The sequence below is a fragment of the Larimichthys crocea genome, chromosome III (assembly GCF_000972845.2).
Source record: "Larimichthys crocea isolate SSNF chromosome III, L_crocea_2.0, whole genome shotgun sequence".
Taxonomy (NCBI): domain Eukaryota; kingdom Metazoa; phylum Chordata; class Actinopteri; family Sciaenidae; genus Larimichthys; species Larimichthys crocea.
This window is the reverse complement of record NC_040013.1, coordinates 28,260,910-28,403,465: the sequence shown is the minus strand read 5'-3', so window position 1 is coordinate 28,403,465 and position 142,556 is coordinate 28,260,910. Positions and strand designations below refer to the sequence as shown.

At 42.0% G+C, this 142,556-nt stretch overlaps 8 protein-coding genes and 1 long non-coding RNA gene across 23 annotated transcripts in view; 5 read left to right on the top strand and 4 right to left on the bottom strand.

The window, feature by feature from the left end:
- Positions 1–19,355, bottom strand: part of sgsm1a (small G protein signaling modulator 1a) — a 27,378-nt gene extending 8,023 nt beyond the window's left edge. Inside the window, exons 1-15 of the mRNA XM_010754222.3 lie at positions 19,268–19,355; positions 19,082–19,125; positions 11,415–11,490; positions 5,700–5,862; positions 5,269–5,421; positions 5,111–5,178; positions 3,926–4,071; positions 3,321–3,458; positions 3,105–3,229; positions 2,484–2,551; positions 2,222–2,385; positions 1,665–1,800; positions 722–851; positions 223–287; positions 1–75 (exon numbers count right to left, since the gene is read on the bottom strand). The exon at positions 1–75 is cut by the window's left edge and continues 71 nt beyond it. Of these exons, the coding sequence (XP_010752524.2) occupies positions 1–75; positions 223–287; positions 722–851; positions 1,665–1,800; positions 2,222–2,385; positions 2,484–2,551; positions 3,105–3,229; positions 3,321–3,458; positions 3,926–4,071; positions 5,111–5,178; positions 5,269–5,421; positions 5,700–5,862; positions 11,415–11,490; positions 19,082–19,125; positions 19,268–19,286 (1,570 nt within the window). The 5' untranslated portion in view covers positions 19,287–19,355. The remainder of the gene's footprint in view (positions 76–222; positions 288–721; positions 852–1,664; positions 1,801–2,221; positions 2,386–2,483; positions 2,552–3,104; positions 3,230–3,320; positions 3,459–3,925; positions 4,072–5,110; positions 5,179–5,268; positions 5,422–5,699; positions 5,863–11,414; positions 11,491–19,081; positions 19,126–19,267) is intronic.
- A 5,501-nt stretch (positions 19,356–24,856) lies between these two features.
- slc6a4b (solute carrier family 6 member 4b) lies at positions 24,857–31,772 on the top strand. The gene is made up of 13 exons (XM_019274477.2): positions 24,857–25,068; positions 26,339–26,473; positions 26,547–26,766; positions 26,881–27,019; positions 27,111–27,245; positions 28,400–28,503; positions 29,348–29,475; positions 29,558–29,670; positions 29,982–30,113; positions 30,221–30,320; positions 30,450–30,550; positions 30,999–31,166; positions 31,272–31,772. The coding sequence occupies exons 1-13, from the start codon at positions 24,870–24,872 to the stop codon at positions 31,350–31,352; spliced, it is 1,755 nt and encodes a 584-aa protein (XP_019130022.2). The 5' UTR covers positions 24,857–24,869; the 3' UTR covers positions 31,353–31,772.
- Positions 31,773–35,482: 3,710 nt separating this feature from the next.
- On the top strand, positions 35,483–38,393 carry LOC113745636 (uncharacterized). The gene is made up of 2 exons (XR_003462276.1): positions 35,483–35,657; positions 35,870–38,393. It is a non-coding gene; the product is annotated as an uncharacterized LOC113745636 (long non-coding RNA).
- ankrd13a (ankyrin repeat domain 13A) lies at positions 37,161–44,435 on the bottom strand. The gene is made up of 15 exons (XM_010754221.3): positions 43,887–44,435; positions 42,665–42,800; positions 42,194–42,318; positions 42,056–42,101; positions 41,684–41,827; positions 41,407–41,596; positions 40,607–40,673; positions 40,413–40,494; positions 40,228–40,289; positions 40,011–40,141; positions 39,774–39,931; positions 39,536–39,667; positions 39,280–39,440; positions 39,098–39,162; positions 37,161–38,909 (listed from the first exon to the last, which is right to left on the bottom strand). The coding sequence occupies exons 1-15, from the start codon at positions 43,992–43,994 to the stop codon at positions 38,711–38,713; spliced, it is 1,806 nt and encodes a 601-aa protein (XP_010752523.3). The 5' UTR covers positions 43,995–44,435; the 3' UTR covers positions 37,161–38,710.
- Positions 44,436–46,387: 1,952 nt separating this feature from the next.
- On the top strand, positions 46,388–59,341 carry git2a (G protein-coupled receptor kinase interacting ArfGAP 2a). 12 transcript variants are annotated; one of them, XM_019274499.2, is made up of 21 exons: positions 46,391–46,802; positions 49,510–49,643; positions 49,991–50,103; positions 50,235–50,340; positions 50,433–50,519; positions 50,612–50,742; positions 50,847–50,941; positions 51,268–51,313; positions 51,580–51,585; positions 51,673–51,724; positions 51,812–51,884; positions 51,975–52,072; positions 52,182–52,293; positions 52,388–52,530; positions 52,610–52,759; positions 54,724–54,972; positions 55,791–55,880; positions 57,308–57,390; positions 57,513–57,704; positions 58,612–58,675; positions 58,978–59,341. In XM_019274499.2, the coding sequence occupies exons 1-21, from the start codon at positions 46,751–46,753 to the stop codon at positions 59,188–59,190; spliced, it is 2,289 nt and encodes a 762-aa protein (XP_019130044.2). In that variant the 5' UTR covers positions 46,391–46,750; the 3' UTR covers positions 59,191–59,341. The 12 variants fall into 12 exon arrangements, with proteins under 12 accessions (XP_027133200.1, XP_019130046.2, XP_027133196.1 ...); XM_019274501.2 differs by lacking the exons at positions 58,612–58,675; positions 58,978–59,341 and adding an exon at positions 57,964–58,551 and having other exon boundaries at positions 46,389–46,802; XM_019274500.2 differs by lacking the exon at positions 51,580–51,585 and having other exon boundaries at positions 51,676–51,724.
- Positions 59,342–60,389: 1,048 nt separating this feature from the next.
- On the bottom strand, positions 60,390–65,753 carry tchp (trichoplein, keratin filament binding). 4 transcript variants are annotated; one of them, XM_019274506.2, is made up of 14 exons: positions 65,578–65,735; positions 65,406–65,453; positions 65,077–65,274; positions 63,658–63,868; positions 63,513–63,569; positions 63,108–63,176; positions 62,544–62,717; positions 62,352–62,464; positions 62,191–62,257; positions 61,926–62,098; positions 61,748–61,829; positions 61,478–61,663; positions 61,180–61,323; positions 60,390–61,081 (listed from the first exon to the last, which is right to left on the bottom strand). In XM_019274506.2, the coding sequence occupies exons 3-14, from the start codon at positions 65,265–65,267 to the stop codon at positions 61,049–61,051; spliced, it is 1,500 nt and encodes a 499-aa protein (XP_019130051.2). In that variant the 5' UTR covers positions 65,268–65,274; positions 65,406–65,453; positions 65,578–65,735; the 3' UTR covers positions 60,390–61,048. The 4 variants fall into 4 exon arrangements, with proteins under 4 accessions (XP_019130051.2, XP_010732042.3, XP_027133203.1 ...); XM_010733740.3 differs by lacking the exon at positions 65,406–65,453 and having other exon boundaries at positions 65,682–65,753; XM_027277402.1 differs by lacking the exon at positions 65,406–65,453 and having other exon boundaries at positions 65,571–65,735.
- Positions 65,754–67,072: 1,319 nt separating this feature from the next.
- Positions 67,073–70,686, top strand: gltpa (glycolipid transfer protein a). Its single transcript, XM_010733738.3, has 6 exons — positions 67,073–67,200; positions 67,350–67,479; positions 69,561–69,619; positions 69,701–69,834; positions 69,924–70,074; positions 70,159–70,686. Exons 2-6 carry the CDS (start codon positions 67,377–67,379, stop codon positions 70,324–70,326), a joined length of 615 nt encoding a protein of 204 aa, XP_010732040.2. The 5' UTR covers positions 67,073–67,200; positions 67,350–67,376; the 3' UTR covers positions 70,327–70,686.
- Positions 70,687–73,111: 2,425 nt separating this feature from the next.
- Positions 73,112–85,787, top strand: trpv4 (transient receptor potential cation channel, subfamily V, member 4). The gene is made up of 17 exons (XM_019274471.2): positions 73,112–73,346; positions 74,547–74,628; positions 75,126–75,562; positions 76,045–76,220; positions 77,141–77,293; positions 77,978–78,118; positions 79,510–79,808; positions 79,891–80,070; positions 80,277–80,435; positions 81,747–81,839; positions 81,929–82,002; positions 82,363–82,528; positions 82,620–82,686; positions 82,923–83,227; positions 83,925–84,052; positions 84,142–84,263; positions 84,378–85,787. The coding sequence occupies exons 2-17, from the start codon at positions 74,620–74,622 to the stop codon at positions 84,476–84,478; spliced, it is 2,610 nt and encodes an 869-aa protein (XP_019130016.1). The 5' UTR covers positions 73,112–73,346; positions 74,547–74,619; the 3' UTR covers positions 84,479–85,787.
- Positions 85,788–90,902: 5,115 nt separating this feature from the next.
- On the bottom strand, positions 90,903–137,615 carry fam222aa (family with sequence similarity 222 member Aa). The gene is made up of 3 exons (XM_010733735.3): positions 136,595–137,615; positions 112,261–112,403; positions 90,903–96,043 (listed from the first exon to the last, which is right to left on the bottom strand). The coding sequence occupies exons 2-3, from the start codon at positions 112,355–112,357 to the stop codon at positions 94,563–94,565; spliced, it is 1,578 nt and encodes a 525-aa protein (XP_010732037.3). The 5' UTR covers positions 112,358–112,403; positions 136,595–137,615; the 3' UTR covers positions 90,903–94,562.
- Between the last annotated feature and the right edge of the window lie 4,941 nt (positions 137,616–142,556).

Sequence of the window (142,556 nt, the reverse complement as noted above, 5' to 3'; positions counted from 1 at the left end):
GCGCCACAATGGTGTGATTGACGAGAGCAGAGAGGTGTGTACGCACGGTGGACAGGTGACGGCAGTATGCCAGCCCTGTGTTGACAACACAGTTCATTACTTAATGCCTCTGCAGATTATACTGATTATTAAAACGAGAATATTACATACTACTCCTGGACATTTTCAAAGTGAATAGATACTAATATCTATTTTCAGTGTGCACAATAAGCAATCACATACAGCCATAAAATGCCCGAGAGATGATCTGATACTTCATGTTGTCGCACAGCAGCTTCAGAGGAGCCCTGGAAGAGAGAACGAGCATTTCACTTAGACTCCCATTAAACTCATCATGTAATGCACATAAAGTTATTCATATCGGCCTGAATGTATGAGATACCGTGTCTAGGTTATTACAGAGTTGGGGCTAACCTTTAGCATTCAAATGATTATCTATTGTACTGCCATATAGAACAAATTGCCTTTTTTTATAGCCTTTTATCTGCTCTGCTTATCACCTCATTCCTCCAACACATTCTCACGTCAGTGAGGTAAATGTCACATAATCGTTTTCGGGGGTAATTACTCGGTTCTTGCCGTATCTTTGCTCCTCTCCCAGTTTTGTCTGTGGATTTCAGGCACTAAGGGATGTCAGGAGTGTCTCTGCAGCCTTTAGCAGCTTCCCCTGTCACAATCTAACACGACTTCAAGTCTAGCTTGAAATGTGTTTATCTCTCACCTCTCGTGGTTGCACCCTTTGGGTGTCACCCCATCAGAGAAGCTCCCCTGAGAACAAGAGGAACACGAAGACTTCCTGAGAGTGGGATGCCACATCGTAGCTCCCTGATCCATCAAGTCTGGAGGAGTCACTGCAACACACACACACACACACACACAGCATTGTTACTTACAAACCATTATGCTGCTCGGGCTTTCAGGAACAATTACATTTGCACTTTGATGATTTACAGCTGGAGACACAAGCAGAATTACGCTGATCAATTGTGATCTGCGGAAAGCACTTCAGAGCACAAGATGTTTGTGTTTGATTCCTGTTAGAGCAAAGATAAAGCACGTAAATAAAAACATTTATGCGATTAGGAATTGATGCGCAATTCGCAAGCATGAAGCCGCCATATTCGATTACATTATCACAGAGAGAAAGATTAATTGAGCGAGAGCTTTTCTCAGTTCAGGAGCCACATTCGATCAATCAGCCGTCCACCCATCAGCTGTTAAAAGGTTACTGCTCTGTAATGCAGTAAAAAAAAAGGTGTGACACAAGGTGGCAGGGAGTGGGAGGGGCTTTAATAATGGGAGACATCAATAAACGTTGCCAGAGGCGCTCGACAAGCCAGGAGGATATTAAGAGGTAGAGAATTAAAGCGAGGCAAGCTGACAGACGGACAGACGAGCCGAGGTTTGACAGTGTTACAGCTGCTTCCTGTGAGTGAGGGGGATTCTTCAGGACAGCTGCAGGACCTCTTGGGTACAACCAGGGTGCCTGTTTTGGAAGGGGACTGTCCACTTGGTTGAAGGGAGAGGGAGGAAGTCAGATGGGGAGGATGAGTTATAGTCACTGTAACAAACAACGAGTAACATTTTCATAAAAAAACAGTCTGGAGAGGCCTGTGGGCGCTGCTCATATTAATTTGTTTTTTAGTCTCTCAAGGGAATCTCACCAAACTCCGACTGGCTGTTTGGAAAGAGGATGCGGAAGACATAGTCTGTGGCCTCGTCCTCTTCCTTATCCGAGACCGAGTCTGTAGATCCAGATCCCTGAGGAACCCTCTTCCGCAGCTTGGGAAACACCTTTCCCTGCGACAAGAATACGGCATTATTAGACTAATGCCAACAACAAGCTGTAGCCAGCTATGTGAATTAAAGATGACGAGCGCCTGTCTGCTTAAGCTTATTAATAGCGGCTGAACACGCGTGGGTGGTTTTTCATTATTCAGTTTAGCTGCAGATACAATGCTATTCACAGTGTGACAAAAACATCCATTCATTAGACACTTCTTGTGCGGTGGTGCAGTGAGAACATTAAGCCACGCATTCATCAGTATCTCTTCAACCAGCGAATACAACCAGGCAGAGCAACCTTTTCCAAATCCAAATGTCTTTTTTATTGATTTATTGATCAGATAAAGCTGATTTAGCATTTCTTTTACCAGCAGAAAACCTAATATATGTAATTTGTGTCTTGCATGCCCCAAAGAAAGACCTGCTGTGTTCTGACCTTTCCCCTCTGGGACCAGAGTGGAGGATCCAGCTGGCCGTGGGGAAGCAGGCCGTTCTCCAGGCAGGAGAGGAACTGAAGTAAGTGGCCTCCTCTGGGGAAGCGAAGAGGAGGTCTTTGGATCCCATCCTGACTGACCAGCACCACTGTCCCCCCACTGTCAACTACAAAAGATGTACAAAACACGATTTCCCCTGTTTAATTGCAGACACTAGTAATAAACAAGAGGTTTAAATTGAGGTAAAGGTTCGTGTGGACCCACCTTGTTGATGACAGTGCAAGTAAACTATCTCCTCCAGAGGGATCGTCATGGCATAGTCCCAGTATACACTGAAAAAAAGTAATCAAATACATAGTAAAAAGCAAATCCACTCACTCTGTGTGAGTCGAAATCTCAAGGAACATTAATTTGATAGCTAATAAAGAAAGTAGTCAGCAGTGGGCACAGATGAGCAGGCGCAGAGTTGGCTAATGTAATAATCAATTTTTTGGGGGGTGAGAGAAACCATGCACAGGCACAGGAACATAACACGGTTTGCTAGTTTGAGGGATGTCTGACAGTGTCTCAGTCAATAAACCATCTGCTGGCTGCTGCTGGTGTGCTGAATATAAGCCTCATCAGATCAGCTGCATACTGAGCCCGCGAGCCACACACACACACACAAACACGCTGCATTATTCAGTAACACCCGAGTGTTACACAAACAACCGAGAGAAAGAGCAAAAAATAATAATAATGCGAGGAGTGTTTACAGGTCTTTGAGGAAGCTCATTACAGGTTAGATATTCTTAATACGAGGAGGATTACTCATATTATCATAAGCGGGCTTTCAGACACATTCACCATAATCACAATCCATTTGCAGCTGGATAGTTTTTGCACCTGCGTTCGTAGTCCAAGTCTCCAACAGAGCCGTTCATGAGCTGGTTGGGTGTCCACTTCAGGGTCATGATGTCGGCGTTCTGGTGCAGAGAGAGGTACCCTGGGATAGCCTCCATGTCATCCCTCTGAAACAGCCACGAGGATGGATGTTAGATTATTTTTAGGGAGTGTCATATCGGTGTATCTATGAGTGATGAAGAGGAGTCAGATAGTTACCGGTTGTACAAGCACGTTGTTTTTGCCAAACAGGAGAGTCACCCTGTTGTTTTGATGCAGGGACTCCACGTATTCACGAGCTGATGGCGATGGAGAGGGACGTTCATCCATGCTGCTGCTGGAGTGTCGCTTCTGGATCTGCACAACATAAAATATACAAACCAACTGATGACTGTCTCTGCAGAAGGAATTACAGCCGGCCCGGTTACTGTAAAGCCATTTTCCACGAGCAAAAATCTCCTTTTCAAAACTGTTCCTGATGCCAAAGACCAGTCCACTTTTGCTTAGAATACACACACATCAACACACAACTGTAAAGAGTATTATGGTGTTGTAAGATAGGCCGAGCTGACCTGTCTCAGATACACTCTGTTCTTTCTCCTGGGACAAGTTGTACTTTACGCAGTAATCTTAGCAGCTCCTCCATTAATCAGACAGACAGCGATGGGAATACGACTGATCAGATGCGCCACTAAAACTCTGCCCGCTAGCTCACTCTGCCTGCTAATATATACCACATAAAAACACCCAGGATACAATAAAAGTAGCCTGAACTAGTTCTGTGTGATGATCTACTGTCCTACTGTATGAGTTTTACTACTTACACACAGTGCAGGCCTCTTAGTGGGGGAATCCTGTCTGCAGTGGCCGCCGTGGATGCGATGTCTTTGCACCAACTCGTCAGCAGACGGGTCTGTCCAGAAGTGGTCGGCTGTCTTCATCTTTGTGTACTCCAAAGCACAAGGTCCCACTGTCACAATGAAGGTCAACAGTTAGTTGAACATCAATAAGCACACTCAAAAATAGTAGCACAAGGAGTGTATTTCTGTACTAAAAGGTCGATTTTTCAGACCATTTTGTACCAGCGTAAAAGGTACAAAGAATGTCATGATATTTTAGAGCTACGGTTTGGTTTAACTCTAACCCCCTTCTAGTAGGTTCAGTGGCCAGTGGTGCCTGGAGAAGTGTGCTGTGTTATAAACAGTGACATTTAAGACGACTCGTATTTAGCTCACCCAAAAATGGGTTAGTGGTGTTTGCACATTGTCTTTTAACTCCTGCTGCTTAACTTTAGTTAGTAGCCTGAGGATGATCGTGAACACTCACCACAAAAGAGGTGCAGATTTTGCATTAAATACTGACCCACAAACAAGTAGAACAGCTTCAGTATTCCTAATTCCTTAGTGCATCCACTCATGAAAGCTGAACAATTATTTTATGCCCATGCCATCCTAGGAAAAAAAAAATCATGACGACTGAATGATCATGAATCAGGGAGGATTAGGGTTTCCCTAATGCCAACTGAAAAATAAGTAGTTATACCTGTGTACACCCTGCACTACATCACTGCAAGTTACATAAGTTTGCAGTTTAAAGTGTGCTTTTCTGTCTCACAATGATGCTTTTTAGGGACTTGAAGATGCAACTATTCACAAGCAAATAGCAAAGATTAGAAAATCATTTTGTGTGGCAGAAATATGTTTTTTTCTGCTTGTTATTCAACCAGAGACCCAAATTCAGCCCCCAGTAGCAGTGTTTCTGGCTCGGCCCCATTGAAAAAAAAAATTGTTTACTGGTGGGAAGTCAGTGAGGGATCCCTGTCTAGACACTATTCGCTTCAGTCGACAACCTCCTCTGGTAAAGAGATGAAGTAAGCGGTGACAAAAACTTTAGTACAGGATGAGAGAAATGGGAAAATGCACCATAATGTCCTTGCACAGGGTGCTTTTCATTCATGCTGGATGATTACATTTAAAGGCGCAAATGCTTCAAACGTCACATATTATTACCTAACAAAGAGGCAAGGATAGGTCCATCCACAGGGTCCATGAGAACGGCCTCTTTCTCGTAGTATTTACTGGAATACAGATGTGAAAGGGGAATTTTGAGTGAACATCTTGTAACACAGACAGCTGAACAGACATTCATGGGCTCTTCTGATACGTACCTGCTGTTCTCCACCAGGAACAGAACAATCTTGTCCAGCACCTTCTCAAACAGAGCCGTCCGGATCCACAGGTTCTTGACTCCCTGTGGGCTGAGGCTGGGCAGTCGAGGCATCTTGCGAAGGCTGTCTTGACTTTGCAAGCTCTGACTGCGTCTGCAGAAAGACAGAGTTTTAATCTAAGCAAAAGAAAAAGTATAACATGTTCCCATTAGGTAAAACTGCATCTGTATGAAGCTAATGGAATCAGTGATTCATGATTCATGAAAGCTTATAATCATGAATTATTTAGAGGCTTTTCATATCAAAAAATAGCCCTTCAAGTACGCAGACGGGCATTTGTTTTCAGCGCTTTGGATTTCGCGAGGCTTTGATGGTTGCTTTGAAGTCTGCTGTGATGTGTGAGAACGGGCTGTGATATGCGTGTCTCTTACTTTGTCTCGATGATCTGCTCGTGCTCCTGGGCCTTCCTACACAGCTCCTCAGCCGGGGCGAAGCTCTTCCCCACCTTCATGAACAGCGCTGCTATCTTGTTGCTTCGCAGGAAGCCCGCCACTCGCCGTTTCAGCCCGTGCAGAACGCATGCCTCCACTGCAGCTGTTTGGACACAGAAGAAAATATACTTTTATGTATGCAACGAACAGCAAAACAATTATAGACACCAGAAACCATCACAATGGCAGAGAATGATGAAGTATAATGAGAAAACAACCGGCACATTCTGTAGTAACAAAAAGTTGTAGGATTTCAGTGTTTTGGACAAAAACAGTGTGAATATTCTCACATTCTGCTAATGGGAAAATTAACATTGCATAATCGCTGCATAAAATAAATGATTATACTGGTGTAATTATAGTGTAATCACCATATCATTATAAATTAAGTTGCAAAATATATTTTTTTTGGCTGGCTTGGTGGCAGCAGAACAAGCTACAAACACAATATGTGGGATCCAGATGTGTTCCCAGGCTAGATGGGCTATGTAGCCCCTCGAGCAGGTTCTGGGTCTGCCTGGGGGTCTTGAAACACAGGTCGAAACACCTCCAAACATAAGGAGGCGTTAGCAAATACCTGCCTACTCATTCAGCAGAGATGGAGCAACACCAGCATTAATTTGGAGTCGTGTTTCTGACCACCTGAGTCCAATATTCTCTCCCCTTTTAGCTCTGCTTTGGTCTCCAACAACTACAGGCAGACGTAATCAAACCGTTCTGCTGCATCTTTGGGTAAAGTGTTTTGTTTTCCGTGTTTGCTAAGCTGAAGACTGCCTATTTTAATTAATTCATGCCATCACAAAATCATCTTTGCATAAGCTACAGTGAGCTGTCGTCGTGGAGACACAAGTCGATGACATGATGACACACTTGCACAATCACTCGCCCGTGCAGGAAAAAAAAAAAAAAAAAAAACCCTCCTCTTCTCTCGCAAGGCCTACGTGGCAGCGCCTGGAGCAGTGTTGACATTTGAGTTCTCTTCCAGGACTAATCCTGTGGCTCTGTTCACATGGGGTCAGGGGGGAGGCTGGGGTTGCCATGGCAACCCCTGTTGATGTAGCTCTGGGAGAGATGAGCAGAGGGAGGGAGGGAGGGAGGGGCGGTGGTGGCGGCAGCGGCGGCAGCAACTCATCAGCATCGCGATCTCTCTCTCTCTCTCTCTCTCTCTTTCCATCATCCTTGCTCGTTCAAATGCAGCTTCTCTCCCGTCACTCTTTAAATCTGTCACTTTCTCTCACTGGTGTTACTACGATCACCGTCTACAGGGTTTTACATCGGTCTAGGCAATAAAAGTGTCATCACAGCCATCAACTTTCACTTTTTTTTAATTTAAAATAAAAATATGGCCTCATCATCTTCTCTGCATCTTTGTTTTTTCTCCCTCTTTTGTTGCATTTCTTATCTGTCTGAGCTGCATTTTTCTCCCTGCATCATTATAAGAGCAAGAAGCTAAATGTCAGAACAAAGCATAACATTAAAAGGTCTCCAAATATAGTTCAGCCTCTGTACTCTGTCGTCATTTCTGCTAACTAGTCTCAGATGGAAAAAAAAAACACTTTTTGAGAGCTATGCTCGATCCACCAGAAAGACATCTCTGCAGCGGCAAACTTCTCTGTAATGAACGACAGCAAGCGATACTTTGTTTATTAGACGCCTGGGAAATATGTTTATATGTGAGGCACAAGGCAGTGAGACGCAACAGTCTTTCTCACATGCAGGGATGTCAACTTATTAAGTAAGATTAAATGTTTTACCCTACAACGATAATTAGAAACCACAGTGAAATGTGCTACGAAGAAAATGAGCATCATGTCGGTATGATCAGCCCTTTGTGCTGTCCCTCCTGGTAAAAACAGCTAACACAGTAAATTGCCTCTAATCATCCTGTATCTGTGGCAACTGAGTGCATTAAGAGACTCTTAGACTGTGACACACAGCTGACCAACACTTCACTGAGAGCAGCCAAAGGCACCAACAAAAGGTCTTAATATGGACTCTGCTGAAATGATTAGTCAATAAGCTGATCCAGAGAGTACCATCTAATATCAGTTTATCATCTGTGGTATTTATCTACGATGATAAAAACACAATATTTGCAGCTTAGCTTTACTCTATACTGGATGGCCTGGATACTACATCTGGAGTTAGTTGTCGTCACAATTTGACATTTCATAGATGGAATAATTGATTAACTGATTGCACAAAAAAATGATGAGCAATAAAGTCAGCCATTAGCTGCAGACCGAAATATGTGTGAGGCCTCTCTACCAAGTCCACTCACATTCATGTATAAATCTAAATGTATAAAGCAAAAGGTTAATTTCTTATCAGGTTGTACGAGATAACACGTCAGTAACAAATGCAATCTTTGTTTGGTTCAAAGAACAGTGTGAAAATGTGCTTTGTACAAGCTGATATAAAGAGTATTGGTTATAAACTTTGGGCATAAAGTGGGTATGCTAAACATACTTTAAATACACAAAAAATCTATTTAACTTGTACTTTAAATTGGCATTAAATTGGTTTTATCTGATATTATGACCAAGAGCCAGTGCTCTCTTGCTTTTCCAATTCTGCTTCAGGACATTAGCACCATTTTTCTAACATATAATATGATAAGAAGAAGGATGGAGAAATAAATAAAGTGCAATTTGTAACTGGGTAAACTGAAGATTAACAAATACACTAAGGAAATAAACAGAGCTTGTAATCTATCACTAAACCTGTGGTTGATTTTAGCTCTGTTGTGCTTCCCCTTTTCAGACTCTGCCTGTAGTCATGATGGTGGAGGCTAATTGCTCCCCGGTGGGCTGGAGGAGCTCCTCTCCCATCCTCCACTCATCTCTAAACAGACCACAGCTGAAAGAGGACGTGTAGTAACAAGAGACACTATAAGCATCACAGGAGGAGTCAGGAGGAGGAGGAGGAAGCTGGCAGACAACAAAACAAGAGAGATGAGAGGGTCATCCTGAGTTGCTACGTGTCCACTGGGAAGTATGATAGTAGTAGAACAAAGATATGCCTCAGACTGACCAGCAGCTATTAAAACAAGCTATTAACTGATCCTATGGTTAATGTGCACACCGCAGGGCAAGAAAACTGTTGATACATGGACATAAAAGCACTAATGGAAAGCCCACAGTGCTCACAAATGTACAAATAAATCATCACACTGTAAGAAAAATTGCAGAGAGCAACATGAAACTATAAAAAGAGATTCATACTAAGCTGGATACTGGCTGTAATGGATGTCCAGCATCATTAGTTTCTGCTTGTTTAATACATTTTCAAGCTGTGCTGCAATTTCATTTCCCACTGTGAATCAAAATTAACTAAACTCGGACATCATGAGGTCGTGATTTCACCTCGGAGGACACAGGAAGCACGCAAGATTGATCGTGTATTCTACATCTCGATCGAACCAAAAATCTGAGACTCACTTTGACCTTCTTCTGCCTCTCTACAATATTTAGTTTCACCATTTTTTCTTTGCTTAGTATCACCCATCGACACATTAAATCTGTGGCACGGAAGTGTGCAATTATGTTTTCACACCAATACAGAGCTGACAGGCTTATAGGGAGTCCAGATTTCTGCTGGTGCATCCCCTCACACATGTTTACCCTGTGTTACAATGAAGACAACTCATTAATCGGCACTGCTTTTCTACATGAAAATACATTTACCTACATTTTAGCGTCTTCTCTTTACCACAGGAGATTGTAGACTGAAGCACACATGGCTTACAGCAAGCTAAGAGTCATTTTATTCACACTGAGATCCCCAAATATATCTTGTTACTGGTCACAGCTCTGGACTGAGCCAGATATCTGACTAGTGTGAGCATCTGCATGTGGGTAGTGTGTTTCTCACAATAATCATACAGCACTCTGTTGGTGTCATTCAGGGGCTAGAACAATAACATTTGGTGAAATATTGAACTTTAAATGTCCTTTGTTTCTATATGACGCTAATTATACAAAAGTTGTGTCGATGATGTGGCTCCTCGTCACTGCACCGGCTACAATCGTGACTTCCTTCTCTATTCAAGATGTTTTATGAAGCAAATATAGCTCAAACTTGTTGATCCCCATTATAGATCTCCACCACCTCTCTCCCTGTCCTCTCTGATAGATTAACCTTGGCATTGCCACGTAACCTAGACTACTGTGCATCACTGTAGGCAAGGATCTGTTGGTAACTGTGAATAATTCTTGTTTAATCAGAGATAGCTGTGTTCATCTTTTCTGATGTTGTTGCTGAAATATCTTGTAATTACTGCTGAACATCCGCCTCACCTCAAGTCACAAATAAAAGCCTCATTAGTCACCGGTTAGCGAAGGAGGGATGTTATTAGTTTGGCTCGATGCAGCCTTCCAGAGCATTTCATCTACATTCATTTGGCTCTGTTACAGTCAGTTAAAAGGGAACATTACTGCTGTCTACTTGGAGGACTGGAACATTAATAAAAACCTCTAACTTTACATTTAACTGTGTATTATTTTATTCTTGATTCTTGAAGATGGCTGTATCACAGCATGCCCCCAAAATTGCTTCCTTTTGGTCTGAAATCTTTAGGAACAGGTCAGAAATTATTAATACCCGACTGAATACAGAAAATTTGTCAGTTACTTTTGTTGTATCTGAAGCTTTAAGGAAACTTTTAACTGCATCATCACAGCAAAGACGTTACTCAGAAAGACACAACAGTTCTTATCTCCAACATGTGGTTACCTAACCAGTACATTACATGTGGAAAGGAAAAGATATATATTAAAGGACAGACTCTCACAGTGTAATATGATTTGGCAACCCCTCATACTACACCTTACAAATGATGTTCCTGAGCTGTGACCTAAACCTATAGTTTATTCCTTTCATTTTACTCAATGACTGAGTGAGTGTAACTAGAGGGTAAGGAAACAAGGGAGGTTTGAAGGATGAAAGGGAAGATAAAGGTGGAATAAATATTCCTGATTATCTGAGTTATGCTCCTATTCTTTTTCTTAAATCCATCAAGTCTCCTGAAGTTTTAGACTTAACCTACATCTGCTTCATTTATATGCATTTTCCTTATCTCTCGATTGTTTGTGTTTAATACTGTTTGATCCTCATATACAATCTGTATGTTTTATTATAGCTGTTTAATACCTATGATTGTACATAAATGTATATACATAAACGGATGAACTTGCCCACTGATATAATGCTTTACTGTAAGGATAATCATCTGTGGCTCAATATAAATGTTTGAAAAGAGAAGATGGCTGTAGATTAAACAGACCTTCAAAGTTGCACTTACAGCTTTGTTACGCTTCATTGGCTTCATATATATGACTTTGTTTTATCATGTCCAAAGATTAAGGATTGGCATTGTGTAAAGTCGGTTGTAACTGAAGCTAAAACGACAATATGATGAAAAGGAAGTAACATAGTTAGTTAAAAGTTACTGGAAGCTTTTGATGTAAAGAAAATCAATCAGAAAATATTATATCATACGGCTACAGATTATGGACTACAAAGGTGACACAGTAAGAAGATAAAGTTTGAAAGTATTCACATTTAACTTCAATAAAGTGAAACAAACCACATCAGGAATGATTTTCTGCTCAATCAGAGGCTGTTATGCATGTGTGATTCACTTTTGTTACTCACCACAAAAGGACACGATATGGCTGCTGTCTTCGTGAACAAATTTCCTGGTGACGGCTTCCTCCATAATCTGCTTCACCTGTCAATGACATGGCAGATGCTGGATGACTCATTCATTAACATGCCACAACATACACACACACACACACACACAGTCTGTGAGGGGCTTGTTGGTAACAGTTTGACTCAGTGATAAGAATATTTCAGAGATTAATTATAGAGAATAAAACTAACACAAGAGGATAAAAAGATAGGAAGAGAGCGCAGCACTCAGGGGAGAACCCGGGATTGAAAAGTTAAAACTGAGTGGGAAGAATGCATGTTAAGTTGGTGGATGAGTCACCAGCTCTCATCCCAAGGACCTCTACTGGGAATTCAAAGTAGTACATCTCAGGGTGGACGGGGGGGGAATGGATGCTCATCCATCACAGACCCCACTTTGCTGAACAGTTTCTAAACCTCAGTGGGAGCAACTGATTCTGTTGCGTCAAAGCCCGATGCCATCCTATTCATGGACTTCTTTTCAAAAGAAGGTCAGACACACGTGCTCGCAAGGTAACACTCATAGTTTTTGTCGTCATGGCGATGTGCCCGTCTCCCTGCTGACCTAACAACAGCTACAGACCAATAGTTGAGATGACTGATAAATCAATCCCTCCTATGGAGACTTTGCCCTTATGTGGGTAACGCTCTGCAATCTGAATGGGTGAAGGGGGGGTATCAAACCTCCGGACACAGCCAACATAGATAGCTGTAATTTCCTGTTGAAATGAGTCTGTCCACAATGACCATATTACACCGCCAGCTCACCTTCAACACACACGCACACACACGCACACACACACACACACACACACACACACACACACACACACACACACACACACACACATTGATCTAACCCTTTGGTGGTGTGAGCAAATCTTTTCTATGTGAAGCAGTTCAGTGATCATGCATCAGCCAGCGTGAAAACTAACAATATTAATTTTCATGGTTTGAAATTTACAGTTCGATCATAAAAATTTCCGGGTGATAAAGTTCTGTCTTTTTTTTCCATTGTCTGGTGTACTTGATGTACACAGACGGATTATAATACCTGTAACTTGGACTGGTGGAAAATTTATTGAAATCTTTTAAGCAGGAATAATTAAATGAAAAAAAAAGAGATACGTTGACTCTATATGGCAGACTCCGTAGAAAAGTATGTGCAGCGTCTGTAAATATAAAGGCTCATCCTGAGAGAGTTGTAGGCTCCTTCAGGGGGATCCTGAGGCATTTCCAGGCTAGCTGTATAGTCAGCGGGTTCTAGGTCTGCCCCAGGATCGCATCAGTTGGACGTGCCCGTAACACCTCCAGGCACCCAGGAGGCATCCTGACTGAACCATCTCAGCGGGCTCCTTTTGATGCAAAGAAGCTCCCTCTGGATGTCTGAGCTCCTTACCCTATCTCTAAGGCTGAGCCTGGCCACCTCCACCACCAGTATCCATGATCTCATTCTTTCGGTCACTACCCAAAGCTCATGACAGCTGAGGGTCTGAACGTAGATGGACTGGAAAATCGAGAGCTTTTCCTTCTGGCTCAGCTCCCTCTTCCCCACAACAATCCGATAGAAACATCATGATTCTTATTTTCAGGTGATTATACAATAATGAAAACATATTCTGTAAAAAGAGCTCCCTAAAACACACTGCACCTTTATGAAGCAGTAAAAAGTACTCATTAGTGAGACGAATGGCCCCTGCTGTGAGTGTTATCTTTAATTAGATTGTTAATACTGATAAATTACTAATTAAATACTGAGGCTGGAAAACATGGAGCTAATCGTACCTACTCTACTGACTATGAGTCATCTTTTATAAGATGATCATGTGTTTTGTATAGTATTGTGTTATAGGTAGTGGGAGTTTCTTGTGGAAATTTCTTTCAAACCATGGCGACCAAGATTTCAGATTTAACTGTGAGACACAAAACAGTGTGTTTTCCCGTGATGTTGTTAAGAAAAACCTGCCCACTGAGCACTGATTGCACCCTTGCTGTTAATGCAAGATGAGGACCTTAAAGAGGCTAATCCCTCACTTGTGTGTAAAAAAAACATAAAAGGTTTGCAAAACAAACTACAAAAGCGTCCAGAACCCCCGACTACCATCCCTGACAACATTTATATAAAGAAACATTCACTAATTAGACAGCAGTCATTACGCAAATCTGGCCTGTGCGCTTCAGTAGCATTACCTTCAGGATCAACAGAAATGATTCATGCTGCCAACACAACAGAGACAGTGCCAGTCTGATGTGATGCACACCCGCTCTGCTCATGATCACACTTATATAAAAGCCTGCACACACACACACACACAAATGAAACATAGGCGACCAGTTTTCTTTCCGAGTGCTCCTGAATTACAGAAAGCTGATTGATTTGCCAACTTGACAATGCAGACCCCTCCTTGTGCTTTCTCATCGGGGCTACAGATCAGGACTCTGTGGAATTTAATACGGTGAAGTGTCTAAGCACAGACAACCTGCAGGTTTCTATGGAGACGGCACGTGTCGCACAGTGGATCACTTCCGCCTAAGAAGAAGATGCGTCAACAACAATTCATTCATCTGTGGAATAAACAAAAATGACTGCAGCTCCCCGACTACTGTAACTAATAATAACAAAAGCTACTGTGCTGTCGTCATTTCCTCTACAGACATTTAGAGTCATAGCACCATCAATAAAGCACAAATCTACAATTCAAAGCAGCCTCACCTTCTTAAATACCACCACAAAATATATTTTCACAAGATTTTACAGACTAAACAATGTGCAAGACATGATAACAGTCATTAAACGTCTTTGTTATAGCAGCAAAAGCCTGATGAATGTGCACTAACTAACCACTGTAGCCTGCAGGCATCAGCCAGAGTGATAAAGGATCCTCAAAGTATTCCAATTAACTCCTGCAACAGCAGAGCCAAGAAATAAGAGCCTGGAGAGAAAGCCCCCATCCATTAACATCCAACCCTTCATTACTCATTATCTCTGTGGCCGGTGATGAATGAAGGCAGCTCACAAATGGAAAAAAAACCCAAGAAAAATCATCATTGCTTATGCGCGTTAATCAACACATACTCCTGATTTAAAGCTGTATCGAAGTTACGCATTTGAGCATTAGGCTGATCAACTATTCGAAGGGCAGTGAACATGGCTCCACCATAAAATCAATTCAACCACAGCACAGCTTGAGAAGGTAATCTCCCAGCAGGCTTTATTCAGTTTATTCAGGAGCTTTTGATCGTATCACGTGACCTTCCTCAGCAGATGGAGTTGCCCAGTTGTCATTGAACTGTTAAAGATTTTAAATTTTCACTGAAGCTAATAAATTTAACAGCTGATATGTTTAATTTTTTAAGTTTGGTCAACACTACAGAAACACTAGGTAGCTGCTAAAGTATGATAAGGTTGTCTGATGTAATGGTTGTGTATTGATTACTGGTAGTAGCTGATCAGGTTTATTATCAGCTAATTCACACCAATGTGCAGTACAGTAGTTTTTAAAACTACTTGTAGAAATATGTTCATCTTTGTGGTGCAGTGTGTTACAATCTAAGATAGATGACAAACATTTATGTACGTAACAATAATGTAACGATTGTTAGAACACCAGTAAAGCAGCGTGATACATGCCGATGAATGTTCCTGAAACTAGTTGGTGTAAAATGGTCACTGCAGAGGTGGGTGCCGGTGGTAATCCTCAGCTCTCCGTCAACATGGCCTGAAGGAGGGCTTATGCTAAGTATGACTTCAGTGCATCACTGAGTGATGATTTTAAAACCACCAAAAAATCTGGAACTCAAAACTCAATTATTTTCCAACATGTATGAAATCTCTGAATTTCCTTTACATGGACTTTATGAGTCTCTGTTCTTGTCCAATCAAATTACTTGGTTGGATCTAACTATTGTATAACAAACAAACAAACCTTAATTATCATGCCAACAACACTATGTTAGTTGTGTTTGATTACAGGTGGTGTGTCACACGCCTGCTTCAGCCAGGTAATCCTGTCTCAACCAAACCAAAACCTGATTATGAATACATTCAGCCAGAAGGGACAAAAACACTAGAATAATCTAAGTGTAATCATCTCTCTCAGTATCTATGACAACAATGTTTTAATGACTTCCCTGCAGCAAGAATCAACCTGGTATTAATGTTTTCTACCAAAGTGCTACAAGGAATCAGAAAATCTCTATTAAGCAGAAAACAGAGAAGACTGGTGTATTATTACACGCCGCTGGCTGAAATCTTATCCTGAGTAAGCACTCTGCTGTAAAAAAAAAAAAAAAGAAAAGCGAAACAGGAAAGTAAATGGTGTAGATCTCTGTGGCCTGTTTTCTAACCCCCCACCCCCAACCTCCTCTCTCTCCTTTAGCAAACACAGGTGTGTATTTGTGTTTGTGTCCACGTGTGATATATAAAAAGACGGAGGGAGGAGCACACTTCAGAGGCACGATGACAGAGGGTTTCTTTATCAAAGCTAAGACAAACAAGAGATCTCATTCAATCCAATTTTGTGCCAGAAGGTAATTCTGCTGCCACAGACGTCCTGCGCTCTCTGGATAATGGCCCATATCCAGGTATATTTGAGCAGACTGGTGGCACATAACCAGCTGGACAAGGAGAGCGTGAGAACACACAGCATAGAGACACCATATGGCATAACCCACACGGCGTAATAGTCAGCATAAACAACATCTATCTGTCCCTTAAAAGGAATAGACGCAGCTGAAAAATGCAGACAATTTAATAAAGAAAATACCTTGTTAACACACTCAGTTTTCATGAAGTGCCATATGCAAAAAAAGTGAGCTATCATACTGTTTTGTTAGTCCATCGGGCTGCATTTGTGGTAAAGAAAGAGCCACTGTGAATAAATCTCAGCACACAGGAGGCAGGTTTAATCATGGGAAGGGTCTGGTCTCCACTGATAAGACTGCAAACAGGACTCAGAAGAAAACAAATCACACTAAAGTCTCTACATTCCCCCTTTCACGAGATCCTGGGTGTGATTTTTATCTTTGTTTGTTTTGGCAGAAATAAAGCCTTGTAATTTATCTGAGATGAAACTAATGGAAAAAAAAACCCCAATCTAAACTGGATCTCGCCAGGAAAAAGGAAGAGAGTAAGACTCTCTGTAACTGCCCTCCGCTTCAGTTGAGTTTTTAATGACCAAAACCAACAGTAGAAGAAGAGTTCAGGTTATGTTGGGAAGATCCCAGGGTTGAGTGTATTTACTGTAAATGTCAAGTGAGGTGAATGAGAAAACCTTCTCTGAACAAACAAGAGGAAACAAAAACCTCAACAGGAGCGAACACAAAGTACAAAACGCTGCAGGGCAATGGACAATGAAAGGGAACAAACATCAGTTTGCTGATATCCAGCTTTCATTCAACCGTCACCTCTGTCTCCAATGCTGTCGATGTTTCTTTATGCATTAATCACATTGCTGTGAATACTTCAATATGATGGATATAATTTTGGGTTTCTGTGAGGAGGTTTCTGCTCAAAGTTCAAACTTGACTTTATGATCCTGATAAAAGATACGCAAAACAAATTAGAACAGGTTTCACCACACAAACTAGTTCTTACTAAATATTTACATGCACTAACTGCCAGGTGTAACTGTTGGGTATCTAAGGGAACCAACTCACAAAGCTTGCTAATATACAGCATACGGTAATTAAACTTTAGATGGAAGAGTAAAATAATTATGGGCAACATAAATAACCTAAATAAATACCGATGTAAATTGAATTTTAAGCAAAAACAGCAGCTCAAATTACAAAACATCATGCCAATGATATAAGCCTCAGTGGTTAAAGGTAAAGGTAGCCTAAAGGATAGACTGTATAAAACATGGGCGTAGTATCTGTGATGTCACCCACAGTGTCGTGGCTCTGGCCGTCACCATTTTAGCAGTCCTGCCTCCGCCAATTCCCTACTAATCCAAAAATGGGCAGAGACGTGGAGTGTGGGTGGAGCAGAGAAGGGCTGAATGAAACCTGGGCACTCATACAAGCCACCTATGGTGGCACCTACCTGTCAATCAAAGTGGCCATGCTCTTGATTATGCATAAATTAAAGTCTTAAGTCTTAAGTTATATATATAAATTCACTCTCAGCACAACTGTTATGAACAGAGAAATTAGCTATAGACACTAAAACTGTTTTTTGTACCAGGCCATAAATATTTTAACATGGAGGCTTATGGAGATTGACTCATTTTGGAGCCAGCCTCGAGTGGTCATTTGAGGAACTGCAGTGTTTTGCAGCGCTTGGCTTAAAGCAGGAACAACAAACTTTAATTTTTTGCCCCTGTGGATGAAAAAAGTTCCACTGACTCAGTTGAAGCCAGTGGCAGGTGTTACTAGTGAATAACTAGTGTATACAGAAACAGCCAATGTCCTAGCTTGTTTGTTTATGTGGTTTATGCTCATATCGTGGCATCACTATTAAACTGAGACTGTTTTATAACCAGTTAAAACTTAATCAGATATTTCCTCACTTTATATGCCAAGTAACGCACATACAGCATATTTCCATGTATATGTGTGAAACAGATTCCTATATTTACAAAGGATTATCTAGGAAATGTAATGTTTCATCTAACAGCTAGAGATGCTACAGTGACTTCCTGTTTGCTTGATAAATAACTTTTGATTCATTACTTAATGGCACGTGACTATAAGTTTTCTTTTGGATTTAGTAAATCACTAGTTTAGTTTTAACAACTGGCGAAAAAGTACTGGACTCCAACGTCTGTAAAATGAATGCTGTAGGGCAGTTTGGCCATAGGCATAGCAGACACTATAAATATGATAATAAACAGGTCCAGAAAATGTGCTGTGACTTAAGAAGTTAACAAATCATCATTCTTCTTCCTCCAAATGGATGCTCATGCAATTTAAGCCTCACAGCATCAGCACCATTTTCTATACGTGGCATTTCTAAACAGGTCCATGTCCTTTTTCCAACCTTTGAGACGCCCTGAGACGAGACCTCGTTTAATATCTGAATGACAGAGAGTCCAAATGTTAGTGACATTTCATTCGATCTAACCCTCCAATGATGATGAAGAGTGACAGGAGGGGCTGAAAGCCAGCTGAACACACCACCAGAGCTGCTTCCATGTTTGTTTCCACTCATCGCCATATAACTCATTACATGCATCACACACACACAAACACACACACACACACACACACACACACACACAGGTTGTATCTAACTCAAACCACCAAATGGCTTGGCAGAAGGCTGATGGTTTGCTCTGCCATAAACACCACAAACACTGACTACAGACAATCTGTTTCCTTCAATGCTGCTTCTCCACCCGAATAATTAGTGAGCTGCAGCACACAATGCTCAAACAGAGGATGAGAAAGATGAATATAGATTTATTTATTTTTTTTAAACTACACTTTAAAAGACTACTATAGATATTATAACAGTTAATAAAGGTTTGCTTTCTAATCTCAGATGATCCATCTCAGACAGAACATTGAGTACAGACCCAGAAGTATCAAACCGTGCTGGGCAGAGATCACATGAGAAGTCTGTATGTGTTCAGGTTTAACATTTGTTTTTCCGACTCGATAACTGCTCAGCTGAAAACACCCACCTCCTTCTTGACGGTGCGCAGCAGCCTCTGACGGGTCTCTGCCTCTGAAACGCAACACAAAACATTTCCACAATTTCTCACAACTTAACTTATTTTATATCTCCTCCAAAGAGCACAAACAGATTTGTAAAAGATTTATCTATCCATGTTTTTTTTATTATTATTATTATTATCGTTTGCTCCCACCTGCCATGTTTGTTGCCATGGATCCTGTCTCTTGTCTGCAAGCGGCACTCCTACCATCAGCTGAGTGCTGCTTGCACACTGCGATGGGGGATCACGACTCCACCTCCTCTCACACACGCCTCTTAAAGACACATGCGGTGCTTTCATTGGGCGGTCCAAACATCAATACAACAGCCTTATAATAATTAAGCATTAAAATCTGAACATATTGTCCATTAAATTGTGTGTAAGTTTAAGAGCAGAATTACTGTCAGGATGTGTCAGAAATAGTAAATAAATATTTATTTAGTGTATCACCTGAAAATAAGAGTCATTGTGTTTTCGCCTTTTATATATATATACAGATGCTGCAGGTCCTCCTCAAAGGAGACCACCATGTTGGACTGTTTCTACTGTAGCTCACAATGGACAAACCAAACACTGGCTCAAAATATGGGTTAGTAATAAATATATGCTTTAGGGAGTTTCACGGCCCCCATCGTCTCTCCTACATGCTTGGAAGAGGAAGTCATCTAGCATGTCTCTGTCACGTCACAGCCATGAAGTTGTTTTGGTCCGTTATCCACGCAACTTCAAACTCCAATATAAGGGAAGCTTTTTGTCCACCAGATGTTGTTAACTTGCTGAGATTTCCTTGGTTTATGTGCTTTTGAGTAAATATGCTACATAGCTAAATTGATTCTCTTTTGTCTTTTTTTACAATCAGATGTTTGCATGAGGTGTCTTATTTTGAAACTGCTGTTTGGAGGTCTGACTTCCAGCCAGCTCTATCTGCTCTGTGCTGACTGAAGCGGCTGCTCACAGCAACCGTCAAAAGTATAACAGCCTCGTATTCTTGGCGCTTCCAGTGGAGTTACAGACAATGTCTAGAACGGCCTTGATCACGCAACACACTGCAACACTGCATTGCATCCACGCCCGGTGGAATTTAGCTGTTAGGTGAGGGGTACTAAATCCTACATACTGGACCTTTAAATATAGTTCCCTACATTAGGAATAGTTCTGCACAAGATTGATTAAATTGGCAATTCAAACGTCAATATCCTGTCATGTCATCAAGACAAATATCAAGTGGAAATATATATCTTAAAAAAACATCCATGAACTGAAGATAAACACATACTCTATGCTCAATGTTTCTCAAACTTTTTATATCATGACCCACCTCAGAAAACATTTGTCTCTACAAGGACCTCTATTAAAACTATCCAGCAGAAGATTATTTATTGTTGACAGTTGTTCAATCCTGAACAGAACCGGTTCAAGAACCAGCCCAGATAGCAAATATTTTGGCTGTATTATTATTATTACATTTGGCATTAAGAAAGCATTTTGGCTTAACTGTGGTATGATTAGGGTTATCCATAATAGATAAGGAGGTGCCAGCAATATATGGCTGAGTTAAGGCATGTTTATGGCATGCCAGAAGATTGGGCGCGAGCGGGAACAGCTGATTTGGGGCTCTTCTGGGACATTTATGGCTATATTTTGGAAGTCCACAATTTGTTTTGGGTGAATGTTGGCTCCCTTTTGGTATGATTTTGGCTTTCCTAATTTGGGCCATTTATGGCCCAGACATCCACCCATAACCTTGCTAAAATGACAAGCCAGATTTGGGCCAAAGCGAAGCCAAAAGATTTTTGCTAAAGTTAATCTGGTAGAAAAGTGGTACTCCTGATCTGCGCTTTTCTTTCTAATATTTCCTGTTTGGAGCCACGATTGTTGTCTTTTTGAACAATTTACCTCCACTTACTGTCTCAAGTCACTATTTTAAATAACCAGGGATATCTTAGTTTTATTTCATTCAAACTGTTGTAGATGATTTAATGTTTTTAAATGATTTAATTAAAAAAAATAAAAATAAAATTCAGAGATTCCTCTGGAGGTACCACTACAGGTACCACCAGTGGTACTCATACCACAGTTTGAAAACCAGTGCCCTATATGAGTGTTGTAAAGTTGTAAACATTTTATCTTTACGCCATCTTGTGGTCAAGATGTGGAAAGACAGCGAGAAACAAAAATCATGTTATGAACCAGATACTGTATCTGGAAATCACACTGATTATTAACAGTCAAACTGTTCAGCTTTTCTGGGACTCGAATCCAAGAAAATGTCTTTCAGCAGTGCCAGAAACTGGATACACCACATATTAAAGCAAATATGCTCCCACGTGCAGAGCACCTGTTGCTGCTAAACACCTGGAGTTTAAAACTTGGGGCATATTAGGTGAAATCTCTGGATTTACATCAACAGTGACAATCAACAAAACACTATAAATCTGTGTTTGAACTCATAAAACAATGTTTTTCTATTATTAAAGCAGGATAAATATTGATGCTGACAGACTGATTCGGCTTGCTTCAACACCTTTTTAAAGAAAATGTGCCAAAAAGCTTCCACAAATGCATTTAATCCTTTTATGATGTGCCTAAATCTGCTTATTCCAAAGTAATGATTACAAAAAGCTCCATCACATATTGTCCAGAAGATGGCGACCATGTCATTTTTGATACCCAAGACCCTCAAGAGAACAAATAACTCAATTTTTCAGCCTTAATTTAAAGAGAAATTAGTATCTAGTGACAATTTTCAAGTGTGTGCTGTATAAGTGAAGAAATCTGAGTCTCAGTATGAGCAGGAAAGGCACTGGTAGGCTGTGGTGCACTGGAGTGTGGAGCTTCTTTGGCCCATGAGTCCAGTTCTGCCTGCAGGACTGAGCTGTCAGGTAGATTGGGCGGTGAAAAGATGGAGGCATAACACATGATGACAGACTGAGAGGAGCACTTCATGGTTTTCCCAAACCAACATGAGTTCCTTTATCCTTGTCATGACCAAACAACAACAATAACTAGACTATTCAGATGTTTGAGTGTGATTAATGTGAATACAGCAGTTTATGTGTCCATGACTGAGAGAAAGGAGACCTCTTGTTAAGGTGGCTTCTTTGTGACTCCCATTTTTCCCTCTCACAAACATCCTCTTCAACCCAGGATTCCCTCGCTGGGGTGACTCACACCAGTTTTATGAGGTAATAGCATGTCTTGTTAAATGCCATACGAGGACTTCTGCCTGAGTAAACAGCACACCATAGCTCCTCAGCAGCCTGTCTTTGGTTGCTTGTCAATGGGGAATACAAGAGTTCAATGCTCATAAAAAATGTATTTATTTACAGTACAAAGATGCAGACACAAAGACATGACTATAAAATTATATTGTCGGATTTCAGCAGGTGTTCAGTGAAGACGAAAGACACATTTACTCACTTCATCCTCCGGAGACAATGGAGATGAGAAGAACTTAAAGAAACCAGTTTAAAAACTAAAATAACATTGTACAACAACAACAATGCTGTGTCATATTCATGTCTGTTTGCCTGTCAGCAGTGTTTCTGTTCAGGGCCAACATGCACATGTCCATGTGTGATTAGAGTCGACATGCTCTAACAGGCACCAGGGCATGCGATAGAGGCTCCTGTCAGTCTGATGTTCTTCTGCCCATGTGTGCCAATGCAGATTGACAGGATTGTATGTTAGAGAAGGCCAGAGCTATATGGTTTGTTGTTAGGCTTTTAGCCCTCGGGGGCCCCCTGCACCTCGGCTGAACAACCACAAGAGCCTTTTTCCACTGGCTGATTGTTTACTCTTCTTCATCCCAGCTCTGGAAACGAGATACATGTTGAATCTGAAGGAATCTATCTATCTATCTATCTATCTATCTATCTATCTATCTATCTATCTGCATTTCAACATTTCCCATCTCCAGGTCATGCCACACAACAAGTTATTTGATACCAGGCCAGACAGTTCGGCTGCCACTCTGCTTTTAAGTGACAGTTTCATGATGTCTCTTGTGCCGATCTCTGTGTCATATCCATTTCCCCCCCGATGTAACTCCATTTGATGCACTCTTTCGGCTCGTAGACCTGCGTGACCCGCTGCTCTCTGAAGATCCAGTTAGCAGCCTTTTCAAAGTGCTCAGTGCTAAAAGCGGTGGATTTGATTACAATGACTTTTTATTAGGTTTTTCCTAATGAGTGCAGTTAAGCTGCTGTGATTCTATTCTCCTGTCTTCACCAAACTATATTAACATAGGATCAGGAAGCCAAGATGGCTCGAGGTGCTATTTATAGCTTTATGTATTAAACTTTTGAAAGTTCAAGTGGAGTGCCTTTGGACTGCCACTGGTTTGAACATGTTCATCCTTTTCACTAATACTATCTTTAGTATTTAAAATCTCGTCTCTTATTTTGAAGTGTTTTTATTTTTTTAGGAGAAATTGTAAATAAAAACATAGACAAAATTTAGAGGCTTTGCAGCTTGTGGAAGCAGTAACAGATGTTCGAAAGCTGCAGAAGGGTTTACTAAATTAACCTTGTGGTGAGATTGTTTCTCAACTGCATGAATGGGTAACTCCACCTGCTGATGAAGATCATGTGATATATTTGAAAGCTCCATAACAGCTACTAAATAGATTGTTTAAAACAATGATTACAGCTGAGAAAGTTCTCTTATCACTGAATGTGATTTCCTATTAAACCTGATTACAAATCATATATTCAAAGCCTCCTATTACAAACTGGGAAGCCAACTGTGTATAATCTGTTAAATATTGTGTGAATAATGAGCTCTACATGTTAGATCATTGTTATTTAAGCAACAACCTGTTGCTTAAACAAAATAAATCTGTTTTCTTCTTTAGTTTTCATCATCAACAGTGCAACATATAAAGTTTATTTTCTCTATTTCCAGTTGTAGGCAACATTTGTGCCCATTATAGTTAAATTATAGGCAAGTAAGACAAACAAAAAGGACATAAATATCATACACACATACAAATGAATAACCAACGCCAGATCGTAACTTCTCCTCCACAGTATAATATTGTATAAAAACAAACAAACAAACACAATACATACTCTATCTAGACATAAAGAAGGGGTTAAATGTGAGAAGGAGGTTTGAACATCATTACCTGATAAACCTCCTGACAGGACTAACCGCTTGGTAAAGATGATGAAGAAGATCCTTAATAAATATGTGATGTGCTCCATCTGATAGAGGTCGCAGACCTTCTGGATCCATGTGTTATGTAGGGTGTGTTGATTTCAGTCATTTAATGGCTGGTGTAATTAATATATTTAAAAAGTATTTATTGGTCCTCCCTAAAATTATGTTTTTTACCATAAACCTGTACAGGCTTGGCAGCATGAAGAAGCTGCAGACTTTCACATCACAGTTTTTCATGTATTGTTGGAAGAGCTGAAGCTGAGACCTCATGGAGAATTATAGATTTAAAGGCCTCCTGTTAAACACCTGAAAGTCCAGTTCAATAATCTGTCACATACTCTGAGTGTGTGAAATCAAAATGAGCAATGATATTGATCAACACGTGAGACCTTTAGATCAGGTTATTTAAGGTGAGAGTGTGCTGTCAGTAAAAAGTAAACAACATCAGGTATCCCCAAGTGTCTGCTGCAGCTCCATCAACTCCTCCCACTCGGCCCTGTCATCATTAGAGGAGAAACGTCCTCCTCTCCGGTCCTCTCTGGTCCTCTGACTGACTTTTCCCAGTCCCATGTCCCGACAGGACTCAGCAGTCATGCCCGGCAGTCTGACCCACCACGGCTCTCCGAACCCCGGCTACAGCTCCAACAACGTCCCGGTGACGGTCATCACACAGACGGACTCCAGGGACAAATGGAGCAAAAAGATGGATTTTCTCTTGTCTGTCATTGGCTTTGCGGTGGACCTGGGAAATGTTTGGAGATTTCCGTACATATGTTATCAGAACGGGGGCGGTAAGTGGATTATTCAACCTTATTTGACAAGTTAGGATTGTGTAACTTCATATATTATGTGTGGAGCCACTTGGCAAACACTAAGTATATTTTAAGTGTCTTTAAGTCGATTAAAACTCAGAATTTGTGCTCGAAATGGCTTCAAAGAGGCTGAAGCTCCGCATCTGGCAGAAGAGACTGTCCATGGTGCTGAAGTGCACATCTGTATCCTTCAATAAAAACTTTTTTACACTTTTCTTATGACTTAGTCTTTATGTTTTACTTTCACTTTCTGGTTTTATCAATAATCTTTAAAACACAGGAGCTTTGTAAATTCCTCAGGAGAAATCAATACAGGCGTTTTTTTATGACAGAAAAATGTTTATTTTTATTGAATATCTGCATATCTAGATTTCTGCACAGATTTATGTTTACTGTTGGGAATAGTGTCGGCAGACAGTTTATTTGACATCTCAAAACGAGGCTGTTCAAAGTGCTGCACAGACAACATAAAAAGGCATTAAGACAAGATTTAAAAAACAAAAAACTAATTGTTGCTGAAAAATAGAAGATTAAAAATAGAACTAAAAGAAGATTATATAGGTGTTTCTTTTCATAATTTTGTGTTGGATTATAAGTGTTTCAAATGAGTCATAGCCTTAATGACATGTTCTCATTCATGATTTAATCAAATCAAGATTTAGATCCTTGTGAATCCCCCATTTAGACATATTCATAGATGCTTTATTCTCCCTATAAGGAAATTTGTTGCCACAAAGCCTCACACAAATACACAAATACAGCACATGTTTTTCCATACACATAGCTCTCGGCACTTGACAGTCATCAGGGTGTTTTGTTAAGAGATGCTCTAACCAAAGGGACAAAACTCCTGCCGCTGCGTGTCCGTTTACAGGCCGGGGATCTGTATCTACGACCTACGATGGGAGTAGTGTGAAGGATGATTTGAGGGGGTGGCTGAGCTAAAATATGATGTAAACCACAATTTACACAGTATCTCACTGAACAGATGTAAATCAACAAATTTAATTTTTTTAATTCAGATTCAAGTCCTCCGAATTATATTTTCTTAATAATAATAATAATACATTTGATTTAAAAGCGCTTTTCAAGGTACTCAAAGACACTTTACAAAGAGGAACATCAAATCATCAAAACAATATAAGATAGTACACTAAAAACACATTAGACATTACAAATTAAAAGCATATGCTCACTTTGTCACAGCCTTCATGTAAAAGCCCTGTAACCCTCATGCGTCTCTTTGCAGGTGCTTTTCTCATTCCCTACATTTTGATGGCCATCTTTGGTGGCGTGCCACTCTTTTACATGGAGCTGGCACTGGGACAGTTTCACAGAACCGGAGCCATTTCCATATGGAAACACATCTGTCCCATTTTCAAAGGTAAGACCTCACACAGCAGATATTCGGATGAAATCGGTGACTCAAAATCATCTATACTTCTCTTCTGTTTCAGGTATAGGATACGCCATTTGTATCATCACTCTCTATGTCTCCTTCTACTACAACACCATCATCGCCTGGGCCCTCTTCTACTTCTACTCCTCCTTCTCCAGCATCTTGCCTTGGACAAACTGCGACAATGTGTGGAATACCCCTGACTGCACCAACTATTTTGACATGAACAACGTCACCTGGACGAATTCCTCCAAGTCTCCGGCAGAGGAATTTTACACGTAAGTGCATGTAAGTGTGAGTAACAGAAACCACATGTATAAATAGCTTTACAGTAATACTCTACACAAATATCGTCAGCTAGTGATGTTTGGAAAATGTTTTATTATTTGCAGGAGGAACGTTCTTGAGATCCACAAGTCGTCAGGGCTGAGAAATGTCGGGGGTCTTCGCTGGCAGTTGATGCTCTGCCTTTTTCTCATTTTCACCATCGTATATTTCAGCCTGTGGAAAGGCGTGAAGACTTCAGGGAAGGTAACACATTGCTGCGTATCTTCTTTAATTTAATCACATATCTATGATCACTAGTTTGCCCATCTTGATTTATCTCTTTTTCTCACACCAGGTAGTGTGGGTGACTGCCACCTTGCCCTACATAGTGCTTTTTATCCTTCTAATCCGAGGCGCCACTCTGCCGGGAGCCTGGAAAGGTGTTGTCTTTTACCTAAAACCTCAGTGGGGGAAGCTGCTGGAGACCAGTGTGAGTTCTGCAAAGTTGGTTTGTTAGCTGGTCTGTCCGAAAAGGATAAAATTCACGTTACTGCAAGAGTTAAAACATGGTCATGCCTCATATGTTTGAGAATCTCATCAGTTTAAAAGCAACTGCGTTTCAGTAAATGAAAGGTGCCTCAACCAATGTGTAGAGTGATCTTAAGAAAAGAAAAGAAAGAAATAATTATAATAATAAACTTTAGTACATATATGTTACTTATTCTTTCTGTTTTTGGTTTAAATGCCATTTTTTCATGTCGAATTTGACCTAATACTTGTATTTATTCGGACAAATATGTTTTTGCAGCCACATCTTAAAAGATACTCCTCTCTTTTGTTCATCATGTGTCTCAGAGTATATATTTATGGTTAATAAAAATGGGATGATTTGCTCTATTTAATTATATAAAACTTTCCAAAAGCACTTTAACTCTGCAGGATATGAATAGGAGTCCCTGATTTGTATTTAACTTGCTGGACCGATGTATTAAAATCACACGTAGTAGTTTAATATGTACCTTCATTTATTTTCTACCTACTGGTCCCTTGAGAATCAGCCTATATTTTTTCATAGATCTATAAAACGTCCTCATCTTCCTCTCCGGCTCATCACTGCCGTTGTTTGCTAAACATGTGTGAGTGCTTTAGTTGGAAAGGAATATGGATGAGATGAAATGAGATGCATAAATAAGCCACAGAGAAGGATAATGAGATGCATAATTGGTTTAGATTTTCTGCCCATTAACAAAGGCCTCCCTTTCTGTCTCACTCACCAATATCCAACGCTGCCCTCTTCTTTTTAATGCCGAATGCATGCTCCTCTTCAGATCTCCCTGCTTACAGCTGTGCACCAACTAGATTTCTATACGACTGACACGAAACCTCGCTGCTCGGTAAATTAAATACTGAACACAAGAGAGTGAAAATGAAGTTGCAAATGAAAATGAATTGAAAATACTATAATTTAATTTGGAGGGTGACATTAAATCACTAAAACTGGTTCTAATCTGTGTAAGAAATCCTAACAGCTGTATTTTTATGGTGTTATATGCCTGTAGCAACCTACAGTATACCAGAACTTGCACAGTTAACAGCCACAGATAGTTAAATATCTATTTCTGTCTCTCTTTACGTCTTTTCCAGGTGTGGGTGGATGCTGCTGCTCAGATATTCTTCTCTCTGGGGCCTGGGTTCGGGGTGCTCCTGGCGCTCTCCAGCTATAACCCTTTCACAAATAACTGCTATCGGTAAGAACTGAGACTCACTGAGTCATGTGAGCCCACATCTGTGGCTTTAACACAGCTTCACAAGTAGAGGCTGAGGCTCCGGATAAAACGGCTTAAGACCTTTGTACACACTCTTTGCGCTCTGTATGACAAGAAATCACACCTCCTGCCGAATTTAACGGTTTAGCTAAATGACTTTAGTGCACGGTGCGTGGTCAAAACTCTTTTTAGCATTAGAGGGAATTTATTGCTCATGAATTCAATAAGATGGTGGAGACAATGACACAGGAGGACACAGGAGAAACTGAATAATACACTGCCAGTGGTTGATGTGATTAGTGGAGCAGAGTGGCATCTGAGAAAACCCCAGTAAGCACCCAGATTATGAAAGAAACTGGATGCCTCCACTCCTTGACTCCATCAAACATATTTCAATAAAACAATATTTCGATTGCAAAGTACCTGACAAAACTGCCAACTCTGGTTCAAAAATACTTAAGAGGAGTAATGTCGCGAGGCAGTTGGGAAAGAAGATTTTCCATTACCAAAACTTGGTAATTACTCCAAGACTGTTTCCATTTGCTACACGTTTGGTGAGAGAGTTTTATATCTCTAATGAACACACAGCAGACATCCTTTATGAGAGTATTCCTCATTAGTATTGTTGCAAGAAGTCTATGGTTGCCAGCTATGAGTGTCAAGCACAAAGCTGGAGAGAAAATATAAAGGATCCCATTAAACAAAGGTCAGAAGGGTCAGTGAAGAACGTCGGAGAAGAAATGAAAAATTAGGTGTAAAGAAGAATATGAATGACAATGCTGCCTGCTGCTGTCCATGAACAGGGTTTTATTTTCTTCCTCAATAGTGACGCTATTGTTACCAGTTTGGTGAACTGTCTGACCAGCTTTGTGTCGGGGTTCGTCATCTTCACAGTGCTGGGATACATGGCAGAGATGAGGAACGTGAAGGTGGAGGATGTAGCCAAGGATAAAGGTTGGCGAATTAGTTTTATATTTAAAAATTGTGAAAAATAAAGAACAAATCTCTTTATGAATGAATATTTTCATGTTTCCAGGACCAAGTTTACTCTTCATCACCTACCCAGAAGCCATTGCAAACATGACAGGCTCAACCTTTTTTGCAATCATCTTTTTTGTGATGATGATCACGCTGGGACTGGACAGCACGGTATGAACCGTGAACTCTTTAGTACATGAAAGCCACAGAGTCACTTCATGTATCACTGTGGAACAAATTAACCAACATATCTGAAGTTTCTAATATAAAATAAACGTTTTGATAAGAAAGTAGTCAACATTTATCGATTTCTTACACGAATATTTTATCCGTGTTTCCTCATTAATTTAAATTATTCAAATGTATGTCCAGATGAATTGTTGTAGCCATCATCGTCATAAAGCACCCAGATCAATTCAATAGCATATGCAGATTAAAATATATAGAATCTGTATATTTTAAACTTCCTCTGTGTGTTTCAGTTTGGTGGCCTGGAGGCGATCATCACTGCTGTGTTGGATGAATACCCTGATCATCTCTATCACAGACGGGAACTTGTTGTTCTGTGCTTGGTGGTTGTTTGCTTTTTGGGCTCTCTAAGCACCCTTACAAATGTAAGTTTTTTCACATTTTAAATGAGAGTTTAAACGCCTATGTTTGTTCTAATGTTTAGATATATGGAGAAAAATGTGTGATGATGGATGTAAAATGTTACTGACAGGGTGGTGCATATGTGGTGAAGCTGCTGGAGGAGTTCGGAGTAGGATGCTCCATTATAGCTGTGGGTTTCCTCGAGGCCATCGCGGTTTCCTGGTTCTACGGTAAACAAGAGATTATTCTTGACTGACTGGTATTGAAACCGATGACCCTCAGGATTAAATATGTTGTTATCACGTGAAACACAAACACTGTAAGTGACTCACTTTTTTTGTTGTTGTTGTTACTTTCAGGTATCAACAGATTTTGCAACGATGTCCAAGCCATGCTGGGCAAAGCTCCAGGATTATTCTGGAGGGTGTGCTGGGTTGCCATCAGCCCAGCATTTCTAGCAGTAAGATTCAATATTTTAACATGTAATCCCTTTAAAAAGATCAAATAAGCGTCATCCATTTAAGTTATCCTGAGATCAATAGGCGGTAGTGGACCAAGACAAAACAAAGCTTAGTGTAACATCAAAAAGACGACTGGAGAAGTGGCCTTTGAAGGCAGCGGTAACAGCTGACCCCCTTCTTTAGATTAAACCTCCTCTATGTGAAATATATTGCTCCACACTTGCTTGGGCAAATGTCAGTTTCCATCGTCTACGTACAGTTTAATATCTTTGTCTCTTATTTGCATCTCTGGTTGTCTTCCTGTTGACATTTTGCATCATTACACTGCTTCCTTTATCTATGTGCGGACATGTGAGAGATATATTACCCTTCCTCAATGTTATGTCTAATGTAATAAAGGTAACATCTAAAATATTAAATATGGAAATGTGTCCCAACTCATCTCAGTACATTATAGTGAGCTCCCTGCTGAAAGCACCGCCTCTCACGCTGTTTGAATATAAGTACCCTGACTGGAGCATCACAGTGGGATACATCATCGGCTTCTCATCCTTCATGTGGATCCCCATCTACATGGTTTACAAGCTGGTGTGGACTCCTGGATCTCTCAAACAGGTCAGTGGATGATGAGATGGTGGAGGAAAAATGTACAAGATATTAAAAACACAAACTTCCTTACACATTTTTCTTCAAATTAACCTCCTCTATCCTCTTCTGCAGAGGTTGGCGGTGTGTCTCAGACCAGAGAGGACCATACCGGACATCCACGCTGACACCCTCAACATGGCTACCGTGCCATAGAAAGAAAAACAAACACCTCAACACATGAAAAACACACTCGCCCTCTGCTTGTAGTTTTTTATTCAAACCACAGTTTTAAGTTATTTGTGAGTGAACCGGAACATTATCTAACATCATGACTGCCACCCGCTCATGATGTTGAACACGTACACTCTGTAAACTGGTAAATGCTGCTAAATTTGTAATTCAAAGAGGAGCTGAAATAGCAATACCCATACCTTACTGTGTGGTCTGTATGTATTCAGATCTATCTGCATCACCAGGACAGTATGTAGCTTTCACATGTTGCCATTTTCAAGTGTTGCATTCGTGTGTTCGTAGGAGTCATATTTATTATATAATGGTCTGCTTTCCCCCCTCTTCATCTCACACAGTACGATACGCCAAGGAAAATAAAAACATGTATTTCTATATGTAACATTCAGCACATCATTTCTGTTGCATGGTTTTCTCTTGTTAAGTTCGATATGTTCTGTAGTTTGTGAAAATTAGATGAAATCAGCCGTGCATGCTCAGCTATAGCAACGATGGACAAACACCAGCGTTGCACTTGGAGCAACAGTGAGGTTAAAACAGTTTTCCACCACTAGAATAATCACGGCAGCCGTGTTTTGCATGTAATTTCACAGAATAATAATAATAAAAAAAACTCTATTCAGTGGGATGTTTTTCCATTCAGTGGACTAATTAGCTAATGTTTTCGACACCAAGTGTTACCAGCACTGCTGTATTTTTTGTGTGGCAATTTTAGCAGATATTTACCCACTTAGGAGAGAAATTAAATGGGACCAAACCTAAATCAGCTTGACAGTAAGTACATCTGTACTGTAATATTTATTTTTATGGCAGCTGTTGAATATGTCTGCTGTTTTTCAGAACAAGTGTGAGACAAAGGCCACATCAGTTCATTTTATGTTTTTAGAAAAATATCTTTTGTGTATTGTTGGCAGTATAGGCATCATAGAAAGCAGAGCATGTGTACTTTCTGGAGATACAATATGTACAAGTTTAAGTATATTGGTTCTTTAAATTAAAAATTGACTGTTTGGTCTTTATCTGATGGCTTTGTTTAACTTCAGATAGCCTGTTTTGCCTTAAATATCAAACTGTATGTACAAAAATTGTAAAGGTTGTATTGATATTGTGCCTCTCCAGTGTTTTCACTCTCTAATTTAAGACACACCCAGTATAATATCACCTGTGTTTTGGCCACATGTGTTATCTAAAAACTGCTTTACGCTTTATTTATATTCAGAGAATAATGTGATGAGCACAGGTAATGATTGTTGTGTGATTTTTAGTCCTTTTTGACCTGGTTTATGTACTAGTCAAATGTTTATAAATGAATTATAAATGACATATTTCATCTTTGTGCTTCTTTTCATTCCTGCACAGACAGAACATCATATCATATTTTAGTTTAATTCCAATATTAAAGCAGACACTGTATTTGTTCCTGACCACATAAGAGATTTGTTCTTGTAAATCTCCTCACGTGTCTTTGTAATGCCTGTTGGCTGTTGCTGCTCACCTCTATTAGATATTCTAATTAAGAAGCTAATTTGCAATATCCAAGGGAATAAGGGGGATACAAGGGAATAGTGCTGACGTTATCCTTCAAATCCTCCCCAAACCCTCACACACACACACACAAACACCTGATATATGACTCACATTTCAGATCTTTACTTAATCAACTGGTTTGTATCCCTGGGTAAGCCAGGCCTGATCACTTCATGGACGACAGGTATGAACATACACGAGAGCAGAGAGTGGTTTGGTATGTATGATTCCTCATTGAGCTGCTGGTTGATGGACGTGCACATCAAAGCCCTTTTGTGTCACTGACTGCTATTGAAGTAGAGAACAGGAAAGCACAGGAGACATAAAAGAGACACTGCTAAACAGACGGTTTCTTCTCTACCTGACATGAACAGCTCAATAAACAGCATATTAAGGATGGATATTGTATGTTCTGTCCTGTTGTTGTATGTTCTGCCGTGCATCCATTCATCCCGACTAAATCCAGTACAAAGGCTATATGAAAGCACAAAGGATATAATGAAAAAAGAGGAGTTTCACAGTAATTGGCAGGAGAACATCGATATTCTGTCAGTTTAGTTACACCTGTGAAATCCAGTCAACCTGGGTTGAATCACAAATCTAAATTCAATTTGTTCTTCTTTTCTTCAGGCCTCAGGCTGTCAGTCGTGGTTTTTGGTTGCTAGTCTGTATTAAATTAAAAGGAAAAGCGGATTTGAAATGTTTAAAAAGTCAGAATAAGGTATAGTATAAAACATACTAAAATCACAGACAGTATAAACAATGGACATTGTATGTGTCACGTCAGCTGCAGGTCTCTGAAGAGCCATGGAGACGTGGATCACCGGCTTCTTCTTCTTCTTTCGTGTCTAATAAAACTGCAAAAACATTAAAATCACAGAACTGTTAGTGTGAGACTTGATGACCTCTCTATCATTGTGTTAATTATGCCTTTGAGTTCAATGTGCTGTAGATGCTCAAAGATTTATGTGACATGATGTAATGACATGATACATACACAGTGATTATGTAATCCGCCCTCGTATCTACTGCCATGAATCAAACAATGACAGGCACAGAATCATGCTTCTGTTTATAACTAAATAAAGTGATTTCCTCATTATGCTTCAGTATACATTATTGTTGAACATAAAAAACATTTTGCTAATGAAAACAGGATTTTTTGTGTTCATGCTGTGATTAAATGTTTTCTTCCTGAAATTGAATTTATCAAGGAAGCTCCCAGTTTTAATTTCAGGCCACCGTGAGTGACATTTCCTAACGTTCATTAAGCTTTTCTGGCTTATAATTAAGAGCAATAAGTGTTCATAATCGGGAGGGCTCTTAAGTCCTATAGAGGATGAAGGTAAAGGCCATAAACATCAGTCATGCAGAGTAATTATATAAGGATATAACCCCAAGGATCTTGACCTTTATATCTATTCTTCATTCCTCTTTGACATTTCAGAAACGGAAAATGTGATGGAGGCCTCACACTTGTTTGATGGTTACCAGTATGAGAAGAGATTCTACACACTTTGTATTTCCATCTGAAAACTACCTGAAAGTTTCAGCACAACGGCGCAGTCAGCGCTGCAGAAAGAGCCAGTTCAATTCAACAAGAATAATTGTGTGCCTGCTGAAGCTGAAGTGATTCATCAGTTGTTGATCGTCAGAAAAAGAGTTATTCTTAGTCATTTCTTAAGCAAAAAATATTATTAAATTATTATTAAACCAGGAGAAATGGAGAACAAATCTGCAGAATAATCAATGATAAAACAGACAGAAGTTGCAGCCTTGCAAGTGACATCGTATACGAGCACCACATGAGCACATTATTTTCTGATATTGTCAATTGGGCAACTAAAGATTGTTCTTAATATTTATTTCTCAGCTCATTATTTCTCAATTAAATTACATTAATGAGTCTTGAACTCCCAAATACTACAAATATAACTAAAACCTCTAGACTCCATAGAGGAAGTGGGGGAGAGGAGGATGTTAGCAACACTGACATCCATCATAAACAACTCCTCTCACTGTAAACAGCTCCTTCAGCCATAGACTGCTACTCTCTCCATGTAAGAAGGAGCGCCACCACAGGAGCGCCACCACTACTTGACTCTTTTCTATATATTTCTTATTTATGATGAATTTCTTCCCCACCTTGTGTGTGCAAGCTGCTGTGACAAGTGAATTTCCTCACTGTGGGACCAATAAAGTCTGATCTGATCTTAAAACCAGTAAATATTCACGTCTGAATAGTATATCTTTTATTTTCAGAATGATTTTCTAGGAAGCTCCCTGGAAATAATTATATCATTTGGTACTAATTATAGAATAAATATAGAGGCGGTGTCCAGTTGATACACATCTGATTAGTGTAATTAATTCCAGTGAAAGCTTGAGGGGTCGGTTGATGAGCTGACGAAATTCAACATTTATAAAGAATAAAATATTCATTTGGAGAAGATTACACAGCTCTTTAAGGTTAATTGACAAATTGATTAATCAACCAATCATTACAGCTCCAAGAGTCAATAACACAACGGCCTTAGGACCCGGATGCTATAGCGGAAGAAGGGACGCCTCGCTCCCATCATCATCATCATCATCATCATCATCCTTCAGCCTCCACCGCTATGATGCTGCATCTCATCCCACCGGCTCTAATAATGAGTTTTAGTGTTTTAGTTAAGGGACAAGCGGAGGACTTCAGACTGACCGACAGAGCCTATGTGAACTTACAGAAGCAGGATCTAGGTGAGGCTTGATGTTGGACTGATGTGAGGCCTGTCAGTGCAGGCAGTGATGCTGACACACAGGCTGCTGCTTCTGTTTTGTCTTAATCTGAAAGGAGCGGCTATTTAATACTAATTAAATCGGCTAATTAAGGCCAATAATAGCGTTTAATTCATCATCTGAGACAGTTGTTGTTGTTACTGGCTGTGATCGGTGTGTCTTTGTCCTCACAGTCATGATGGGCAGTGTCCTCGCAGTCCTCCTGGTGCTGATGATTATCATGGCTGTGTGTGTCTACAAACCGCTGTCCCGTCGGTGAAAACTGTCCGAGGAGAGGAGAGAGGAGGGAGACAAAGCTGCTGCTGCTGCCCGAGGACCAGGGAGCTCTGCCCCGGTGTCTGAACACCTCCTGACGGGGGACAGACGAGCTCTGCTACAGCTACATACAACTGCAAACCCCCAGACTGCACAATTATTTATAACCTGGGGTTTCATTTGTCACGTGTGTTATGTTTATTTATTTATTTATTTATTTAATGAGGTTGATTACTCCTAATAATCTTGGCTGTAAGCCTCAATGTGTTATTTGAGTTTTGTCATTTATTTGGACTTCATGTGTCTTATTGGCTCTTCTCAGGGGGAATGTGGTTATGCAACCATTGGAAACATTTCAGAGGAACTGCAAAGTGAGACAGTTTTCATTGCTTAAACATTTAGTTGTTTTTCCCTGTATTTGTAAATCTGTAAACTGTATTTGTTTGTTATTTTATTATTTATTTGATTCAAGTTTGAAACCTAAAGGAAATATTGTAAATAGCTGTGTTTTGTTTCCTTTTTAAAGGCCAACTTTTTTGTCTTATTGGCTTATTTTTTCACAGGAAAATGTGTTACGGAGTCCAAAAGTTGGATTTAATAAGTGAGGGAGATGCCTTTGATCTATAGTGGAAATAATGTGGATGGTTTCTCATGATGAAATCAAAGTGATACCAAGAAAGTACTGGAATAAACCTGCAGGTTAATTTCATCATTTTGTTGTGTGGTGAATCAGTCAGATGAACGTGGAAGATTTCCTGCTTTGTACATGATGTTGTGATACACACAATATAATTAGATGGAGGCAGTCAGACTTAATTTAGAAAGATCGTCATTGAAACGGACTTCCAAAATCATAATTAACATCAATAAATAACATCTATATTTAGAGCTGATGCCCGCATGGCAGCTTTGTATCCTGCACAATCCACTTGTTCAACAGTGCACGTTCATTATGTGCAACAATCGGAGTTTAGCAGCTGGCTAAATGCAGATAAATCGTGCAAACCTGACGTGCACGAGGTGTTTTTGTAAAGAAATCACACAAACAAAGTCCTGGTTAATTCTCATGGAAATAAAGTGCTTTTATTTTAGAAAGAACATTTTCAAACAGACATTTTCTTAAAATTTTAACATATTAAAAAAAAAAAAACTTTGCAGCTGGAACGGTGCATTACAAAGATCTGCATTAATTTAACCCAAGCTAGCCTCTTTTGTTTTGTTTGTTTTTTAAGCTGACTGTTCAGTGAGTTTGGAAACTTGAGCGTTATATATATATTTGTCAGCCGAAGCCCCTGAAAGTCAAACACGGCGACGCACAGCGACCTTTGATGAGTGGTTTGTTGTCAGTGAATAAACTATAGTGGTTAATGCATGTATCTCAGCATCACCCTAATACAACTCAAACTTCTTTACCTGCAAGTTACAAAATTCTTTTTTTTTTTTTTTTTTTACAAAATCTGTTCAAAAAGTTTAGTCTGAGTGGCACCACATGAATTTGTCACTACCTATTGCCCGGACGAAGCAATCCCTTGGCACATGCTGAAGAAACTAATCCTACGTATGGCGGGCATGCTCGATCTTTGAGTCTGTGCTGTCTTTTCTTCTGCTCGGAGGTCTAGAGTTGTTCGTGGCTACAAAAGGCTGACGGGTAGCCAGCATCGGTTGCGTGGCTGCTCCTTAACTGCATGACGGCTGTAAATCCACAGATACCCTGGTCTCTAACTATTGCATTTATGATGTGAGGTGATGACTGAAGTTTCTCAGCGACAGTTAATCAAAATCTTTGACACCTTTTCTCACCATGAAATCAGAGAAAATGTTACGAAACAATTAGGCAAGTAAAAGTTAAACCCCTATCCTTGTTGCAGCGAAGATATTATGCTACCATGCAGCTCATTTTTAGCTTTGTCTCACAGCAACATGCTTTTGTTTTCCCATCTGTAGAGTCTATGTCCACAAAATAAAGAAAACTTGTGACTCAATGAAGCAAACTTTCTGAATTAATATCAATATGGCATAGAGTGATTTGCACCAAAGAAATATTCACCAGGTTACAATTTCCGATTAATCGGTCACGATTAATAAACTAATTTCAAAGCGAAGAGAAATTGTGGAACCCTGAGATTTTGGTTATTCGGTGAGCAGACGGTCCTCGACAACTCTGTAGGAAGACATCACAGTGCTGACACTCAAATCCGACCCTTTAGGTCCACAGTACGAGTACCTTTCTATTGTGCTAGGTTGTTTTCATTCTAGCTTTCTAAAAAGCAGGGACTGACGGGATGATATAAAAAAACAAACAACAGTGCTCTGGACCTTTCAGTTCCAGGTTTGAGTGTCAGCGCTGTATGAAGTCGCCTTGAGTAGTCAAACATTTTTACAATGACTTGATCCCACTCCAGATAACAACATGATCAGCACACGTGAGCTGCTGCTGTGAATCTGATTTGGAGAAAAAAAAAGTCAATAAATTAAAAGGAGAACCGACCCAAAATGATCTAAAGGAGTCCATTACATGAAGCTTGAGGATGGAGACACCAAGCTGAGATAGAAATATATATAAAGGAGAATGCTCTTACCAAAAATACCAAGCCTGTGCCTGTGCAAGAATGATCTGTTACAGAAAGAAATCTGCGGTTGCATAGATGACTACAGTGGTTAGGAAGGAAATTGAGGTGTGGTGGTTGCTTCTGGATCTGGAACCGTGTTATTATTATTCCCTCTTATTCCTCTTTTTTTTATTTTTTGTTTTATTTTTTTTACTTTTCAGTGAGCGATAGCTGCAATATCCTCTCCAGCTCCTCCTCCTCCTGCCTCCTCATCTTCTCTTCTTCTGCTTGAGCTCGTGCTGAGAGCTCCATGGCCAGGCGGAGGTCTGTGTCGGTGCTAGATCCAGAAGGGGAGCTGGCAGGGCTGGTGGTGTCTCCGTATTCCACTAGCACCCCCTCTGGGATACTCCTAGAATGACATTGACAGAGGAAATGTGAGATCCAGCTCTGTTCTGTGGCTTTTACTGACACAGACAAGAGGTGAACAGACACACAGCATCAACTGAATCACTGTAGGACAAGCAAGCAGCAGACTGTTCCCTTCACCACGTGTTATTATATAACTGCTATGCCAGCGACCTTAACCTGTGTTCCTACCTGTCACTCTGGCTACTGTGCATCACATCAGTCAAATCCCCGTCAGCGTCATCCCAAATCCCCTCCTACAATGACACAAACATCAGGAGCATTTAAAGGATGCAGCGACTTGTGAAATGAAGGAGAGCACAGGGGAAATGATCCATGTGTGGTGAGCTGACTAAATAATGATTGTTCTGAACCTGGCCGGGAACTCTGCGAGACTCCAGGAGACTCTGATGGATGGCGTACTGCAGGAGCTCCTCGTCGTTGTTGGACACGGGTGTGTGTCGGCTGCCTCCTCGCCGGTGGTAACTGGCAGGCACCTCAAACACTGCAGGGCACACTTGAAAGGGAGGCAGTGCTGGACGGACGAACACCAAAATAAAAGCGGTTTAAGGATGACAGACGTGCAACTACTTTAATACAGAGTCAGATTTAGAGGTTAAACATTCCTACCTGCAGCTTCTTCATCTTCTCCTGAGGATGTTGGTGTAGCTGCTGGCGTTGTGACCGCCTCCTCTTCAGTACTGCATTTATTGACATTGCCAAATGTGATCCTGGCATTCAGCACATGAAACAGGGGAATCTCTGCAGGAGGAAAACGGCTTAGATGTAAAAACAGACTTCAGAGGAGCTTTATGCTCTTCTTCAAAGTGTAGTTTTTCAAATAAGACATGATAGGAATATCACGTACCTATTTTAACTGGAAATCCAGGGGGAAATTTAAGGGTCACAAAGTCTCGTAGCCGCGCAAAATGGGAACTGGTCCGAGCCATGAGGTCAATAATTGGGGTCACCTGCTCCACCAGAGACAGAGGATGCTCCTCGCTCATCCACAGCGTGCCTTTGAACCTGCATAAGACAAGGTTAGATAACTTCATCTCTTGAAAAGAACACACAGTTACTGTGGGTAGGAATCTGAGTTTCTTACTTCTGTGTTCGAATGCTCAGTTCAATTGGTCGGCCGATGTCTCTGTCCCCGAGGTCAAAGTCAGGATCAAAATATTCCTCTGGAGTGATGGCAGTAGGATTGGTGGCAGTTGCATACTCAAGAGTCAGGTCCTATAAAGCAGAGCACTCACATCAAATCACGGCTACCAGCTGGGAACAAAATACATTTTAATGTGAATACTGAAAGCACGTCTTACCCCCTGTGCACTTATGTGCTGCTCCACAGTCCCCAGCAGAGACTCCAAGATGTTCCTTTCACCTTTGAACAAAAATAAGTCTAACTTCAGTCCTCTCGTTTAGCTTAAGTCTGCTGAAAAAAAAATATATATATACACACACTAAAGGACAGAGAAGTAATACACAGTGCATATTTTCCACCTACTTTTTATTCTGGCTTTCTCCTCGTCTGTAAGATGCTCTGTCCTCGTCCTGATCACCACATTTACATTGTTCACACTGAAAACCTGAGAAAACAACCAGAATCCAATGTCACATACTATCTGAAATGGTCTCCGCAGCTTTAAATGGCACCAAACTTTAGTCAGAATATAGATTAAACGTATGACTTCTGTAAACCTTTGCTTCAAATCCATTGACCACTTCAGTTTTTTCACTTCTCCAGCCCCAAATCCCAGACTTGTTCCTGCAAAAACAAAATCATTATAGACAAAACCCTCAGCTCGATACAATACAAACTATAAACATGCAACATTTTAAGTAGATTATTAATGTATTTAAACAAATGTATGGAGTGGAGCCATGATTAATGTTATAAGTTTTAGATATGACATGGAGTAAAGTTGTTGATACTCAGATATTGTGCAATACTACTTTTGTCTTTATATTCATCTAGATATGTAGACCTCATGCTAATATTATTAGTTATACCTGTGTATCAAAAAAACTACTGTATTAATATCCAAGACAAATATACAGTTATCCGTTAAGTAAAAACATCATCTGTGTTTGAAAATCAGCAATCTGATGCTTGTGACAATATATTACCTCATGCCACTGACAAACATGCCCAGCGGTAAAATTTTTATATCTGTTGTAACTTGAAGTTGTGTCTTTGTAGCCTTCCACAACACACTCACTTAAACATGAGCAATGGCGGTCAGACAACGTTTGAATGTGTAAGCCAGTGCAAATATTACATTTTAGACAACTAGCTGCTAAAATGAAACTATAAAATCACCCAGAGGGCTGTGCAAAGTGATGATTAATAAGTCTGACGCAATCACTGTTTACACAGTAACCTCAAGCAGGAACTAATGACATTAAAGCAACCAGATGCCAGTACTGTGCAGTTTGTTGTTGGTTGATTAAAGGAAGTTAAAGTTATGCACGTTGTGAGAAAAAGATGTGACTCTTGCCTCTCAAAAGCAATATCCTTGGTGTCTAAGTAGGTGTTGACAATAGGTGTAGTCAACCGTTTGGCAACTTCCTGTTCAGCTGGCTGCATCGACTCTAGTGTGACATCCTCTATTTCTTGGGATATGTTGAAGCGTTCAGTGTCCACTACTTCATCGTCGTGATTCACCTCCATCAATTCTGCACACGAGTCTGTGAAAACACAGTCAGGCACAGACTTCAATCACAACAGAAAAACTACAAATCACAAGAGAGAGAGAACTGTGTTAGAACACACACCATCTCCTCTGAAGATGTAGCTTCTCCGCCCTCTGATCCAGGTCATGTTTTCAAAGCCTAGAAGAGTGGCGTCCACTCGCAGGCTGGCGCCACTTTTCCAAATGCGACAAACATCACTTGGACAAACCCGGGACAGAAGAGGGACTGTGAAGCAACAGCACATGAATGTCCCACAAAGGAAAGACGTGTATTTGCATTTAAAAACATCCTGGCTCATCACACAAACAAATACTTCAACTACCAAGAGGCAGGTATGTTGTTTTTCCAGTATGGCCTGTTGAAACGTCTTGATATTTATAGATACTTTCTTTGTTTGCAAACTTAATTGCTCTATATGAACATGTTACTATGCACACACAGTCATAAACTTACTCCAACTTGTGAATTCCCACTTCATTTCCATGTAAAAGTCTGGAGACTGTGGATGAAAACATAGACAGAACAATTACTTCCTTTGCCAGTAAATATTTCCAAGCACATGCGCAGATGTAAACTATAAAAAGCAAAAACCTCTCGGATCTTTGACAGTAGCTCAGGCACTCCTCCCAGAGCAGTGGAGGCTTTGAGGTAGTCTCTGCGTTGAAGCACTAACTGAACCATCTCTGGATCTCCGGTGCTGACTGCCTCCTGCAGCACTACACAGAGACGGACAAGTATCAACAAACCACTAAACCTTTTATGGTAACAGCATCTGTTCCCCAGGAGTAGCAACTATCCATTAAAAAAAAAAAAACCTCAACAATGACGGTAATAACCAAGGAGAGTGAAACTGTTTTACTGCAGTCAGAGAAGTGGATACACATTTTTCCAAGAACCGCCATTAACATCAGATGATATGTAAGCTAATGTGAAAGGGGCTCTATGCGATCAAACAATCCACAAATCCTCAGAAGGCACATCTACAAGACGAGTGATGAAAACATTCCTGGCATACTTTGTCTGTGGTGTGTAGCCACAGTTTTTTTTATTTTTATAACTAACCCGTCCAATTCTTGGCATTTTCTTTAGTCACTTCAGCACCGTGTCGGAGAAGGACTCTCACTGACTCCAGGTGGCCGAGCGACACAGCCAGGTGCAGAGGTGTGCGACCTCGGGGATCCACAGCCTCAATGTCATTCTGAAAACAAAAAGGGACAAAACACACACACATGTAAAGTTAATCAAAATCTAAATGCTGCAGGTCACGACCTTGTAATATCGCTTTACTCGTAACTCAAGGCCGTCATATTATAACTCACAGAGTCAGAGGCTTACACATTTTAAATTAGGTCATCTTGATAATGATAGGGCTGCAGTACTCAGTCAGTACACTGACAGGACTTAGCATCATGTCTGGTCCGCATATGAGTCATGCTGCTTTTTAATCAATCAGAGTGACTGGATTATAGTAATTATATTGCAACAATACACACTTTTGACCATGATTATACTGAATTTGTTGGCTGGTAAAGCAGTTATTATGTTATCATATGTCAAATTATATGCTGTGTTCAAGTTACGAACCATTCACAGTATCTGCAAGGGGGATTGTTGTTCTGTGTCACACTTCCATGCATTTAACACGTTAAATAATTGAGTTTTAACCATACATTGTCCTGCAGACATTATGTTATTGATCGTCAATGCTGGACAGTATTAATCACAGTAAATAGATTACAGTAAATATATTGACTGATCAGTTACTGTGAGGAAAACACAGATTAGTTAGCTGAAGCAGTTTTTATTGTTATGTCAAATTATATGCTGTGTATCTGCAAGGGGGATTGTTCTGTGTTACACTTTTATGCATTTAACATGTTAAATAACTGAGTTTTAACCATACATTGTCCTGCAGACATTATGTTATTGATCATCAATGCTGGACTAGATAATAGTAAATGTATTGACTGATCAGGAGGAAAACACAGATCAGTTAGCTGGTGAAGCAGTTATTATGTCAAATTTATATGCTGTGTTTAAGTAATCTAATTAATTATGTTGGTCCAAAGTGAAATCCTGAACCTGTTGATCTGTGAATAGCAACCTGCCGACAAATATTTCAAATGTTATCTGCCGTGTGTGACACCACGGAGCATCTGTCAACACGGCTGGCCTACTTTAAACTGGACGTGCTACGTGAGTATTTGAAAACATCTCATCACTCGTGGCTTCATCTTAGCTGGAATTAAAGCATTAGATGTGACACATTGAGCGTCGTACAAACCTGTGGTAAGGTTATTTGCTCTTCCAGTCCCCTGTAGTCATTCTGCCACACCGCGGAGTGCAGAGGAAACTTCCCTCGGATGTTCTCGCTAACGTTAGCCGTGGACATCTTCCTCTTTACGGGAGCCGCTCAGTGCGACGTCAGCCTGCTTCTAACAGTTACAGCCATGGAGGGGAGGAGAAACAAAACAAGCTACATGCTTTACTTATGCCTAAATATACGATAAATATGACCCATGTCCTTTATATTTGACGTCGAAATATCCAAACCGGCGTCCAACTTTTCCTCAAGCCCTCCTCTAAATAAAACTTTTGAACGAGGAAGTGCCCGGAGAGTAGTGCCCAATAATGACAGGGGTGTCCTATATAGAAACTGACTCACAGTCTGGTTATTATCTCCGAATTAAGACAGCAATACCAGCCCGATAAAACCGAGCTAAATCTGTGTGTAATCACGATAATTTATCTGATTTGTACACGACAGAAACACGATTTGTAAATAAAACCATCGCCGACGAATAGTCGGTTCCAGTTGGGCGGAACCATTCACCGTGTCCGCGGGGGGGAGGCTGCACAAACCAAAAGTATAACTCCGACACAAACGTGATTCCGTGTCACACTTTTACGCATTCAGTGTGTTAAATTATTGAGTTATCCTGCAAACATTAACAAAAAAATAAACATTTTAACTGTTATATACAGACCTGTAAGGTCGAAATGAGATGGTTGCGTCTACGTTTCGCTGGCTGGACTGAGGGGGGGTTGAAAATGTTAAGCTTTACCGCCAGCATGCTACAGTGTAATACTGGTACATACGATATTTGGTAGTTTTAAACAATATTAATCACAGGTGGGGTTATATAACATGTTTGCTTTATTAATTCAGCTGTTGTACTCTATTGTTGCATAGTTTTTAAATACACCGAGTCTGTTCATTTCCCATATATCATGGCGAACCCCATTTGTGTAATACTACTGAGTTTTCTCGTTACTTTATGTAAAAGTACAGTGGTTATATTAACGTGTGAAGGCCGTTTTTAAACGTAACCGCACCATGAATGAAAGTCCAGTGAGTAAATCATTACATTACTAGTTGTAAATCGTGCTCTTTTGTACCGTGTCACGCAGGTGCATAGATCAAACCCACCTCCCTACTTGTATCGTGTATGTGCATGCCCTCAGTTGTGTCTATCAGGTAGTGTACCGCCCAACCCCACAGCAAACATAACTAAATTTAATGTGTTGTATTTATGTTTTTCATATAAATTATTATTTTCATAGCTGTAAAAGTCAGAAAAACATTGGGATTATGCTCATTCAAACTAAAAAGAAAGTTCTTCCTATGCAACCGCGAAAAAGTTTGCTTCCCGAAAGACGCAACCCTGGGTAAAATCCCCCAATGTAGATAGGTCACAGTCGCAGCTGCCGCTGTAGTGATGGGAAGTTAGGTTCTTTTTAAGGAGTCGGATCATTTGACTCAGCTCACCAAGAAGAGCCGGCTCTTTCGACTCCAAAACGTCGCTTCATTTTTACTACTTATACCTTTCATAATTCAGCCAAATTTAGCACTGTTTTGACTTTTGATTTGTATCTGTACGCATATATCATTTACATTATTCTATACATCATTTTGTTTTAGTTGTCTGGTAAATCTAAACAGGTTGCAAGGAAGCTTTGTATTGCATTCATTATTTAAAGAGAAGGGGTGGAAGTTATTCTTCTTGTCACACCTTTTGAATATGTATTTCTATGTTCAAATGTTTTGCCTTACTTTTATTTTTATTTTTGTTTGCATATTCTAAAACAACACTTCAATCAATCAATCAATCAATCATTTCGTACGTATTCAAAAGTAAAAAAATACATTTCCTATCAATAAATCGCTGTAGCCAATTGTTTTCATTGCATTTACAGACTGTTGTAACTTTCTGAAACCACCCAGTGAATGCACTAACGTGCTTGTAAGACCACTAGAAACACCACATAGAAATGCTGCTTCATGTTGTAGTCTCCTGTTCATGTCTCATTGCAATTTTTTGTCTATTTTATTTCATTTATACTTGCAGTTATTATTCTTGCAGTTATTATTTATATCATGGTCACTTACTTTTGTAATATTATTTATATTATGGTCACTACTCTTGCAATAATATGATTATTTGTATCATAGTCACTTTCATTTATTTATATACACAATATTTCTTACACTATGGTGACTTTACATTACAATACTCTTTTTATATATCATGCCGCTTTTATCCTCAGTACTTGTACTGTTTTGAAGGTTAATTGTTTTTTGTGTTTATTGTGTTTTTTCTTTTTTTTTTTGCCTTTTCTACTTTTTTCTAACTCTGTAGTGTATGCTACACTTTCCTCTGCTGCTGTAACAAGTACATTACCCCGTGGTGGGATGAATAAAGTATATCTAATCTAATACTATCACTCAGCGTCTCACGTACCGTTCACTTTAAAAGAACCGGCTCTTTGAAAGCGGCTCGTTCACGGACGACCCATCACTATGCCACTGGGTTTGCTGTAGCTCTGTGTGGCTGTCTACCAGACACTGAAGAGTAAACTACCAAGCGGACGTAGGCTAGTCAGCTAATCAGGTGCTAAGTCAGTTAACTTGCAGGCAGGCACGGTTGGATCTCGCTCCTGTGTGGGGAAATGGTTATGACTAACCAAGGCGACAAACTAGGCTAGCAACAGTTGAATGAAGTAGCAGGTCGTTTGTTTTGGGTTGTTTTTAATTAGCTAAGGTTTAGCTAACGCGGAAGGCACCCCCCCTCACAGAGTAATCAATGGTTAGCATAACGTAACGGAGATATCAAGTCTGCTCATTTCACGTTGTTTCCCGAGTAAAGGATGTCAAAGCGGCTACGAAACACTGAACTCTGCGCTGACTGCAGTGTTCCAGGTAAGCAGATCCACACCACCACCACCATGCCATGCAATGTTTAGCTGTTAGCCTGTCCACTGACGTTTGGTAATCCCAAAGCTTCACACTTCACTCTGCTATCTTAAATCAGATTATCTGCTTTCTTCTTTACAGTGAATTAGATATGCACTGTGTGTATGTACTGCTGTTCAGACAGGGCAGCTTGTTGACATGTCACCAGCTCATAGATGAGGATTCAAAACAGACCTGCAACTAGTCCATCCAGTGTTGTTTGCCTTAAATAAGCAGATGTGTGTCAGTGTAATTGCACAGCTCACAGACAATATGTATATTTGAAATAATGTCTGCGACATGCAGGCGTTGAAATGCAATCATGCATTATGAAATCTCATCTTTAGATCAACAGGAAACTGCTCTGCAAGCTCTCTTGTCGTGTATCCTGCAGGATGGCTGCATCATTCATAAAAAAGTCAGTGGGTAAAGTGGTCTCCGGTCATGGTGCTTCTTGTGCACCACACAGGGATGTTGGCAGTAAAAGAGAAAGCCTACCTCATGTTGACAATGTAAGACTGAACCCGACAACTGAAAGGACTCAGCATCCCCCAACAGAGATTTGTCAGTTTCGAAAAGTAATCTCAACAAAATATTTGCAATCAAATATTTCTGTGACAGCCGAACAAGTAATAGTTGCATTGTGTGTGTGCGAGCTACTTTTGCAAAAGTCCCATTTGTATAGAAGTGACGTGATGTTTTTCGGCAGGCACAGGAAGCAAAACAGGATGCTGAGTGAATTGACCGCATGCTTTCAACGTAGAAGAGATTTCTTTTTTCTATTGTGGCACCACAAATGTGATGTGATGTATTACGAGAGCAGAATATGAATTATTTTCCCAAGATGTATTTTAAAAACTGGTTCGTCATCTGTGTCACAATAAAAAATCAAGTTCGCTGAATATCATCACTCAGGTTTTAGTATCTTGTCTCTCATCGTGTCATTCAGACGAGTCCAGGTCTCCGCAGCAGCTGGCCTGGATTGCCCTACCATACAACTGTTACCAGTTGTTGGGTGTGAATATTTTTAGAGTTTGGAGATGTGGTATTAAATTTAGCAGCACTTGTCGAGGAAAGGGTAAAAGAGGCATGTCAGCACCATCTCCCAGGTTTTGTTAGGAGGAGACTCTGAAATCTGGGGACCAGGATTTGACCAGCGACCCCTTGCAGCTGTTCCTCCTATACCTCAGCTGCTGCTAAGACACTTAGAGTCTTCACTGTCTGTCCTGTCACGGTGCCAGACACTCAATCTGTTCAACAGTTTATCGGCTATCCGAGTGTCACATGAATTCACAGTATTTTTGGTCTTCAGATATTTGCTCTCAGAAGAGTGTTGGTATAAGCCGCAGACTGTGCACCTCTGATGTTTGTATAGCTCGTTGTATGTTAAATAGGTCAAGGTTAACTAAACATATTTATTTTAGTCACAGAGTATACTGTATCTTGTAAGAGCGCTCTGTCTCAGTTTCTAACACCTTGCATTTCCTGCACATGCAGCACTAAAAGTCGTGATAGTAGCGTCTGTCTTTTTCTAATATGTTTTGAAAGAGGAAGCTGCTCTGTTACTCAACAATAAGGTTGAGGTGCCTCGACCTACAACTGCACTTCACTTCCTTTTTAAGACAATGCTTCACCTAAATCTGGAGTCAAAAAGGCCTCAAATGCTTATTATGGCTCCCCTTGTTATTAGTGGCTGGGGCTTCTTCTTTTCTGTCTTTGTTCTGGTTAGTTTGTTTGCCTGCATGTGGTCCGAGAGCCTCCCCGAGGCATGTTGTGATAATAAAAGGTTTAACTCTGGTCTAGCTTGAGTTTCGAAGTCTGTAATATTTGTGCATTACGTGGTGCGAACGCTTCATGTTGCATTAGTCTAAATCATTCTTCGAGCGGTCTGAGCTCAGAGGCTTTAAAGGATGAGACGTCATTCTTTATTTTCCTTTTATTGTTAAAAAATGAAAAGACCAAAACCAACAACTTGTTAGTCTCTCGGGACGTTCTGCTTTCTCTTCTCCATCTGTGGCCTGCAGCACATTTGATCTTAATGAAGATAAATCTTGATCTTTTGATCGTAGATCTTTAAAAATAGGTTAAAAGTATGAAATTTCATTTTTAAAAATGAACTAAAACAGCAGGACTCTGACTGTTTTCAGCCATGGATTAACATACATTTGGTACAGAGTATTTCCTGCAGCAGGACCGTGTCTGTGGAATTGACTCAAACTGAGCGACAATGCCAGTTTATTTAATGACAGAGCACATAGCACAATGATGTGGCTCACTGATGCATTTTCATTAGTTGTTGGGTAACAATGGAGCAGAACAATAAGTTGTATCAGCCTTCAGACAGCACTTGTTAGTACGATCTACCAGTTTCTCTTTGGTCTGTGTGTGTAAATATAGAATATGGCCAGTGTGATCTTTGTTACTATAAGTGAGACTTTCTCAGGGGAACAAAGAAAAATGAGAAGTGAGATGCAAAGACCTAGAGAAGCATGTCAGTGATTTGAATGTTACTGAATTTCTTACTGACTTGAAGTTGAAGCAAATCAAAACAAAAAACAGTATTTTACATTTAGCTGCTAGTTAAATGACGTGTTTAATCTGTTGTGATTCATCAGTTAGGTCACTGCGAGTGTCTTGATTTTGCACTCTGTGGTTTTTTTGTCTTCCCCCTCAGAGCCTCGCTGGGCCTCGGTGAACAGGGGTGTGTTGATTTGCGATGAGTGCTGCAGCGTTCATCGGAGTCTGGGCAGACACAGCTCGCAAGTCCGCCACCTGACGCACACGCCATGGCCTCCCACGCAGCTACAGGTAATAACACCATACAGGAAAAATGTATATTTGTGCAAAGTCTGTGCAAAGCTGCGTGTCTTTTATATTCTCAGCTTCTCAGAGGCAGAACCGTCTCTCCTGAAGTGCCCCGAGATTACGTTATCCTTGCACACAGTCTCCAGATTTAAAGTGAGCAGGGCTCTATCCTTGCTCGAGTTTAATCTGTTGACAACAGTTGTACATCAGATCCCGCTGAGACATATTGATTTTTGTCCAAATATAGAAAGTGTTTGTTCTGGAAGGGAACCGTTCACAGCCAGTCAGCGTTCTCCACTCTGAATCAATGAGACACATTTTACAGGTTTTCTTTTTCATTTCGCCCCTAGATGGTTCAGACATTATACAGCAACGGTGCAAATTCAATATGGGAGCATTCTCTTCTGGACCCTGCGTCTGTGACAAGCGGAAAACGCAAGGCCAACCCTCAGGACAAACTGCAGTGAGTCATTATTGTTTGAAAATAATGACTTACTGTTTGTTCACTTATTTAATTAAGATTGTCTACGTTTAGGCTCATTAATACCTTCTTTCTTTCTGTTTGATCCTCCATGGTTCACGTTGCCTCAAAAGCCCGAACAAATCAGACTTTATAAGAGCCAAATATCAAGCGCTGATGTTTGTCCATCGCATGCCTTGCCGAGAGGATGACAGCTCGACAGCGAAGGATTTAAGCAAGGTGAGGAGAGAACGTGTTTCATGTCCAAAGCTTTATCGTCAAGCTTGAGCAACTCATCATAATAGCCGTTTGTTTTTTTTTTGTTTTTTCAGCAACTTCACTCAAGTGTACGCACCGGGAATCTTGAGACTTGTTTGAGGTTGCTTTCTTTGGGAGCACAAGCTAATTTCTTTCACACCGTAAGAGATGCACTGTGTTTTAAAGATCAATACATTCATTATTCTGTTTTTAGATCATAATGGTTTGTCATGTTGCTCAACCTCTCCTCTAGGAAAAAGGAAACACTCCCTTGCATGTAGCTGCAAAGGCAGGACAAGTATCTCAGGCTGAACTTTTAACTGTTTATGGGGCAGATCCTGGAGCCCCTGACAGCAATGGAAAAACTCCCATTGACTATGCAAGGTTAGCTGGTTTAATAATCTTGAACAACTCAAACACAAAACATCACAGACCTGTTGTTTCACCTTTGCAGTACAGTAATACATAGTGTGTGTGTGTCTTTGCAGGGAAGCTGGCCACCACGAGCTGGCAGATAGATTGGTGGAGGTTCAGTATGAACTGACCGACCGGCTGGCGTTCTACCTGTGTGGGAGAAAACCAGGTGAGCACTGAGAGAGATCTGCAATTGAACTGTTTAAAAATAAATGAGTCAAAGAATATCTGCCCGTGCGGTTGGAGTGAAAGATACTTAGTTGGCACCGAAGGCGCTACATTGAGTGACTGAAAACCCGGTTACCTGATACGTCACGATAGATTTCACCCATGTGGCTCTCCAAGCAGATAAACTGCACATAGTATTTAATTCGCTTTGTGAATATTGATTATGTGCTATCTATAAATCATACTTAATAGAAAGTGTTTACATTTTCCGTAAGTATCGAAGATGTCGTTGGCAGTCATCCAGAACTTTCGTGTTGTTTCTTTCAGACCATAAAACCGGGCAGCACTTCATCGTTCCACAGATGGCCGACAGGTAAGAAAGTAACGTGATGCAAGTCGATATTAAGTGATTTGTCGCGTGTCTTAAGTAGATGTGTTTAGCTTAAATCGAGCCAACAAAGTGAGCAGAGTGAGGCGTCTGTGAGGCACGTTCAGGCACGCTGTTGAAGTCTTTGCAGCATCTGTTATCTGTGTGAGAAGAAACAGACCCTGTGATGTATTAACATAGCCAAGAATCTCTCTATGATTCACTTTGAATGATACATTTGATCTGTTTCATGCTTTCATTTGATGGATAAGGAACATGTAAGTATTACTCACAGTGAAGTGTGTAGTCTGTCGACATCACCGTCCATCAGCACATGTTTTATGAGCGTTATTGTCTGTTTGTAGCAGTTTAGATTTGTCAGAACTGGCCAAAGCAGCAAAGAAGAAACTGCAGTCCGTAAGTATTTCTGCAGAGTCATTGTACTCAGTTCTCTTTTCTTGCTTCACCTGAAGTCTGAGTGTAATTTCCTAATTTTTCATGCAGCTCAGTAATCATTTGTTTGAGGAGTTGGCCATGGATGTCTACGATGAGGTGGACAGACGAGAGACTGACGCAGGTAGAGTAAAATTACCCAGTAAAAGCTGCGTTGTCTCACTCTCCTCTAAACCAGATACCGCTGATCTGATTCTTATCCTGTTGTGTGTAGTATGGTTGGCTACACAGAATCACAGCACCCTGGTGACCGAGACCACCGTGGTGCCTTTCCTTCCCGTGAATCCAGAGTATTCATCAACACGAAACCAGGCGAGTCAGCTTCACAAGAGCTCCTGTTTCGACGCTTTCTTGTTTCCCGCCGTGCATATTTACGCTGACGTTAGATTGCTGCTGATGCGACTTTGTTTTTCTTCTTCAGGGACGACAGAAGCTCGCAAGATTTAACGCACACGAATTTGCAACTCTCGTGATTGACATATTAAGTGATGCTAAGCGTAGGCAACAAGGGAATTCAATAACCAGTCCCAAAGGTCAGCTTGTCATTGGTACTTCATTCCAAGATGTTACTGACTCTGAACTGTAGTGCAGATCTACAGTACCTTTTCCGCTCTGTGTCCTTTTCAGACAACGTTGAGTTTATCCTGAAGAGTGTGGCTGTAAGGCATTGCAGCGACAGTCAGGACAATGACCAGCCCGACTACGATAGCGTGGCGTCCGATGAGGATACAGATCAAGAGCTCCCGTCAGGCAAAGGAGATCGGACAAAGGTATCGTGGCATCACATTCACACATTAAAAACCCTGATACCCTCTCTCTATGCGCCCTTAACCTCTCTCTCTTCAACAGAGCCTGGACTCCGACCTCTCAGACAGCCCCATTACTATGCACGAATACTTGGAGGTGAAAAACGCACTCTCTGCTTCAGAAGCCAAGATCCAGCACCTCATGAAAGCCAACAACAACCTGAGCGATGAGCTGAGGTTGATGCAGAAAAAGGTATCCACCTCGCTGCACCAATAAGATCACTAACACCGGGGTGCCGGACTGAGGGGGGGCCACAGTGGTCAGCAGCGCGATCGCTCTCTGATGCCGAGGCCCGGCCTGTGGGTTGTAAATGAGTGGCCGAGCTATCTGAATAGGAATGCTCTGTTGCAAGATAAGGCTGCTGTGACACCCTGCTGGTCCACCCTCTGTTTTGGCCAGCATGTTCAGTTTCAAAGCTTGAATGTAAACCTTTTATTTTAATTTTTTTTTGTTATTATGTTGGTTTGTTTTCTGGATTTGAGAAGAGGAAATGCACCCGTACTCCGGTTAATAACAAAACACAGTTTAGTTTCTCTTTTTGTAATAAATAGTTAAACTATGCTGTCTAATGTTACTAACATGCATGTTTTAAGAAAAAAGCATGAATTGACAGTGTTTAGGTACATAGTGACTAACTGAAATTGTATGTGTGTGCCTTGCTTCATCACATATACTGTGTTTACTGCATAGAGTGTTTATGGATGTAGTACATGTGGATTTTATTGTTTGATGTGTTTTCTAAGTGGTCACATTTCATAGAAAGCAGCTGGAATAATGTTACTGTGTTACATCAAAAATGCTGATTCATAGACGTGACACTGTTAATACTGTGTTCCTGCACAAATGTACGCAATCTCGCTAAAAAAACCCAGATTATTTTGACAGTTTTGGTCGCGGATGTTCTACGCATGTTGAAGCTTGAAATTTTAATTTTTTATGTTAAAATTGCTTTAATTTGGCTGTTTGGGAAGAGCATGCAGATCATTTGTCTCCTTTTTAATTCTGTTTGTGTGACTCTTGGTTGCACACAAGGTCATTGTGACAGTAGACATACAGCACTGTAGCGTACTGTATTGTTTTTTTCATGATGTTCTTTGGTGTTGTGTTAGCTCACGGTTCAGCAGATTCTCAAAGAACACAGATTAAGGACACGTGGCTTGTAATGGCATATTGTAGAAGTCAAAGGACGCGCACACACCACATTGCGAATCTAGTTTTCTTTCAGCTTTAATTGGAATAACAGCCAAACGTTAACATTGTCAATCAGCCAGAGGTTAGTAACTAAACTAGTCAGTCGTTTATTTGCACTAAATGCAAGTAGTAGTTGCATTAATTGAGGCCGTTTTTCTTCACCCTTGACAAAATCTTCTTGATTTTGTTCATCCCTGAATGCCTTTTTATCCTCTCATAATTCTTGAGTCGATCCGTCTATACTGTGGCTACATCTTTGACTTAAACTGCTTAACTGACCTATGCAACAGTCTTTCGCTTGCTTCATCACTTGCCTTTGCATTTTTTTTTTTATTAGAAAGAGAAAACTCTGCCCAGAGCAAAAATCATGTTATTCCTATGATCGTTAGAAGGTTCGCTAATCACAGTGATTGTCAACTTGGTGGAAATTGAAGGAGGACATGATATTTATGGGGAAATGTGTCATTATTACTGAAGCAGCTTCAGGTTTTGCTTCTTCTGTTTTTTGTGAGAGCAGTATCCAAACAATGACTGGACTTTCTATGTTATGGGAATAACAAAGATTCAAATTTTACAATATGATACCTACAAAGATGTTTTATTCCTGCCAAGTGAAAACCTTAGCAGACTTTAAAGGTCCAGTGTGTAAGATTTATGGTGCTCTTTTTACATACAGTATATTTTTGTTCCATTAAAATGTGTGATACAAGAACAAAGTTAACAGTGGCTCTAGATGTGGCTCTTTAGTTTCTCCATCGTGCTTGGAAGGAGAAGGCGAGGCGACAGAGATACATGCCACTAAATCCTGCACACTGGTCCTTTAGGAATGCTGACAGTAGTATAATATGAGTATTTTTGAGGAACAATGGGATAAAAGCTGATATGTGATGCCATAGATCAGAACAGGGAACAAAGCTTGCTTTGCTGAGAGCACCTCTTAGTGTGTTGCTGAACGTCTCTTCCAGCTGCAATCTCTGCAAAGCGAGAACACCTCTCTCAGGCGGCAGGTCACAACCAATATCTATCAGATCCCCAGCGGTTCAGACTACCCTGACCCCTCCAGCCCCTCAGCCCTGAAACGCCGGCAGTCTGCGCGGGCCAGTCGGCCCATGTCTATGTATGAGACCGGCTCAGGCCTGAAGCCCTATCTCCCTAAAGGGGAAACTCCCTACCCAGAGGAGGGTATCCCCACCCTGCAACCCTTCCCACCTCATGTAAGTAAGACCTGTTCTCTGCTCTCCTTTGCCATTTCCTCTCCACTGCCCTGTTTCCACGACTTTCCCTCATGTCTTCACCCTGTCTGCAAACCTTTCTCTCTTTTTATTTTAAAACAGTTTTTCTTCCTCATTTTGGAAGTTTTTTTTTTTTTTTTTCAGCATCAAAGACAGTCACCAAAAAGCACAACATCATGCGTTCAGCCACAGCCAGTCACATCTCATCTTGTCCAGATACATATTCAGAACCATTATCCTGCATTTATCTGTTGTTTACTGGAGTGCTGCTTGTTTGTCAGACAAAACGTAGTTGTACGCTCAAGGAGATGCTGTTATTCTGATATACTTTGAAGGTTTGTACTGTGTTTTATGTTGATGAAGCATTAAAACTACCATACAAATACTTTTGTGTTTTTGTAATGCATGATAATTTCACAAACTCACCCTCTTCTCAACTGTTTTAATTCTTTCTTTGATTCAAATAAGAAATGTTGAGCCTCTGAATCATCCGTTATTTTTCACTCGATGGATTAACTCCCCGGCTCTCCAGTCATTTTTTTTTCCAGGATGCTGAGCTCAGAAAGGAAATGTTTGGGAGCTCAGGGAATAAATGTAGGAGGATGATCTGTAAAAACAACTAAGCTCTTAGTTAAACTAACTGAATTTTCTAACCCTGAACTTCATGGTCAGTGCACATGCCGTATCTGATTTGAAGAGACTTTTGGGACAGTTCATCTCACGTTTTAGCTTGTGTGAACATTTCTCTTTTAATTTAAGGAATCTGTGTCCTTAAAATGTGATTTGAACCCTGTCTTTAGACGGAAAGGGGCGCTTTTGTGACCACCTCTTCATCCCTCCCCTCATTTCCATCCACCCTGTCTTGGTCGAAGGACGAAAGTGCTCAAAAGGTTAAGTACATCCTCACTTGGCCCACATCTTTGTGGGACGCAGCAAATCCACATGGAGCCCTTAACCATTTCTACCTGATCCATCCCCTCCCTTTCCTCTGTCCCTCCTATACACTGCTCCTTATCTGCCCTGCTGCATGAGCCACCCCACACCGTCAGATACCTACCTCCATCAGCATCATCCTCACGGCGCGGCTAAACAACTGGAATCGTGTGGTTTTGTAAAGGCAAAACCTCTGCCTGTCCGCTGAACGTAGAGCAGAAAGTTGTGCTTGCGATGCAGCATTTTAATTCTTTCTTTGCTCCACAAACTTGTGTAACAGATGATGTGGGTGCCTGTCTGTAAAAAAGAAAAAAAAGAAAAAGTGAATTAGGTTTTTAAATGTACATTTGACCCCTCTGGAGTTTTTAAACTCATCATGTTCTTCATTTCAAACACTCTCTGGATAAAGAGAAGCCCTTCTTACTCTCTCTCTAACAAATGCTTGGCCATTTTGCATAGTAAGCTTCCAACAGCATGCTCTCACTTCCTCCAGTAACACACGAACGCTGTGGTTTATAAAAAGATTTTCCTTCTGGTAAAGCAGAACAAAGATTTGTCTAAACATGTACTGTATGTGTGAACCGCATTTCCTGAGGCAAGCTTATGTGTGTTGCATCTTGTACTGCATACAAGAGGACGACTTTGGTTATAATCTTGGACATAAATTGAACAATATGAACATGTACAATAGGTCCTGTGTGGCTTCATCGTGCTTCCTGTTTCTAAATGTAGCGTTAAGTCTGTGATAGTGAAATCTGCATCAAGTTTCAGGGACATGTGAAGACAGGGCATTGCTGTTTTGTGTGATAGTTTTGTGTTTGTTTGTGTGAAAGTTTTATTCATGAACTCATCTGAAACTTGACTTCCCCCTCCAAACAATGATCCTCTGGGGTCTACTTCCTTTTTGTTTGGACAGTGAGTAAAGCTTCAAACCATGTGTTGCTGATTATTAGTAATGTTTTATTTTTTTTGTCTGTCATCCATGAATCCGTCCTTACTTCAGGAGTTCAAAAGTTTTCATACACAAATTTGCATATTGTCACATTTAATGATGATCAGAGTCACTTGAATGATGCAAGAAAGTCAGCATTAGTGATTATGTCTTCTGAACTCTGCATACTCTGTTTTACTAATCCTATATTGAATGCTTTAAATTGATCATGTGCTCTTGCTTCACAGCTTTACTGCCTGTTTCATTCAGTCATACGCTCCGCTTTCACTTGTTTATATTCCAATTTGACATACAACAAGCAGAAAGGGGCGCGTTTATAATATATGTCTTTGTTTTTTGTCAATTTTGCGTTGCAGTTGCCAGATATTTCTGGTTTATATCTTGCATGAGACATATTATCAGTTTTTTTCCCCCCTTCTCTCTTCCTAATAGGCTTCGAAGTTAGAGAAGCAAAGCAGCATGCCAGAAAGTGACTATGACAACACATTCAATGAGTCTGAGATGGAGGATTCGGGGTAAGAATATCACCCAGGATGATGGTTTGAAGTGAATTAATGTGCTGTTTTGCCTGTGGGATAAAAACAACAAGCAGTGATATTGGCAGTAGACATGATTTTTTTTGCATCTCCCTCTGCAGTCTGGGGAGGAGAGGGAGGCTGAGGAGCAGTGGTTGGTTCGGGGAGGGCAGCTCTATCCCTGAGCTGGATGATCTGGAGACGGAGTCCGACCCAACACTTCCCAGCACGGAGGATGTCATCCGCAAAACCGAGCAGATCACCAAGAATATCCAAGAGCTGCTGCGAGCGGCCCAGGAGAACAAACATGACAGGTCAGGATCTGAAGAGAAACTGTCTTTCTGGTTTGTTTTTTTTTAGCTTTCTTTTCTTTGCTGTCATTTCAAACTCTGACTTCCTCTTACATTCATGATTATTCTGTTACCTTTTTAGTTGCGTTTATCTCCTATCATTTCCCCTTTTTTTTGTCTGTTATCTTCACTCTTCCTCCCCTCATTCTACTTCCACTCTGCTCCGCTGTTTTGATGTTGTTTTGGTGTCACGGTGTCCCCGTCCCTTCACCCCTGTGAGCAGACCATGTGAGCGTGAAGGTGTGCGTCGGCTCAGGCACAGCCTGGGATGTTTCAGCACTCTGGTGCCCTGGGCCGAGAAGGCCCCCACTCCCCTTCAGCCGCTCAGCCTCCGGTCCCCTGACCCCACCTCCTGGTACTCTGGCCTCTGTCCCTGCCTCCCAGGCACAGTTTTATTTTCCTCTCCCTCCCTCTGTCTCGGGTCTTTTTCTTCTGTCTCACCTGCTAACAAGCTCTCCTCCTTTTCTTTGATTGTGGTGCCTACATTTATGTTTTTTTCTCCTGAAACACTGACTTTGAATTTGCTTCAGCTTGTTGATAAGTTACATCTATGCAGTGGCTTGTTTTTTGATATGTAGGTGATTGTTTCTGCTGTGTAGCTGCAGTTTTTTAAATCAGAAAATGTGTCCTAGTGTGAAAGAATCTTGTACTTACAATGCTAAAAATAAATCCGTTAAATGGCATGTTCTGTTAGTTGACGTTAACCTGAAGTTGCAGATGATGATGCACGGTGTGGTGTGAATATAGCACCTTACTCTGTGAGTTGACTTGCATGTAAAAGCCCCCAGTTAATTGATATTTTATAGATATTTCTTCTACAATTTTAATAATAATAATGTATAAATGTGACATCAGTATGTTCTCCTCACAGCTTCATACCCTGCTCAGAAAGAATACATGTGGCTGTAACAGAAATGGCTGCACTATTTCCCAAGGTATGGAAACAAACATGGATCAACCAGTTTTATTTGTTCTTTTGGGGTATTAGCACAAATATACTTTAAGGTCCAAAATACAGAAATATTTTCACAATTCCTGATGTATTCTTTGCTCTTAAATGTGTATACTTGTGTATTAAATATTAAAAATCTAGGTTCAGGACGATTCAGTCCTAGGCCAGCAGAGGTCAATGTGGTTCTAAAAGATCTTCACTAAACGTTCTCTCTTTGCACAAATCTGTTGACTTACTGTATAAACATCTTCCATTAGTATTAAGGTATTTAACCTTCCTCTGCAGAAGCCACGCTCAGATACTGTAAGAGGCTCTCTGCGCTTGTTGACCTCCAGCGCGTACCGGCTTCAGAGCGAGTGCAGAAAGGCGGTGCCTTCGGAGGGATGCCCAGGACCGGACATGCAGCTGGTCACCCAGCAGGTCATCCAATGTGCTTATGACATTGCCAAGGCAGCCAAGCAGCTTGTCACCATCACTACAAAGGAGAATACCAACTAACAGCACTTACAGGGCTGAAAAGCCGTCAGCATCTCAGTTGTGTTCTTATATATTTTTAATGATTTTGTTGTTTTTTTTGTATTTGTGGTATATGCATGCGTTGTTTTGTTTTTTTAATTTATGAATAAATACTGACAATATTTAAATCCAACTCTGCACAAAATTTGAGCATTAAGGGAAATAATCAGCGACTTTACTTAGGGATATCCAGCACAAAGACAGATTATGGTGCAGCACCTAGCAGGCCTGTCATGGTTTCTAGAATTACCCTTTAACAATTATAGTAAAACTGTCTCTTAATTACAAATAATCTTAACTCGTTCGATAATGTACATACTTTTTATTGATAGAGAGAGACTTAAGCACAGTACAGTGAATCCACATGATGATACTGGTTAATGTTATCAGTCCAAAGACAGACAGGATGCTGAAAAGCCATAAATGAATCATGAATCCACTCACATAACACTCTTGTAGCTAAAGGAGCTTCCTCTCATGCATTGCACTGGGCGAGCATTGTCATACTGTAAAGTTTTAATGTCCAAAAAACAAACTGAGCATTTAGTTGACTTCCATTAAATGTTGGGAATTTCATGTTTGTTGCAATCGAAGAAGCTATTAATATGGTTTGTCCCCTGTCCAAGTGTAATCCAGCCTGCAGTGCACTTATTGCAGCTATTTATGTATGCCCATTTGTCAAGTCAGTGAATGCAAAAAACACTTGTTCAGGGGCCAAGTTATATTCTACACCAGTGCCAAGATGTTGTTGTATTAAATTAAAATGATTTGGTGTGTTTTCAAACTGGCTCCACACTGCGTCGTATCCTGTGGACTTGTGTGCCATTGCAGTGTCGGTGATGTTATTCAGAGCTAATAGCCATATTGTATGTATGTCCACGTGTTTTGTGCTCTGTTCCGTTGCTGCTAGTTTTGTATGTAATGTGCAACATATGGGATAGAACTCTACTAGACGTCTCCTGTATAACTGTGTCCGATGTCCAATGTTCATCCTCACCAAGTGTTTCATTGTCATTTTTGAAATATGATCAAAGTAATGTCCCTCTCTGTACTTGAATGGAGTGCAGGGATGTATGTGATGCAGCTGTTAAGTTGCACTTAAAATAATTATTTTCTAAATAAACTTAATTTATAACTATAACCTTGTTGTTGTGGTTTTTCATATAAAAACACTGCATTGCTTTGTTTTATAAGTTTTATTAAAAACTTTCTACAAATTCAGGATAGAAAACATACATCTCTAAAAGTGCAAAAATCAATTCTTCTCTACAAACCACCAGCTTTAAATGACTCACTTTAAGATGGCACAATATATGGCCTCATAATCTACATGAATGATTCAGACAGGATAGGTTCACATTTTTCCAAATGTGTCTTAAAACAATACTTGCATGTACTGTAAGAGTTATTTGGCTGGCTGTCAAAACAACACGGTTCTAATGTCCTCAATCTGTGTAAAAATGCATATTAAGGTTTAACCAAAGATAACGTGGCTTCAGGGGTCTGAGTTATTTGAATCAAGTGGGTATCTTCCAAATGTATAATCAAATATTAAATTCTCTCCTTGTGTCTCTATCCCTCCTTTGTGCCTGTTTGATATGATTAACTCAGAGACCTGACGCCTCATATTAACTTTGGCCAAACTGAATTCATTTGTACATGGAACAAGTACTGAATTTTAACCCCAATGTATCTATCATACTTCAGACCAATTACTGTTATGATTTACATATGATCAGTGTTATTTTAGAAACATTTGAAAAAAGTGAAACTATCCTTTAAGGCTTGTTCCAAAGTCTACATTTCACAATTCAGTTTTGGTTTCAGTCTTGCAGGTTGCTCATGTCCAGGCTGATCGAGGTCTGCTGTGGATCTGAAAGGGAAAGTTTCAAGCATATTTTAATATTAAAGATCATTTTGGACTTCCCCTGGGATATTAACATTTGGGATCATCAGCTTTCTATCGTTTACCTTCTCCTGGTACCCTTTCTTGGCCATCCTCTGCATCTCCAGCCTCAGCTCCTCCTCCTGGATTTGAAGAGCCTCCCTGTCCTCCTCCTCCTGCTGCTCCCTCCTGCACTGCTCCTCCCACTGCTCTTGGCGCTGCTGCTCCACCTACAGTACAAACACACAAACAACTTCAGATCTCAAATGTGCATAAAGTAACTAAGTTGCTATTGTGGCATCATTGTTAGAGACTCTAAGTGAGTTTCTTTACGGTCTCAATGATTAACTTAAAGTGACACAAACCACTGCACTACATACTAACCTGAGCATTTATCTCTTGCATCCGTGCTGTCTTACGGCCCTCTTCCTGTTCTGTCTCCTGCCGTCGGATCTCCCTCTCCAGTTCCAGCTCCTGGATCAGCTTCTCTCGTCTCCTCAGGGACTCCTCCTGAGCCTTGCGGTTGTTCTGCATTTTCAGCTCCAGCTGCTGCTGTCTCCCTGCAAGCACCTTTCCAAGAAGAAGACACGAGAGCTGTTGTTTAGTTTTCGTGACACACATAAAAAGTTTAATTATGATTTGAAACCAATTCACCTCCTTCATGAGCCGTTCCCTGGCTTTCCTCTCCTTCTCCCACTGCGCTTCTCGCTTCTCCCAGACATGTTGAGCTTCTTCTCTAAAATGGATGATTGGATGATATGTTGGTTTGGTTATGAGGAGAAGCAGAAGTCTCACCCTGCAGAGTTAGAGCTCGCTGAATCTCGGTGCTCACCTGTGTAGGATTTCAAACTCAGCTTCCCTCTCCCGCTCCAACTGAAGCTGCTCTTCAATCACGTGTTTCATCCAGGCAGCGTCGGCAATGGCCCGTTCCCTTCGTTCAGTCTCCATCCTCCTGTCCTCCTGCTCCCCATCCAGTAAGGCAGCCAGAATCTTACGATCGGCCTCCTGCTCAATTCAATTCGTTGTAGGTGTGAAAGCCAAGCAGGTTGGATTAAATGTAGAAAATACCGTATCAAAAGAGGGTGAAGTAGACTAACCAGTTCCTCCTGCACTCTCTGGGCTCTCCTCTTCAGCTGAGCACGATATTGCCGGATCAGGAAATGCCTGGTGTAACACAAATTCAGTGAAGTCAGTGCCTCACCAGAATGAAGTATCATCTTACTCCTGGTCAGTTATCTGCATGAAGAGCTACCCATACCCCATCTCAGACTTCTTTCGCCTTTCCTCCGCCTCTCGCCTTTCCTCCTCTATCTTCTCCAGCTCCCACTGCTTGATGAGCAGAGCCTCTTGCTCCTTCTTTAGACGAGTTGCCTGAGAGAGAAAAAATCTTAAAAACACATCTGCAATATTATTTTCCACAGAAAAAATACTTTATACAAGTTCTACATACCTCCTTTTCCCTCAGCTTTAGTTCTTCCATCTGTTTGCGAAGTTCTTCTGCCCTCTCGTGCTCCTCTTCTTTCCTTTTCTCCTCTGCTTGCTTCATCCTCTCCAGAGCCTCTTTCCGGGTCCTCTCGTACTCATTTTCAAAGCGTTTCTTCTCCTCCTGCTGTGCCGCTTCTTTCTGCATGTTTGGAGATATGAGTCACTTACAGTAAGTGTCTAAACTTTCTCAATTATGTACCATGTTGATGGTATTAAGCTGAGGGGATTTTAAGACTTGATACTGTGCTCACAGATGTCATGAGTGCCATTTAATTAAAAATTGATTTGTTACATAAATAATTAGGCACTGAAAAGGATAATGACAAAGTGGGTGCTGTGTCATCACAGGCTTGACAGAGGTGATATTTGAGATTATGAGGCAACTTTTCCACTATGTGGTTCAAATAGAAATTGAGTGTAGTGTAGTGTGAAAAATGAAGGTCAAAAACACTTCTCATCTGTAGAATATTAAAACACTTGAATGAACAGAGGCTAAACTGTTTTGTCACAGTTGCGATGAATGTCTTACCCGTGTCTTGTCTGATATCTGCTCCTGCCATTGGCCAACAACATGATCTTTATGTAACGCTGACTCAACCTGTAGACAGATTAAAAGTACGAGTAGTGACATAGGCAAGGCAGAGATACTAATGAACTTGACCCTAAGCGGAAGGGATACCATAATATTTTATTCTCTTAAGTCAACGCTGGACTCAGGTTAACAAAAAAGTCATGGAATATCCGCATCACAAGCCCTATTGGTTTCAAGATCGAGTAGACACCTTGACAAAAAGTGTCCGTTTTCTCTCCTTGCAGAGTGCTTCGGACGCACTGGATGGTCACAAGATTCCTGAGGCCTCTTTATCACTTCATCAACAGTCACATGGAGATAAGACGTTTGCCACTTTTTCATGAATAGTTTAAACTAAGCTACCTCTCTTAACTCTGGGTTGTTTTTCTTCCAGTGTTCCCTCAGCAGCTCTTGTGCAAGCTGAGGATAAAAAAAAGAAAAGAAATGATAAACATTACACAGTGACAGTAGAGCATCATGATGCAGATCTGAGAGCGACATATCCAACCTTTTTTCTTCTCTCCTCTCTTGCTGTACGTAGCTCATCCGTTTTTTGCACCAGCTGACTTGCCAATGTGCTTCTGTCAGGAACCACTTCCCTGAGCTCCGCCTCCAGCCGGGTTTGCTCCTCTTGAAGCATGGCCCTGAGCCGATTCCTGCGCTGCTCCAGGCTGGCTTTCTTTTCCTCCTTCACTCTCTGTTTATGGTACGCTGACATACTGACAAAACAGTGAAAAAAAATAAAGAACTGCTTTGATACTAAACCTCTACTTTATCTGCTGATGAAACAGACATACAGAAAACACACTAGAGACAAAGTAGTACAGGTTTGAGCCTGCATGGTGTCTTTATTATTCAGACACCCACATATTAAGGAGCCACAATATATAGATTTGAGGGAAAACACACACTAATAATCTGTACAACAAGCAACTAAATGCTAAAAAAAGAGGCAGTGACTTCTACTATTACCTATAACTATTACAAGTGTATTAATATTATTGTTGTTGTATTTTAGATATCAGTAGTGATGAATATACTGTGCAGATACTTTGCCTCAGACTCACCAGAAGCTATGGTGGCTGTGAAACGCCCTGAATAGGGCTGGAGCCCATCCCAGCTGACTTTGAGCGAGAGGCAAGATACACCCTGGCCAAGTTGCCAGCTCATCACAGGGCACATAGAGACAAACAACCATTTACACGTACATTCACACCTACGGGGCATTTAACCTATTAAACGCATGACTTTGGACTGTGGGAGGAAGCCGGAGTAACCAGAGAGAACCCACAGCAGGGCGGACACGGGCAGAACATGCAAACTCCACACACAGTAAAAGGTCCCAGCTGTTGCTGTGAGGCTAACAAAAACATAGTGATTCTTATTTTAAAGTAATTATACACAAATTAAATCATAATTTTGCACAATATATTCAATTTCTGACATATTCTCTAAAGAAAGAGCCCCTAAATCTTACACACTGGACCTTTAATGTTCTGTTAGTAGACATAACAGCAGCCTTAGAAAGCTGAGAAACCATACCTTAAACTGTGTATCTCAAATACATATTATAGACTGTTTTATGCTGATTACATGTATTTCATCCTTAGTTATCAGCATTTTGCTATTATTTATTATTTATTAATCACTGCCTCTTTTTTAAATTGTTTACTAGTTTGGTCTTTTTTGTTATACAGAGATCTACAGTATATGAGGTGATTACCTAGAGAGCCATCTAGGGGAAAGAGAAATTATATATTTTTTAAAATAGTGTAGAAGCTCCCTACTTACCTCCTATATTAAATATGTGCATGAGGATGGAAGAAAACAGAAAACATCAACAAATGCACGATTATAAGTGAGTTGGATTTCTGCATCCTCGCCTTGTGGTGACCGGGTCAGGCCCTGCTGTGCTGGATGAAGTTACCTCTGCTCGTAGGAGCGCCGGGAGCTCCACGCCGCCTGTCTCTGGCTGCGGACACTCTGCTCTCTGAAGTACTGAGCATGAAGCTCCCACTGCTGCCGACACCGGACCTCCTGCTCCCGCTGCCGGGCCAGCTGTCCGGCCAGCATCCGGGACCGACTGGGCACATGGGCCGAGAAGGTCGGCAAAGCCATGAACCACCTGAATCATGATTAACATAAATTAAAAAGCTAATTACTTCAACCTGAACTGACGTTGCATGTTTTATAATTGTTGCCACTATATGTGTTTGTTTGACCCTTTTGTTCACACAAAACACCGTGCACAGTTACCTCTATGTGTTTGTCTTATTAAATGCGTCTTGCTGGTGATGTAACGTCCTTTATTTGAGGACAGCAAAGACACAAACACCAAAACAACACGAGCAAAGCGTTACACAGCGACACTTACGTAAACATTAGGCTAGTTAAGAGGCTTCATAGCTCGACAAAACATACTTCTTACCCTTCCGCTGCTGAGGTTGACAGCTTTATTTTAATGTCTGTTGATATTAGTTGATGTTTCGCATGTTTACGCAGATAAATCGTCTTTTTTGTCTCCTTGGTTACCTGTTTGTTACCGCCACGCTTCCTAGTTACTCCCACGCTACGGGATGAAGTAAAGGTCAAAATTACTGGCCGGATCAAAACGCGAAGCGTAATTCCCTCAATCATCAGAAATCACATTATGGGCATCAATATTATCATAAGTTTATTTATTTTCTATTATGATTACTAAGATTATAAAGCTTTTATAATGTGGTTTTCATACTGCAATACCAGCAATAAGTAGCTGCTCAATCTAGACCTTTGATTCACAGCCTACATTTGGTCAGGGATAAACTAAATTAAAAAATATATTTTAAAAAAACTATAAAAAGTTTTTTTCAAAGTTTCATGTACTTGAAAAACTGCTTTAATACAGAAAATATATTATATTGCAATAACAACAACAACATCAACATCTACTATCATGTAATTGGGTTCTAGACCATTGATTCACAGCCTACATCTGGTCAGGGATTAACTGAATTAAACAACTAATAAATTAATTAAAAGGCTACATCCAGTCTTATATAACTATACAAACCTACTTTATTTCTATACTAGTTTATTTATATGCGTTTTACTAACTTGTTGGATAGCTTACAATGGATTTGATTTCCAAGATACTTAAAGTTAAAGGTTTTGTTTACCAGGAAAACAAAGCAGAGATGTGTTTCCATGATGAGGGTTAATGAATTAAATAATTAATAGATAAAGTAAAATGAATAGATAGCCTACCACCAGTCTAATGTAACTGTACAAACCTACTTTATTTTCTATTACAGTATGAATACTTATGAACTTCTTGGATAGCTTTTACTAAGAAAAACAAAGAAGAAATGTTTTTCTATAATAAAGTTACAGTAATGAGTAGCTGTTTTAATTCAGAAATTATAGTAGTAGAAGTAATAGTAGTAGTACACATTTGGTGAGGAATAAACTGAATAAATTAATAAATGAATAAAATAAATACATTGGTAATCCGATTATTAGGCTACCACCAGTCTAATGTAGCTGTATAAACCTACTTTATATTTTTATGATGATGATTACTAACTTCTTGGATAGCTTACAAAGCTTTTATTTCCAAAATAAGTTAAGTTATATTATGTATATATAAGTTTTGTTTACCAGGAAAACAAAGCAGAGATGTGATTCCATAATAAAGTACCAGTAATGAGTAGCTGTTTTAATGCAGAAAATTAACATATAATCGTGTTCCAGACCTTTGAATCACCGCCTACACTTGATCAGAGATGAAAAATAATTTTTAATGTTTATTTATCATGCCACCATCAGGTTATTGTAACTGTACATTTTGAGGTGTCCCTCTAAACTCCGTTAGTTGGCAGTAAAGCAGCATGTGTGATTAGAGCAGTGTCAGCTGATCAGAGCACATCAGCTGCCTCGTTTGTTCTGGGCTTCAGTCTAAGAACCGTTTATCGGCCCTTTTACCCGACAGGTGGCGATGACCCTGATCTATCACTAACCAGTCGATCACACGAGCTGCCTGCAGGATATTTAACCACTACCTGGGTTCAATGTAGGTGACTTGTGTGTGTGTGTGTGTGTGTGTGTGTGTGTGTGGTGGTGGGTGGGGTATGGCACACACACACACACACACACACGGTTTCTTTTGGTGTCACTGTAAATCTGCAGCAGAGGGTTGACAGCCTGTTACTCTCATTCCAGAGGTAAGAGTGTGTCCGGACCAAAGAGATGGCTCTGTTAATGGAGCACCAGTTCAGACAGCTGCCAGCTGACAGACAGGTGGAAACAAGACCGTTTCTGGAGGCTGTGTCATACCTTCCACCGTTCTTTGGTAAGTGCAGTTTTCAGTGTCTGACACAGTAGAGACAATGTAGGCACCTCTGACAGTCCTGGATATAAAGTTTTGTAGAAATAAATGTGACTATACTCAGATTTCTGTTACTGGAAAGAAAGGGGGACCTCTGTGCAAACATTTATGACTTGTCAGAGCTTACAGTTACATTAAAGACCAGATTGAATTAGTTTTTAACATGCAGATTCATAGTTTTGTACAATTCAAGCCTATTGGCTGAACATGCACACGAATGCATGATTTTATTTGACAGACGTCCCCTGCAAATGGTTTAACTTTGATTAACAAACACAAAAACTTGATGTGAGGGAAATCTGTCACGACTCTTCTATGAAGCCTGAATGAAACGATCTTACTCTTTGCAAATGATAATCTTTTTTTGGATCATATTTCTCTCTATCAAGCTGTCCACAATCCTTTAACATGCATAATTTAATCCACTGGCCTGGATTTTAAGTTGTGAAAATTGATTAGTACGGTGTTGAGTTCCCTTTGCCCATTCACCAGCGGCATGGTGCACCAGGGCATCTTTGTGCGACTTCATTCTGTATTAATATGCCAAAGGTCCTCTATTGAATTTGCCATGTGAAACCCTTGAGAGGAACCAAGTCTGATGTCGATATTAAGCTCTTCCCTCCTTGTCACCATTGTTTTTCCTGACCTAGAAATTTCTTGGCCAAGTTTCCTACAAGTCATTAAAGTCCTGCACACTCTCATAGTACATTCACACAGGCGTTTTAATTTATTTAGCCTAATTAGACCTCTTCTTCGGGCCTGCATAGACAATGTTCTCTTAAATAGATTTTTACTGTTACTTTTAAGGGAGTTGTTTAATTGCTTGTTGTCCCCAGAGGTACTGTGTATTTGAGTGGAAAATACAGAGACAGCCATACAAGAGGAGGATGTCTGCCAAACAAAACGTTGCCTTCAGTGTTGTGGCGATGCATCACATGAGTACAATAGAACAGACTCTGCCATGAGTAGTTTCCTCTAACAGCTCAGGAGCTGAAAGCTGTCTGTTGTGTCAGTGGGTCAACCAGGAGCCGTGTGTGGTCTGGACTCTAGACGTCTCATTGTTCACCATCCTGTCACCAAATACTCAGGCGCTCTAGTAGCCTAATTAAAGGACACCTAATGATAATACTGTGATGATGTTTGTCTGTGGAAACAGCAGATACTGCAGGCCCAGTCCAAGTAGATTTGTTTTTCCTTCCAGCATTGTAGCGGTATTGTGGGACAGTGCATTCAACATAGAGAGTATAACACCCAACTAAAAATCTTGATGGTTTCACTTCTCACCTTGCAGCAATGATACACAAGTGTACTCCAGGACTCTGGGACATCACTGTATTGTGGTGACAAGTGCAACAGATTTCTGACCAACATCACCCACAACGATCAACCAAGCAGCCCACAGGAGTGCAGCAAATAAATGTTGTTTACACAGTGTTTGACAAGGTTACATATACAGTATCTGGTCGGTCCAGCACTCAACTAAAGCGATAGCATACATCATATAAATAAGTAAAAATATTCAGATCCAGGGTGCAATTTAACAGCCGCACAATTTCAGCAATTTGAAAGAAATATTAATGTCTTGTGCATCATTTTATATATGTGTATTGTCCCTTTAATTCATCCTGACATTTTTGATGTCTCAGATTTGACTTAGATGTGGTAAAACATGAGTTTTTAAGAGACCAAACCTGGAAGAGTCTATGAGGTTAGAAAGGTCAGGTTCTTAAGTAACAGTTCATTTAACCATGAAGGACAGATACAGCTACTGAAAATTTGCTACATTTCAGTGTCTGCATGGATTAATAACAACTTCAAATATGAATGATTGCAAATTTACAACAATTTCTTATAATATTCTAAAAAATGTTTGCAGAGCTAGAATTAAGATCTTCACATTTATCTTTTTATGTTCTGTGCTCATTGGTAGACGTTGTTGGTCACCACAGGAAGCTCTAGAAAATGTCGATATTCTTCTTGTTTGTGCACAGGTTTATGCATTCCTTGAATTCTCAGTCATACTCTGTGTAAATATTTCTCCTCAGACTGCCTTGGTCCCACTATATTTGCACCATTAAAGGCCGACATAACTGGCAACATCACAGTAAGTATGAAGTAAATCTGTCACATAGTTCTTACATTTCTCAGTAACATTATAATCATTAAGATGTATTTTACCTGATAGAAAATCAAGGCAGTTTATGATACCAACCCGTCACGGTTCAAGACACTCCACCAGATCGTGGAGGCAGAGAAAGAAATGCATGGAGGACAATGGCCCAAAGTTGGAGCGACGTTGGCTCTTATGTGGCTAAAAAGGTTTGAAAAACTTTTTAATTTGTGTGTGTGTTCATTAACTTTTAAGATCTGCACCCATAATCACTGTACATGTCTTCTTTATAAACCAGAGATCTACGATTTATTCAAGTCCTCCTTCAGAGCGTGGTGGACGGTGAAAAGGATGATACCAACCCATTCCTCATCCGAATGAATATCAACAAAGCCTATGAAAGAGCCCTGCAAATATACCATGGCTGGCTGGTGCAACAGCTCTTCAAAGTGAGTTCAGAGTGTTTTTGAGTTCAGAGTGAGAGATACATATACATATAAAGTGCATAGAGTAAATTTTGGCATCTCTTTTAGGCAGCTATTTTCGCTGCTCCGTCTAGGACAGATTTCCTGAAGGCCCTCTCCAAAGGCCGGGATGTCAAAGAAGAGGAGTGCTTCGAAAAAATCAGAAAATTCCTCACCAACTTCAGCGCCACGGTTGATGCTATTTATGAGATATACAGTAAGCTGAATGCTGATTGAATAGACAGTGTGACTGCAGGACGTTCCTCTTCCCTCCAGTGATCCACTTAGTTTACAAAGTCATTTACATTCTGCAGTCTACATCTTGACATGGCACCCTTCAGATCATCTGACAGCTCACTGTGGGAGCGTATTTATAATACTCTGCTGTTACACATCAAATGTTTGCACTTTGAATCATCTGTGTGCCTGTTCTGGATTTCTCAGTTCCTCACTGTTGTTTGACTCTGGGGCAAAGCAGCTGCAGATTTAAACTCTTTGTTTTCTCTCTGTTTCTTGACAGGAAGAAACAATATACAGCCAGATATATATGTGCACAATCATAAACTGTTTGATAATTATACCAAGAATCGGAGTGCCCTTTTCTCTGACGACTTATTATCCTTATATATGATAATAAATGATCAATTATCAATTATATTATGACAAATATTAATACAAATAATATTAATATAATATTTGTTATAATCATTTGTACCATGATGATTTATTTGCTTCTATCATGCATTTATGTTAAAGATATTGAAATGAGATTTGAATTTCTCCACAGTGTGAAAGTCCTCCCAAATAACCATGACTATTGTTCTGTATCCTAAGCAATATATTGATAATGATACAGAACTAGTTTAATGATAGTGGCTTAAATTTTGTTTGTTTTTTTTTCAAAGGAGATATTTGCAAATCGAACCATCACTTATCACAGATAATTTAGATAATTTACTTTGGAAAAGCATATGTCATATGTTTTCATCTAAACAACAAATATGGTTATAGTTGTTCATGTTTTATGGGGATTGGATTATAGTATTGACTTTTTAAATGCTTTGAAATAACAGTTTTACCTCTACGTTATTTTATTATCCCATGCTATTTATTACAAAGTTACACAAAACAGCCAGTTCATCCATCACTGTGACTTCTTTGACTTGTTTCACAGCTTTATAAACAAAGATTTTGCTGTATTCAAGCAGATGTACGTACACTGTTGGCTCCTAATACGGCACACCTGTTTGTGCCTTAAGATGAAGGTTGGAGTATTTTAAATAACCATGTCAGCTTTTTTGCCTTTAGACCTTTATATTTTTGTACATGTCACTTTGTGTAAATCAGGCAGGCTAATTAAGAACAAATGTTAATTATTGCTGAAGGCGTTGTCTGCCTCTTTTATACTTCCATGCTGTGCAGGACTTGAACATGTGTCTCTGCTCTTCTTCCAAAGAAAGTGCTTTTCTGTCCACTCTGCTCTCAGGTGCTTACATAAAACTCGTTGTCGAGGTGACATTTAGTGTTGCATCATGACTTCTTTCCTCCTACACGGTTGTTATAGTATTTCAGATGATTGACAAAGCAATGTTAGATGTCAAAATGTGAAAATCTGACAACATACTGACCTTGAATAGAGGTCATGCTGGTGGCCTTTGGTTTATCAATGCTGTTCTGAGTGCATGTTCTTGTCTGATGTCTTTTGTGGCTGATATTATGTTGCAGTGTGTGTGTGTATAGTGCAAATCATGTTGTATTTTCAACGTATGTAAACCATAATTTGCAATAAAAACATGTACAACAATTTAATTTCTTTTTCTTTAACCGTTTCAGTTTCTTTCTTGAAATCTGCGTCTCTATCATTTTCTACCACTTGTCCTATAAACACAGATCAGAATAGGCAATCAGCACTAGTGGAAAGTAAATTAGCACGTTTACTCCAGTTCTTTACTTAATCTATAATTTATTGCTTCAGCTGACTACATTTACCATCAACACTGATTGGACATCCACATAAAAAGCTAAATGCTTAAGATTCTCTATACCCTGCAACAAAAGGCTAATACATATTTTACAGTAAAAAACAACAACTTTAAAAGTAATAAATAAACTGATTTGAATTTGATCTTTGTTGGAACAGGGGTGCTTATTTGTCTTGCTCTCTTTGTCCTCACCACACCCTCTTATTGAACTGTACTCCACTTCTTTGTGTGATCTTGAATAGTTCAAAAATGGGTCAGTATTTGTGAAACATTTCTCCTGGCTGGCATGTGTATTCAGCAGTGAAGCTAACAATAAAGGACACGCTGGGCTGGAAAAGAAGGTCGCAAAATGAACTTCCACTCTCTGTGACATCTTCTCAGGAAGATCCTGTGATATGACTGAAAGCTCCAGTGCAGATGCTAAATGGACGTTCTGGTGAGATTGACTTTGGTTTCCGTTTGAGGAAAAATTAAAAGAGTCAAATAGGTAGTGAGCAAGCAGTGGTGGGACATTTACTCAAGTACTCTTGAGATTTAGTTTATAAAATATGACGTTTTGTTGTAAACTTTGTACACAAAAAATGATTACAATACTTACCTGCAGTCTTAAACAATATAACATGTTCTGCATTGAGTACTTTTACTTTTAATATTTCTAATATTTATTTAGTCACATTTTTCTGATTATTTTACTATTAAGTAACATTTTGAGTACCAGGGTATGTTTACAGTGTGGCATTAATTCTTTGTGCCAATGAATCAATCAAAGCCATCATCTTCATTTATAAATAGAGTAGCAGAGTTTAACAGTAAACATTCTTGCTTGGACACATTATGACTTGTGATGGCATTCAGACTGTTCACAACTTGTCTTTGTACTTCCAGGAATAAATACCAGGTTTCACTGAGGTGTTGCAAGTCTCTATTCAGTTGAAGAGGTCCTGGCGCCTAGTGGTCAGAACTGGTACAGCCTCACTGTTCTTCCGTGTCGGTTCTCAGAAAAGTAGTAACCGGTCCACCCTTTGGTCCCTCCCTAAAAATCAGTGTGAAAGTAACCATTGTCCTGGTGGAACTTTTTTTTACAGGCGGTCTTACACATGAATCAGAGGGATGCTGTAATTCACTGAAAATATTTTGTGTCATCTGGCAGAAGTCAGAGATCCGCGACAGAGAAAGAGAGAGAGAGAATAAGTTTGGGAGCGTTCAAACTTTGGAAAGCTGCGGAATAGTTTATTTTCCGAGAAACACTAAATAAGACCAGCAGATTAGATCAAGGTGAGTAACTCCTCTGTTATTTATTCTTCTTTAGATGTCTTCCAGACCTAATTAGTTAGATCTAATCACTTTATGTGAAGAAAAATAGTTTAATAATCACTGAGACACTAGTTTAGAGAATGTTAACTTTTAATGACTCACATATTGGTGTAATTAAACATTTAAACACAGAATCTATGTTGAATATCATTTATTATTATGTACAGTATCTATTCCTTTTTTGAAATGTATGTGCATTTATTTATTTATTTATTTATTTATTCATGTATCCATTCAACAGTACATTTGTTGGATGTTTTTGTATATAGATTCGTGGTGTGACCTTTACAACCTTAAAATGTGTTGTCTAAAAAACATTTTCCCTGTAGTCATTTAGCACCAGGCAGAGCGGGCAGCTTCTCTTGCTCTGGATAATGTCACATCAGCAGTCACAGAGCAGGATGTCCCACGCCTCTGAGAGTAAAGACTCTCACATTTAGAGACTTTCCTAAGTGGATTTCAACTTTCTGACACAATAAGTGGTTAATAAGTGAGCTGTTATTTATTTTATGATCCTGTAATCTGTGACAAGTTACCACTGGTCCCCTCTGCCTTCACAAATCTCCAACAAACCTCCACCTTTGCTCCTAGTCTGTTATAATAGTTCATCAAGGTCAGCCTCTCTTGGCTCCTCTGTCTTTTTACTATCCAATGCCCACTGAAGTGTAAAGGCATGATAATCCCGTGTGTGAAACAGGGTTGTGAGTCATCCATCTCCCTCAGTGGGACCCCAACTCCCGTGTTTATGTTGTAACCTTTGCAACACAGTCTGGTTTAGATAAGTTGTCAACGTCATGAACAAACTCATATGCCTCAAAAGGAAGCTGCGGAGGGACATGTGAGGATGTAGTGATAGCTGATGGCAGTAATGTGTGTTTGTGTGTGCAGAGAAGCTGAGAAATGTAAGATTACACACCACGGCACTGATTCAGTGTTTGTCCTGTGTTAAACAGACCAGACAGGTGGTGTGAGAGGAAACATATCCTTCTGACCAATGAGAGGCCGGACTCACAGCCACGTTATTGGTGTTGGCATGAGTCCTTTTCTGAGTTTTTCCATATATCCCAGCCTCAAACGACAAAGCTCTTTTTATGTCACTCAGGAGCTGCAGCTTTGTCAGTTACTCATCATCATTACTCTTTTTTTTGTTTGTTTCTGCAGGACGTCCACATGCTTCAGCATCATTTCCAGTTTCCCCTGAAGCGGAATTTGGCACGTCATTGTGATAAAAGGGATGAATGAGGTACAGAGGGGTTAAATGTCAAGTGTCTGCTTTAAATCGTCTTCAAAGTTCTAGTATTCTCTTTGGTAATTGTCTTAATGTCTCATTAGTTTGGTTGTTTTATTATGTTGTCCAGAGTTTAAAATATCATAGTTTTTCACATTTTCCTGACTGTTCTTCTCTTTTGTACGCAATTTGGACTGTTGGTGATTAGTTGCTGGCGGCATCTCAAATCTCTTATTTGTGCATCTTTTCTCATGTAACCTGGGAACTGTTCAGGTCCGCCATCATTAAGGACATCTCAGTTAATCACTGCTTGAATAAACAAGAAGATCTCAGAGAGATAGAGAAATATTTATATGATTCCAAGCTCACAGTTTCTGAGTTAGACTTGATACACTTGGTGAACAACACTGACTGTAAACACAGCTTTGTTTGTTTTTCCATTGGTTCAAGCATTTCCTGACCATCTGCAGCTCGTTCAGAACATTTTGTCATGGTGTGTTTTTTTTTTTCAGGGCCGCTCTGCTCTCCTCAGAAGGTGCCACCTTGCTTTGTCCAAGGCCGACACCCTCACCAGATCTGCTGTCTCTGTGGACTCGGGCGATGTTGGGGCCCCTCAGCCTGAGAGCGATGCAGCATTCCCACTGTCTGAGCTCTCAGACCTGTTCGAGAGCGAGGATGCCTCCCAGTCAATTCAGGATACGAGTCAGGGTTCAGCCCTGGAGCTGGTTCAACCCGGCCAGCCTGCAGACGGCAGACAAAACCTGCGGATGAAGTTCCAGGGTGCTTTCAAGAAGGGCATTTCCAACCCTAAGGATTTATTGGAATCTACCATATATGAATCAAATGTGGTACAGGGACCCAAGAAAGCACCCATGGACTCGCTCTTTGACTATGGCACCTACAGGAACACCAGCAACCAGAAGCGACGCAGGAAGAAGCTTCCAAGAGGGTGAGAAGGCCTCAGTGACAAGTTTAGGGGTTTAGTTTTAAGCGTTGTGAACCTAGACTGGATTTTTCTTCAGTCCAGACCAACAGGCTGGTTTGGAAAAATGTCATAAAAACCTCCTTCAACTGCCACTCTGCAGACAGAGGTGTGCCACATTACGAAGTATGTACACACACTGTAGGCCATGCAGTCCCCTCATTCAGCCCATTCACTGATCTAACAGAGAGCATGTTGTTGGTCTTCTGTAGCAGCAGTTGAGGTAATATTTACGCTGCTGCCTGTTCCTGGCTGCTCTACCTGTCCCACACACACAGAGGTCTTTTTACTGGAGCACGCCAGGGTGTGGGTGATTCCTTAAAAGATGATTTCTGCACCAAACACCCATTCAGTTCTTTATTTTTTGTCAATGAAGTGTAAAAAGAATCCATGAATTCAAAGGTATGTGTGACATAGAAAGGTCGTGTCATGTATTTGTGTCCCCTCAGTAAAGCAGAGATGTCCTGTGACGACGGTGAAAGCTCAGATCCACCGAAAGTGATGAAAATATTCAACCGCACTCTCCTCTTTGACTGCGTGTCACGTGCTGACACTGAGGCCCTCGAGGGCCTGACGGAGTACCTGCAAAGTCATGAAAAGAGGTTAACTGATGAGGAGTTCAGAGGTGAGACTGTCGCTCACTTCAGATATCTGTTGCCTGTTCAGACTAACAACTGTAAGGTCAGACTACAAGGGAACAAAATGGGTTTGTGTTTAGATATAAGGCCATTTAGCAGATTAATTATTAATTCATCTAAGCTAAGTTCTCTTTTGTCAGTCCGAACTCTGCCTTTGCTCTAAAGCTGAAACTCAGCTCTATCTAGTGACCTTTTTACCATGACCCTTTGAATACCCCTGCCCCCTTTTCTATTGTTTTTGGCTTAGAGGATGTGAGATGGAAAAGGTGGAGTAATGTCAGAGCCTTTATCCTGCTAGAGATAAGCCCAAGGAAAGTTTCCTGTGTGTGTCTGAGAAGTTTTCTCAGGCTTATAACAGGGAGCAGAGAGAAATCACAGCAAACTGTCAACTTTTTTCTTTTAAACCCGAGAGACTAAAAATAGTGAAGGGCTTACTCGACCCCTGTCTTTTACAGTTTGATCTCATAAACCCCGAAACCCAGATAAATCATTATTTGTGCTCTGATTCCCATCGTCAACTCTGGCAGCTCTTCTTTTATTATGCAGTCATTCACAGAACATTTAGAGGAACACGAGGAACACATGTCATATTGACAGTGACAGTGGATACCACAGTAGAGTGTTTGTTTCTATTGATTTCAAACATGTAAAAGAAAAAAAATGCTAAGACAAAGTAACATTAGAAATGAGATCAATGCTAAATCTATATACAAACTCAACGATTAAGTTCTCATAAACAACACAAATGAAATTATATATGTTCCAAAAGTAGGAAGTATACACTTATTTATTAGTACCCCTAGTTCAACTACCGTAATTAAAACAGTTCAACTAAATAACATCCAATCTAAATGTAATGCAAAATGAATGATGCTTAGTGTTGATGAAGGTGTACTAATTTCACCAGAACCATCCACGGGTAAGACGTGTCTGCCTAAAGCCTTGTTGAACCTGTACGGTGGGCAGAATGACACCATCCCTCTACTGGTGGACATAGCAGAGAAGACCGGCATCCTCAGAGAGTTCATAAATACGCCCTTCAGAGATGTCTACTACAGAGGTATGGAAATTATCCAATGACTGTGACCTGTGAGCCGGCAGAGAGAGAGTATTGTTTAGACTTACTGTAGTTTGTCTAGCTGGTGAGGACCAATTATGGAGAACTGGGCTGTATTATGTATGTGTACAGTGACTGTTTAATGCCCTGTATATGAGAAGATCCAGGCCTTACATTGTGTTTGTACCTTGCAAAAGAATTCAGGAACACCTTGAAACACAAAACACGGTGCTGATCTTCATTGTTTTCTCCATGATTGGCCCATTTACTTAAAGTCTGGTAGTCTTGTTTGACGTTGTTTTATGTGACAACATAAAAATGTTTAAGAGCTCAGTTTCTATGCGTTTTGACCCCCATAGAAACAACCTGCACATAAATATCCCTCATGACTTTTACTCAGGTTTTTATGACCTCCACCTTTAAGCTCAGATTTGGGTGTCGGTTTGAAAGGCAAACAGCAACAGTCGACACCATTTCTGTTGTGTAACAGTGCTTTTTTTTTTTTTTTGTGCTCACAAAATGCCTTTCAACATAATTAACTCCATACACCTCATTCCAGTAATTACCTCCTGGTAAACACATTCTTTCAGCCGATATTTAATTGAACACAGAAGACCAAAGCAGCAGTTTGGAATACTAATAATAGCTCAAATGTTTCTGTGTCGTTGTGTTTCTTTGTACTGTCAGGCCAGACGGCGATGCACATTGCTATAGAGCGACGCTGTAAGCAGTATGTGGAGCTGCTGGTGGAGAAAGGAGCTGATGTTCACGCCCAGGCAAGGGGACGCTTCTTCCAGCCTAAAGACGAGGGGGGCTACTTCTACTTTGGTAATGACCTTTGTCAGCGCATAAATCTAGACTGGAAACAAAAGAGTTCATTGTGCTCCTGTACCTTAAGTGATAAAACACCATAGGCAAAAGTTCTGGGAAGCTGTTACTGTGTTTTCTGTCTCATATGGTGCTAATGATGTGTTGTTTCTGTGGTTTCTATGACTTCACTGGTCACTCTTTCAGTTTCCACACTGGCTCTGGCTTTCTGTTTAACTCACTGACATCAAAGACATCAGCTGCCAAGATAACATAGTTGTACGCCGAGTACATGGTCCTGGCTAAAAAGCCTCTGTTTCCATGGAGAAATGAAGTGACATTTAGACCCCACCCTTTCTCTTTTTAACGTGGCAGGTTTTGGCTGAGCAAACATAGTCAGGATACTGCTGTGGTCCAGAGGTGAAGTCCTGCATGTTTTTTCAAGTATCGTAGGAGTGGTGCTCCGAAAACACATGAAAGGACAAGCATTTATGTCACATGTACAAGAGGTGCATCCAGTGAAAGGTGTTAGTGTTCTGCAGTTATGAAAAGCAAACATCCTCTTTTGACCCACCTCTGAGAAGAACCTCACTGACCTGTACACGAATCAGAGCCTTTAAACTAAATTCAACACTGCCCTCTGCTGGCGTCTGTTCAGACCCAACCTCCTCACCTATATCACTGTATTTGGTACCCACATGTGGTGTCTGCACTCTGTCCTTTTAACCTTCAATAGCAGATGTAATTGAGTTTCATGTCGCTCTCCAAAAACAGTGAAAGAAAGCTAGGAATGGTTTGTTATGGACCCGTTTTTATTTTATACCCAACCCAATTTGAAGAATTGTTTATTTGATTCCATTCATGCGTTATAGTTCTCACTCATCACAGAGGAGATGATTTCTATTTGCACTTAGCACGGTTGTCATTTTCAAATCCCAGCGTGTCCGGGCACAGTGTGAGTAATTTGCTGCGGGGCTTTGCAGTGAGGTGAACAGGAACCTGGCAGGGCTGATGGCTAATGGGATTTAGACTCACGCTAACACTCTGCATGCACCCGTGCAAATCCATGAAGAGGAGCGTTTCTATGTGAGGTGACAAAGTAATCTGTCACCCATGGCAACGGCTCATTTTCAGCAGCTGCTTTTGGCACTCTGGCCCCATTGCGCCCCTCCCTCAAACAACTGCTAATTGTGCTGTTTTCATAGCGGGGATTTAAGTCAGATCTTTGATCCATGTTTAGTATGCTTTGCAAAAACACGCAGATGCCAGCTACAGTTCTTAATTAACCCTCCTCCTGTTGATTTGCTTATTTTTAATCTGAAATACAGAGTTCATTTAATCTCCTGTGAATTCATTATGAAGTGAGCAGTCTCTCTCTCTATCTCTCTCTGTCTCTCTTTGTGTTTGCCCAGGTGAGCTTCCTCTATCTCTGGCTGCATGCACTAATCAGCCTGACATAGTGCACTACCTGACTGAAAATCCGCACAAAAAGGCCGACCTGCGGCGCCAGGATTCACGTGGAAACACTGTGCTGCACGCCCTAGTGCACATCGCAGACAACACCAAGGACAACACTCGTTTCCTCACAAAGATGTACGACCTGCTGCTAATCAAGAGTGCCAAGCTCTACCCAGACTGCAGCCTGGAGACGGTGCTCAACAATGATGGCATGTCACCACTCATGATGGCCGCCAAGCTGGGAAAGATCGGGGTAGGGATAATGATACATCAGTGTGTGAGCAGTGTTAGAGAAATAAAAGTTCATATTATCACACATCTGTGTGCTGTTCCAGGTGTTTCAGCACATTATCCGACGTGAGATAAAAGACGAGGAAGCTCGTCATCTGTCACGTAAGTTTAAGGACTGGGCTTATGGGCCGGTGTACTCCTCCCTTTATGATCTGTCTTCACTGGATACATGTGGAGAGGAACCGTCTGTGCTGGAAATCCTCGTGTACAACAGCCGCAATGAGGTGAATAAGTTTAATAAGTTTATTTGAGAACTAAAAATATTGTGTCTCTCAAGATCAGAGAAGTAGGAGCAACAAAACAACATAAAAATGTGTGCAGGTACAATAAAAGATGATCTGTGTGAACAAAGATCAGGATTTATTGATTTTATTTCAGTCTTATTAGAGTACCAGTGTATCACTGTGTTTGTTTGTGGTCTTGTTGTCAGAACCGCCATGAGATGCTGGCAGTGGAGCCCATCAATGAGCTGTTGAGGGCAAAATGGCAGAAGTTTGCTGCTGTCACGTTTTACATCAGCGTGGTTTCCTACCTCACCACCATGATCATCTTCACCTTAGTGGCTTATTACCACCCAACGCAGGGAAAGGTGAGGAACTACAGAAAATGTTAGACGTTTTCACAGAGTGGCTAGATTGCATGGGAACTGATCAATGATTCATGAGGTGAAACTGTCGGATGTGCCCATGCAGCTGTATTTTAGGACACCACATGAATATATTTTTACTATAGCAGGAACTTTTTGCTTACTTAGTGTGTATGTTTTTTTATGTAGGCCACACATGCTGTACCTTAGATAGCTTAATACTCTTTGCACATGAAATGTTAACATACCAGAGCAGCAGATTTGCACCAAGTGACCAGTTACTTCACTGTATTATTAAAGGAATATGTTCCTGCCAAGAGGTAGATGAGAAGATTGATCTCATATCTTTACTTTTACCATCAAAGACTACACTAATAGACTTTAGACAGGCTTGATGCATGTTGTGGATGAAAGTGGACCAATATGATGGACTGTAGGAGGGTCGAGGGATGGAGGGATAGGAGATGAGAGGAGAAATTAGGGTCGTAGATGGATGGAGGAGTTCAGAGAGCTGTGTCAACTGATGTTGGGAAGACAGGAGGAAACCAGGAGGCGTTGAGTCGCTAAGTGGGGGGGCCGTCTCTTCATCGCTCAACGGGATTAGAGCCCCAGTGGTTTCCTGTGTTTGAACGACAGAGAAAGAAGGGAAAAGAAAAGAAGGTTTGGGGGGAGGGGGGGTATGAAAACTGAATCAAAGAAGTGAATGGATAAGGTGTGCTTAAGTACTTTAGTTCATGGCTTTTGTTCCTGAACGTAGCATAAAAACAGAAGCAGGTGGCTCTATTCAAAGTTTAGGAAGCCCACCTACTCGGGCACTGGTTAGCTCCATCCTGTGTATCAAGGCTCAGTCAAAGTGGCCCAAAGTTTGATTCTGGCCTGGGGCACTGTGCTGCCTGTCATCCCCCTCCTTCTCCATCTACTTTCCTGTCACTCTTCTGCTGTCTCTATTAAAAACGCTCTAAAAATATATTTAAAAAAGAAATCCACCTACTAGCAGCACATTTTTTTAATAATTAACACATATTTTATGTTTAATCTGCGCCAAACAAAAATGTAAAAAATGTGTTTTTATGGGGGTGGGTGGGGGTGACATGTTAATACTAAGCTAAGCTAATCAGCTACTGCCTGTAGCTTTAATCTTTATGGACAGATTGATAACAAACTTCTCTTCTAACTCTTGGCAATCTAGCAAACAATTGTAGATCCCAACTGTCAAACTAATCCTTTAGTGTTTGTTTCTATATTTTATATTTTGTTTTTTTAAATGTTCTGAATGAAACAATTGTCATAGATAATCATCTTCCTTCCTTCCAGCCTCCGTACCCTTATACAACATCCTCTGACTACCTGCGGATGGTAGGAGAGATTGTCACCTTGGCATCAGGAATCTTCTTCTTCCTCACCAATGTGAGTCAATGCGCTGCAGTCACTTGTACTCAAACCTGTAACAGTGTTTGTTGTCATCTTGGAAATGTTGTTTTTCCTGCACTTTGCAGATTAAGGACCTCTTCTTGAAAAAGTGCCCCGGGGTGAAGTCTTTATTTATTGATGGATCCTTTCAGCTGCTGTAGTAAGTCTCCATCCTCCGTCCTTGCTCCCCCTCTTCTTTACCTCTGCTGTAACTCACGCTGACTTTTACCCGAGGCAAATGTTTCATCCTCTTAATTGAGTCACCTAATTAATTCCTCAACCTCCTCTCTGGCATGTTTTTGTAGTTTACATCTTTAATTAAGCCCATGATACAAACAAAGAGCAGAGAGTGTCGAGCACCTCTCTGAACCCTGTTGATTTAAATCATTAGCAACATGGCTGTGATGTCTACATTCTGTTAAAAATGCCAAATGCCAGCTTCCTGCCTCTAAGTATCACCTCAGTACACAGACTTGAACATTGAAATTAGTTCCCTGACAAACTTCTCTGTCTTCTCCAGTTTCATCTACTCTGTACTGATCGTAGTCACAGCTGCTCTCTACCTGTCTGGCATTGAGGCTTATGTGTCTGTGATGGTGTTTGCACTCGTCCTGGGCTGGATGAACACTCTTTACTTCACCAGAGGCCTGAAGCTCACTGGAACCTATAGCATCATGATACAGAAGGTCAGATCATGGAGGGAAATGTCAGAAAATAAATTAATCTGAAACATCAGTATCAATGTGTGTTAACGCTCTTTTAATTTTTGGTTCTCAGATTCTTTTCAAAGATCTTTTCAGATTTCTGCTGGTGTACGTGCTCTTCATGATTGGATATGCATCAGGTAGGCTTATGACCACTTAACTGTACAGGTGTATTTCTGCATCACTTAGAGGAACAGTTTGAAAATTAGATTAAAATAACACTCTCATATCTCACATCCTCCCATAAATGTAAATATGAACAGCAACATCATGAGAGTGGTGTTGATCTCTGTATCTAAGTTTTGGCAAGAAAGTGAATGATTCCTTTGATTGCTCACAGACATATAACCCAGCCTCCTCTGTTTCCACCCTACAGCCCTGGTGTCCCTGCTAAAAGTCTGTCCTCCACCGGGCACAGAGTGTGATGGCGGTTGCCCCACCTACCCAATGTGCAGGGACCCAGACACCTTCAGTAACTTCCTTCTGGACCTCTTTAAGCTGACCATTGGGATGGGAGAACTGGACATGATCGACGGCGCACAGTATCCTGCAGTCTTCCTCATCCTGTTGGTTACCTACATCATCCTCACCTTCGTGTTGCTGCTGAACATGTTGATCGCTTTGATGGGGGAGACGGTGGGGCAGGTGTCGAAGGAGAGCAAGAAGATCTGGAAGCTTCAGGTTAGCTGGAAGTAACTGTTTGTGGTGGGCAGTGTCAGTGAAATATGATGAAAAGACAGAAAAAACACATGAATTTCCATACGTGTCTAAATGCCAACTACATTTCATGTGGTGTTTCGATAGGGGACATATTGACTCATGGTATGTAACTCTGCAGTTTTGTTTTAATTTTGCCAGATTTTGAGATGTCTGTGTCCACCCAACATATTTGAGATGAAACCAATTTTGGTTATGATATAGTTTTGAAAAATGAGTTCCTAGTGGTCACTTTGAGCTCACATCAGCATCTAACCTCACCAAACCTCACCTTTACCATATTAACCTGAGCTGAGCCTGAGCCCGGAGGAGACGAAATGCTTTGACCTGGTGATGGCACTGGATAAAAAGTTAAGGGATCAACAAAGAGGTTCATCCTGAGGGGTAGATGAACATATGCACACGTTTTCATGACCGTAAACGTTCAGATGTCAACCTCATTGTGTCACCAGAGGAAAAGTTAAATGAGCCAACATGGACATCTGTACCAAATGTAATTGCAAACCATTTAGAAGTTGTTGAAAGTAATTTTTATTTTCAGGTTGGCACAGAAATCCCAAATCAAAACTATCTACATGGCTAGATTTTACAAGAGGAGAGTAAACAAATGTGTTTTTGTTCTCTGAGTGGCTTAAACTAAATGTGATTTATTCACTCACAGTGGGCAACAACCATCTTGGACATCGAGCGCTCTTTCCCAGTCTGCCTCCGTAAGTCTTTCAGAGCCGGTGAGATGGTGACTGTGGGGAAGAACTGGGATGGAACACCAGACCGACGTTGGTGCTTTAGGTATTTTGTGTCATAATCACAACCGTTCAGCAGTGCCAGTGTAACTTCAAAGAAAAATGTCAACCCCTATTGGTGTCTTGTTATATCAGGGTGGATGAGGTGAACTGGTGTCACTGGAATCAGAACCTGGCGATAATCAGTGAAGATCCAGGCAAGAATGAAACCTGCCAAGCCAATGGTTTGCAGCAGAGCGTCAAAGCCTTGAGGAGAGGTGAGATTTTCACTGTGCTCTCATGAATAAATTCATAGACAAATACGTATATATTCACTCTAACTTATTCATACAGATAAAAAGAAAATCCTTCTTCTTTTTATCCCCCTCTAGACCGCTGGTCCACAGTCGTCCCACGGGTGGTGGAGTTAAGTAAGGGTCCGCGGCCTCGTGATCTGGTGGTAGAGATGGAGCCGCTGACACCCAGATACTGACGCCTGTAGATGACTTGTGCTGTCCTTCTTACTGTATACGGAGACAGCAGAGAGCTGTCAGCATCAGTGTGTCAATTTGGCCAATAAGTGTACTCATTTGCACAGATCTCATGTGCCTTCTGTTCAGAGGAAGTATAATAAAAATTACAGTAAGAGACAGAGCACACGGAGACACTGGACGTCTTAAAAACACTAAATAGAGTTAAAAACTAACCCTGAGTGAGCTGGATTTTTTTTAATTTACTTGTCACATAAGAATAGAGAATTTATTATAAAAATGTACTGTACCTCTGCTTCTTAGACATCAGTGGCTGATCACTCAGGGATTTAAGATATTTCAGCATTTCCACTCTCATTAAAGTGTTACAGAAAACAGAATCATGAGTTATCGACTAGCTAGTAGAAGCATAATTACTGTATTGTTGTATTAGCAGTGTAAATAAAACCTTTGATAGAAGCAATCTACAGATATAATCACAATGGGAAATATTTCTTTAAGCAAACATTCGTAGACCTGTAGAATAGAAACAGCTTTCATTTACTTGCTTTATATTTAAGGTCCATGTATGACGTGTCATAAAGATTCAAGTTGTATATGATTATTTGAATGTTTATTATTTAGGGTATATCGTATATTTTATAAATGTCATTTTCTATACTGTATTATTAAAATAGTTTCAACATTATAAAAGTCTCAGACTTGGACTGCCAGCTCAGGCAGCACAGCTTTCATTTGAACCGAAACAATGCACTATGACAATTTCTGATGTGTGCATTATTATATGAACACAAAGACATTGTTCTGAACAAGATGGGCATGATGAGCAGGTTATAGTTGTCAAGCAAATATGCAAATGCACGACAATAGCTTTCTGTGTTATGGTTTGTCTTTGATTTTCCAGAGTTATTGTTCCTTTGCAGCTGGGGTATTTGCATAATCAACTCTCAGGCCTCGCTATTATGTGCTTCCCCCTATTTGCTGCAGTGTTTTCATTGCAATTGGCTTCTTGCCCTATATAGCATCTTGTTTATGCGGAACTACTGTATGTATGCATGTATTTGTGTTATTGTACTGCATGTCAGGATTTGATTAAGCGCAGATAGACCCTACAATTCATTTTCACTAATTCATTGCTGATGAAGGTCACAGTTCATTGTTCACGGTGTTTACATTGCTTTTATAATGAGACTTCTGTGCAGTTTTTTTTATTGTTTGTACTTTGCAGCACAGAGCAATAAACACTGAATTCATTTTATAAATCATATAGTAGTCTGTTTTGCAGTTCCTGGTTAGATATTAGACATATATTCTTCAAGATTTATTAATATAAATGTATTATTTAAGCAAAAAATATATGGAAGCTCTGTGAATAGGCATCAGCGTCCATGTGAAATGATAAAAAATTTGTTTGGGGAAGTGGTGAGAACATTAACATTAACATTAAGAAATGAAAGAAAGAATAGTTTCATATGGAAAACATAAGAGTTTTGAGCTTTTTTAAAAATGTAGATTTGCATTTTGTTTCCATTTGTGTCTTAACAAGAAAGATTTTAGTATAGCCGGACAAACCCATACAAATATCTACATGCTGTTAAAATAATCTCACTATTATCACAATCCTGTCTGTCATTCTTTGCATGAAAAACACACATTTTATATTATATATCTTACTGGAGGTGAAGAATTACATTTTTGGTGGTTTCTATAATCTTTCCCAAAGGGTTTTAATGACATCACAGGTGTAAAAAAAAGTTGTCTTGATTCTTGTGCATTTCTTACAAAACGTACATTCATTAAACTCCACTCTAAACATAATCAGAATAATAATTTAGTCATATGTTAATCATCATTTGCAGTTCCATCTCTGGCCTGCTGATGGCTGCAGAGGTCTAAATTCCTCTGCGGGGTTGCACGAAGAGCTCCCAGTTGAGGCATACAAGTGTGAGCCGTGTCTACTCATGCAGTTACTGTAGGGCAAAAAAATATTTTTAAATTATAGCTGTAAATACTGCATTGTCAGTGCTAACTGTTATTACTATAATAGGTTCTAGTTTGTAGGATGCAGTTGACTTATGAAGTATTTTTTCCTGTAGATCTCAGGTCTCGTTGACCTCCCTGTAACACCCGGCCAGTAATTATGGGCTTTTGCCTAATGAAACCACAAGCTGGCAACAATTTATGAACTGCTTCATTTCCTTTCACCTTTCATCATTACACCTCACCTTTCCTTTCCCTCTTTAAAATGTTACAGTGGTGATTCTTACTCATGATAACTAGGGCCCCAACCCCTCACCTCCCATCCTCCTCCTGCTCCTCCTCCTCTCTCTCCCTCTCTGAGGCCGGCAGTGCTGAAGGACACAGGGAATCTCTCACCACCTCAGAGAAGAGGCTAATCCTCTTTGCCCCAACTTTAACTGGGCCACTAATCCTCCAGGTTTATCTAAGCAGTGAGCACCTAGCGCTGCTGACAACTTGGCCTGCCCTCCTCCATGCAGCCTGTTAAGTAGGGCAGGGCCCTGCAAGTGTCACTGTCAGCAACTCTGGAACCGCACACTTGCACAGGAAGTGTGAGCTGTTAACAAAATGGCTCACTTGCTTGCAGCATGTGTGCGCTTGCTGCCACAAATGTGTCTCAACAAACCAAGTGACAGCCAAGCAGGATCATGTTGTAACAGCCCTGATTTAGTAACTGCACATAAGGGAAAGTTGATAGTCTCAGCCAAAGGTCTTAAGTAAACTAACTAGCTTAGATATTGGCAGTACAAATTGTTCAGCTATTGTCCAGCCAGTTAAGCTTTAAGGTGTTTAGGCTGATGAGTCTCAAGCGGATACTGGGCTGGACTTGGGCCAACTCATTCTTTATTCACTAAACAACACTCAGACTGTCTGATGGCTTCAAGTGTAACATTCATTGTCTGCCTGAGGTCCAGCAGGCTGTTACAGAATCGGAAACCTCCCAAGATCCCGGTCACACTCTCACTCTTCATTTCAATGATTAATATTGCAAAAGAGGTAGACAGATCATCACTGAAGGCTAAAAGATAGAGTCAGGTCAACTCCTGAAGCAATGTTTCTCACAGTTTTAACACAGCACTAATTTTCTGCCTTGAAATAATTCCTTCCATAATCCCCAGTGAAATATTTCACCAAGGTGTGGTATTTCTAAATGGAATGAGCAATCACTGGAGACACTGGGAGATGAGGAGCCAGAGACATATTGGTTAGGTGGCGTGTGAGATGACCTTTCAGTTCATCTAAGATGAAACGAGGCTGCTGAACCCGAAATGATTCAGAGTGTCTAAACTGACAGACGAGGGCACGGCCGCGGCAGAGCAGTCAGCCTGCTGCCCAGCCTCTATAGGCATCTCTCATGATTTATTGTGAAATTGCCATGGACTCAATGTGGCGTGCAGGTGAATGAGTTTTGCTAATAAGAGAAGCATTTCTGCTCCACAGAGCTCTTTTTCTGTCTGAGTGAGCGTGTATGAAATCAGTGTGCAGTCTCCCAGTACCACACGCTCTGGTGGAGGCGGCTGGCTCATCAGTCTACAGCTTATCTGATGTTTTAGGTGGGTGGAGAGGTTGGGAGTGAGGAGAGAAAGGAGGAAAAAGGTGTCAATATTGAGTTCTTGAAGGTACCCCTGTTGCTAAACATTTTAGATTGCATGTATGTTCCTTTTCTTCAGGAAGTGCACTTGTAAGAGCATTTTATACTGGCATTTTTAACATGAATGTGATTCATTTTGATAGCCTAACATTGGAATATATTCTGTAAACGATTGAATTAAAGTAAAAGGCTGAACTAAAGCACTAATTTGTCATTTTGGTGTGTGTTTTGAGGACGTGTAGGAGTGTGAGCTGCAGAAGGAGACAAAGATCAGTGGCTGTGCTTTGATTTGTAACAAATTAGATTCAGAAAAATGGTTATTTGAGACTGACATTGGGCTGATATTGCCCTATTATATGGCTTGAATGTCAACGCTTGGCCTTGTTGTAAGTAAAGAGACTTAACTCGCCTTTGCCTCTGCTTAAGAGCAGTTTCTCCAAGTCCTCTTCCAAGAAAAATCTCAGTCATCCCCTCAGTATAAAAGGGTACTATCCCTGTTTGATTACCCAAGGCGAGGTTGTTTTCTATTCATAGCACAAAGGACTCATCCTTCATAAACTGTGAGGCCACTAGAGATGTCACACATACTGCTGCAAAGGTGAAAAGGGTCAAGTGAAAAACAGGATTGTAAGACGCTGGCATATGGCGGTGATGTGCAAAGTGAATCCTAAGACTAATATGCTTACCTTCGTTACAGTAAGGCTTCAGCCAGAGTCTTAAAAATTGTTTAAGAAGATGTTTACAGGAAGAGATGAAGACAGAGAGAACGACGGACGAGTACAAGCAACAAGACAGGCATAGAAGTCATCTGCTTTATTTACTTATGTCAAACAATAATACATAAGAGAGGAGAGGTCAAATGAAAACCAACCATCTACATTAAAATAAAGAAATTTCAGTCCTGAGATTGACAAAAAGCAGGGAACAGACAAAATATCTACTGTGGTTGTTGGGATGGAGGAAGGACAGTGGCAGTTTCAGCAAATTGAAGATGATGGTTGTGGGGAGATTAGGGGGAGATTGCAGAACTGGAGAGGGGGTAGAAGGTAAGCAATCACTGGGATGCTTGGCTGTAGGCACATTCAAAAGTTGAAAACCCCACGACTAAAGGATTTTACAGCTTTTTTTATATTCAGACTTCTTATTTCGAAATCTAAGACTCATATATTATCATTTTTCCAAAAAAGAAAGAAAAAAAAGCAAGGTATTCTTTACATTTTTTCATCCTGAGGAGACAAAAATCATTTTTTAAACATAAATACAACACTGCAGGGAGAACAATAAGAGAGATGCTTTATAGATTTCCCATTTCCATATATATGATTTTCTCAAGGTTGCAGCACCCTCAGACTTTGGCAGCGATGGTGCATTTGAGATCATTCGGGAAAAAACAGCCCTGTTTGTCCACAGGGACATTCTGAGAGCCACACAAACAGTAAAAAGAAAACTGAAAGAAAAAAAAAGCAAAATCCCCAGACTTTTGTGTTTAGATTGGATACAGAAAAATACCCACCACATAAACTAGATGAATATTTGGAGGCCATAAGCTTTTTCAGCTGAACATACATAGTTGTGACGCTGAAGAAATAAAAAGCTGTAAGCTCCTGGAATTACAACCTGCTGCATTGCCTTTAAGAAAAGGACTCTGGGGCTGTGCCTTTGGAAGAAGATCCTGATTTAGTTTGTGATCTGTGCTGATTTTTATCTTGTGTTTTATTTAATAAATGTTTAAAACAAGATTTAAATTGTACGGTGCTCACGTGACCCATCCAGTTTCATTCAGTAGCACTAAAGAGATGGAAATGTGCTCTAATTCTGTGGCAAAACACAACAAATTTTTAATGACATTGTGCAACACAGCTATAAGGCTGGTAGGATAGCTATACAAGCCTCCTCAGGACCATCTGTATTATTGATTAAAGTATCTTCTTGCTAGGTAGGAGCCAAATGGAGAAGACTGGCCTCATGACTTTATCTTCTGCAGACGTTAAAGGAGGGATGCTGGGAAGGACTCTGAGACGAGAGCCCCAGGGGCCCAAGGGCAGCCAGGGGACATGACTGAGGTTGACCAAAGCAGTATGGAGGGGACTTCAGCCCCCCCCATCTCAACCCACCCTCCCATCTCCCTCTGTCATCTGTATGTTAGAGAAGCAGCGCCAAGACTCTACAGAGCGAGCAGCTGCCTTTATTTTCTCTACCCTCCCATCCCCTCTGTTGTGACAGTGAAAGAGCTGACCCTGCTTTGAACGGGTCTGCCCGCCTCCCCTTCCTCCTCCTCAGCACTATTTAAGGTGCGTAATATGTGACTAGGCCTTTGCACTGGGTAAAGGTCTTCATGGACTTATTGGGATTTACTAAAGGATTTTTACAACCAGCATAAGTCAATTCCCCTCCACTTTGCCCTCAGGCCATCCTCGTGAGTGTCTCGTTGCCCTTGAAAACGTGTTAACAGTCGATAGTCTGTAGCCACAGAGATACGTTATAGATGTAAATGTCCTCATTCAGATGGAGTTCGGACGGTGCAATTTATCATCTCCTGGGCAGCATGACTTGAAATATATTTCCAAGCATTAAACACGTAATTACAAATGAAGTTTTCTCTTACTAGAATTTAGTAAAACTCAGGCACAATAAGTCTTTCAGTGAGGAATGTGATTTCCTCTGAGCCTGAATCTGAATACGAGGCCGCAGAGCCAAAGAGGCTGAAACCAGCACCAGGAACATGGCAATTATCCTGATTACTGATGCTTCGAGGCTTCTCTGACTCCAAAATCCCTCCCTGTATCTCTCTCCCTCTTTCTATCTTTTTTTTTTTTCTGAGATCTGTCACATTGCACAGGGCCCCCTCAGCCAGGCAGGGAGCAACCATGTATAATCCAACAGAAAACAAATCCCCTCGATCAAACACAGCCCAGCTTTTAAAGCAGGCCTCTGAGCCTGGGCGCCATGGTGCGGTGCTGAGGCCCTCTGAGACGCTGTGGAGGCTGTGATTTAGCAACCCCCCCCCACAAACCCGGCTGTCCTCCCCTTCAACACCAGCCAGCCAGTCCTAACCTTCAGTTTGTTTAAGCACTGCTGAACCCTGTTGGCCCCGGACAGGGGGAGGGTGGGCTTAGATAATGACATGCCATATGCCACTCTGCCTCTGCAGCTGAGTGAGCCATGCATGGATCAGCTCAGGCACAAATCTATTTGAAATTTAATTCTATTATCCTAATATGGGCTAAGCGTCCATTGTCCAAATCGGGAATTGTGGAATGGACCAGAGTCGCAGGGCTAAGATGCATCCCATCAATAGGAGCTCATTAATGTGTGTAAAGGACCTGGGGACAGACCATTTGGAGCCTGTACAGTAGAAAATGTAGCTACAAAGCAAAGAGGATAAAAGTAGCTAAATCCCACCTTATATTTAAAACATTAAAAAGGAACTGACTTAGACATTTCTGCTAAAAAATAGAATATTGCTCTACTTTGTGTCATCGTATCCCTGTTTTATTCAGAACTTGGCTCAAAATGGCCAGATTCCACTCAATACCTAATAGGAAATCCCTTGCTATTTGAAAAGGGTTTGATTTCAACCCTTTGAATGAATGAATACTCTCCACTAGCAGTGTCCAGCAGCCAGGCGTCACCCAATATTCCCATTAGCAGAGAGGCCTGGTGCCTCAGACCTCCACTGGTGGGAAAGGCCAGACACCAGAAACTCCACTGCCTCAAGTGTCTCCTCTTCACTTCAACATCATGTGACAGGGTTTAATGCTTGGATGCAGAAGCCAAACGGAGGGGATTTAGGGACGGGATGTATCTGTAAATCTGTCAAAATATTTCTACAAGACAGAAAATATGCTGGAATCACACTGTGGCTGGGGCATTAAGCTGTTGAAACAACATGAGAAATTTTCACTGGAATGTTAAGGAGGCTTACTGTGCAAATTTAAGCCAAGGGGCTTGGTATTCTTTCGACTGAAATCTTTGTCAGCCTTCAAACACAGTAGCAGTCTACAAACGCCATTAGCTCAAAATTTAAGGCTCATAGTTATGATTAAGGGTTATCTTAAGGGAAAAACAGGTCTATTTATGGAGTGCAAATGATCAAAGAAACGTTATTTTCTGCTCCTCGCTTCCTCATCCTCAATATGCTTGAGTAAATATTTTCTTTTTTTCCCCAACAATGCTGTCGGTCCTTTATCTTTGGATGGCCAAAGTGTAAACATTTAAATGATGATCAATTAAATAAAGTAGGTTTTCTCAATGGCAGAGGTTACATCGTGACAGTACAGTAAAGGATCTACATCAGACATCACGCTCCACTCTGGATCTCACAGAGCTGCAGAAACAAGGGCCCAATTTCCCACTGACTTCTAGAGGACATACGTTAAAAAATAATGACAGACTTCAAAGCCGAGATGTGGCTTCTGAATATATTCTTAAAGAAATTTATTTTACACCTCAAAAACAAAAAAGGATAGGGATTAGGGATGTGGTACATTGGGAATGTATTGACAACTGTAGTTTACATTTTTTGGTGTAAGCTCAGAGAAAAATGTTAATACAGTCATAATAATTGCACTTCATAAATCTAGACTGATGCCAGTATTTCCCCACAACAAAGCTCTGTCTCTCTCTCTATTTCCCCAGTTACTAAATTCAATTTACCATTGAAATTTGACGGACAAAAGAAATGCTAATTTAAGACCAGAGGACTGCTGCACTGATCCAATTTTTCTCTTTCACTTGAGTCCCACAAGGCAATAAAACATTGCAGTAATTTAAGTGCAGTACATTCAAGGGAATCTCACAGTCATAATAAATATTTCACTGCTCTGAATCATCAAGTTAAGACTGGCCCGGGCTAAATGTGTCCCAACCAGGGGCTGAAATGGACAAGGAAAAGCAGTGAGCCTCATCACATTTCATCTGATGCCAGAGGACAGGGTATGATTGTTTTCATTTTGTTTTTCTTTGCAGGATTAGAGTTGAATAGTACCCCCTAAAAAAGGATTTCCATTTGTTCCCATCTCTTTCTGTCCTTGTGATAACATTTGACAGAAATAGGGGATGTAGCACTGTAACTACAGGAGTCATGTGAGAATGTGATCTCTACTCTGGCCCCAGTGAATATAAACGCCTCCAATAACAGGGAGCAAGACTTGCAAAATATCTCCTGTACATGACTCGGATATGATGTTTATGGGACCGGTGAATCAGTTGTTTTTAGTCTTGGTGGTAGAAATCTTTCTAATGACACAATGAAGAAAAAAAAAAAGTCTGAGGATTTTGAATAACACAAACTAAAATGCACACACGCGCATGCACTCAGCCACATACACGCATAAACATACACGTAAGGTTATGTAGATAACCTCCCAATCACATTCTTCATTGTAACATTTCTTTTTCTTGTATTTTTTTGCGACATTTTCTTTTTTAAATAAGTATTTCAAGATTTATTGTAGATTCCAGTGTTGGTTAGGAAAAAGAGCTCTCCGACCGGGTTCTTACAGAACCAAAGCAGCGACTATGCCTCACAACCAGGACATAAGAAACTGCACATCAGCTTGAGGAGGAATTATTAAATGATAAAAACAAAACGGTGGAAATAAAAAATAAAATTAAAAAAAAAAAGCATTTGAGACACTTTTCCCCATAGCAGCCGATGCATATAATATACCTACAAATATATAAAACAACAAAAAATAGGTTCAAGTTTTTCAAGTTTCTTAAATATATCATATCCAAACTACCCAATTCCAAACTTCAAAGTTAACAAGATTCAAGCAGTGCAATTTATGTATCAATTATAACAGCAATAATAACTAATATTGTACTATCCTTTTAATTCAACCTTATGATCCTTGTACATACCCACCCAAGTACTGCCTATAATTTTAGTCTCCTCGTGTATCAGTACTTTTGTGTGTGTCTGTATGTGTTTGTCTATGTGTGTACTGTTACAGAGTTTTGGATTTTGACAGCAGCCCTAAACTTTGGCCCTTTTAAGACCATTTCAGTGACAACCTACACAGTAGCTTCATCCTTACTTAGTATTTGGAAGGGGGATACGAGTGGCGTATGCACTTCATGTCAACCTATGATTCTCATCAAAAATGTTCAGGCAAGTAAAACAACCAAAAAACAAAAAAAAACAAAAAAACAAAAAACAGAAGACAAAATAAATCAATCCAAAATTCCTATTGGCAAACCACACAATGGAACATCTGGAGAATCTTGAAATCCCTTTTCTCTCCCACTGGCAATCGCTACCACCTTTCATATTTGGGATTCCCACAGCCTGCCTTGAAACCACCAAATCTAGGGTCACACAGCACAACAACTGCTCTTCTCTAAGCTCCCACACTAGTTAAAGCGGTGCCACTCAACAATCTGTACCCAGAAAAAAAACATCTCTGTTCTTTAACTTTGATTTTCTTCACAAATTCACAACTCTTGATTCTCTTCCTCCTCTTCTTCCCCCTCTATCTGTAAACAGGGAGGCGGATGTGTGCATGCTGGTGGTCTAACAGACGTGGCACAGACACAGTCTCGTAGCCTTTGCCAAGCATCTGCTCCTTGATGCAGGGTGGGTGGATGTCGTTGATCAGGTACTCCAGAGACTGCAAACTGCTGCTCAGCACCGACGTGTTGCACATGCTCTTGCTGGGCAGGCTGCAGCACAAACCTCCCCCGCTGTCTATAGCAGGGTGATGATGATGATGGTGGTGGTAGAGGTGATGGTGATGGGGGTAGGCCATCTCTCTGTGCCCTGTGGCTGGCCCTCCTGTGGAGGTGCCCATAAGCTCCTGGGGGTTGTAGCAGTCACTATCAGGTGTCACCAGCACACTGTTCCATGGCGGGGCAAAGTATTGACCCACTGAGAAGTTTCCATGCATTCCCACACAGTTCAAAGGGGAAGAGCTGACTTTGTCTAGCCCGCCTCCTCCACTCGCTGTCAGGTGGTATGGTCTTGAGGAAGAGGAGGACACTTGGGTTGCCATAATCCCACCCCCTGGAACACAAGTTTCGGGGGACTTGCTAACAGCACCACCTCCTCCACTACCTCCACTGTACATGCGTAGCACAGCCTGTTGCTGCTGTTGCTGTTGTTGTTGTTGTTGTTGATGATGTTGTTGTTGTTGCTGCTTCTGCCAAAGGATATAGTCCATACCATCTGCGTACACGCCGGTCTTCATCGCCTCTGCATTTTGAGCTGGCAGCCTGGGGCCTGTGTACACCATATTAGCCTGGGGACCCATTCCTACCACATAGCCTCCACCTGAAGAGCTAGAAGAGAGCCCGATGACAGCGGTGCCCTGCTTCGACGGGCTGGAATTTGATGGTGCAGTGGCAGCCCCTTGACACACCTGCTGCAGAGCCTGGGCCTGGCAATGCTGGTTAATCTGGTAGATGATGCTCTGGATGGAGGGGAGGTTGGACTGTGCGGGCAGGGCCAGGCCTCGTCCCCCGGTTACAGGAATCACTGAGCCAGCTACAGTGACATTCGGAGGAACTGACAGTCCAGAGCCTTCTGGAGGCTTTGAGGGCCCAGTGTGGTATACCATTTGGCCATGGCCACTGGCTAAAGTGCTACTACTGGGAGGTGGGTATGGGGCAACAGCTATGTGTGCTGGAGAGAGCTTAGTCCGTCTGCCTTCTGAGTTCTTGAGAACACCTTTTGAAGGGACAAAGGTGGATGTAGATGATGATGATGAGGACGAGGCCTTGACGATGGCAAGCAGGCCATGGTAGCCCCCTGTGTGGAGATGTGGGTAGGGACTATAGCGTTGCCCTGTGGTGTCATATCCATTCACAGTCCGGTTAAGGTGCTTGTGCTGGGGAACCCTGATGTTGGTGGGGAAGATCTTGATGGACAGAGGGCTGTTGGCTGTCTTCTGAGCGTAGGCATCAAGTTCTGCCGCAGTGGGGTAGCGTGGGGAATGTGTGGGCACCACCAGCTCACCTGCAAGACAAACAGAGAGAAAAATATGAGCAAATTGAATGATTGATGTAAAAAAAACAAAAAAACACTGGTGGCTGCATGTACAGAAGAACAAAACAGAACAGCGACTCTGGGTTTAATTACCAGAAATATCGAAGGAGCCGACAGCCACAAAGTCAGATCAATCAATCAATTGCAATAACCACTACTCTGCTGCAACAGTAAATTCTGGCAGCATTACAGTGACTACATCTAGATCAGTCGGTGCTCTACAAGAGCAGGTGAATAAAAACCAGGTGGAAACAGCACAGACACACAGCAAAAGAACCCAAACAGAGTTTGCAAATTGTAAATCAGGGCTGACATTCATTTATGTTCCATCACTCCCCTCTTCTATTTGAGCTTTCTTTCCATCTCATTTTCACATCCTCCTGTGGAAGTTCATCCCTAGACAAATGGATCTTTTTAAAAACTCATTCTGTCAAAGCCTGGTACCTTAGGCGCTGTTAAATCAGACCATTGTGAAATTAATTCGGACTCTCTTTAGCATTGAATTGGGTTAGCCTTGGATACCAGGCAAGGAGGGACGTAGGGGAGGGGATAAAAGCTTGTTTAATTGCGGTGGCACATTTGAGATTTAGAAGTGGTATCACTTACTGGGTCTTACCCTTGGCCATAGAATTTCAACATTTATTCAATCCAGGAGTATGTGAAGAGGCCCTCACAAAAAAAACAATTACACATCAATGGTAAATTACCAGCCTGGTTAAGGTTAACTTTGTCAGACCGGAGCCGAGAATGTTGGAGTGTTGCAGTTTGCAAACTTAAACTTAAAAAACGAAAAATGGTTCACATAAACTTGTGCTGAAAAACATAAAAAGACATACTCTACAATCAAGATATACTAATATTCTAAAGTTTCAAAAATATAACTTTTGTGTCCATGTAAAATATATTGTTGTTACATTTACAGAATAGTACATGTCAGAACAGACAAAAGGCAGGTATAAATATAACTATAAATATAAATATATATGTAAATTCTCTCTACTGTTTGCCATGTGAAACCAATCCAATCCCAAAATTCAATTCAGCGGTGAACGTGGCAAGTGAGACTAGCAATGGCCCTCGCTCAATGAGCCAAGGCTTGGCCATTGTGAATTGAGGTGGCAAACAGGAAAATGGCAATTTCTAAAAACCCTACCATGTGTCATTGTTTGGGGGCTGGGCACGGAGGTGAGGGGCTGCGGTGAGATTGGATTTAAACGACATTATTCAGGCAATTTCATGGCTACTTAGCTCAGTGTAACAAAAAGGGTTGGGGGTTGGGAAAAGAACTCAATTTACAAGCAATACATCAGCTGCCACAAATGACTTGCAACCCCTTCAAAAATGACATTTTTATGCAAAAGCTAACAAAACGCACAAAAATTAACTGCCATAACTGTGCTGTCAGCAAATGTCCTGGCGACCTAAGGAGTCTGCAGGGTGCAGGCTGTGACTAGGACTCACTCCATTTCCTTTGCGATTGCAAAATCATTTTAAACAGACTCCACAGCCAAGTAGTCACAATTCTCATTTCTTTGCTCCCATTACAGATAGCATGGGGAGTTCATTTCAACAACCCTATGGGTCTCCAACTGTGAAAATGATTAAATCTACAAGATCCATATCATAAAAGAAATAAATTGGGAATTTAACAGCAGAGGGGGAGAGACTGTGAATATCCAGAGTCAAATTTAGTGCACAAACTATTCCAGTCAGTCCGTTTGGTCCATCCTGCAGACAGCGTGCTTTCTAAATCAGAAACACTACACTCGAAATTAGGATTTAAATTTGTAAAAAAATAGCCTGCCTTTAATGACTCTGTTTTAATCAGAGTGAGGGCACCTGGTGCCATCCTAATGGGCTAGGCTGAGTGTGCCAGACCAGCCTATCTAAGATCTAACCAACCTTACTGAGGCAAAGCCTCTGCTTCCCTGGTGACAGCAGTGCCATTTGCTTTGATGTTCTGACTTGCAGTGGAAAACTGACAGAAGACTTATTTCATTTGCTCAGAAGAGAAAAACATGCTCATTTCAAAGCACATTGCTGATCCACATGCAAATGGAATGGCAGCATTTTTTTCTGATCTTCTTTACATGAGGGCAAAAAAAAAAAAACCCTGTCTTTGATCATCACATGGCCTAAATGAGGAAAGATACTTGGCTTTCAGGCATATCAAGGGCCTGTGCCCTGCCGCCCCTACAAGCCCCCAGCTGCAATATGCCCATCATTCCACCTAATTACTGCCACATGAGGAAAAGAAAACTATAAAAACAGCCAGGAAATTCATTAAAGGGTGGCTAATTCTATTCCTTCTCACTGACTGAGTCCATATTTTCCATGGCTGAGCCTGCATTTCTTCTAAGAGAGACGAGAAAGCCCTCTCCCTCCGTCTTTTCCCAGCTTGGCCCTTGTTTGTCAATAGGCAGAGCCTTTGGCACACCAACCTGGCATCAAAGGGTTTCACACTTCACAGGCCACAGGGATTAGAGGCCTTTCAGGCCTACAAAACCCATCTCAGCTCCACAAAGGCTTCCGGTTATTAGAACCCACAGGCATAAAGGAAGAAGAGGAGGAGGAGGCAAATGAGCATCTGGATGCTTCTGATTCCAGTTTCCTCTTTAAAAAAGTTCCATGGTATAAATTTTATAGCAAAGTTGATTACAGTAAGTGTGGCCACAAACCGAGGTGTAATTTCACTCTCATACACTCACTGTTATACCCCTGTGTGTTTGATGTGCGGGGTCTCCACATCTCTCTCTCCTCCGGAGCAGTAAGTCTATAAGTGAGGACATGGAGGTTAAAGGAGCGAGTCTCTTTTTAGACTGGCGTTCTGTGACTTATTGGTTTAGGCTGCAGTAGATCACAGCTATGAGCAGCAGCATACAGATGGTGCTAGCTGATAAACACCCTCTGAGGCAGTCAACACTGCCTCTCTTACGCGTGCCCTCACCTCCTCATAAGGTAGGGGGTTTCCTGTACCTGTGCACACTCTCCTGCGTGGTCATGCATGCAAACACAATGCATGATAACAGGAGGAGAAAAAACACACACACACACAAACCTGCATCTGCAGTTGTGTGTCTCATTTGCCATCAGTGGAGCATGTTGTTATCCTCTGCTCAGCGCTCTCTCATGAAATGTAGGGCAGGGACAACAACAGGTGCCTGTGCGGGCGACAGCCTGCAATGCCTCCTGGGCTAAATGCTTCACACTCGCTTCATTTCGACATGCGACAGCCTTGTAAGGATTAATTATTTCCCCTGGGGATGGAAGAATATGCTTTTTCCCTTCCTGAGAGCAGGAGGCTATGTGCACTCACAAGCACATGAAACAGCTTATAGTAAATGAACAGAGAAACCTGGGCCCGCGCTGCTTTTACAATAAGCGAGAAAGAAACTTTCACATGAAAGGAATGTAAACAAACCAAGCATATGATTGAAATGCATTGGAGATGAGATAAAAGCTCAGGCAAACACATGCATTAGTTCTGAGAGATCACGCGCCAGGGAGCGGAGATGGCAGGGAGGCAATTAATGGGCTGACCTTCGTCCTTAATCACCCAGTGCCTGGCACACAATGCCCATGTGTCAGAGCAGCACATCTCTAAATGCCACCCCTCATTAGCACGATGCACGCAGTGAGAGAGGCTATCTGTGCTGCATTACACTCTCCAGCGGTCAGACAGAGATAGCAAAGCTTGGGATAGGATAACATGGCAGCGCAGCGCAGGACTGGACTGAGCTGCACTAGGCCATGATATGATCTAGAAATCCCATTTCACTTGGAGGATGGGCACTCTCCTTTCTCTCCATTTTTGATTGGCATGAAACTCCCCAAGCGCAACGTCCTTGGTGTACCCCGTGCTGTCACTGTGATTGCATGTGTGCTGTGTGTGTAGGCACGCATGTGTGTGTGTGCGCGTGTGTATCAGTGTGCGTTTGGTGGTGGTGAAGGGGGTACCCAATTCTGAACACTCAATTAACACTCCTTTAATTAGCCAGCAGTACATTTTGAATTCTGATGAACTAATTTCCTTGGGTGGAGGAGGTAGTGGTGGTGAGGGGGGGTGGCGGTGGCTGGTAAAGATGAGGTCCACTGGGTACAAAACAGCAATAAAGAGGGAACTGGTTAGATTAGACTGTAAAAAATCCATTAAATTCTGTGCACTTCTTCCAAGTGAGAGGTCAAATTGTGTTGATCACAAGAAGCAAAGGCAGTCAGAGAGAGTATGAGAGCAGGGAGTTAGGTGAGGTGGAAAGAGAGAGGCAGAGGGAGGAGGGGGGTGGAGCGGAGTAAAAGGGAAAGGAGATAGGAAGTCAGAGGCTGTGCAAGAGTGCAGTACCAAATCCAGAGGACCATGAGAATGCTTTGCATTTTAATTAGAGGTTTAAATGAATAAGTAGAGGAAAAAGTCTGAGAGAACTGCCTGAAATGCCCTTGCTCCCATTTATTAGTGTTCCAAGTGTTCTAAAATTATGAGCAGGTTGGAGAAGTTTCTTCTTATTAGTGAAGAAAACGCTCCAACACATCAAAAAGCCCTTGGCGTTTTCTCACTCACTCCAGCGAAGCCTGTATCCCTACTTACCACACGCTTTGATCCCCTCTGACCGTGTACATTGGTGAGCAGTGGGAGAAAAAATAAAAAAGGTGCTTGTTTAAATGAAGGGAGAGAACCGTTCGGCTGAACTGCAATTAAGTTTTCACAGAACAACTAGTGCATAGTACACATTAACTTTGGCCAAACAAACAGAGCTGTCCATGATGAGGGTTAGAACAAACAACAGGAGCAGAGATTAACCAGAAAGATGAAAGAAAACACGGGGTCAGCTTCAGTCCAACATTAACCAAGTTCACCGGGAGCCATTTCCCCCGAGAGGCCGAACCAAGAGACGCAGATTTTACTTCCTAATTTTGTATATTTTACTAATCTCACTTGGGGAAACTGAATTCACACTCTGTTTTTAGTAATCAAAACACACACATAGGCTCAAAATACACACACACATAGATGTGCATTAGTCGGGAGAAGGTGGGGGGTTTAGCGCTCAAGGGTCGCGGCAATGCCCAGGAGGTGAACTGGCGTCTCTCCAGCTATCGGTCCACGCTCTGTAATATGAGCCACTCTCGCTTCTTCATGTATCCATTCAAACCAACATGCAGCTTCTTTCTTTTCCCCCCAAGCTGTAACTTTATTTTGGAGGTGACTGTCAATGTTTAAATGATGTGTTATGTGTTTAAGACCAGCCTTTTTTTCCAGTCCGCCACATTCCATTACTAAATGAAACTTTGCCGTTATTCTAATGAAGTTATTTAAATGAATAATTCATGTCTTAAAACAGTCTTTCGCATCAGAATCCATCAGCATGGGAAAAAAAAAAAGAAAAAAGTTTGACCTGTCAAATGTGTCGCAGCCTAGAAAGGGCAGATTCAATAGCATTGTTCCATGGAGGAACCCTTGACCTGCAGCTATTGTTTAGCTCTTAGCAGATAGGATCAGGGTCTATGACATACTCTCCCCACCTCCGCCAGCCTGCTGTAAAAAGATGGGCAGACAGGGGGAAGCCAGAGGCAGCTTCGCGTCCTGAACAATACCTGCCTTGTGCTAATGGAGGTGTCATCTGGCACAGGGCTGATTAGTCAGCGATTACAGCCAGGCCTCAATTGCCGTGACAACTGCTGCAAACACAATGGGCCCTGATAGAGCCAGCTGTTTGGTCCTCTGCAATTAACCCTGCATCCCACTCGTCTCCGGCAGTGCGCTGCCTCTAATTGACTATCGGGCACACAAAGCAGGGGCTGTCGGCCAGACCCCCTGGACATAACCCCCCGCCCCTCTGCAGAGGTAGAGATGATAATAATAGAGGCGTCCTGTGGACTCGGCCGCCAGTCAATCAAAGCCTCAGTGCCCCACAGGAGCTTCCTGAGGAGAGAGGGAGCAGAGGAAGCACATGTATGAGCCAGTGATCAACAGGGTACAGCAGCCCTGCAGGGGGGCAGACATGTTGAATATGCCCTCAGCCAGAGTACTAATCAATTCAAGTGCACGTTAGGGGAAAAGGAAACCCTGCTGCTTGCTTGATATCAGAAAAGCCATTTTTAGGAACACTCATCTCCCTCTGTTCATCTCAAGGTTGATTTTCTGTGCAACAACACAGAGAGAAGAAAAAAATCAAGGCAATTATTTGTCAGGCCTTTGCTATCTATAATTGCAAAGATAAAAATCAAACTGCAATGATTTCTCAGAGGATAGAGCTGTCTGAATTCACGTCTGCTTGTGTCATCATAATCATCAAACAAATGCATATTGTAAGACGGCGGAAAAGAAAATGTGGTCTTGTTCACCAAACTCTCTCATTTCTCGCAGTTTTAATGTAACTTTTTAAATGAAAAATTAGTCGGTTTTTAGTAAACAAACTTCTTATTCCACAGTCACATAGTGTTACTTTTGACTCAAATGTCAGACACTAAATAAACAAGAAAATAATTGAATTGAATGAATCACCGTGTAAATAAATTCAGAAGTTGGACAACATTTTTCAACAGGGGGTGCCATACTGCAATCACATATTGGGCTTTTAACCTGCCAACATGTTTCACAAATAGCAAAGAGGATAATGAGAATGTTAAAGCAATCTGCACACTGATCCTTCACAGGCACACAGACATGGCACGATGTCAAAAATGGATTTAATCATTAAAAGAGATTTAAAAAAAAAAAAAAAAAACTTGGACAAAACTCCCAAATCTAATCTTTCATTTCATTAAACCCAATCTCATCTAAGATTTAATCTATCTATTTCCTGCACAAGCAGATGGAAGAAATACCAAATTGAGAGCCTAATTTGGGCTTCCTCCTCACACAGACTGCAGCATGAGGTCATTTAGTTAGCCTGCAGTGAGGCAGTACACGTGTGCGGTTAATACAGTACACTGAGACACAGATAAGGTCCACAGGTACAGATAACACTCTGAAGGAGCAAGATCAATTCTCACTTTCTGCACGACATGTTTGTCTATTAACACTGTAATTATTTTTTTTACAGTTTCACATGTGTGTGTGTGTAATTCGACAGTGGACAATGTGTCAGATCAAAACAGCTAATTAGGTTCCTATTATAGGTTTCCACACAAGAAATTGAAATATTATAACACCAGGACACTGTCATGTTTACATTTTCTCGTTAGAATTTATCTCTAAAGCCAGATGTTACTGAATCAGCCATGAAAATTAATTAGCTGGTTTGATGTGGCAACCTCCATGCTCCTTCCAGACAGACCTGGCTTTTATGGGCTGTGGGGGAAATTACTGAGAATTGATTGATCCTGAAGGACTCCTCTGTACACATGGCCTTGAAGACACACACACACACACACACACACACACACACACACACACACACACACACACACACACACACAGCAATGGCTAACAACAGTTGATCCAAACATTTTACCCTCCAGTTGAACCTCACATTATTTCTCTCTAGTAGCTCCAACATCAATAACTATTAATTGTCAAAATCCACAGAGTGGAGTCGGAGGGACAAGTATCTGCGACCTCTGAAGCAGCTGACCCATAAAAGACTGAAATTACAAACGTCTGAATTTCCCTCGACGTGTCTCTTGATCTTTTTGCTGCTTTCTCTCTTATTCATCGTCTTCACCTCCCCTCTATATTTTCTTTGTCTCTCCTTTAGCTTCATCTGTATCTTCTTCCCCCGTCTCCATCTCTCCCCCCCCCCCCCTGTCTCTTCCGTCTACCTCTCTGAGTAAGTGAGTTTCATCTGGGGTGCTTGCCGGGCGAAATCACCTCAGGGCGAACACTTTATTATCTGTAGTCAAAGCGTCACCACAAATACCATTCTACACACACAAGTGTCACTTTCCATTTGTCTGCACTCTGGCTGCATTAGCAGAGCCTATCCAGCCCAGAGCCTCATCTCAAACGCGCCCCGGCAGAAGAAAACTAACAGCGTGGGAAAGCACTCGTCCTGCATTCCTGCCCCATTAACACCACTGCCACCAGCACGGCAGACCTGCCTCTCATTGGAATTAAAAACATTGTTATCAAGACTAACCTTTGTGAGGACTTGAGGAAAACAATAAAGGGTATTACAGTCTTGTTACATTTCAACACGCAAAAAACACAGTGCGCATTAAAGAAAAATAAACAAAGGAAACCTCTTTAATTCAAAGCCGATCACTGCACGTGTTAATTACTGGTGATATAGACTGTCCGGCAAAGACAACACCAGTGGGTAGTTTATGTTCTCTTTGAGCCACAGAGGAATGCAGGCCAGCAGCAGCCATGTCAGGTCTTTTGTGGGACACCCGTGCACCAAACAAACACAGAAACTGGGGCACAGAAACATGTTGAACTCACACTACACACTGCACTCCATAAACAAAATGACCAAACAAAAAGAAAGGGCCCCGTGTTTGTTCCCATGACAGCCCCCCCCCCAAAAAAAGAAAAAAAAAACAAGCTTTCAATAGAAAAATATCAACCCTGAATATTTCACACTGTGAACACAGCCACGACCTCATTTCAGGCACGAGTTTCACCAGGCTCTTTCCATTTGCAATAATTTATGGGCCTGGATGGGCAACATAATAGATTACAAATGGGAAAAATAACTATATTCATCACAAAACTGCTCTCTGTTTAATAATCAAGTCTGGCCAAAGGGCTTAGTAGAGTGCACGGCTCTGTATAGGCGGGGGGGTACCTAGCCCCCGGTTTGTACACGGCCTGTGATGAGCTAGCCCTCAGGCCTGCCTGGGCCACCCTCATTGTGCATACAGCATGGTCTAGAAAGCAGAGCTTTATCAGCAAATACCCCGAGTCAGCACAAGCAGCGGGGTGGTTATGCGTTGCGACTGGCACACCAGCCGATATTGTCATGTGCGATTAGGCCTGTGCTCATGAGCCTGTGAACTCATTCCTATGGCATCAAAGTCAACCCCACCCCCTACTCTCCTTCAGTTACATCCCTGCCTCTCTGCTGCCCTCTCCTCCTTCCTTCTCTCGGTTTTTCCATTTTACATTCAGCCCAGCCAGTTCACAATATACCCTCACTGAACCTTGTTGAAAGCTGTGCTCCAGTGAAAACAGATACAGAGTAAAAATACAACAACCGGTAAGACTGCTTTGATTTCCAAAACAGATCTCTGCAGCCTAATTAACTCAGTCCAGAAGGGTCATCTACAAGTTAGAGCTAGCCGGTGCATCGAAAAGCAGCTGGTGCCAGTTGTTTTGTCTCGGTACACTTCTCCAGATGACATGGCTGATAGAGACGAACAAAGGGAGGCTCACGGAAGAAAGACAAACCGTGAGGCCGGCTATGGGGAAACATCAGGAGAAAAAATCAGAGATTAAACCATCCAGTGATGAGGCAGAGAGTCGCACAGGACACAGAGCCAAGAAAGAAACACAACAAGCAGAAATCCTGAACTGAAAGATTTATGTTGTGCCCTCCCCGTCCTGTCTTTAAGAGAATATGCCACACTGTGACACTATTTTCTCAAAGGGCTACATGTACAGCCGAGAGCGAGCAGCGTTCACAGTCATGCACAAACCCAAATGGACGCAGCAACAACACAAACACACACACAGGTTTGGAGTAAAGGACCCCAGAGGTAGAGATTGTAAACGCACACAGAGATAAGAAAAGGAACCGGTGCAGAGAGCGGAGACGGAGGAAGAAAGAGAGAGAGAGAGTGGGAGAGAGAGGGAGAGATGAGGGGAGGCTGGAGGCGCCTGGGCAGGCCTGTCAGACTGGAGGAAGTGCTGGTGCGCAAGCCTGCAGGTAAATGGAAGAAGAAAGACGCCTGCAGGCTGCCTGAGGCAAGCCTGGGCCCTTCTGTTCTATCATTTAGGAGACAAGTCCTCCACTGATTCCCAATTAATATTTAACACTGCACAGACAACAAGGCACTCGGCTGCAGTACACATGCCAACTAAAGGAGAGAGAGGAGAGGAGAGGAGAGGAGAGGAGTGGAGAGGAGAGGAGAGGAGAGGAGAGCGATACATAAATGGATTGAAACATATTAAAAGATTTAATGTCAGTGGAGTTGGGAGGCAGGGGCAATATGTTTTAAGTACTGCTTAAATCTGAAATACTTCCTCCATGGTTAGTAAAAAGCGTTCACGGGACTACATGTCCAGAGTTAAAACTGGCAACCAGAAATCAGCAAAAAAACACACACCCTAATCCTGAACCTATAACTAACCAATCAAATCATTTATCAAACTTAAGAATGATAATGAAACCAGTGCACGTGAAGAAGTCCTTCATGAGGAAACCACAGAAACTGTAGTAAAATGTCCCACAGGAGTGATGATTTCAACATTGTGCTGTGGTCAGTTTGCACTCCCATGCTGCCTCCGCCAAACCCTCTCCAGTATTAGAGTAGGCTAAAAAACCCACAGCCAGGGATGGTATTAAAGTCTGGTGCAAGTTTGTGACTGGTTCGGATCAAAACATCAAACTCGACTGTCGTCAACGCTGTACTTTTAATTTGTCCTTGGGAATTTTCCCAGTGCAAGGACACTCTTTACAAGAGATCCCAAGCAGCATTACAGGGATCGATATTTATGTTCTGTGAATTTCAATCATGGTTGAGAGCTCAGAATGTGTGTGTGTGTGTGAGTGAGCCAATTTACCTAATTGAAAATTAACAGATATAGCTATAGAAGATTTAATTTATGTAACAAACAAAAAACCCTATGTGCAAGTATGACCACAAAGTTGGTTCTCTTGCTGTACTCCTAAGAATCAAACAGGACTTTTTCTTCTATTTATAAAACAACATTATACAATATTTATTTGGCAGATGTAAAGATATAATAAATGTGCTGTAATTTCATGATGATTTTGGATAACGTGACTGGAGAGAAAGAATAATTAAAGGCTGGCAATCTACTTAAAAAAGACAATGAAACCCTTCTTCTTACTTGCACACTTTGTATTTTTAAATGTTGGACCAAAACTACATTTTTATTTTGAGTTTTGTAAAGAAGAGACCACTCAAAAACAGTAGGAGCGTGCCAGGAGCATGCAACACCTCCAGAACGCCTCTCATGGTCAGTCTGTGGTGGGCTCAGCTAAGAGATGGCACTGGCTGCGTGTCATTTCCTGTGGGACAGCAAGGGACTGTGGACACTCGCTGTACCCTCGCTCACATCCCCCAACCCACCCCCACTCTCTGGCAGGCGAAGACAGAGGGTGTCGATGCCTTGCACCTGGGACGCCCAAATGCCAGCTCGGAGGCTTTGGAACCAGGAACCTGTTTTTCAACCCAAGTCCCGCTGTGACCAAAACTAAAGCAGAGCCCCTCTTCCTCAAGCTCACCTCCCAAGGCAATAAGATTGCTTCACCCCCCGTGTTCACAGCAGAAGGCAGAGGGCAGAGGGAAGGCATGGCTCTGTAGGACGCCACCAGCCGGAAATGATCCTCTGTGTGCCAGCGCTGAGACGCCAACATGACAGAAGAGAGCCTGTAGTATGCATGAGGTAAGACTAGTACAACCGATATCACATGGCTATCCCTCGGAAATAAAGTCAAACTCTTTCAATGCTCTGGATTTTTCAATATAGCGATGTGATTAAAGTGTGAATGACACACATCATGTGGCTATGCAGACCTAGTGATCCCCAAAATGAGATTGTATAAGTAGGCACCCAGGAGGAGGCAGGCCATGGATAGCTGTCAATCACCTTTCACTATGAAAAATACCTCATGACCTCTGCTTCCCTGCTGCAGACTGTGGAATAATGACGGTCTCTGTGGGCACTCTGTGGAATTCCAAATGGGAGTTAGAAACGAGGTAGTTCAATCAGTGGGAAAAGGTCAAGTGCATGCAGATTCTCTCTCCCTCGTGCTGTCGCCATTCCCTTTCCCCCCAGTTCCACTTTATGCCCCCCACCTCCAGGGTACTGAGGCAATCAGGGAAAAGGTTGTTATTTCTGCTGCTGCTCGTGACCACTTTTAAATATTCAACTGAAAACGCTCCCCTGTTTTTTTTTTTTTGTCCCCTACATAACAGCCCGTTGGAGTAACGTGCTGCAATTTGATATGGCCAGCTAATTCCCCTGTTATGTCTCGCACTGCCCTCAGACAACAGTGGAAGAGAGGTGGCTGGAGGTCATTACCTGAGCATATTTCCTCTCTCTCTGGAAGTGTGGCTTAGAAAGAGAAGCTGCTAAAAGCAAAGCAAACTAATGGCTCTGGCAGCTCTGCCTGGAGAGGCACAGGGCTATTAGGAAAACTACAATCCCCAGGTGAACCTCTATGTCATGTCCTAAGGCTGTGTGTGACATGTCCAGGTTGTCTCTGTCATTCAAGCTGGAAGAGGGCTGAACCTGGCCTGACATAGCATGAACTGGGGATATCAGGCCTTCTGGGAACTTTTCATCTACACCTGGCTGATTGGCACCTCAGGCCTCCTGGGTGGTGTCAGTGAGGATTACGGTTGCAGGTAGACTTGAATCTAGACTTCACACCAGAGACATTTGACAGGGGACAAAACTGGTTTTCTGAGTTTTCTTTCACCGCAGTTGCATTTATAATCACATGAAATAGTTTCTGTTTTAATTAGAGTTACATCATTGCTGTGCAAGCAGAAATATGTTGTAGATCAATGTGTGCGTCTGTGTGTGTGTTTATATGAATTACAGCCAGGCCCTGCTGAGGTTAGACACAGGAGGGAACACCCAGGTCTAGCCCAGAGTCTGACCCAATCACAGGACAAATATGGGAGTGGCAGTGACCTTTGTGGTTAATGAGGAAAATGCAACTTGGATTAAGAACACAAATGTGCACACCCTGTGTGACAATGGCACTAAATTATCATGTCATGCCTGGGACAAACTTAACCACTAAGTAATGAATAAACAAATGAAAACCTGCTGAAATCCGGAGAGATATTATTTTGGAAAATAGCCAGGCAAAAATATTCCCATCAACCAGTCAATTGAGGGGTTCTGGACCTGATATTCTTTAGCTGACATGTGGCAGAGTAATTGCTGTCCAGGAAGGAGACAGGGTAGTGGTGGGGGCTGTTGGGCCTTCTGTCTACTCATCACTGGCCTGGCGCACCTCCCTCTCCCCTCCAGGAGCAGGGCTGCTATTCTCACCCCTGCTCCCTGGACCTTCAGACCGAAAGTGGAGGACGACGATCAAGGAGAGAGATGGGATGGAGAGGTTGCCTCCGGCTAAGAGAGGCAAGGGTCAGTGGCATCCATTCACCCCTCTCCCCTCGCAGGGTCTTTCTCTCTCATCTGTCTGGATGGGTGCCCTCTCTCTGGGGGCACAACACGATGAGAGGCCCTGGCTCCGCTGCCGTCTCTGCCTTTCATGTCTCCATCTAGGGCAGTGGTAGAAAGACGTGGAGGGGAGGACGAAGGAGGGGGCAAGCTACAAATGTCACCCATAAGGGGGGATTTAATTAAAAATGACAGGGGCTGGCGCTGGAGAGTACAGCCACATATGCGCGGAATTTGGGCGCAGTGAAAGCAAGTGCCTATGATTTATAATTCAAGTAATGCTCTGCACTCCTTTTAATTCTACGGCCAAAGAAAAAAATATCAAAAGGCCGTCTCTGTGAGGCTAATCCAATATGATATTTTTAAGGGCAGGCGGTCAATGGCTTTTTGAAAAGCCAGCTTCTCTGTCTCCTTTTCTGCTTCTCTCTCTCTCTCTCTCTTCTACCACTTGTCTGTCTTCCCCCACCTCCACCTCCCTCTGCCGCTCCCTCCTTTCTCTCCCCTGCTCTCCCCGCTCTACAGTACCTCACCCCCCCCACCCTCCACCCCCACCCCCTGAGTCCAGACACAGAGCGGGCTGTGATAATGGAAACATCCCGCTCTCCGCCTCCCGTTTCTCCCGCTAAGCTCTGTGCGCTTGGGGGAAATTGATTGTCTGGCGAGCCGATCTGAACGCTTCCAGCTGATGGTAGAGCCAGTTAAGTCCTTTTTTATTGAGGGTATGAGGGATTTTTAATGGGAGTCGCATCAATGAACTGTGCAGCCACTCGGCATCTGCATGCAGGGGCTTCTTCTAAAACCCTCCTCACCCTCTCATCCCAACTGCTCTGCCACCCTGGTCCTCACACACACACACACACACACACAGCACTTTTGTGTAAAAGGACAGCAGATGCAAATGACACAGCTCACCCCTACCTCACTGCCAGGTAATCCCCCTCCTGTGCTCTCACTCACTCTGTCTCTTTGAGGGGTGTATTCTGGTATTCAGCCTCCTGTTGAGAGCCCAGGTCACCTTACCCACAACCCCCTTTCTATGTTGGCACAAACTGGGCCACGAACAATCAATCATGGGGACCTGCTCAGCATGGTGACCTGAGTGTGCCCACTTCTGCAGCCAGACCCACTGTCTGCCTTTCTGCACCCCTTCTGGGCCTGGACGAACAATTGCCTTATTGAGGCCAAGAGCTGCACAGTGGTGGAAATCCAACACTTGCTCTCCCTCCCCCTCCAAGGACAGAAAGGAGGCTATTATGTTCAAACATCCTCATTATGAACCTCAAGTCAGTTGCTGTGGTAGTCTTTCAATCAAAGGATTTAACAGGTGGAGAAAGAGAGGGAGAGTGAGAGAGGGAGAGTCAGATAGAGGGTCAGAAAGAGGGAGGGCAAAGGGAAGACTGGAGACTGTTCTTTTTCTCTATTGATTTGAGTCCTGACTCCCACTGGCTGCCCCTCAATAAAAGGACCCTGAGAGGAAGTGGGCTAATCCTGCGAAATTGGAAGGAGGGAATCGATTAAGACGACTGTTGAGGACTCCTTCCATCTCTCCTTCCTTCCTCTCCATCTTTGCCTTCTCTAATTCTATTTTGTGCAGTTTCTCTTTGTCCTCCCTTTCACTTCACCTCTCCTCCAAAACCTCATTAGCGAGCCCGGTTGAAACCCCACTCAGCTGAAGAGCTAGGCCCTTCCAATTGCACCCGGAGTTGTGTTTATCTCGTTCATTCGCTCTCTGTTTCTCACACACACACACACACACACACACACACTAACACACACACACACACTAACACACACACACACACCTATAGGGCTCCATATGAAACATCCGTACAGAACACCACAAACAACTCCAGATTTGTGAATAGAGGTAGCACCAAGTCACCTTCTTGTTGGTGTCTCGCCTCTCCTCTGTAGGAGGCGACTGGTGTGTGATGTTGAGCTGAGAAGTAGCTAATTGGCCAGTGAGGAGCTGAGAAGGAACGCAAGCGGCGCTTCGTTTCTTCACGCAGAGCCAATCAGAGCTTCTTTAAAAGCCTTTCACTGGACTGGTTACAGGCCTGATACAATGTCCCACTGATGAAGAACCTGCTATTCCCACTAAGCCTCTTTAAGCTGAGGTAAAAACTGGTAGGTCAGTGCACCCCTGCTCTCCATCCGCAAGTCCTTTTAATCGGCTTGCAGTAGCTTGTAGGCCCACCATGTAAACAAAGGCCACTAAAGACTTTAGGAGCGTTCAATAAGGAGGAAAGATCTTTCTTCCTCATCATAAGAAAACAGACCCTCACTGTAAAAGGCTTATCCAACAAAATTAGGGAAGAATTCACCTTCCAGATGCCCAAACTGCTGCAGCTCTGTCTTTAATCCCGGACTGGTTTAAACTAGTTTTGCCAGCTCTGTAACTGTTTTCAACCCTGGCTCATCTCTGTCCCTTTACACCATTTTGTGAGTGGACAGAGGGTGGTGCTCGGGGAGCAAACAGAGCAGCTGTCATGCTTTACAGGCGGCCGGCACAGCCAGGGCCAGACACTGTAAATGTTTACAGACCCTCAGGGTCACCCAGGGCCAGTGAGGCACGTTAAACACTGTCTGTTCAGCCCTGTTGCCACGACTGCACAATCAGCACAGCTAAACAGCCCCCCTCACAATGAGTAGCCAAACAACATGGCAATCCAAGGTCTAAGTGCAGAGCGAATGAAACTGTTTAGAATTCCTCAGAGTAGCGAGGGAACACAGTGACAAACAACAGAAACCGGAAAGTCTATTTTCCTTCACTTATTCACAGTCAGGGTTAACTACCCATTTCCATCATTCACAATGACCAATAGATTAAATACAAACGACAAACACAAGCCTCTCTCATTCCTTTGCTTTGGACGAGCTGAACTCCCGACCTCCATCGCACCCCGTCACTTTGTTAACTCACATTTCCGTCCAAGGGCTTGCGGTGGCTCCAGGGTCTTGCTGGCACACACCGGGTGCTGGGGTGGAGGGTTTTGCCTCCTCTGCAGACAGGCCAGCATGGCGAGGTGGGCACAGTACTACAGACGGGGGAGTTCTGCGGCCAACCTGGAGCAGAAAAAGAGAAAGAAAGGAACATTGAGTGAGTTAAGCAGGATGATTCGAGGTCAAAGCTCCATGGCCGTGTCCGGTAAGCCGGCAGGAGCTGGCTCTAGGCTAGATGGGCTAGGTTTCTCACCCAGGATTTAATTGGGAACGCATGCCTACAGCTGCCTGCCTCTCAGCTCTGTGTGCTGAATGATAAACACACACCTGCACTGGGGCAGCACGGTTGACACGGGTTCAGAGCACAGTCCAGGCCAGTCACTCTGCAGCTTCAAACAGCACATCCACACAGCCATTCAACCGCATCTCCTGTCTATGAAACCGTCCTCAAAACAAACACACAGCCACACACAGAAAGTAGCAACACTCAGGCACATTCCTTCCAGGGCAGTGTGTATGCGGTGATTGATGGCGTTATCTATGGACAGCAAAAAAATGGTAATGCTGAGAAAACAGCAGTCTGTCTGCTGCAACTTAACATGCAACAGCTCTGGGGGACTGTCAGGAGAGGCCTGGGGGACTGAGCGGTGTCTGGATATATGTGTAGCTGTGTGTTGAACCGTATGGTTGCGTGTGTGTGTGTGTGTGTGTGAGCAAATGCGATGGGTTGGGAGGGAGAGACTGCCAACCGTACATCAGGGCTAGTGACGGCACTAATCAATCTCCCTCTAGGCCATAAATCTCCAGCTCTACACTCCCCGTTTTCCCCACAGCCACCTTCACTCAGGAACAGGGAGGCAGTTGCTGCTAGTTTCCTCTCAAAAAGCCCATCACAACCCGAGTGGAAACACAGGACACAGTTATATATATTATATTTATATATATATTTGATATATATAGAAAACCCACAGCTTCCTCACTAAGAACCTCCACAATCGAGTAGCATGGAGGGTATCATTCATCAGCAACATACCAGTGTCACATAGCACAATGATGACTGATTACAAAGTCTTCTACTTGCATTATGAGCCAGATGAGAACAGCTAAAGGAAACCATTTAGGTGCAGAGAGTGTTTTTATATGATAAGGATCGAGATTCACTCCTCTATAGTTCACTTAGCGGATATTCTTTGGTTTCCAGGAAAAATGTGCTCTCACTGTACTGAGAGTAACACTGCAAAGAAGCCCAGAAGCCATTGTGGCCTTAATCTTAGCTCCGAATGTGTTTTGAGTCTCTTGTCCAAAATGCATCGATATGAAACACTATCGTTTCCATCTGGGCTGGTCTCCTCCCATATTAAAACAAAGAGCAGAGGCAAATATTTCATCTATGCTGTCAGCGCCAGCGTCTCCTGCCATGATGCGTGGCAGATTATTGAAAAATGATTTCTCATGCGCCTGTCACAGGCTTGTCCTATGTTATTTATTTTCTCAGTGAATCACTAAATGAACATTTAGCCACCTGCCATCAGACCATTACTGAGTTGTATAGATTATCATTTTAATATGAAAGAAAGCAATTATAATGATTACGAGATAAATTAATGGCAGTCCATAAAGCACCAGCTCCCTGTTCTTGCTCATTTAAGGAATAAAGCAAAAAATATAAATCACCAGTGGAAAAACATCAAAATATTAAACCACTAATAGAAGCAGTCAATCAAACCAACCTACAAATGACAAAATGTTCCTGAAATGTTTGATTAAAAAAAAGTTAAACATTACATCTATACCTTATATTTATGTGCGGTGCTAATGCTGAACAAGTTTAACAGAGCCAAATAAATCACATCCATTTAAGAAGATTGTTATTTTGATTTCATAAAATGAATTTACTACCTACTTTTCAGACCACACTAAATCATCTGACCTTGAATGACGAATCCTCTGAAAACTGAATGAAATACAGTCTTTGCTTTGACAAATTTCCTCCCATGAGATCACATCCTGCATCCACTAAAAGTGTTGACTCATAAAAATGCATCATTTTAAATCAAAATCTAAAAGATTTTCATTAATAAGTGCCTTTGTATAAACCTGTGTAAGTCCTTTTTACACAGATTCCTGCTATTTAAAATCAGAGCTTAGAGCAGTCGATCCGTGTTTACTGCCACTGTTTTATTGCACTGTTTGTCACAAATACATTTTTTTTCTCTCGCGGATAAAATAAAACCTGATTAAAGTACGGATTGAGAAAGGGAGGAAGGAAGCATGATAGACAAACACAACACAATTTACTGCCTATAATTAAGGTTGAATGACTTTCCTGGTTTTGAATACATAAAGATTAGAAGCAGGTGTTACATAAAAAAAAACACATCATCCCTGCGATTCAGCCTTTCACATTTGCAAAAAGCATTTTTAAATAAAACATTTTTCACGAGACATTAAATTTGACCTCAGAGCCCGAGGCTTGTATAACACACTTAACACTCTAAAGTCAAATGTGTATTTTTAAAAACTGTCAGAAGCGGCACAAGACAACACTTTTAGCACAAACCTGACAGTGTGAAAATGGTGTTCGCAAAAAAACAACCTCTAATAAATGTAAGTAAATTAAATCTTTAGACTCGGAATTTTTCCTTAATTCCTCAGTGCACTCTCTCGCTCTCGCACACACGCTTACACACAAATACGCACATTGCAGATGGGAGAGAGGGGCCACTCTATTTCTCGCCAGGTGCTTGAGCAAAAAAGGTCGCTTGCAGTGCCATTTCCTCTCACACACAGGCAGGCCTGGCCCAAACACACTGGCACTTTGAGCTCATTACTGGCTATTCACATAATCCTTTCTCTGTGTCCTCTCTGTGAGGATACTAATTTCACAACGAGCCCATCCTCACAGCCCATTTGTTAAAAGATAGTGGTTGAGAGAGAGAGAGAGAGAGAGGAAAGGGACACATGGTGTAGATTGAGACTAAAAGCTAGTCTTAACGGGGGGATACCTCCACAGTTTTCCCCTCTCTGAAATGAAAGACAATCGTGTAACTACCCTCCATTTTTCTCCATTTGCTGCTCACCAAATGTATTCTGAGGCATTATACTTCGCTGAAAGAGACCCACTTTTTTTCAATTCAATTTCAAGAACCAATTTTCTCCTATTATTGCCTTTAAGAGCGAAGCAGAAGGAGCAAGTCTTTGGCTTGTTTGTCATGTCCCCCCCATCCGCTCATCTCCTCCTATTAGGTTATTGTACTACTTAGCAAATGTCTATCAATGGCAGGATCTCCAAACCAAAAACCTGTGACCTATCACCCAGCTGCTTTAAAAACAGGCCAGGTCAGTCTCTGTGAAGGTGCAGGAGGTGGTGTGTATCCTCACACACATACAGCCCTACATGCCGTTCAAAAAAAAAAAAAAAAAAACCCACCTCCACTTCACTCACTCATCAAATCCACTCACAGGTCTCCTATTACACCAGTGCGGGGATATCTCAAAAGCCAGGATGTCTATCGGCTCTTTCCCGTTCTGCTAACGCTGCTGCAGGGTTTGCAATGGGGGCGGAAGATCAGTCCCATGAGATGAGGGAATAAGCCGGAATCAAGAGGCGGTGGGCTCGGCAGAGGGCTATTTCTAAGTTAAAAGGTTCTTAAACTGCAGAGGAGATCAGAGGAGATGGCTCCCGTCGCCCAAAGCTGTCTGCCCAGATAAGCATCCTGCCAAGTGCGGGGTGTAACAGGGTGGTCATGGGTGAATAAACTGAGCGTATGTGTGTGTTTTGAGCTACACGTTTCAGGTGAAAGAAAGAGTGTGGCAGCTGATACTGAGGCTGGGTATCGGACCACAGTACTTTGTAGCTTAAATGTGTCTCAGTAGCAAAAACTGTGCCAAAAGAGGTCATTCATCGCAGCAGATTATTCTTGTGTGGCTGCAACAGCATTTAATAAATTGTGTCTTTTGTCAAATAAAAATAGGTTTTCTAGGCCCACTATGCTAAGAATTACATTCATATTAGACATATCCACACCTCTGGATCGAAGTCCAGTGCCAACATTCAGTGCTAATGCATGAAATAATGTGGCGAGGCTGAAAGCTAAGGAGGCCGGCGAGGTGGATGGTAGCATGTCTGAGTAAAAAACAGGAAACCATCCAAAAAACAACAACAAAAAAACATCAGAAATGTTGTAATCCAAATTCAAAACCCACTCATCAAGCTTTTATAGAAGCCTCAACTAAAGTGTCTCTGGTGAAACTCCCCACCCTCCTCCCAGTGTAGGACCAGCCGTGGTCCGGGAGCCTGGCAGACAGCCGCCACAATGAACGGAGGTGGGGCTTCAATCTAATTGAATGGTGACCCTGCAGTCTCACTGTGGGACGCCCCATGCAGTGCTTTTAACAAGCTGCTGTGTCTCCCCTCTTAATAAGCCCAAACAAGTTAATCCAATCGACACACTCAAACCCTTTCTTTTTCTTTAACAAGGCACTGCCTCTACCCCCTTAATCCCCGGCTCCCCCTTCTCCATCACCATACCGTCACATGAATAGAGGGAGAGTGAAAGGCTCCATTAGGAAGGACTGGCAGTAAACCCCTTTCCACACACCCGCACTAAATAATTTGCACTCATACTGTATATTCAAAACACACACACACACACTGATGCTCACATGTGCCTGATATAAAACTGGTCTGCGTGGACATGGCACACAATGAAAAGGGTTATGTTCGCCGACCCTGATCCACAAACACACCAACAACAAAACAACACACAAACAAAAATTCTGAGGGGACGTTTGCCGACAGGCACGCACTCTGGGACATAAAAAAGGCATTGTTAACAAACCCTCCCAGCTCCACAAACAAGAGCCACTGATTCCCTAACAATACAAGCCCCTGGATGCACTCACCCACCAGCTCTGCACAACCTCACACCAGCACAATAAATAACCTTCACAACAAAAGTCCATTGTGTGTAAAAGCCTACAGTTTAGGCATTATTGCCATGATATACAATGTTGGAATAACGTATTGGCAGCTGATTCTTGTATATACGATGCAGCATGTCACTGTTATTGGAGCTTATATAGCCTTGTATGCCACGCAGTCGTATTTATAAGAGATTTCTCTGCAGATGAAGGGCATCTTGGCAAAAACACTCAGCTGTTAGCTTTCCATATTCCAGTCAGCTTCAATAGCTTCACCCATGGGATGAAGGGTGAGGAATGTCTGGCAATCCAATAGCAGTGAGTCGTCTGTCATCTCTAATCAAAACACGGCTGCCTAGACTAATGTCAACCCTGTAATAGCAATGAGGACTAATTGACTTCACAGCCAACTGCTGCATCTTTGTGCTGGGCTCGGTTTCATTAATGGTAAATAATGGGCTCGGAAGGCAGTGAGCCATTATGACTATGTGGCAACCACATTCAAAATGTAGAAAATGCAAAGAGCTCAAGTAAATTAAGATGAATGAAACGGAGACTCGTGCTCATACAGAGATAGTTTGGAGTTTGAACACGCAAACCAAACTCAAGTTGTAAATATTGGGATCAGGACTGCGGAGGGTTCGATGAAAAATTGAGAATATTACAATGAATTAAAAAAATATATATTCAGCCACTACCTGAGGGTCAAATTTAAGCATGTCAGGTGTTACTTAGTGCACAAGGTCCACCAATCAAATAGTGTTGTTAGATATTAGCCTACAGGTGGTTGTGGTAGATCTTAGTGAGTCCTTGGATTTACAGCATACACCTTGCATGATTTTAAAATAAAAAACGTCTCCATATATTGTTCTTCGACTACCATGCCTACTCAAGCTACTGAGGAAAACAACACATCTTTCACTGCTTGGAAACAACCTGAGACTGCAATTCTCTTAAGTATTACATATGCAGCATTTGGTAAGGTTTACCAAAGGATACGTTATGTAAGTCTCTGCATACGGCTCTTTTTACACCTACACTATAGGTGAGAAGTCTACAGGGACATAAAGTAAGCCAAGCCCCGATTAGCTTGACCTCAACATCAGCTGATGGCATGTGAGGTTTACAAACAAGTATATATAACCAATCAATTATGTATGGGTTATGACAGTGCAAGAAAATGTAAGTTTACCATGTAGCAAAATGAGAATGTAAGATGTTCTGTTGTTGCTCTTTCTTGAGGGCATAGTCAACCTGGATAAACATTTTTGTAAAGCATGTTTAGAGTGTCTTTCAGAAATGTCTATGTGCTTTACTGCAGACTTGACAGAGGAGAAAAATGTCTAAACAGTGAGGAAGAACCAGACTGCAGAAAATGGTAGAGAAGAGTCTAATAGAGGCTATGACAGCTGAGATATATTCATTATAAAAGAAGCCATAAAGAGCATGAAAAATCACGTTTAATTGAAACCAATGTTCAAAGTCATTAAGCTTGAAGCTGAACAGAATGGTACAGTAAAAATAGCAGCGTGACAAGAGCCGTCACAACGGATGCAACATTTCATCCGTGGCTTCATAAAGCGGCAAATGTTTTCTTGATCCAAATTAAAACTGGTCAAAGAGCACCGAGATGTAAAACGCAACTACGAAAAACAACATCCACAAGTCGTAACCGTTGTCGCCTTGTATTTCTAATTCAGTTGAATATCCTGCACGCTAATCACCAGTCTGAAACCCAACACGAGCCTGCGATCCCACGCTGGGAGAGTCCCCTCGGTAAAATCTGTTCATTTCCAGCACAGTGCAACCAAGGTGCTCTTACAACATGATTGAGCCTCTGTGCTCCTGCTGATGCCAGCGAGGGAGTTTGAGCAATGAGAGCGTGGCTTAAGATTGTCAGACAAACCACAGGGGAAACACATCCTCTTCTCCTCTTATTGCCTCAGCCTTTCTTGTATTGTTTTGTAAGGCGGCAGCGTCAGTTGTCATCTAATACCACTTTCACACAGAAACCCTGTGAATGTTGTGACATACTGAACAGATGTAGAGGGTAGCTGTGGAGTTTAGACTAAACTGTTGATCACAGATACACCAGAGGACTGCCGCTAATTGAATACAAATGTGACTGCATTAAAAGCTAAGTATCACTCTGAAATACAGATTATTTTTCGCAATTTCTGCTGCAGTTGCAACCTCACCAGGCAGGACCTTCAAACATAAATCATGAACCCTCCACAGTAACTTCAGCCAAATGTGAAAAATGAGCTGTGCTTCCTTGGTTTTCATGCTAGGATTTATATTTTCTCAGTAAACCTTATTACACACCATTTGTAAAGCATTGTTGATATTGCAAAATTTCTTATCCCGATGTGACACAATCCTTTATTGTCACAGACAGGTCCATTCACGGCTTAACACAACAACAATATAACAAGGGCTCTTTTTTTTTTTTTTTTCCCCTCGCTCTCTCTCTCTACCCATCCTACGGTGGCTCACTTGAATATTCAAACAGTGTTCATTGTCTTTTCGTGTTTTGTTCATTGTTTGTTGTGCTGTCATTCCTCAGCTTGGCTCCTGAACTTCAAAGAAAAGGCTTATGTCAATTTATGATGAAATGGAGTGAGCAGGCAAGAGAAATGAAGGAGAGAGAGAGAGAGAGATGGGGAGAAAACCTTCACGCGAAATCGCCCTCCCTAGAAATATATGCTTATTAATGGGTGTTCAATAAATCAATGAAATATAATTAAATTTAAAGAATGTGATTTTTTTTTCATCTAACTTGCTGAAGCCTGACTTCAAATATCAGCCTAAGGTGACCTCAGTTCCCATGGTCCAAAGGACAACTCTGCCGTCTTTCACTGGAGGGTGATTCAATACTCAGTCATGCATAACATTAGTATGTTGTGGAGCCCACGAGGCAATCAAATGGAGCACCATTGAAATGTTGACATTGATCTTATTTGATATATCTGAAGTGTGACAAAGCCATTTTAGCTCAGCTGGATATTAAGGACTATAAAAGAGAGGATGACACTAGTGCTCACAGCTAAGCTAGTTGGGAGAGGAAGCAGGCATTTTTCTCCACATATTTTCCTCCTCATTGCAGTTTCTGCCGCTGAGACTCAGCAGCCTTTCCCTTTACTCCATAATGTGTGCTATCCAGCTGTTGTCATCCTGCTCCCTCTGAAAGCTGGCCCTGACCATGCCAGCAGAGAGAATCCAATTGGACAGAGTGGGAGGTGAGGCTGCAGTTGGTAATCACCTGCTGGCTAAAGGCACAGATGGCACAAACACCAGCAAGATGTTCGTGCAGCAGCAATCCAAGAAGTCTTTCTGACAGGCCCGACAGACAAACACAGAAACCTGAGAAACCCACAGCGAGCTGAGGAATTACTGCATGCAGATTTGATGCAAAAACCTGGCAGCCTGGCAGCCGACGAGCTGCAAAGAGTTAAAGCATTGATCTCGTTTTCACAGGCAAGGTCTTGGTGTCACTGCTCAGTGATTGGGGAAACTGAAAAAAGTGGGCAGGCTGTAATGATTTTAAATGCTAGATGCTTTCCATGACAAAGGTATCCAGATAAGGGCGCCTGTTATCGGTGAGTTTGACCAGCCACGGAGAGAATTGAGAAGCGAGGTCATCACGGAGATAACGGCATACGTGCAGACTGATTATCTCTTCCCTCTCAAGGATTTTTGATACATTTTGTTGCTCCTGTGATTTATTTGGTGGACCAAAGACTTGCTTTCTGGTTTCAGGTCTCAGAAAAACACTTCAAGGAGAACACGGTTGGTGCACACCTGTTAAGATTTACTCTTGAGCTGCCATGACTTTAAATCTTCTGAGACACCGGAGACAGTCAATTTAAGTTTCCACCAGGATTAACAGAAGATATATGCTGATACATTTAACTACAACAGTTTGAGCGTGAGCCTGTTAGCTTTTCTCTCTGAGCTCTAGATGAAGGAAGTTGGACGAAGCCATTTAGTTTATTGATGTTGCTTGCAGAGATTTTTTATGGTAGTCAAGGCTCCCAACACATCAAACATATCAGAGTAAAAATGCCCTGGAGACATCCCTCTTCCTGAAGACTCCCCAGCAGATGAGCTCCTTCTGCTCTGTGTGTTACTGCTCCGTGCCTTGGTTTGTCCTTCACAAGAGACAGGTAACACTGCCAAGACCCAGTAATTAGTGCAGATGGAGACTGTAATACGCTCTTCCCCTCCCTGCAGAAATGCCAAGGGAGGCAATCTATAAATTCCTGCATATTAATGCAATTTAAAACCACTCCAGACACCTTGCTGGAGGCAGGTGATAAAAAGGTGAAAGGCAGACTACCTGGCACACAGCTGATGATATGTCGGTGACATCAGTCCTGTCTCAGCAACTTCCTGAGACAACACCCCCTCCAACACAAGCACACACACCAAAATAACTTGATAATCTATCTCCTTTCTGAGAAAATGCTTTCCAAATCCTGACCTTAGGCCTTACAACTGGGTCTCTATCAATAATTAAATGGTAATCTAAAAACCCATTTTAGTTGGGTCATCTTTCTGCGCCATTGTCCCTGCTTCTCCTCCATCTATTTTTTCCCTCTTTCTGCAAGATCTAGTTAGAGATTCCATTAGCATGAGAAAGCTGGCTGGTAATTGTCTTCACCCTACTGAGTGATCCCTGGATAGAGGATTAGGCAGAGAGAAAGCCCTATTTCAACTCGGAGCACAGACGCTGCCCACAGCCACCCACTCCAGATTAGATTAGACTGCAGAGGGATGAAACCGACCGGTAACTTCAAGCAACATTAAACAGGAAGCGTGGACAGGAGCTTTAGGACAAATAAACTTTTGTTCACCTTTCACCGCCAGCTGTGATCCCTTTGTTTTCATCTCTCTCTCCCCTTCTTCTTTTTTTGGGGGGGGTGGGGGAAATTTACTTTTTTCTAATCTACTAATATGCTTTTCTGTTGAAAATAGTGGATTGGGGGAAGGCAGCTTATAATTCTCCCTCTCTCTCTGATATATGCAGAGTATTTAGAGCTGAATCTCCCTAAATCATCCCCCTGGGCCACCCTGTCCGTCACTAATCTGCCTGCCGCCTCCCACTCATAAGGAGGTGTCACATTTTTGGCACTCCTCCACGGGATAAGCACTTCAAACACCAGAGATTCTCCTCTTGACCTTTCCACGGAGATGATCGATTAAGCCCATCGGATTTATTCCATAAACAGGCAACCATTACATCAAAAAGGCGAGGAATTTACCTCAGAGGCAGGACTTAAAATCCATATAAGCTTCATGAGTTTTCCAATTGTTATTGGCTTTCTTCAATCCGCTTCTTGCAGCACATTAATAAGCACAGAGCCTTTTCAGAAAGTTTTGGTATCCGAGTCACCGCAGTTCTCTGCCTGTAATTATTGAAGCAAGTCACAGTGACAACGGAGTGACAACAACTGCTATCTGTACTCCATAAAACCTGCGGTGCATAAAAACTGTTTAGCTCGCTCCCCTGCCAGAGCAGGATAAAGTGGAGCACAAAACGACTGACACGTTTAAGAGTAAAACAGCGCAAATATGTCTGCTTTGTTAAGAAACAGCACATACGCTGTGGAAAGTCTTCACTCTGCTCTCCACCTGTCCAGGAAGCTCTGTGGGGTAAACCAAGGAGTACAGAGGCCAGTAAAAGGTCTGCTGCTCGCTTGCTGCATGAGCCATTAAGTTACAACACTGCAGGCTTCCTGTTTTCATGCTTGAACACCTTCTACAAGCTCTCAGCAAGGACAAGACTAAACAATCTCGAGTGAAACACCAGGGAGGAGAAACCCGAGAAGACAAAAAAAGGGTATTTCGACGGCAGAAAGCTTTAAACCACAACAAATCATATGCCGCTTTGAATCCCATTTGCGAAAGTTAAGACAGGAAATCTGAAATCAGTTTCATTTCATCAGAAAAAGGGAGACCTCCCTCGAAGGAGCTCAACCAGACTCCTCCTGTTTGTGATCAGAGTGGCCGGCGAGCTCTGCTTCAGCTCTGAGGGACTCCTGCTCTATGGTAATCATATCCTATTTGAATAATGAGGCAATACCACCACTCCTGCCGCCCATTCCCTCTGCATCCTTGACTGGACTCTTTGATAGACACTAATTCTAGCTCCATCTATAAAGCTCCTCTCATGCATTTTTAATAGAATCTATTACTTTAGGATTAAATTATAAAAGACTGTCCTCCTTAAATTTTTAATAGTTTGCATAATTGGTATCAGGGCCTGAATGCGAACCATAAAAACCCAGTTTGTACAGGACTGAGCTGCGGAACGACACAGACAAAACCACACACCAGCGTTGCACAAAAATGACACACACACACATGGCATGCCACTATCACAAGCCGGCACACATCTGCACGCGCTCGTGCACGCCCATGTGAGCACAGGCATTATAGCTTTGGGTTCATTGCCGTGGAGAATAAGGTGGTGTGAGCTCAGCGGTGTGAATGAAGGGGACAATAAGGTCAGGGACCATGAGAGCCGCTTTTGGCCGCTGAGCTCCTACAGGAGCTCGAGGCAGGACGAGTCACCTGATGGAAACAGGAGACATAAACCAGGTGTCCACAGACACCTGCTGCCACTAATGTCAACTGCGACCACAACACTCACCGGGGCAAACAGCAAAAACTACTTAGCAGGTTTACAGCGTCCCTTTGTCCCCACTGTCACTGATAACTGTGTTCAGTCAGCTTAAATGGAAATGTATTTTCCTTCTCTGTCCCCGGTTCCAGGCAGATCAGCCATGAGTTAAATGTCAACTGCACTCTCTCTGTCTCACTCTCTGAATCTCCTGCTCAGCTCTTTCCAATAGCAGACAGAGCATACAGGAGAGCAAATGTGTCTGTGGCATCTCCTCTAAACTAGAGCCCCCTTAGAAATCTATGCACGTCACCATCCCCCAAATTAGCACCGCAGGGACACCCCCCTTCACCGCCCCCGCCTGCTGGCGGCAGCTCTTTGGCATATCTGTACCGGGGAAAATATTTCACACTGTATGAATTATTAAGTGCGGGGCCAGTGCTAAGCAGTGTGGAGATAGACCAGTTATTCACAGCTCTATTGGGACGGATGCGTCGGAAACCCGGGCCGCTCGCCTATCAGATCGTTTGTCACGAGCGATAGACAATTTACAATGAGAGAGTTTTTCAATTTATTCATTCTGCTGTCACTGCAGTTTTCTACATCCACTCATTCCACTCAACAATCCCCTCCTCCTTTAACTCTGTCTTATTTTGGTGAGGTGGGGGCTCCACACCTGAACCAACCGCCTGCCTGTCTTGTCTGATACTGTTGCTCACTTTGTCTTTTCTCAGCCCCGAGGAAAAAAGTGCAGGTGAAACACTTATGCAGAAAGACACAAGGAGTGTGGATCCTGCTAGCTGAGGTAAAGGTGTGTTGGGGACATCCTGTGACAGCTGAGGGGTCCAGGCCCCCCAGTGGTGAAGCTGTGGCTGTGTGATAAAAGAAAGGAACAGGAAACAAGGCAGATGAGGATGCTTAGCTGTGCCTCTATAGGACTAAGCTCCTGGCAAGAGGAGACAAAGCAGGAGGACCACCCCATTAGATAGAAACAACACTTGACTTATTTACACTGTCAAAAGAAAGCTAAGCCACAGGAGAGAGAAAAAGAAAGCGTTTAAAAGCCTAGACATAATAAATGTGTACAACTATTTGGATCTGTATTGCATTAAAGGACAAAACTCATCCCAAACACAGGTTTTTCTTTTAGCTGATGGGAATTTAATTTAGGAGAAAGAAAGGGATCCTAGAGGGCAAGATCTTGCTTATTTTCAATTAAGAGAAATTGCCAAATAACTCCCACGCAGATAGACAGAGGACCTCAGCACAAACGTCTGGCAGACTGCAATTTCAACATTAATTACCGAAGGTGAACCAGCAGTCAAAACAGCCACAGATTTGTTTTTTTGTTCACAAAGATTCTCTGTTAAAGAGAACGTATCACAAAGCAGAGCAGCCTCACAACAACAAAAAAAAGCCAAAGTGGTGCTGTTTCACTATTTTGAGAGACAGGAACTCAAATTCACGAGAGACAAAACAACAGATAATGCTGTTTTTTGTTTTTTTTTCCATTCGAAACTGAATTTACAAGAGAAATAGAAAATGACATCAGCAGCTTTGTTACCCTAAATGCTCAGTGAGAGCAGTTTGACCTGTAAAGCAGCCCAGAGTGTTTCTCTAACTCTGATGTCCTTTGAAAGCCTGACGCAGACGGGCTGCACTGAATAGGCCTTGATGTGAAAGGCAGAGATGTTAGATAAATGTCCTCACAGCCAAGGCCTCTGCCCTCTTCCTGATGATGCATTCTTATACTCAAATACCCACTCCCCCCTTTACAGAGACACAGACATGCAGTGCCAACAATCCCACTGAGGGCAGCATTTGTTTGGGGACAAGGTGACCCTGTTGCCTAGGGGCCTGTGAACAGGCACAATGAAGGCCTCTCATCCTGCACACACCCAGCCGGCTGTGTTGGGCTTATGGAGGTGTAGCGGGGGGTGGGGTGGGGTGTGAGGGGCATCACAACACCCTGCTACCGCAGTTTTAAAACCCTATTCAGGAAGCCCCCTGAGATAGCTCCTTTCACACCCTGCACAGACGGAGCAAAATCCCTGCTTGTAACCCAGAGTCACGCAGTCAACAGATGGAGCAGCTATTGAGTGAAGGATCGCGCCGGCAGAGGCGGCTCCTCATCCATCCCCGCTGGAAACAATGGGGCAGCAGGTCAAGAGTGCCGTCTCCAAGAGGAGGGGTCAGGGAGGAGGAGCATGCTTCAACACAGCCGAGCTATGCAAGCGCTTTGAAACTGGAGGAACTGAGAGAATCTCTTTTTTCGGATGAAGGGCGGAGGGGAGGAGGCTCGTGGCTGCGTGTGAGGCTGGTTGTCGGGGATCAAACTCAGGTTGAGGGTGCTTGTGTGTGAATCTGGGACAGCGGTGTTTGTGTTTAACCTGCAAACAAGAACAAAAAGACATCTCCCTGTGTGCACACTGTTTGCAGGTTCAGAGGAAACACAGCCTCGCGGTTTAACGCGCATTCAAGGACCAACTGTTACAGACACTCGCTCGTCTTCATGCACAAAAAGCTGCACATCAGGCACAGATAACTTCATTGTTGATAAAAAAAAAAAGCACTGCAGTGAGGCTTTACACACAGAGAGGAGAGAAAACCTTTACCACTGCAAACAGCTGCAGCGCCTTGAGGACATTTTTTCATAAAATACTTCAGTGGATACACTTAAAATTGTCAAATATTACACAACCGGGCCACATTTCACTCTAGTAATTAAAAAACAGACGTTTTACTTCACCAATTCTTTATTTTTCCAGACTCTCAGTGTTCTCACAGAAGCATCATGTGAGATTACAGGGAGGTGCCAGATTAATGCTTATATAAATAGTGGCGTTATATGCTTTTGAAGTCGTTATTAATGGATTGATTTGCTGTTCAAAGTGGAGGAACGACTGTGAGCCACAGAGGATGAACAACTAAGCCGAAACGCTCATGCATGGATGCGTGATCACACAGATGATCACAAAGCAGTTGTGGTTCCCTGTAGGGGAAAGTATATCAATTTCCATTGACCAACAGTCTTGCTATCATGTGGCTCTGACCTAGGAGTCAATTAGTCGTCTAGGTTGCCCTGCATCACTGGGTTTCCATGGCCAGACACGAGACAAAGACATGAGGAAGGATCTTTAAATGTCATAAACATCCCCAACTACTGAGATACTGAATACTGCCACATGTTCCTCATACTTGACAGGTTTGGTTTATGGGGCCATTTTGCATAGGAAGGCACTCACTACAAAGCAGAAGGTGTCAGGAGCATTGCAGCAATTCACCATTAACAACCACTTGACGAGGAAGTACAGAGACTCAAAAAAAAAAAAAAAAAAAGACTTCCTACCACTTGGGAAATGTTCACAAATCACACCTAATTAAACACAAAAGCCATGAAATCAGAGAGTGCAGAAAGTCTTTTGAAAGAGGCGAGGCGGAGGAGAGATATCTTTCTTAAAAAACAGAAAAATCTTGTCCAAGTTTGAGCGAGGACACTGTTATTTCATTCATGTGTGTGTCTCCGTCTAACAAATTGTCAGCTAAGTACAGAGGGACAAAGGGTAGAGCTGCTATTCTTCCTTCCCTAGGTCACATCACAATACATCAATGGTTTGCCATTTCAGAATGTGCCACTGTTATGCGGGTTGAGCCCAAAAAAAAAAAAAAAAAAAAATTAAAGCGTAGTCCAACCATGCTGAAAGGGATCAATAAGTGCATAGAAAAAGAAAATGGCCATAAACACAGAGGCTTTTATTCAGAGTGCCACGATGCAGATAAAAGCACAGAATGCACCTGGAGAGCAAAGCTGAGAGCGGCAAAAGACAAGAGAGAGAGCCCGCAGAGTTATCAGGTGGGGCCAGAGAGCTACATTGGCTATATTCAGACCTCAGGACTATCTATCTCCACAGCAGCTATTAGATTTCTAATATTGTTGGTTTTAAGGAGGCTCAGCTTTCCTGCCACAATGAGACAGATTCAGCCCCAGTTGCCCCCTTTTTTCCTTTCAGTGTGGTCTCACAAGGTCCTCTCGGTTTTCTGCAAACAATACTGCTGGGCTGCGGCCCTTATTTAAAAGATTAATAGGATGCTGTCTTGGCAGAGAAGCAATCAGTGAGGTTTCTGTGACAGCAGAAAAAGTGCGAAAACAAGGCAAAGAGGAGAGACCATTGTCACAGTTACCAACTGGCTGCCGCAGCTCAATTGAGATAGCCGTGGCTTTCAAGCCCAGCTGTCAATCACAGCGGCGCGCATCAATGGGGTAAATTTGAATGATAAAACGATAAGTCATGAGCAGGCGATTTCCCTGTCATCAGGACAGGGGCTGTTTGAGTGTAACTCACTATGGGTGGAGAGATTTCACTGCAGCCTTATGGAATTTGGTTTTTGCCTGGAGTTGCTGGCTTCACCCCTCAATCATGACAGAATGTGTAATCACCAAATGTCTTCCTCTCAATCCCTGTTACAATTGGCAGCACTGTGCTGTCACTAGAGATGGGGGAACAAAATGGAAAGCTGACTAAAAGACAAGCTTTAAGTGACACTTAATTTGAGATACCCAGGCATTCTCTCAGCTCCAGTAAACAGGATCCATCAAACTTCGCCCAGAGCCTGTATGAGTCTGCAGCTGTCTGTGGGGAGAGGCACAGTATGCCTGAGAGGGCCTCGGTTACCAAGAGGACTGATGAAGAAATCAAGTCCTTTTAAAAAAAAGTTCCTAAAAACAACAAGCAGACACAGGAATGATGACACTTTTAAAAAGGCTAATTTTCATCTTATCCGTGTCTACAGCAGCAAATCATTTCCTTCTTTAAAGACAAGCCCATCATAAAAAAAAAAAAAGAGCATGACAGAAGCTAATGGCAGCCTCAGAGAAGACGGCGGAGAGGGTGAAAAAAAAAAAAATTACACAAGCGAGCTGGTGAAGAAGTAAGAGAAAAACACAGAACAGCTGCTTTCTCCCTTCTTCCCTTTGCTCATCCTAGGAGAGTCCCATGTGATCTCCCTGATCCTAGTTTGTGGCTGACAGAGGGGGCCACAGCTCCGTTCATCTCCCCACTCACATGGCTCTGTGCCCCCCTTCCCCACCGCCGCCGCCGCCGCCTCCTCCTCCCTCCTCCTCCCTCCTCACCGTCACTCCGCTGCCAGGAGGAAAAGATGGTGGAGAGGCGGGAGAGGGGGGCTACATCAAGGAGAGAGTCTCCCAGTGGGTTCTCGTCAGTTCCAGGCCATTGCACCTTGCTCGCTGGGATTTTGTTTACATACACACACGCGCACACACACATCCATCCAGATGACTATTAATGGATACGATAATGTGGTGTGTTGTTCTGTCCTTTTTTTGGGGGGGGTGGGGGCTGTAGAGTCACATGTTTTGTTTTTAGGAACTGTTGTGATAATACGAATCGCTTCAGTAACAGATCGCTGTAAGTCGGTGACAAAAAAATAACAGTGTGATGCCTGCCGGAGCTTATTTAAGTGGCACAGGAGCAGATAACGTTCAATCAAAACTCAGTGATACGGTTGATGCGGTCAGCGGTAATGTGCAGCCAAAAGGCCTGACACACTTCCACGGTCTTTGGGGACGAGCAGAGAACGGCAGGCTGCCCTTGTGCGTTCAGTCTCTACAGATGTTGCCTTGGAGAGCGGCTGACTGGCTGGCTACGGTGACAGCTGGACAGCTGTTCCTATAGACGCAGCCACAGAAGCATGCCATGGAGATGGGGGGGCGGTGTATGTTTAGTTTATCTGTATGAAGTTCCCAGGACGTGCATAGCTGTCAGTTTTAGCAATGGTGCATGAGCCTGTATAAGGAAAGATGGCACAGAACAGGATATGGAAAGAAAGCACAGATGGGTAACTATCAGACACGGCTGACATTATTTGAAGAAGATCCAATAACAAAAAAGAGATTTTTTTTGTAAATTGTAATTTCCATAAACAAACAGTCTAATACAACATCAACTGGCTACACAGGCACATTTCATTTGATCCACGAGGTCTGTTTTTTTAATGCCATCATAAACAAGTAAAAGTTTAAAATGAACTTCAAAGGGAATTTCAAATTAATTTTTTACTCCTTCATAAAAGAGTGGAGGGGGGAAAAAATCTATTTTCAAAAGCAGAGAGGATAATTGGCTGGGCATAAAAACGACTCTGGACTTGGTGCCAACATTAGTGGCTGCTGGTGATGAAAGGCAGTTTAAATTGGGGTCGTGTTCAGATATTATACCTTTATCCTGCCACTTAAAAACACAGTTACCTAAAATTATAGAGACCTGCTGGAGGACAGTGCAGATTAAAGACAGCCTATAGATTAACGTCCTGACCGAGGAGCTAAAATATGAGGGGAAAAAAGCAGTGGGAAAAGAATTGAAATGTTGGAAAACACTCAGTGGTATTAAATGTTGTCACCTGCTGAATAAACACACAGCAAATCATGAGTTAAACAGCTTGGATTGATGCCAGTCACTTCTGCCAAAACTCTCATTTTTCCTAAGCAGGCCGGGCTATTCATTATGCCACAAAAGGTCAGCAATTTGTTCAACTCAATAAAAATGTTAATAAAACTAAGAGCTCACGAGAAGAAGCACTCATAGCCTCTGGTCGCCCATCAAAAAAAACCTGAATATATGAATGTGTGTTGCTTGTGCGGATGAGTCTATTCAAATGCAACGTTGCTGCCGCAGCACTCAGAGGTCAAAGGTCGTACAGCAGCAGATATCTAGCAGGAAATGTAGCTTTGGCCTAGTTGTAATCGCGGTCAAACTCCAGCAAACACTCAACACAAAGCAGACGCTGACAAACACACACACAATTTTGCAACCCAGAATAATCAGGAGTTGATAAGCACCCCACAAACACAAACACACACTCAGTAAAATCTCCAATTCCAGCTCGCACCCTCGACCCACTCTGCTAAATAAATGAAAAGACCCATTAGGCAGATTTCAAAGGCCGGCAGTGGGCTTATAATTATATATGAAATCTTTTAGAGGAAAAAAGTGATTACTCTGGATGCAAGTCTGGAAGTGGGTGGGGGTGGGTTATTGCTAAGCAACCAGTCATTATCCTCCAGAGTGGAGCGAGGTGACTGGCCATCCGTCTAACTCCGGTGGCTTGCCTGGCTCCTGTGCAAACCCCCCCCACTCCACCTCCATCTCCCTCACTCACTGCCTCTGTCACTCTCTCTCCCTCTTCCTCGCTCTCTTTCTCTCTCTCTGCCGTCTCCCAGTCCGAATACAAACAGAGATAAAGAACGCTGCAATCGCTCTTGACACACAAATAGGTTAACACAATAAAGCCGGCTTTGCCAGGCTCACTCGAGGGAGGAAAGCAATTCCAGCAGCAGGCAGGAGGTAATAAAACAGGGCTAGGAGTATGTGTGTGTGTGTGCGCGCGTGTGTGTGTGTCTCCAAGTCTGTGTGTGTGTCCATACATGTCCTCATGTCAATGTTCCTATGTTTTTGTATGTGAGTGGAAGCAGGCACACAGAAGCTCTGTGGCCTGAGGGCCTAATATCCCACAGATTTTCAACCCTTTCTTGACACAAATAATAACATTGGAGGAAATGACGGAAATTCCAGGCTACTCCTCTTTTTTAGATTGAGGAAATGGTGGCTTTATATTAACAATATAGCTGACCTGCATCAGCCCTATACAAACACATAAACACCGCCCTATGGGTCACATGCTGGCTCTCTTGTAAATGGTCTCCGGCTTGGTTAAAATTCAACAAGTAAATTGAACGAGTTTTATCTGTGCAAGCCTCAGCTTACTCCGCCTGATGCGGCTGCCAGGCCTGGCAATAAATGATAAAAATCTCCAGAGTTTTATTAAATCGTGTTGCATTCACGCTGAACTCAGGAAAATGGTGAGGTGGGTTCTGCAATTACAATCTGGACCAGACAACATTGTTTTCTCCAGTCAGTGGAAATTTCATTACCTTACAGCAACCCGCCTTAGAATTGGGTAATAGCCTCTTTTTGTCACAGACACAAACCGTCTGTGGTAGGTGTGACACCCCATAAGTGTTATCCATTTGCAACAATATGCATCGTGCCGGTAACAGTCAGGATGCTGGTCAGCATAATGTGCACTGTTATTCAGTGATATGGAGGAACTGAATAGAGGGAATAGCAGTCAATAACCAATTCCTGGATTGGCAGCAGTGTAATCAAACACATTGAACTTTAATACATCCATACGGCTGACGTATCTCGCCTCAGGCTATTATAGACAGATGACGTAGGTCACATCGCTCGCGTGTCGATAAATAAAGACAGGGGAAGCACGTTTTCCTGCGGAGTGACTGAGCTGTGAAGGAACCCCAATTAAAGCATCCGGAAAAGTTTCACACGTTCAGGTCATACAGGATAGCCATTTGTAAGTGTCAATCAATTCCCCTGCTTGCTGTTCCTTCGACCAGGTAATCAAACAGCAGAGATGTAAAGTGGTGGCCATTGTCAACAGGGAATAAATTACCAAAGCATGAAGAGAAAACACCTTATCTGTCTGATGTATTTCCTGCTTCTGCAGAAAGCTACAAAGCCCGAGGGAGAGCAGTCAACCAAAATGCAGGGAGATGGAGATTAGGATGATGTGCAGTTCCTTGTTCCATTAAAGTTTGATCTTCCTCAATAGCCGAGGAGAATCAGATAGCTCCCATTCAAGATTAAAGTACACCAGCATAGAGGGAGAGATTAATCAGAGGCCTGCATGAGATAAAAAACAGCCTTGCTTCTGGCATGGAAAACAGTGGCAATAAAGAGTTCAGCTGATAATGTGAAACATGGCGAGGCACAATAGCAAATCAAACAGCATGTACGGGCCTCCAAAACAAATCAAATCGCAGACTAGACTGCGATACAGTGGCTGAAGACGTACAGCAGGGGCTGATCTGATAGTAACCAAGGCCTTCATTTTATTACTGGTTAAGGTTGAGGAGGGCACACTGAGAATTTTCCCATGTTGCTCACTGTCGCCAGGCTCTCATTCCCCTCTCCTCCTCCTCTCCTTGAGATCAATGGCGCTGGGGTGATTTCACAGCAGCCTGCACTGTCACCCAGAACAAATCAATGTGACCATGAGGAAGGCAAGAGCGGCATTGTTTTTAAGGAGAGCAAATTCGCTGTTGGAGAGCTTGTCAGATTTGCTTTATTCTCTTTCTTCCCCCAAGAACACTTTTAGAAGGAGCATGCCTCCCCTCACTTTTCTGGCTGGGTTATGGAACAAACTATAAACTGCACAGCACTCAGCCCCTCTATGCTATTGTACTCATTAACCACATATAAACTGCACAGTTCCTGTTGATTATATTTCACATGCCTGAGAGCAAAAAAAAAAAATGGACTGACCGACCTAACCTTTTCCAAATTAAAAGGCTATACATTAACCTCGGGGGCCGGGGCGAGACGTGACTTCCATTCAGTCTGACAGGAGGTGAGAGGGGAAGCGAGGGAGGAGGTCGTATGATCATCGCTGTCCGTCATGTGCTAAGTGGCTGCAGATAACCCTGATGAAGAGCTGCCAACATGTACCATCGCAGCAGGTCAGGTAAACCTTTTACTACAGCCAAAATAAGAGGAAATCATCTGTGGGGCAACAAGCAAAAAAAAAAAAAACCACACAGCGTCTCACTAACATGTAGCGGCCATCAGAAACTCTGCAGGGGTGCATGTACGTAATCACATGCCTGTAAGTCTATTTTTAATGGAGCTGCTCCACATCAAACAAAACGCTCCTGTGTGTGAAAACAAGATGGCCACAAGTGAAGCTGGAGACACATCTCAGTCATCTTACTGAAGACTTTCTCTTCATTCGTGTGAACTTCATATCTCTCGGCATATAAATGGAATCTCATGGCTGCATCACACAATTAAACAGGTATTCATTGAATGTAAACCATGATATAACTCACAGGGACAAGGTCAATAACGTGTGAAAAGCAGGTTTTCAGATGTACCATGTATAGCTGATTTGAAAACTGAGACGCCATACTTTGCCCATAGTGACCCTGAAGCATTTAAAAGAGTCCGATCTTCTGACTTGGTCATCACATGCTGATGCTCATGCACAAGCCGTGTGCTGGAAAACTGAGCATCGTTCTCATTTCCATTTATGCGCACTGACTGCGTGTAGGGTGTGTTTGTTTCTCCACAATCATTTATGTGAAATGTTTTGAGTACTGATGCGCGAGACAAGTCTCGCTGCCAGGACAACAGAGTTTATATTCTACGGCGTAATATTGTAGACGTAAAAGAAAGGGCACGTCTCGTTTGTTTGCCAGCACATGAAAAGTGTTACAACAAAGAGCGTTACAGAGCTTTACTGATATGAAACACTTTGATCGGGTTTCTAATGAGCTGCTGATGACATGGCTTTGAGAGAAAAACATTCATGTTCCTTTAAGTGTCCGGTTAGATTTCCAAGTTGAGAAGCTTCGCGCTGGGAGCTGCTTGTCTTTTCTTTTCTTAGACAGGAGAAGAAAATGCTTTTCATGTTAATTTACATCTGCAGTATATTTCCTATTTCTATAAATGGAGTTTGTGGACAGAAAATCTGTTTTTTAAATGTGATTTGATTTGTGTGAATAAAAAGAAACACATTAATAGAGTCCACACAAGAATGGACATGCTTTGCTTAGACACTTCAGGGGTGGGTAGATCTTTAGTATTACACACACACACACACACACACACACACACTCTCACACACACACACACACACACATCTGTATCTACTATTTTACTAATCTTAAGTGCCAAAATGAGTTTTGCTGCCTCTGGGTAGGTGTTGAGACAATCAAACCATGCAGGGATTAAAAAAGATTAATACACAGTGCAGGAAATTAAACTTCAGCGACTTTAACGATATTCATGAGTGCAGCTCACTTATTCACTTCAGGCAGGCACTTTAATAAGCAAAGAATACAGTAAGGAACCCAAACGCTATCAATCAACCAAACTGATATGCAATTTGAGTTGCAGATTGATAAAAACGTCAGGCTTCTTTTAGATAGATGCCAGAAATATGTTCCCCACCTTCCAACTGTTGCCATCATAAATCAGATTTTATTTTAGTAATTTAGGTTTTCATAATTACATCAGGAAGTGAAAGTCGTATCCAATAAAGTGCTGGTGTGATCTGCATTAACGCAACACAAGTTTTCAAGCGGGAAACCGCTCGTGTTGCTTTTTTTAATTCGTGGGATTTTTGCTTTTGTTGGAGAGTTGAGAGCAACAGGAAACGTGGTGAAAGTAAGAGGAAGACGAAATGTGAGTAAAGTCTTGCAGCAGGACACTTGAAGGTCCAGTGTTGCAGAGATCTAACAGCAAGCCAGAAAATAAAGAGGCAAAACAAGAGCTACAAACTCCAAAAGGTAATTCAGTGACCTAGATATTAAAGCTTTGCTGCCATTTCGTTCTCCCCTGCCTTGTCCAACCATCATGTTGAGTTAAGGCAAGCATTATGCTGGGAAGACTATTTGTTTAGGTGAGGAGCAGCCGCAGAGCTAATATGAGCACAATTTGCTCAGCAGGTCACAGGCGCAGAGTGGAGGAAGTAAATGAGGCAGTTCTGCCCCCTCGGGTGCAGCCCCTGCCTCATACATCACTGGATGTTTTATTCAATACAGCCAGGAAGGCTCTATGGCAGGTGCCCTGACTGTGGGGGCGCCTGCCCTGCTGTAGGGGCCCATATTACATTCAGCGAGTTGCCTGTCTGCAGGGCTGCTGGAGAGAGAATGACTGGAGCCAGAGAGGAAGATAAATTTTGAGGATGCTTGTAGTCTAATGATAAAACATACTGTGTGCAGCTTTTCTCACTGCACAGTCAGCATAATGTGCAGGCTCATTTATGTGCAGTGTGTGTGAGCGATGAAGTTAAATATTGCAAAGCCAACCTCAGCAACCCCATAAGGCTCAAAGTTCACACAGCCTAAACTTTATCAGCCAGCATTTATATTCAAATAAATAAAAAATAAAAAAACGTGGACTTTAGTTACATTCAAGATAATCAGACTTCTCTATTTGCATTCCAGGCCTGAGCTGCAGAGGACAAATTTGCTGAAGAATTCACAGGACAATGACAAATTGCCTCCAGACCTCAATGCAGCACAGAGCATCATCCATGTCGCCGTGCCACAAAGTGAAAAGTTTTACAGCGTTACGCACACGTCTCTGTGAATTTTACGAGTCCCCTCATTTAAAAAAAAGACAAAGCTGTGCCACAATATAAAGAGAGATTGTATATCATTAACACTCCCGGGTGAAAAATCACTAATTGCAGCAGACAGCAGAGTCGCCCTCCACACACACACGCAGTGACGCACGGGGGCGTACAGATGAAAAATTCGCACCTTTTGCTCTGAGCCGCAACTCCTCTAGTGCCACATATTCCTGCCTGTGGTGCCTGCGGTGGAAGACCCTCGACAATACACTTAATTGCTACCCATACTTGAAAAGACCAATATTACACATCAAAGCAGTTCCTAAAGCCATTCGGGAGCGGCTCTCTAACAAGTCGATTTTTTTTTACAACACTTCCTTTATTGGTGGGTCACGCATGGAAACAAAGGGGGTTTAAATCTTGAGACATCGTTATGTGAAAAAAAAGGGAGCATTTACAAACATTCGTTATGTTCTGCTGCTCCTCTATTTACCATCCCCCCGAAAAAAAGCATCCACCGAGGCTCTGGCAGCAACTAATGGTTACAATGAATGACCCAAAGCATCTGAAAGACAAAAAAAACAGAATATATATTTACCATAAATTGCTCCGTAGTGCAGACTAGAACTCCATGCAGATTGTAGCATTCACTGAGCAATCTGCCTCACACTTCTGTGGTCCAAAATTAAACAGAATTCATTCTGTTCTTCAAAATCCAGCAGCCGCTTTGTCGATGTCAAATGTTGATTAAGTTTATCCTCCTCTTCCGATGGTATGCAAATACACCGGTAACCCTGCGAATTAGATTCCACACTACAGCCCCTAGCATGCAAAGTTAATAAGCTTTGCCTTTTTTCTCGACTCGGCTGCCAAATTTTTTTTTTTTTTTTTTTTTTTTCGAGGGCAAAAGCGCAGGTCGGCAATTTCAGGAGCGTCCTCGGTAGGATTGCGCACCAAGTGCGCTTCGGGTTTTTTTGAACGTTTAGCCTCCGGAACACAGTATAAAAAGGTCCTGGTTGCTCTCTCTCTTCTCTTCGCTTGTAGATATCTCCAAATAACACAAACTGTCAATCGGAAAAAGAGACTGGATGCTTGAACTGCTACGCAGTATTCCAAAATCCACCGCTGTTACGCATGGGTTTAAAGTGGTCCGCCTGCTCACTTATAGACGACCTCGGGTGAAGTGAATCATGCAAATGTTAGTAATATTATCTAGGCAATATAGTGTGAAGGTACCCTGAAAGAGATCAAGGCTGGGCCAAAGCAGCTGCCTGAAATATCCTAAACTGATACGATGTAAAATCCCGGTGATCAGGCTCTGCTCCGTCCGTCACTTTCTCCGTGGTGTCGGCAGCCTCTCTGAGATGTCTTGCCTCCCGATTCAGACTCAGATTTCCAGCTGAGGCTGTGGAGTAACCTCGATAGCGATGCTCCGAGACGCTCTCTTTGGTGTATTAACCAAATAAGAAACGGTTACGTCTGAATAAAGAGCTAGCTGCTTCAGGCAGCTCCGGGATGCGGTCCTGCCCTTGTGCCGAGCTGCCGAGACTGACAATAACCCGGAACGCTGCAGACTGTCAGACTGCACAGACCGCCCACCGACCAATCACTGTACTGAGGGAATAGAAACATTCCCACGGGTTGGCCAATCATCGGTAATTGAGGACTGTTACCATAGAGATGCTCGGCGTCCAAGCGTCTGAAACCACGTTGTTTATTCGCGGAAAAGGGGAAAAAAAAAAAACCCGTCTGATCTAAATTGTCGTGGCAGAATGCAGATTGAAATCTTTAATCACTGCTTTATTCCTATCAGCAGCAGTTAAAGGTTAAATGCACCATCAATTAATGGGGACTCCTGAAACCTGCACGCATCTGCTCTGCAGACGTGCCCTTGAGCAAAAAAAACAAAAAAAAAACACTATTACTTCAAGCTGCAGGAATGTTTGTGCTCTGTGGCTGCTCTACAGGGAGACATAAAGTATTATTATGCAAGCAGAATACAATTAAGTGTGATTAGCATGCAAAATCAATCTAATGTTTATGAATTGGAGACTGTAAAATGCTATTTAACTTAATTGGTTTGAAACTCCTCGATGATAAATATCCCAATATGCCTTGCAATATTCAGATCAAAAGTTTGGTTGTGTGTGATCATGCAGATACAACATCGGAGACACCGGGTTTATTGTCCTTTATGAGCTCAGATTTATTAAGCGATCCATACTGTAGGATGCATCACATTACAAAGTCCCTGAACATTAATCATTTCCTGCAACAGCACACCCCGTGTAGCTGCTTTAAATCCACTGAATACCTCAAAAATGTTAAATTACCTAAATATATTTCAGCGAGACAATCTTTTAAAAAGTATGACATGTATGTGACTGTCTACTTAACTTTGCAGAATTCCTTCGCTGACACCTCCGGCTTATATGAGTCACAGGAAACCTTGCAAAACACCTATTTTTTGCAAAATGTCATTACAACAGTGGGGAAGTGGAAGGTTTACTTTGACAGAGGCCCTTAGTATTCTACTTCTTCTTCTTCTTGCCAACTGTGTCCGGTGCACACAGACCCTGGGACACACAAAGGCAGTACAAGCAATCACACATCATGGACTCTCATAATAAGCTGACGCTGGGAAGTGGGTGATGCAGCACTCAGCTTATGCCAGTGCTGATAAGAGCCTGAAAGTATTACCTCGGTCTGGCAGCCCGCTCCAAGAAATCCATCCTGAGCCAGGTCATCAATTCTGCCCTATCTGATTGCTCACCAATCCCTGGCAGCTCCATGTCGCTGTCCTGGCTTCTGCCTTTGAAATTCTCTCTATGACTTGCACTTTCATGCTAGTTCTTTCACAGAACAATAGGTGCATACTGTATGTACACATGGGGTCTTTTATGTTGTGTTACAGCTACATGGCAAAAACATAAAACAGTGAAATCTCCAGGGCTCCTGACTTAGGCAACTCCCCTAAATGTATTCACTGCAATCACATCTCCCCCCCTCATTGCTGCAGTGGACCTATAGAGCATACATTAAAGCCTGTGGAGTTCAATCATATCATCTACACTGTGTGACTGCATAGTCAATCAAACAGATGAACAATTAATTGAAAAATATTCAACCAGAGCTGTGTTGTGCTCCAGTGAGGCAGGCAGGCAGGCAAATAAGCCATTTGATTAGCTGATAAGCAGATGACTCAACAAACATTCAAGGCATGTTTACTGTGGTTTGATTAGAGTGCGCCCAATACGCAGAAGATTGGACACAAATACGTTGTGAAAACACTCAGCTGTTCCAATCCCCAAGGCAGCATGAGGGCACATAAAAACAATGAATTATTTATGGGGGAGACTAGCGAAATATCACAGTGGATAATTTTCTGTGGGCTATATTAAATGCAGTTTTCAAAATAATATGTCTGAGTCTTTGCATTTCCCAGAAATCATTCCCAATGACAGGATCTAGTGCCTGGAGATTGGATATGAAATCACGTTAGATATTTTCCCTGCCAGAAAACCTATGAGCGTTTTGCTAAAACACCAAAGCAGAGGTTATTCACATGCTAATTGGGCCTCTTTCTTTCTTAGTAAATATGATCAAAGCATATTTGCTTTGTCTCTGTTTTAGGTATTAGCTCTGGTTCAAAATGAAAGACCTCACTATCAAGGCAAGCCCTTAGCATGCCTCATCTAAAAGAGGGTTCACAATACAAATAAATCCAGGTTCAGCTTTAGTAAAAACCACTGCAGCTTCTGTTCGAATGGGGCATCTCATAAATAAAGCTCTTGTACGCCCCATCCAGAGCTAACATTAGTGTCTGTCTCTGAGCTGAAAGCCTTACGCTGTTACAATTTGTTCCTGAAAGTGAACTCAGTTTAATTGAGCAAAGTTCAAGTCTCCACAAACAGCAAAGTAACAGAAAAAAAAATCGATGGCAGCAGAGGCATGGAAAAAAGAGATAGCATTGATTTATCTGCCATTGATTCGTGAGGATCGCTGCATTGTGCCCTCCGGGGTGAAATGCACGCTGTCTGCCAACTGATGGGGATGAATCTGAAAAGGTGTCAAGTGGTTAGAGGACACAGAGGTGGAGGATGAGATCGGGAGCAGCAAGCGGTGGCAAGGGAGGAAGAGTAGACCGGAGAGAGAGGGAGAGTAAGGGCACAGAGTATCAAACAGAAGAAGGTGGTAGACGAAAGGCTTGATAAAAGGAGATAATGTTGCGAGGACGACACCACCACTACGCAGGGTTGAGTCTCCATAGTGTTGCGTTAAATGCCTTTGACAGAAGCGAGAAGAGATCAACATGAAAGCAGAGAGCTGGGTTAAAGAGCAAAAGGCCTGAAGCTAAAACCATCACATAAACCAAGACACCAGTAAGAACCAAGACTCCTCTGTCCTGTTGACAGAAAAACATCTTACATGAATATAACATCGCTGACCCTTATTCCAGCACTTATAAGCAGGTCAGCTTCAGTTTATTCAGTGTGAAGTCAAAGGCTGTTGGCTACAATAATACCATACGAGTAAGCATATATCAAATCCCGCTGTTGCAAGTGCTTGACAAGACAAGCATCTTTTGCAATATTTTAAGTCTCAGCAATTGGCAAATAGATGTCTCCCCAGAGACTTTATACTGACAGCCAAATGTTGTTGAGAAGAGGGGAAGCCAGGACAGAGATCAGAGGCCAGAGCAGCCACACAGACCCAGACGAAGAAGTGTTACTCCTGAACTTTGGTATTTTTACAACATCCCCCTGTCTCCTCTGTGGCTGTTGGCAATCTCACGTCCACACTGAAACTAAAGGAGAACTATGGGTTTGCTATTGCATTCCCTTACTGGTTTAGCAACCTTTAGAAACGCTTCTGGTTGGTGTTTGAGATAAACCAATAAGAAACATTCCTTCCAATGGCCTTGCCATTGCACAGAAATTTCAATAGTCTGGTCTGTTTTCGGTGTTGGGTTTTCATCAGCACTTTGTATAAAAGGTGAAAAAAACAAATGAAATTGACTTGACAGAAGGTCTGTCACTTGTTGATGTTTTAAAAAGGATGACATGTTCCTGAACAGTTCTGGCTGTGAAGTGCTTTGCAACCTTGTTTTTTTTGTGTGTGTTTTTTTTTCATTCAAGGTGCAGTTTAAGTGAAGCTGACTTGACTTGACATAGTGATTGTCACATGTTTATGTCTTAGAAAGCTGTTTTCTTCAACAGTGTTTTGGTTCAACCCTCAAAAGAATCTGGTTTCCTGTGTGTGTGTGCATGTGTGTGTGTGTGTGTGTGTGCGTGTGACCAGCCAGTGATGGTTTCATGAGACACCACCCGGAGCCTCAACATACACTCAAGAGACTGTTTGCAGACAGGCTGAGCTGAGGTTATGTGGTGCCCTTTATGTTTGGGATGAGCGTGCTTTTGGGCGGTGACTGTTATTGCTATTCACAGGGGCCTTATTTAATTTTTTTTAAAACAGGAAAAACAAATTACAGCAATGACATGAGAGTGTGAAAAGCAGAAAGCGAACTGGAAACAAGAAACGGCAGTGAACGTTTTTAAAATAGACAAAAACAAGCAGATGATGAGAGATGAAATGTTTATTTCACATTGTCAGGTCTTTACACGCCTCCATTAAAAAGAAGCATGAAAGTGCTTGAGTTTCTGGGGGGAAGGGAGGGTCAGGCCGAGCGCGACCCCTGTCACACCTGGGCCTGTTAAATCTCTTGTCAGCTCTTCCTCCTCATAATAAAAAACTAAAGACACAGGGAAGGAGACGCCCCAACTATTTGAATTCGTAACATCTAATGTAGGAAGTTATGTCCCAGTAATTTCAAAGCTTTGAAGTAGAAGTTCTAACATCTAGCTGTCACTATCCTGTAACAAATAAAAGACTTTCTAACACCTTTCCCTGGTGTTTGTCAGCACCTTTATGCTAGCTGCAGCTCCCAGCAGCAGATTAAGAAGACGCATGTACCCATCTTCTTTTATTTAAGTAGCTGCTGTAAATGTGGCCAATAGAAATAATCATTTATTTCAAGTGTTTGCAGACATCACCATCCTGCAAAACCTGAAGTATTAACTACTTAATTGATGCTGCTCCTGTGGCGAAATGTTACTAGACCTGTTGTGACTTTGAATCTCAAAAACTACAGCGTCTATCTAGTAAGCCTCAACGTGAACACACACACACACACACACACACACACACACACACACACACATTGTGTATATATGCTGTTGTTTTCCCTCCTAACAGCAGCTGGTTAAGGCAGGTCTGCCAAGAACACAGCTCTTCTTCCTGTTGTTTGAGAGCTTCACATGTTGTATCTCCCCTCTCTCCACACAAAGCAGAGTCAGGCGCACTGGTGTCTGTGACAGGTGAGGGGACACTGAATACACATGGTCTACTTATACAACAAATATATGTGTAAAACACAAGTGCAACATACAAGAAAGTCTATTTTAAATCACAGACTTCCACCCGTACTCTTGACTTACACACACCTTCTGTGTAGTGAAGGCTTGTGATGATCTCTGCACTAATTAGACACCTTAATCTCA

Bases quoted from the DNA above. Each gene is read 5' to 3' on its own strand.
- slc6a4b (XM_019274477.2), top strand. From the start codon at position 24,870: ATGCCCGGCAGTCTGACCCACCACGGCTCTCCGAACCCCGGCTACAGC. The intron at 27,020-27,110 runs GTAACACATTGC...TTCTCACACCAG, and splicing joins GCGTGAAGACTTCAGGGAAG to GTAGTGTGGGTGACTGCCAC. The intron at 27,246-28,399 runs GTGAGTTCTGCA...CGTCTTTTCCAG, and splicing joins GGAAGCTGCTGGAGACCAGT to GTGTGGGTGGATGCTGCTGC.
- ankrd13a (XM_010754221.3), bottom strand. From the start codon at position 43,994: ATGTCCACGGCTAACGTTAGCGAGAACATCCGAGGGAAGTTTCCTCTG. The intron at 40,290-40,412 runs GTAGGTGGAAAA...TTTTGTTCAAAG, and splicing joins GGAGAAAGCCAGAATAAAAA to GTGAAAGGAACATCTTGGAG. The intron at 40,142-40,227 runs GTAAGACGTGCT...TCTGCTTTATAG, and splicing joins AGCACATAAGTGCACAGGGG to GACCTGACTCTTGAGTATGC.
- git2a (XM_019274501.2), top strand. From the start codon at position 46,751: ATGTCAAAGCGGCTACGAAACACTGAACTCTGCGCTGACTGCAGTGTT. The intron at 49,644-49,990 runs GTAATAACACCA...TTTCGCCCCTAG, and splicing joins GGCCTCCCACGCAGCTACAG to ATGGTTCAGACATTATACAG. The intron at 52,073-52,181 runs GCGAGTCAGCTT...TTTCTTCTTCAG, and splicing joins ATTCATCAACACGAAACCAG to GGACGACAGAAGCTCGCAAG.
- tchp (XM_010733740.3), bottom strand. From the start codon at position 65,267: ATGGCTTTGCCGACCTTCTCGGCCCATGTGCCCAGTCGGTCCCGGATG. The intron at 62,099-62,190 runs GTTAGTCTACTT...TGAATTGAGCAG, and splicing joins AGAGAGTGCAGGAGGAACTG to GAGGCCGATCGTAAGATTCT. The intron at 61,324-61,477 runs GTTAGTATGTAG...TTTGTACTGTAG, and splicing joins TGCAAGAGATAAATGCTCAG to GTGGAGCAGCAGCGCCAAGA.
- gltpa (XM_010733738.3), top strand. From the start codon at position 67,377: ATGGCTCTGTTAATGGAGCACCAGTTCAGACAGCTGCCAGCTGACAGA. The intron at 69,620-69,700 runs GTAAGTATGAAG...TTTACCTGATAG, and splicing joins ACATAACTGGCAACATCACA to AAAATCAAGGCAGTTTATGA. The intron at 69,835-69,923 runs GTTTGAAAAACT...TTTATAAACCAG, and splicing joins GCTCTTATGTGGCTAAAAAG to AGATCTACGATTTATTCAAG.
- trpv4 (XM_019274471.2), top strand. The intron at 81,840-81,928 runs GTGAGTCAATGC...TGCACTTTGCAG, and splicing joins TCTTCTTCTTCCTCACCAAT to ATTAAGGACCTCTTCTTGAA. The intron at 82,003-82,362 runs GTAAGTCTCCAT...TGTCTTCTCCAG, and splicing joins GGATCCTTTCAGCTGCTGTA to TTTCATCTACTCTGTACTGA.
- fam222aa (XM_010733735.3), bottom strand. From the start codon at position 112,357: ATGCTGGCCTGTCTGCAGAGGAGGCAAAACCCTCCACCCCAGCACCCG. The intron at 96,044-112,260 runs GTGAGTTAACAA...TTTGTCTTGCAG, and splicing joins GCAAGCCCTTGGACGGAAAT to GTGAGCTGGTGGTGCCCACA.